This window comes from Thunnus thynnus, chromosome 6 (assembly GCF_963924715.1).
Source record: "Thunnus thynnus chromosome 6, fThuThy2.1, whole genome shotgun sequence".
NCBI classification, from domain to species: domain Eukaryota; kingdom Metazoa; phylum Chordata; class Actinopteri; order Scombriformes; family Scombridae; genus Thunnus; species Thunnus thynnus.
The window spans coordinates 9,262,035-9,374,563 of NC_089522.1; the positions used below are offsets into that span (position 1 = coordinate 9,262,035).

General features: G+C 39.4%; 7 protein-coding genes across 12 annotated transcripts; 2 read left to right on the plus strand and 5 right to left on the minus strand.

Annotated features, from left to right (window-relative positions):
* Nucleotides 1-3,685: 3,685 nt before the first annotated feature.
* On the minus strand, nt 3,686-6,517 carry tmem82 (transmembrane protein 82). 3 transcript variants are annotated; one of them, XM_067591592.1, is made up of 6 exons: nt 6,167-6,517; nt 5,988-6,060; nt 5,620-5,809; nt 5,003-5,417; nt 4,533-4,720; nt 3,686-3,912 (listed from the first exon to the last, which is right to left on the minus strand). In XM_067591592.1, exons 1-6 carry the CDS (start codon nt 6,258-6,260, stop codon nt 3,832-3,834), a joined length of 1,041 nt encoding a protein of 346 aa, XP_067447693.1. In that variant the 5' UTR covers nt 6,261-6,517; the 3' UTR covers nt 3,686-3,831. The 3 variants fall into 3 exon arrangements, with proteins under 3 accessions (XP_067447693.1, XP_067447694.1, XP_067447692.1); XM_067591593.1 differs by having other exon boundaries at nt 3,687-3,912; nt 5,608-5,809; nt 5,988-6,106; nt 6,357-6,517; XM_067591591.1 differs by having other exon boundaries at nt 3,687-3,912; nt 5,608-5,809.
* Nucleotides 6,518-13,378: 6,861 nt separating this feature from the next.
* Nucleotides 13,379-18,527, minus strand: mad2l2 (mitotic arrest deficient 2 like 2). The gene is made up of 8 exons (XM_067591594.1): nt 18,173-18,527; nt 16,296-16,414; nt 16,113-16,184; nt 15,913-16,013; nt 15,706-15,800; nt 15,330-15,403; nt 13,820-13,912; nt 13,379-13,647 (listed from the first exon to the last, which is right to left on the minus strand). Exons 1-8 carry the CDS (start codon nt 18,210-18,212, stop codon nt 13,609-13,611), a joined length of 633 nt encoding a protein of 210 aa, XP_067447695.1. The 5' UTR covers nt 18,213-18,527; the 3' UTR covers nt 13,379-13,608.
* Nucleotides 18,528-21,613: 3,086 nt separating this feature from the next.
* Nucleotides 21,614-25,428, plus strand: LOC137184171 (solute carrier family 25 member 45). Its single transcript, XM_067591595.1, has 8 exons — nt 21,614-21,696; nt 22,256-22,420; nt 22,895-22,951; nt 23,058-23,101; nt 23,183-23,254; nt 23,357-23,545; nt 24,222-24,456; nt 24,658-25,428. The coding sequence occupies exons 3-8, from the start codon at nt 22,915-22,917 to the stop codon at nt 24,936-24,938; spliced, it is 858 nt and encodes a 285-aa protein (XP_067447696.1). The 5' UTR covers nt 21,614-21,696; nt 22,256-22,420; nt 22,895-22,914; the 3' UTR covers nt 24,939-25,428.
* Nucleotides 25,429-26,749: 1,321 nt separating this feature from the next.
* Nucleotides 26,750-34,243, minus strand: LOC137184172 (solute carrier family 35 member E2A-like). Of its 2 annotated transcripts, none has more exons than XM_067591596.1 (9): nt 33,938-34,243; nt 33,097-33,554; nt 32,205-32,340; nt 31,861-31,988; nt 31,429-31,549; nt 31,302-31,355; nt 31,128-31,200; nt 30,772-30,917; nt 26,750-29,130 (listed from the first exon to the last, which is right to left on the minus strand). In XM_067591596.1, exons 2-9 carry the CDS (start codon nt 33,374-33,376, stop codon nt 28,902-28,904), a joined length of 1,167 nt encoding a protein of 388 aa, XP_067447697.1. In that variant the 5' UTR covers nt 33,377-33,554; nt 33,938-34,243; the 3' UTR covers nt 26,750-28,901. The 2 variants fall into 2 exon arrangements, with proteins under 2 accessions (XP_067447697.1, XP_067447699.1); XM_067591598.1 differs by having other exon boundaries at nt 33,919-34,243.
* A 2,342-nt stretch (nt 34,244-36,585) lies between these two features.
* LOC137184174 (uncharacterized) lies at nt 36,586-46,044 on the plus strand. The gene is made up of 9 exons (XM_067591601.1): nt 36,586-36,819; nt 38,556-38,652; nt 38,931-39,105; nt 40,724-40,869; nt 42,782-42,958; nt 43,491-43,607; nt 43,755-43,841; nt 44,992-45,139; nt 45,386-46,044. The coding sequence occupies exons 1-9, from the start codon at nt 36,806-36,808 to the stop codon at nt 45,403-45,405; spliced, it is 981 nt and encodes a 326-aa protein (XP_067447702.1). The 5' UTR covers nt 36,586-36,805; the 3' UTR covers nt 45,406-46,044.
* A 705-nt stretch (nt 46,045-46,749) lies between these two features.
* Nucleotides 46,750-69,844, minus strand: nadka (NAD kinase a). 2 transcript variants are annotated; one of them, XM_067591599.1, is made up of 12 exons: nt 69,695-69,844; nt 68,558-68,725; nt 63,961-64,044; nt 54,131-54,260; nt 53,637-53,745; nt 53,439-53,524; nt 53,242-53,344; nt 52,957-53,099; nt 50,742-50,841; nt 49,744-49,901; nt 49,089-49,171; nt 46,750-48,583 (listed from the first exon to the last, which is right to left on the minus strand). In XM_067591599.1, exons 2-12 carry the CDS (start codon nt 68,698-68,700, stop codon nt 48,436-48,438), a joined length of 1,287 nt encoding a protein of 428 aa, XP_067447700.1. In that variant the 5' UTR covers nt 68,701-68,725; nt 69,695-69,844; the 3' UTR covers nt 46,750-48,435. The 2 variants fall into 2 exon arrangements, with proteins under 2 accessions (XP_067447700.1, XP_067447701.1); XM_067591600.1 differs by lacking the exons at nt 63,961-64,044; nt 68,558-68,725; nt 69,695-69,844 and adding an exon at nt 57,387-57,809.
* Nucleotides 69,845-71,762: 1,918 nt separating this feature from the next.
* On the minus strand, nt 71,763-111,516 carry LOC137184175 (guanine nucleotide-binding protein G(I)/G(S)/G(T) subunit beta-1). Of its 2 annotated transcripts, none has more exons than XM_067591603.1 (11): nt 111,109-111,516; nt 88,837-88,943; nt 87,889-87,927; nt 87,452-87,558; nt 82,990-83,053; nt 81,924-82,086; nt 80,531-80,597; nt 79,405-79,606; nt 78,646-78,862; nt 74,112-74,227; nt 71,763-73,881 (listed from the first exon to the last, which is right to left on the minus strand). In XM_067591603.1, exons 2-10 carry the CDS (start codon nt 88,891-88,893, stop codon nt 74,121-74,123), a joined length of 1,023 nt encoding a protein of 340 aa, XP_067447704.1. In that variant the 5' UTR covers nt 88,894-88,943; nt 111,109-111,516; the 3' UTR covers nt 71,763-73,881; nt 74,112-74,120. The 2 variants fall into 2 exon arrangements, with proteins under 2 accessions (XP_067447704.1, XP_067447705.1); XM_067591604.1 differs by lacking the exon at nt 111,109-111,516 and adding an exon at nt 90,207-90,309.
* Nucleotides 111,517-112,529: the final 1,013 nt, after the last annotated feature.

Consider the following 112,529-nt stretch of genomic DNA (forward strand, 5'->3'; position numbering starts at 1 on the left):
GAGGGAACTGGTTATAAATAAGGGTATGGGTGAGTCGACCTGCCTCTCCATTTACACTTAGTCTGACGTGTTAAAGATTTTGACACATATAGTGAAAACTTAAGCCTGCAGGAAACAGGAAGCTAAGCTCCCGTTGTTGACAACTCTGAAGGTTAATGATCGGGGCGTTTGAGTCTGTGACAAACTTCAGCAAAGCAATATGAGGTGACTTATGTTAACATCTGCATCGGCCCCATTAGAGATCAGTCTCCTTATTATTGTTATATGTATGTATTGTTAACAGATTAACTCCCTCAGCAGCTTCATGACTGTAAATACTAATAACAGAATCAGCAACAGTCTAGCCTCTATTTCTAAGATTAATTGTATTTTAAGACTCATAGACTGAACAGGAAATTATATATAAACGGATGTCGAATTAAAGCAAAAGCCTGTAGAAACGTAAATACAGATGTTTCCATACAGGAGAGCTGAGACAATGGTTTGATGTGTATGACAATGATATGAATCATGTGCTGTGGCCTTTACAGACACCATATCTCAACCTAGTTCAACACCTGTGAGCAATGTTGGAGCAAAGTGATGGACAGCACTCTCCTCCATCATCAACAAAACACCAAAAGAGGGAAAATGTTTTGGAAGATTGGAGTTCATCCCTTCAGTAGGGTTAAAAAAAAAACAAAAAAAACTTGGAGAATCTATGCCAAGGAGCGCTGAAGCTGTTTGTCCTTAAGTTGGTCACCTGTCTGCATAGTTACAGCAGCTCACAAGTGCATCATGTCAGGCCTAGTTTTGGGGCTAGTTTTGCAGAAAATCATATAATTTGTGACGTTTGTATCACCAAAGTGGATCCATCCATTAAGCACAGGATTGCTGCACTAAACATATTAGTAAAAGGAAGAAAGAAAGAATAAATACTCTCAATTAATCTGTGTCAGACATTACATTTAAAGGGAAATTCTCAGAAAGTAAGCTTTGGCAGAAACCGTGTGATTGATGTGTTGTTGACTCGAGGATAAAAATCAAATCGTGCAAATCCATTTTATGTGTCAGTGAGTCAATATGATATATTCAGAAGAAGAAACATCATTCACTCACACAGGAAAAGAAGAAATCCTGGTATACTTTAGCGGTGCGTTGACAGATAAGTTAAGATCACAGATGAAACAAATATCACTAAAATGACAGGATCATGCATTAGAAGGTTTGACTGACTGACACGATGAGACACTAAAAATATACAAACCCAGCTCCTGTCAGTTTAACACATGACTGACTAGACACAATGCAACAAACATGGCACAACAAAAATTGTTCAAAAAACTCTTCACTTCATCATAGTAAGGTTTATAATTTGTTTATTCAAATTTTATATTGTGTATTAACAACAGACTGTTGTCTGCTTATTGCTGTATGCCCTCTGCCCGAAATGAAGCTTCAACTAATTCATTTAGTTTCACATGAGTAACTTCTACAGACAGGCAATAAAGTGGAGAACTTTGGCCTGGTCTGAGCTCTGTTTTAAGCTAATAAGTAACATGAGCAATCAGGCCCATGTCCAAAGGTCTAAAAGATCAGTAGGTAGTGATAAGGACTGGTGATGAGTAAATAAAAACTGCAAGTTCTTTTTTTAATTCTTTAAAATGTTGTTTGTTAGTTAAATGTTTTTTTAATGATACTTTCTTGATGTTTAGTTTACTAAAAATATGTCCTAAGCCTAATTAGGGGGTCAACCTCTGTAAAGTTTGGGTTCTTTTAGGCTCATTTTGCATGCTGGAGCTGAATGTGATCTTAGTTGTAAAATAACAGATCAGTTAAACACTAACTGACAACACTGTGAATGAAAGTTTGGTATAAAACACAGCCCTGCTACTACACCATTCTGCTTTTGTTGCTATATTAAGCGTGTCTATCAAGACAGAATTGCGCATGCGTCAAAATGCGGTAACAGGGGACACGCAAGACGGCTGTGCGCATGCGTCCTGCGTGCCTATCAGCTGAGAACAGAAAAGTCTGGAAGTCTCCAGAGGAGGTGACAGTAAAGCGCTCAGGCAGTCAGTTCAATGGGCATTTTCACCATATTCGGGTGCTCATGGAGAACATCCTCCCTGTGTCTACTGAATCCGTCCTGATGTGGGAACCTTATTCAATTAAAAATCTAATAAACCTATGGGAGTACAATTTCCTATTTTGGTGGATCGACAAGACACCAAAACTAAATTTCCTCTTCAGTGATTCTCAGACCTGGATTATCCTGGAAACTGGACCGTCAACCTCACGTAGCCCACTGTCATTTCACACGCCTTTTTTTGACACGGAATGACGGGACTGATGTACAAAAAAGCCCTCTAAAGGAATATACTTCTGTCAGTCCACAGCTGTCAATAAAGACACCTCTAATGGGCAAATATCGGCGCCAAAGTGTGGATTTAATTTGATGTGGGTGTTAGAGAACTTCTAAATTGTCACAAGTAGGCAGGTTTTAACGTTAGGGAAGGTTTTTGAGACAATGAAGCAAAGTTTATTAATGTAAAGTAGGTAACAGTAACAATATCTCTCATAACAGCCTCTGCGGTGTTATAAAGCGAATTTAGTGTCAGCAAACTATATAAGTCCGTTAATGCGGGTCATTCTGTACTTCCTAAAAGATGTTTTTGTCAGTATGAAGTAGTGAAGGTCAGAGTTAAACAGCCTTTTCTTTGTTTAACGCCATTTTGTGTGACTTTACAGAACTGTCGTCAGCCATTTTGCCTTTTCTTTTCCAAGCAGACTGGAGAGACACGACAAAAGCAGCCCATAAATTGTGTGGAAATAAGTGAAATGACAACATAATTTGCTGGAAATTGTTACCCACCGCCAGAGCTGTTTGGGATGGAGTTAATGTCCGCGTTTGTAATTAACGTTTGTAGTCATCAATTACTGCAGAGCAGATGAAAATTGCGAGCTGTGCCCATTTTGACAAACTTGATCCGCATTCAATCCATTTATGTGCTAATTTGTCTAAAAACTACGATGTGAGCGGTGTGCGATAGTCTTATAAAATATGCACCCCTCTGAATAATAAGCATGTGTAATGTAAATTATGTAATGTATAATATGTTCTTTTAGACAAATAGCTTTGTGGGTTTATGGTATTCAAAGTTTGAAAGATAAAGGTTCTTCCATTGTTGAAAGAAAAGGGAAATAAAATGCAGTCTATAGAGTTTTCGTCCTACTTAAATCACACCAATTAGTGAATATAATTAGAAGTGGCTAATTGCTTTCAGCTAGGCTTGATTATAGCAACAATACTCATATAAACCTCGTTTATTTTGACCCTTATGTATCAGCAGGCTGTGGAAAGGGTTACAACGCTATTTTAGGCTCTGGGGCTGCACTGAAATACAGTTAAATCTCTTAATGGAGGAAATTTGGAACAGTGAATCTTCCCAGAAAAACTAACTCGCCTGTCAAAATCTCTCTAAGATTAAAGTGCTGAATTAATCCAAGAGGTCACACACAGACACTCCAAATAGCATCCACTATCCAACACAGACGCAATGGTTGCTGGATTGAATAACCTTTTTCTGTAAATAAATAGAATGTCAGTAATGTTTTGGTTTATCTTTATGAAATATTAAATTGTGGTTGAAGAGCTGAAAACTGTCTTTTTTTTTCCAAGGCTGAATTTCCAAATCACTGTTAGTCATATTATGCTTTGTGGATTATTTATTGAAAAAATATTACATTCTAAATACAAAAGCATAAACTATTTATGAAGCCATAATAGGACTTTACACTAAATATTCCCATTAAAAACAAGTGCCACTAGATTTTAACATCACTAAGTGACTAACTCTGATGCTCCTTCTCTTGTGCTCGTGGTCTTCGTCGATGTTCTCTTTTTACGTTGTCTGTATAATCCTCTTCATCCTGTATGCACACAAAAAAAACATGACAGATGAAATGCATGACATAACTGTAAACTGATGCCAGCTGTATAACCGAGCTGCTGGTCAGGAGGAGCGTAGAGCACAGGCAGTCAGGATATCTACTGACTCTGTGTCTACGTGGTAATATCACAATCATCAATATTTATCAGACAATACGTTATATTTATACCAACAATATTATATTGAAAATTTGCTGTAGTTTTAATTTGGCTATGACGCATGTCTTTAAGATAAATCTCATTTAAATGAATTTTATCTGCATTTTTATTTGCATTAAATTTGACTCAACCCTCTTTTTGAATAACTGAAATACACCTATTTATCAGCACTGCATTGTGTGTGTATGTGTGTGTGTATGTTTAACTCTGAACTATTTAATCAGGCTAGTTCAGTGAAAGGAAAAGTTGGCAAAGAATACTTTGACCTGAATCTGTCTTGGGGGTCTTAAACCTTCTCCACCTGGGATACAAGTTTGAGAAGTTCAGTCTCATCTTGGGACCCAGTCTAATGAACACATTGATATTCTGCCCCAGTTTTTGTGTCCCAATGGACAGAAAGTGCTTTCGGCCCTGTGTGCTGCTTCCAGGGAGACTCACTGACCCGTGAGGATGATGCATCCAGTAGATCCTTAGTGGGGATTAGACAGCTGGCCTCACCCAGGAAACACATTAGGATGTGAAACACGTCGCTCCAGCGTCCAACAGTCAGCATCAGGACCATCAAACCCCCGAGACGAACCACCACTGTGTTCAGGACAGCCTGGCTGCTGGGCAGACGGTGCTGCTCCTCTGCAGAAACAAGATGCAGCATTGCAGGGAAATATTCAGTAAAAATGTTTATAATGACAGAGCTGTACAGTTGTTAAAATATCATCAAGCTCAAATTGATGATGGATGCGTAAGTGGTCAGACAAAAACAAACTGATGAATAATTTACAACTGTTTTCCTCTGTCCAGATAGAGGTCGATACTATCACACTGTTAAAGGCAGGGGCATTATTGAAGGTCCTGTCCAGATTGATCAGTGTCCAATATGCATTGCACCATAATTTCTTGCGTCAGTTTCCTCACCCTGCATGTGCACCACCAACAGTGTGTAGCAGATAGTCAGTGGTGTCCAAAACCTGAGGGCTTCTGTTGCAGAAAGGAAGTGTTGATTGATGATTGATATAGCAGCTATCACAGCCACAGAGAAGGTAATGAACAGGGTTCTGCACAGCATGGGCAGCAGGCAGCGGCCTGATGTGAGGAGGCTGATGCAGATGCCGCAGTATCGCTGTGAGCTGTGGAGTTTATACAGAGCCATGACATGGTGCAGCAGGCGTGTGGCCTGCTGAGCCAGGAACCAGCTGAGTGCTGCTGCCAGGAGCAGGCACAGCCAACGCTGGGATGCACCCTCGTGGAGAAAGTGCAAACTGCAGCTTAGGGCGCAGCCCAGAGAGAACTGGCTTTGCACTAACAGCTGCTGCAGAAATCTTCCAGACTCCTGGTGAATAGAGAAGCGTAGGAACAGAGCTGATAGGCTGATCAAAACTGATGACGGGCTGTTCGTTATAATCAATTCCATGAGTCATCATGACGGTAAAAAACAGAAAGGAAAGAAAAATGAAAAGTCGCTGCAACATGAGATGGAAATCAGGTGATACAGTTAAGAATTAGGAATATTTTTATCATACTTGGCTTCTTACTGGTCCAGCTGTTATCCATCCAGACACAGCTCGAAGACTAAATTCTAGCACCACAAGAGAGGCCACACGGGAACCCACTACAGCCAGCATCCCAGTCACAAAGAAAAACTGCAGCATCGCAGCAAATCCTCCCTTAGTTCCCCTTTGATGACTGGATGTCCTCTGGCTTGATTCATCTTTATCACTCCAGCTGTTAGATATAGAGAGAAAAAAAACAAGTAACCAATGAATGTTAACTGTTTGGGTCTGAACCAGCACTGAAACATGAATATTTTTATGAGGATGATGAAAACCTATAATCTTGCAAACAGGTTATGTAACTTAACACCAAGTTGATGCTCACATGTAACACAAGGTTATTTCCTCACCTTTCCTCCTTTAAAAGCAAATGTACTCTCATCAGGGAGCACAGCACAGAGATCCCACATGCTCCAACCAGTCCTGCAGGTCAGGTAGCATTTAATTTGTATCACAACCAAGAAACAGCCTGTAGCAAAATTCAAACTCGCAGTCAACTTCTGAGAAGATGAATGGATGAGAAGCTCACCTTGAAGTAAATGATTCAATGGATTTGTATCCAGAGTCAACCACCCCGGTAGGAAGTAGGAAGTCGGAAGAAACGACGTGATAAAGGATAACATAGCACTACCTTTGACTTTAAAGAAGCAAAATCAATTTGAATGTCACAGCTTTTACAAAAAATGATGAAGGTAAATCTAACTTAAGCCATCACACACCATATTTTGTGGTTATTCCAGATCAGTGAACAATAATGTGGAGTATAGCTCAGCCTTTCCGTTGTTTATTTCTGGTGCCTCAGTGTTGAGCTTTGCTCGTCCAGAAGCCTGTTCCAAAGGTCATGTGAGTGTCGGTGGAGCACAGGCCCGCAGCAGTCTGACTTATAACAAGATAATGGAGGTTGTTGCAACATGGGAGAGACTTTACACTATAAAATGATGGGAAGTGTTAGCTGTGCTCTCTAGTGGTTTAAAAGCTACAATGTGAAAAATGCTCTGACAAGCACTTCCTCATTTCATGGATCTGTTTGAAAAATAACGTTTTGCCCAGAGCAATACTTTAAAGTCAAGTCAAGTTTACTTATGTAGCCCAAAATCTCAGAAGGCCTGAGACACACTCATAACTTACACAGGAAATAAAAGAGAGGAACCTTAAGAAAAGCAACATATGAGGGATTCCTCTTTCAGGACAGATTGAAATGCAGGTTTGTACAGAGTAGACAGAAATAGTAGCAGCAGAATTACAATATGGACAAACAGCAGTAAAATATTAAGTAGATAAAAAAATATCAAGTGTAATTAGTGAAACTGAGGTGTTTCAAGCAAAGAATAAGTGTTTGGAGTGAAGTGTGGAGAGGAGTGTTTCTGATGGTAAATTTAAATAAAAAGATTCATTTGATGATAAACATAAGGAAACATGGGCTCATATTATTTCAAGGTATGGGAAGTGTATTAGAGAGGTATGAGGGAAAGATGTAGCAGGTGTTCAGTATCGTAAGCAAATGTCTGCTCTCCATGAGGGGGCACCATGTACAACATTCATGTTAATGAACTGACAGCCATCACCTCCACACGGTGCTGCAGAAGGGCAGCAAAAACAAGATGAATGCTGGCTACAGTCTTCTTCTGGGTACCGTAGGGCTCATGGGTGTCATGCAGTGTGCAGTCTTCAGTTTTAACCCCTTCTTCTTTCACTGATATGTAACCAGTATAAACTATACTGTATATCTGACAGTTTTCCTGTTTGAAATGTGCTAAATGTGACATTTTAAAGTCAATAAGTCATCACCACATTGGCTTTGAGACATTAGTATTCTCGTCTTGTATAGTTATAACAAAATGAGTGCATAGCTGAGGTTGCTGGATTTCTTTACATCTAAAAAACAGAAGAGGGCGCTGCTATTCCAGATCAAACAGACCATTGTTTGTCCTCTGCAGTAGAGCCTAAACAAAATCTTTGAGCAAATGAGTAATTATTGTATTTAACTAAATCACAGTTTCATCCAGGAAACTGAGTATTATGAAAATCTACAACATGTGAGTAGTTTTGCTTTGCAGCCCCCTATCTGCACAGGATGTGTTGCAACTGGAGTCTAACCAAACAACTCAGAGCTTGAATTGTTCTTTATCACTGAGAAGGCGTCATATAAGCAGGATAAAGAGAAAAGCTGGAGGACAACCAATGGACTTACGACTTACAACCTCATTTAACACATAAACTATGGCCAAGGTCTGACACCAAGCAGGAGGCATTTCAGCCTCAGTCACGGCTTTAAACTCTCAGACATACAGGTGAGCACAGCTTGAGTTTCTGAAGCTTTTTTAATCTCATTATTTCAATCATGTGGACTGATTAAACAATGTAAGTACTTGATTGATTATTTGTTGATACTTGATCTAATTCAAGTGAATGGGAAAGTGTGTTCAAACTTGTGACTGGTACTGTCATTTATTTGCACAAAATTGATTTGAACACTTCAGACTTCACTTAAAGTGCTTTATCATGCACAGCCATCAGAGGTGCTGATGATTTTCTTTTACAAAATAATCAAACAGCAGTGAGTTATTAATTAAAAGTCTCAAAATTACTAAATATAACGATGCCATGTTAATCTCTACATTTTTTGTCATTTTTCGTTGTTGTTAAGATGCCTTGTAGTGATTTATGGACACGAGGGTTCTGGCCTTTTTGTTACACACAGACATCCTCACTGAGTCACAGCAGAGTTTATGTGAACAGGCTGAGCAGCGAGGCAGAGAGTGAACAGTGACTCCAGGCAGCTGAGGAGAGAAACGACTTCCCACATGGATCCCAACAGTGCCGGCAGTGTGCAATATAATCGCTGGAATGAGAACAACATCAACATGAATGTAGAGGCCTCACAGTCCACAATGATGAGGTGAGACAAAGGATCCATCCTTGTGGAGGTTTATCAGAGTTCACTAAGACACTCAAGAGACTATGTGGTGGAACCAGGACATAAAATAATGTTAGAATGACTGTTTAACCTGATTCTTCCTCTCTCTCTGTTGCATTCAGGATGTACAACAGACTGTGTGTCAGCAACAGCGGAATTATAGTGAAGGCAGCAGGAGCTTTGGCTGCACTGGTGTCCATCTACATCTTAGGATACGTGACAGGATACTACGTCCATAGGTGCTGATGACGGAGTCCGGCCAGAAGAGGAGAAGCTGTGACATTTCAGATAAACCACAAGTTCAAAAAGAGGGTTTTTAAAAATAAAATGGTCAAAAAGAGCACACTGACAATGAAGCATTTTTTGCACAACATGGCAGCTGAAAGTTATATGAATTAAATCTATATTCTGATTAATATCTGTTGTCTAAATCAAACTACTGAGTTGCAACGTTGCATCAGTGCAGAGCCGACTGAATATCAAAGAGGAGAAGGATCAAATTTTGGAGGGATGAGGATTATACTGGAATTATTTCATATGTTGATTCTGTGATTTATAAACTACAAAATTCTGATAAAAAATTCTCATGCAAGTGTCCAGACATGTACTGTCTCATCTGCTATATGAATGTCATTCATTATGTATAGTCTGGTTTAGATAGAGTCAATATGATGACAGTAGCAATAATTATAAAAATATCAAATCAGTCACCACTGTAGATTATCTTTATCTTCTTGAGATTTTCAGCTCTTCATTTGCACTTAAGAAGAGGCTGGAGTTAACTTGATGGACCCATTCTGTGGTCCTCTGATCTATGTAGTGCTTCATCGTCATCATCGTCATCACTGTCCTTCAGATTCTGTTTCAGTATTTAAGTCATCAGAGCAGAAATCTCTTCATGTTGAACCCTGACTGGCATCATCATGCTGGTGACATTATCTCTATGATCATTACTGTCATTAATCTTCTGTCTCTGGCTCAGTAACCAATATATGAAACACACTGCATTTTCTACATATCGATAACTGGATATTGTATCATTTTGTCATGGCTGACTCCTTCCTGTGCTGTGTTATGCTTTAGCACATATGTGTTCCACTTTGTCAGAGATACCTCTTGATTCACTGATAGGCAATAGAGGGATGTTGCCGCAGGCTGCTGCAGTCCTAGTTTGTCTAAACCCATGAGATGCTTTGACCTGGTCAGTGTGAATCCATGGTTGGCTGATTTTACAGCTGCCTGGAAGTTAATGGATTATCGAACAGGTTTAACATCTTTAACAGCTGATTTGTTAGTCTGTCCTTTCAGTAACATTCAGTCTTCATCAATCTGACTGATCCTGCTGATTTTAAACAACGGTGTGTAAACTTTTCAAGGCAGTTTAGGACCTATTTGTCCATCAACCTTCTTTTATATTGTCTGTCTCTTCAAAACACCCACTTCTCACATACACCAACACATCCCTGAGCAGTCACTGTCATGTCTTTCAATATTAATGCATGGTATTCATCCCACAGATAAATATCAGTTCCAACTGATCATCTATCCTAAATCCAGTTCATTAAACCCTATAAATTCGGTGATTTCAACACCCAGCTGGTCTGTAAGCCATTTGGGAAAAATAGTTTGCATAGGAAGTGATGAAATGTATTTTTCCAGCTTGTCTGCAGCAACTGTGGCCGAACAAAGAAAACAGCATCACTTACTGTACCAGAATGCCATTCATGTCTGTGTCATTAATATTACATTTGTACATGATGCACCGATAAACCTGCACTTAACCCTTCTGTTGTCCTCGGGTCAAATTTGGTAACAAAAGTAATGATCACTACTTTCATTGAATTTTGAGTGTTTTATTTAAATTTATAGCATCTGTGGACTTGGAGTTGCATGGTTGACAGGAAGACAACAGGAGGGTTAAAATGCATGGTCTTAAGAAGCTTGTGACACTTTCTAAGGTCTTGTCATGCGTTAATGTGTAAACAGAACGTCTTGGTTATTAACTCCAATAGCCTGGCTAAATATTAAAATGTTTAGAGGTATCAAGAGATTTCTCTAAGCATCAAAGTAATTAGTTAGTTAGATGACTGGGAAAAGCTCTGAGCCTGATTTGATTCTTATATTATTATTATTATTATTGTTATAGTTCCACAAGAGTCCATCTTTGTGTCCTGTCCACACTTACAACTGCAGCAAACAGTTAAATTATGATGACACCTAGAAAATGATTGCCTAAAATAAATATTATGGAAAATACTAGTAACTAATGCAATTAACAGAATTATAAAAATAACACAGCAACTGTGAACATCTTTATGATGTTCTCTGACTCTTCAAACCTTGTCCAACCATGTGTTCCTCTAAGCAGCTGTGTAAGACTTTGAAAATGTTGAGTTATTGATGCCCACAATGCAGGGGAAGGCTACAAGAAGATAGCAAAGTGTTGTCAGCTTGCAGGTTCCACAGTGCAAAATGTAATTAAGAGATGGTCGTTTAGGGGAACTGCGGAGGTCAAGGTGAGATCTGAAAGATCAAGAAAACTCTCGGAGAGAATTGCTTATATGCTGGTCAGAAAGGCAAATCCAAACCCCCATTTGCCTGCAAAAAACCTGCAGGAAGATTTAGCAGACTCAGGAATTTTGGTGCACCATTATCTGTGCAGCGATGCTTGAACAAACAAGACTTTCATGGAAGAGTCAGTAGAAGAAAACCTCACCTATATCCTCATCAAAAAAGTCAATGTCAGAGGTATACAACAGAACATCTACAGAAGCCTGATGCGTTTTGGAAACAAGTGCTGTGGACTGATGAAGTTGAAATAAACTCTTTGGACACAACCAGCAAAAGTATGTTTGAAGAAAAAAAGGAGCAGCATTTAATGAAAAGAACACCTTGTCAGCTGTTAAGCATGGCGGTGGATCTATCATGCTTTGGGCTTGTGTTGCAGCATTGCACCATAAAGGGAAGAATGGATTCCACTAAATACCAGCTAATTCTGAAGGCAAACATCCCACCTTATGTAAAAAGCTGAAGATGAAAAGAGGATAGCTTCTACAACAGAATAAAGATCCTAAACATAGCTCGAAATCCCCCATGGACTACCTGAAGAGACGCAAGCTGAAGGTTTTGGCATGGCCCTCTCAGTCCCCTGACTTAAACATAATTGAAAATCTGTGGGTAGGTCTTAAAAGAGCTGTGCATGCAAGATGGTCCAAGAACATTGCAGAACTACAGATCGGAAGATACACCATTTAAAAAATTAAAGGAAAAACTTGAATAAATGAGTGGAGAAACATAATGAATGCAGATGCTTCCACACAGGTGCACTGCATGGTACAATTAAGCAATTAACTTCCAGTCATGGTCTGTGTCATGTTTAACAATGCTCAGCAGGCCCATTTGACTCTGATTTTGTATCAAGATGGCAAGAAGAAAAAGATCTAAGTGACTTTGAAAGAAGGTTCATTGTTGGGGCACCGATGGCAGGAGCTTCAGTCACAAAAACTGTTCAACTGACTGGTGTTTCAATAGGAATAGTGACTAAAGTGACATCTGCATTTTGATCTGTGGGAAAGACATTTGATGACCGTGATGCTTGTGCATTAGTGTGATATGTAAGGAAAAATGGAAATTTTCTCAGGTGACTGAGAATGTCAATGCAGGTCGTGATCAGACTGTCTCAGCAAGAATAGTCCGTCAACAATTACACAGAGAGGGATATTATAAGTTTGCAATGCATAAACCCCTCATCACAAAGATGAAGCATATTTGAGAGTTAGCGGTGCAAAAACGATAGACATTGGTCTACAGAGAGGTGGAAAAAAGTGATATGGTCAGATGAGTCATCCTTCACCATACTCCCAATAAGTGCATGTGTGGCGTACACCAAGAGAACGCTACACGTCTGAATGCTTGACCCCTACAGTGAGGGGATCTGGTGGCTTTGTTATGCTGTAGGGGGCATTTTGCTGGCATGGTTTAGGTCCACTTGTCCCCTCAGAGGGAAGGGTCACTGAATGGTTTGATGAGTATGAAAATGATGTGAATCATATGCTATGACCTTCATAGTCACCAGATCTCAACCCAATTAAACACCTATGGGAGATTTTGGACTGATGTGTTAAACAGCGCTCTCCACCACCATCATCAAAACACCAAATGAGGGAATATTTTTGGAGAATGGTGTTCATCCCTCCAGAAGAGTTCAGACTGTAGAATCAATACAAAGGTGCATTTAAGCTGCTCTGGCAGCATGTGGTGGCCCAACACCTTATGTTGGTTTTTCCTTTAATTTGTCAGCTGTCTGTAGAAGCCTTTTGCAAGGAAGAACAAGAGAAAAATCCCGAATACAAGAATTGAAAGACTTTAAGCTGGCTACAAAGAGCGTTTGCAAGCTGTGACAGTGTTACTAAGTACTGAACATGTAGGCTGCTCAAACTTTGCACAAGCCACAATGTTATTTTTTTAAAATTTTTGTTCAATTTGACATAAAAGTAACTATGCATTAAAATTTGCTGAAGTTATTGTTATTTTTTCATATCCTAGAGAGACTGTTTTACATCTTTTCAATTAAAACAATCAACGAAATATGTTATTTGTCAAGGGGTGCCCAAACTTTGGATACAACTGTACCAGTGGTTTGAAGACTGAAGCTGTTTGTGGTGAATATTTGAGCCCATATCTGGTATCTACTTCCAAGGAATTCCATTTCCAATGGAAATGGTCTGTGTTCAAAACAAAGAAACAAAATAAAAACACTACATGTCAATAAGAATATAAACATATTTGTATGGAATGAAATCAAATCAGAGGCAGACAACAAACTGTCTGGACCAGATTTTATTACAGATGAAATTAACCTGCAGCTTAACGTGTGCACTTCACCAAAACATTCAACAAAGAGCATCTCACTCTCTCAATCCCAAAACTCATCTTCCTTTCTGACTGTTCAAGCTCTTTTCAACGTCGTCTCAGATTGGCTCATGCAGCCAATTTTCTTATATATATAAAAAAAACAACAACAAAAAAAACCCCAAAAAACTTTTTTTTTTTTTTTACGTTTTCTGGGCTCTCTCTTCCACGTAGAGCTGCATCTGTTAAAGGCAAGAAACAACCAAATATCAATAACGGCAAATTTAAACATGACATTAATGACAATTAAACAAAACATAAATCACATGAATCAGTCAACATAGTGTATCCCAGAGTGTTAATCTGATCAGTGGGACTTGGTGTATTTCATTTGATTGCTGTCCTTCTACTCACTTTTACTATATCAGATGTCATGGTCTTCAGTGGAATGAGTCTAGGCTCCTGCATGTGGACCTCCTGTTCATCAGCAACTATCCACGGGAAATCCTGAAGAGGCAAATTCACAAATGTGACACAAAAGGCACAACTACAGCAGTTATGTGTGAGAACGGCGCCCTCTGGTGGGTACTTTTATTCATTAGTTTTATTCTCAGTAACCTGCACAGTTAAGGCAAGCAAAGAGTGAGGACCACAGCTGCCCAGAAAGTTACTATGGCTGCAGTTTTGTGTTGTGTGCATGCAGCTAATTGTGCGTATCGTGTTCATTATCGTTTTAGTGTACGATTTGTAGTTTATGAGCTAAGTAACCAGTTTATTTAGATAACAACGGTCTTGATCATTAAGGTAATTGTGTTGAGTATTTTCCTCGTTTATGATGCATCTTAATTGTCATTCCCACATTTGATGTTGCAGATTGTTATTAGCTAAACTTTGTCAGGAGGCTGATGTGTACCTTACTGTGTTTGAGATATTAAGTAGGGATGCATGATATTGGATTTTTTTGCTGATATGCCGATATTTCCAACTCATTGTGGCCGATTGCCAATGCCGATATATACACATATTTTTTTCCAGCTGGCTGAGGAGACTATTACACATGCACTCATAGATTGTACTAAGTATGATCAAGAAAGACAATATATGAAGGAAGAATTTAGGAAGACTGGACTTCAGGAGCTCAGCATTAAAACTTTAATGAACTTGCCAAGTGAGTGGAGCAGTGGAGTTTTCTTTGAGTTTATTAGACAGACAGGATTAATGTGTAGGATTAATCTTTGGTCCACACTCCGGAGCAGAAGCTGGCGGTAATACACCTAATACACTGGTTGCCAACCGCCATTATTAACCAAAAAGAAGATTTTTTTTTTTCCAAACAGAGTGGTACATCCTGTCAGCCAAAGTGTTTCCTATCTGTGCAGCCGAACATAGCACAGTTATGCGGCGGAGGAGAAGGCAACAAATCGTCCTCTCATAAATGGCAGAAAGTGTTCATTTTGGCTGATGCCGATATTTCATTTTAGAGCTTATATCGGCCGATACCGATGACGTGCCGATAATACCGTGCATCCCTAATATTAAGATATAGTTTATCTCACACGGTGGTTTAAGGTTACTGTGGTGGAGAGAAATAACCCCCATTTGCCTGCAATTAATGTCACCCACAAGGTGTGCTTAGTGTGACAGTAAATAATAATACAATTGTAAATTTATTCTTATGTTTCTGTTCCTTTAGAACCATATATCACAGGATTGTATGCCTATTGGTAGTCAATAAATCCATCAGACCAGAATTCATTGAAGTCTCTTCTCTGACCGGATGCCTGTAGTGATTCACCTGTTCTGACTCAGATAGTGTGTTTACATGCTTTTAGAGTTGATTACAGTCCCACCAAGAAATAAACTGGCTCCTCTTAGTATCACCACATGTGTTAATGTGTGGGTCTGCAGAGTTTTAAAACCTCACCTTGATAACTTGAACCTTCTCCATGTTGCGTGTAGCAGCATCTCTGGTATGTACTAGTACTGTAAATGAACACCCTGTGACAGAAAAAACAGCAGGTCACATAAATGATTCATGTAAACTCCCACCTGAATATCTTAAAGGTGCCATACCATCTCCCTCACAACAAAGTTGTTGTCATGAAAGGCTTAATTCTCCTCTAATACTTTATATTCAGTGCTTCTACCAGCAGGACTTTCAGCACAGATAGTGTAAAGAAGTTGCCTACAGAGACTTGTTTAAGACCCAGAAGACTTTTATACCCTGGACATAGCCTCACAGGTGCTCTAACTGATTCATAAACTCCATGTACTCCTCAAATAATCATCAGTGACATTACCTGGTGGGTTATTATTTAAAACAGCATCACACACACTGATCTTCAGGATGAACGCCCTCAGCAGCTGCTCCACATGTGACAGTAATGTGTCTGAGCTGTGACAAGAAACCACAGGCAGTTAGTGACAACAAGCACCCTGATAATGTATCACAAAATAAGTGTGTTGTTTACACTCATTACTGATAAAAAAAAGAAGAAGGGGGAAACCTGATGGAAAGCAGTGGTGGTTGGGAAATCTCAAACACAAATCTCTCTACTGGATGATGCTCCTTGTCCATGATGACCACGACCACCTTCTCTGCATCATTCTGGGAAGAACATAGAAAACTTCAGCAGTGTTTAAAAGTAGACGAGAGGTGATGCATGTTCGTCCTCAATTAACCTGTCAGCATCAAGTCATGTCTTACCTTCTCAATTAGCGGCTTTACACAATGAAGTGTATCTTGGATGTACTGATTCAGCTCCGGGTGACATGACATCTAGAAAATAAACACACCAAAGACAGACGCCCACTTAGTTGTAGAGATACAAATAGGTAAGACGCTTCTTAAATCTGTTAGAATAGAAATACAACATATATCCATCTGTACCTGCACTGGTACATTATACTTCTTTCTCTTCTGGAATATTCCTGAGGGATAAACTTCACGGACATACAGGATGAGATGAATGGCAACCTCCAGGAACTCGCACAGGATGTCAGCAACCACTGGAAAAGAGGAATAAACTAGATAATAAGATCTCCCATACGTTCTCTTTATTCTCATCTTGAGTGAATGTTGCAGCAAACTTCATCCAATTAACCAGGAATTCAGTGATGCTTTAAATGTCATGACAAGCAACACAAAGTGCCAACATGTAAGGCAGACATATAAAATAAACCACTGATGTGTATTATGTTGGGCCGAACTGACCAGCGTATTCTCATGAATCAGAAAATGACTTGCATCACATTTATGTTGATAAGTTATCTGCTTATGGGAGGATCAAATTAAACTGGTGAATATATCAACTGGGTTTTGTCAACGTTTTACAAATCAGAGGCTGGGGACCTGGTGTTTCGGTTTCAGTAGTGACTGTGTTAACTGGAGACTTTCATCTGAATGTGTCATGGTTACTCGTAGAGACGGCAGCTGGTTCCTAAAAGCCTCATCAATTTTACTTTAATCAGTACATACTCATCTTTGTTTATTATCTACGCTAACCATTGATGTAAGTTAAACTGTGACACATTCACCTCTCATAACGTTTCTTATAACGTGGGAAACAAAACGTAGCCTGTAAGTTGACAGTGCAGCTATAGTCTGTTTTGGGATTTTTGTACCGTTATCCTCAATCAGAAAGTGGCCCATATTCAACCACTTAACCTGCTCTGTCATTGTGTACACGCTATAAGTACAGTTTGTGGTTAAATATTGTGTAAACTGTGTGGTCACCGGTTGGTCCAGCCTACCATCTGTTTAACTTGTGACCATCAGTGATACTGCAACAAAATTCAGTGTTTCATCTCAAGTGAGTGATTTAAAAAAGGAAAGATAAGTGAAGAAATGTGAATGTTTCTTGTTGGCAACACAACTTAATATATATAATGCAAGACAAAAAGGTCCAGACAAATATATACTTTGTTAACATTTAACTGAAGATAATTTAAGACTTTTAGGAGGACACCTACATGCTCTAAATCAGGATCAGGCAGTAATCATCAAGATATATGAGCTGTTATAAGCGGCAGACAAGTTAGCAAAGGAGGCAGTCAGGAGAGAATATGAGGATATTAATATTAAACTTTCAAACTCAGAGGGGGAAAGCATAGTCTGGAGGAAAATAATCAAACAATGGCAACAGCATTGGGATAGTGCAATAAAAGGAAGACACTTATATGAAATACAAAATAAAGTAGGAGTGGTAAGAAATAGTGGAATCAACAGGAAAGAGCAAGTAATTATAAATAGATGAAGAATTGGTCAGAGCAACCTGAATAGAGCACTTTTTATCACAGGAAAACACCCAACTGGCCATTGTAGTCAGTGTGAGGAAAAAAAGACAGTGGAGCACGTCCTGCTTTCATGCAGGAAATATGAAGTGGAAAGAAGGGCAATGCTGACAGGTCTACAGAGGCCAGAACGAGTGGAGGCCAGGGTTAAAGATCAGCTTTGGTGTGAGGACACTGATATTTAATTTGGACTAATTACAGGACTGTAACAGATTTGGACAACAGTGGATGATTAAATCCAGAGGGAGGCAGTAATGCAACTTAAATGATGCAAAATCCAAAGAAGAAGAAGACGAAAAAGAAGAAGAAGCTACATGTTTTGTTCGTCTTTTAAACAACTCCCGACACCACGACAACCGCGACACATTCGGCTGAAAGTCACCAATTAACACGGTCACTGGTTCAACCGAAACACCAGCGTAAGGGAGGATGTTTAACCGTTTGGTGCCATTGTGTTTGGTTTGGTTGCCTTACCTTGTCCAAAATTGAGGTCTTGCCTTGTTAGAGTTGTCATATTTTCTCTCCCAACAACTGTCACCAGAAATAAAGGTGTAATTTTCACTCTAGGTAGCTAACGTTGGCAAAGCAGCAGTCTGTCAAGCCGTCATAATCTTCGAGGCTGTTGTCTGTTGGACATCCTTTGCTGTCTGGCTTGACGAAAGTAAAAATGGCAGTTTTAAAAAGACTTACAGAAGAAGAGTAAACATTCAGAGACGGAGTTTAAAACGACCCGAGGATTAAATCCATCTCACTACCCGAAGCGCGGCTTTTCCTCAGCGTTACCAAAGCTATTCAAAGCTTTGCCGCGCACCATATTGACGTAACACTCGTTGTTTACAAGCTGCTAGCCGTCCATTTGTGATGACGTTTCATACTCTCATACTGTTGAGACATTATTCTATGTTACAAAAAACCAAAACATTATTCTATGTTCACATTAAAATTCTTGGACTTATTTTCTGTTATAGACGTGTACAGGTTTTTGTTGCATTTACTGAAGTTGAAATGATTTTTTTATTTACATGTGTCCCATTTAGAGATTAAAAATGACAAAGCAGCATTTCCTGTAAATTGCCATTTTTCCAAACTTTTAGAACATTTCTTTTCTTTTATCTATTTCTTTGCTCCTCTTTTACACTTTCATACAGAAAAATGAACACACCTGGAGTGACACCCCAACTCATCCCTGTGTGATGTCATATGGGTCAGATGCATCCTGATAACATACTGGCATTGATGCTGCGCAGAGCTCCACAGCCCTGATTCACTCACTATTCTCTCCCATGTGGATGCCAGGTGCATGAAAATGATGAAAATTTAAAACAACAACAACAACAACAAAAACAAACATTAACATAGCCAATTATTGATGGATGATTGATTTATGTACCACAGCCTATATGCTTTTTCACATGTTAAGCTTTTTGGTTATTGTACAAGTGATACTGACTATAGATTGACTGACATGAATGTTGTAACTTTTTTATATTTGTCGTATTTGCCCCACTTTCACTACTGGTGCTCAGTAGCTGACACTAAACAACAGACATTCAGTGGACAGTCACACACGTTACTGTTATTACGGCTCTACACCAGGACACTGAGATTGAAATGAAACAGCGAGGTTATTGCATGAACAGTGAAAGAATCCTGGCACATTTTTTACAGTCCCCCAGTTTTAGCAGAGTGCAACAGGACAATGATTCTAGACAAAAAGACAAGGCAACCAAGGAGTTGTACAAGACAGACAGAGGAATGCTGTTGAGTGGCCAAGCAACTCATTGAACCTCAATCTAACTGAAACTTGTTGAAGATCAGCAAAAAGGAAAACCTCAAAACAAGGCTGATTTTGGTCTGAATGCAACTAAGGCCTGCCGTTGATTCAGTACAGCAGGGAGGATACAAAGTGTGTGCTGATGACTGTGGGTTTGAGACTGCACTGTAAAAAAAAAAAATCATAAAAAGTCTAGCAGCAAAAGTTGCCAAACACTTACCGTCAAATAACAGTAAAAAACCTTTAGTTATTCTACAGAGATTTATTTTAAAAATAAAGATATTTACTTTGGACATTGTCTACATTTTACAGTCCAACCATTATAAAATAAAAAGAATTATAAAACATTGCTAGAATGTTAAACAAATGTATAAATCTGCACAAAAAATGAAATAGATTGCAGAACTACCTTAAAATTACCTAATTTAAATGAAGACTCTTGTTTTCATACTGTAATCTTAGACATAGACATTATTTGACAGTAATTACAAGCAACTCTCCAATATATTTACAGGCTTTTCCCATAAATGTATGAGGTTTACTTTATATAAACATTATTTGATAGTATTTAAAAGCAACTATCCAATATATGTTCAGGCTTTTCCCATAAATGTATAGGGTTTACTTTATATAAACAGTATGTGACAATAATTGCAAACAACTCCCCAATATATCTACAGACATTTCACATTAATATATGGAGTTCTGAATGTACAAAAACTAGAAGGTCTATGTAAAAGTACCTTTATATCAACTTTGACACTGAATAAATATATACATTTTTCTACTGACATTTTACAATATTGTGCAATCTATTCAATACAGATCCCCATTTGAGATGTATGAGATTTCAAGATGTTTAATAACCAGAACATATCATAAAATTACCTTTTACTGATTGCTTTACAAAGTAATTCTGTAGACATCGACCAATGTCAAATTTGAGTCTTACGTCTCTGGTTTGTGGCTTTGTGAGGAAGTAGTTCATGTTCACAAATATCAGAAGTGAGAGTAAGTTACACATGTGCAAGTCACAAGCAAGTGTCAAGTCTTAACCTTAAAGGCTCAAGCAAGTCTTAAGTCACTGTGACTTAGACTCAAGTAAGCCAAGTCAAGTCAATGCTAAACGTCAAGCAAGAAAAGTCAATTAAGTCACAAGTCAGTCACCATGAAAGAAGCACTTAAAACACGAGAGAAAAGGGTACAATGGCAAGCCATGTCATGAGAGAACTGCACATGTTAGTTAGTCTCTACAACTAGGGATGTGCATTACTGTTAATTTACACTTTTCACAAGTGGCATACTTACAGAGTTTTACCACAAAGGGCAAAATGTACAACTCAACACACAATTGTGTAACCGACTACTAACAGTGAGGACTACAGTGAGTTTCAATTAACAACAACTACTGAATACGCTTTAAAGTAAAATCACTTGCATATAAGTCTACAGTCTATTGGCAGAAACAGCAGCAGAAGAACAACAAAATAGTCTTTAAAGTCAAATCACTTGCATGTAAGTGTATCTGAGAGAGCCTATTTGTAGATTAAGATTTTGTAGAAAACTAATTGTTAAAAAGGCAAGATTCTGTGTTCCATACACCGCACAACCCCAGAATTTGCCATTCTAGACCTATGTAAAGACATTTTTCTAAGTACAAAATGAAAAAGATACTGTTTTTAAGAGCAATTTCCTGTGCACATTTTTCTGGACTTTGTCAGCAGAGGGAATGATAACAATATCCTGATCTGAGTTCAGTTCTGTTGCTCCATATTCTGCTCCAATAAGGAGAATAAAATGGAATTTGAAATGAAATAGATCAAATTAACTTTTAAGGCATTGACATAAAATTATACAATAGTAGGTGGTACAGGTCAGTACCACAGTATAATAATGTGTGTCTTTATATAGTAGATCAGCTGTTTAAAGAATGTTTGTTTAGTCTGGCCTACTAAATTTGGTTGAACGCGTGGTAATAATTTACTAACTTAATTTTTGAAAAGACACCATATCAAAAAGGAAATGGTGTCCTTTATATATTTTTCCTAGGATGTCGAAGTCATGTCCCGCCCTACTCTGCCTCTGATTGGCCAGTACTCGTTACCTTCGTTGGTTGGGTTGGTTAGATTTAGACATGAGAAGTGTGATTGGTTAGTATGAGGGTAAGAATATCAGGGTCAGCCAATCAGAGGCAGAGTAGAGTGGGCACAAAGGCGAAGGCAAGGTAAGGCAAAGTACGATTTAAAAACGATATAACCGTCTCTGTCAGGTTTATCAATCATGATAAATGATCTGAAGTCTGTAGTTTTTTTTAACGTTTAGAGTCATCAATGTTTTATCAAACTCAGTAGCAGCATTTCCTTGATACAATTGGTCTGAAATTTACAAGGTTTTCTTGATATCTCTCAATATTTCTGAGGGCGAACTTTTCGTTGTTCATGTGTTTTTGATGCACTCAAATAAAGTATTTTCTGGTAAAAAACCATTTGATTCATAAATCTCCAGAAATAAAGTTACAGTATGGTGGTGGTGTCTTAGTTACCTGCCAAGATATGTATCCCCTCCTTTCTCTGACCAGGTGAGTCTTTGAATGAAATTCACACTGTAGAGTCAAAACGCTAAATTTCAGACCAATCCTATCAGAAATGCTACTACTGAGTCTAATGAAACACTGATGACTCTAAACGTTCCTACTCTAAACCTTAAGATCATTTATCATGACAAAGAAGATTATATCGTTTTTAAATAGTACTTTGCCTTAAAAATCATTACAACGTCTGCAGTTTTTCACTTTTGCTGTGCGCGCTCCCGCGAGGTGCATGCGCTTGTCGGCGGGCAGACAGAAGTCTGCATAACACCAGTCAGCAGGGATCATCAGTCATGAGCTGAACGGTGATCAGGACTCGGCTGAAGATGTTCTTCTAACCATGATGTGACTTTGACTAAAGGTAGGTCAGGTTGTCTAATTTAACAGTATTGTTCTTGCACGATTTAATGCAAATGATACATTATTGTTCTTGCACGATTTAATGCAAATGATACACGATTATAATCTGCGTGTGCAACGGGGTTTACACGGAATGTTTTTTGAAGCTGCACTGGACACGCTAAACACAAACGGAGGCAAAGTCAAATGAAGAGTTGTGCAAAATGCTCGAACTCTATCATGTGATGTTAGTTAAATCCTCAACAAAGTAGGCTTGGAAAAAAATACAATACACTAAATGTGTTAAAAAGCCATTCTCTTTTAGTGTAGCAGGATTGTTATCATATTAGAGCTTAATTTGATGTAAACATACAGCTTAGTTAGTTATATATGTGTCCTTGGCTTGTCAGACCACTCTGCTGGTTTTACAGCAGCTGTAAAGCTTCATCTCAGGTTATCTCTGAACAGGTCAAAACCACAATGCTCTTGTTTGCAGGTTTTGAAATCCTACAAGTCATGTCTTTTTGGGAATTCCTAGCTGGGAGCATCTCGGGTAACAACAACAACAACAACAACAACAACAACAAAAACAGTTTAATTTGTGACAACAGATAATTTATTTGTATACATGTGGAGGAATAACTTGTTTATTATTTCAGGTGCTGTGGGTTTGGCTGTTGGACATCCATTGGACACTGTGAAGGTTGCAAGACACACTGAATGCCATTAAAATGACAAAAGGTATAAAACTCACTTTTTCTGACACCTTGTGTTTTATTTGTAGGTGCGTCTGCAGGCTCAGAGTGTGTATAAAGGGATATTTCACTGTGTGGCTAAAACATACGCTCATGAAGGGGTAGGTGTCACATGCTCTTTAATTACACCAGAAGCTTCCCCAGCAAACAGTAAGAACTAATGTGTACTTATTTATCTGTTTATTATTCCTTTATCATATCAGCTCCATGGATTCTTCAAGGGCATGGCGTTCCCGATGCTAACCACAGGCCTCGTCAGCTCCGTTGTGTTTGGCTCTTACAGTAATGCTTTAGATTACCTAACTCAGTCTCAGCGCAGTGACCGCAGCCAAGGCAAACCGGCCTCGGCTGCACACGTCTTCACTGCCGGCTGCTTCTCGGGCCTGGTGCAGGTAAGAACACTTGACGATCACTGGCTGGTTTCATCCGAGGTAGCTCTCAGAGCCGTAGGTGCAGATATAAAACTGAGCATGTTCCTCACCTACTAAAGGAAAGGTGAAGAGAAGAGGAGCTCCAAGGAGAATTTAGATGTTTAAAAAAAGGATCAAAATGTAAAGTGATGTTGACCTCTAGAGGTCACGATGTTCATTAGACCACACAAAACAAACATTTTAGTTAGAATACTGTAAAGAATCTAAGGTTTGACTTGATCCAGGTGCTGGAGGAAAGGTTCATGAAAATCAAGTAATCTTCATAATCATCATCATCTTAAGAACTTATCAAATTTCATGACAGTCAGTATTCAGAAAGTAATGAAGAACATGTCAGCCAGTGCAGTGAGGCTCATTGGTTTGATTTCAGTAGTCCTGTGACAACAATTGAGTTCTATGCCACAGAGGATTATATAGATATTAGATATAATAATATTTGTAAATCGGATCAATTCATGATTGGTCTGTCTTGTGGTGCTTTTTAATAGTAAGAAACACCATCATTATCCTTTAAGGTGATTTATTTTTAAAAGCTTATTGTCAAAAAAAAAATACTGACTACAATTAAAGGTTAAACACTAAAACTAAATCAGGCATAATTTGAGTGAACTGACCCATTAAAATTGTCTGCTCTCAGGTTTTTGTTTGTGCACCCATTGACCTGGTGAAGGTGCGTCTGCAGGGTCAAACCACTGCTACCCGATACCGCGGACCTGTTCACTGTGTTGCTGTCATCCTAAAGGAGGAGGGACCCAGGGGCCTCTTCAGAGGAGGGCTGGCCCTCGCACTGAGGGACATCCCCTGCTATGGACTCTACTTTTTGCCTTACGAGATCACTCGTAAAGCTCTGACCGAGAGTGGCAAGCAGCCAGGTCAGTTGACCGTGACTGTGAACAGGGTAGTTTGTCAAATATGAAGGGTCATTGATAAAAACAACTCAACTCTTTAAATCAAAATGAGGAGATAATATGTTGTAAGTTTTGATGTTTCAGATTTCATTTAATCTGCAGTAATTTTGCTGTACATGCATAATTTACAAGATTATATTGATCTCTACACTTTTCTGTCCTCAGGTACATTCGCAATATTGATGGCAGGTGGTGTTGCGGGCGTGGTCACCTGGGCCTTCGCCACGCCCATGGATGTCATGAAAGCCCGGCTCCAGATGTCAGGGGCCGGGGGCCGGGAGTACAGCGGGGTCCTCCACTGCATGAGAGTGAGCGTCAGAGAGGAAGGAGTGAGGGTCTTTTTCAAAGGCCTCCTACTGAACAGCGTGAGAGCTTTTCCCGTCAATGCTGTCACCTTCCTCGCCTATGAGAGTCTGATGAAGATTTTCTTTCCGCCGGCAAGATGACCTCACTCTTGATGGTGTACAGATACACTCCTTCCCTGCTAAAAGAAAGATCTTCCAGTGATATGTAGATGTAGGTCAGACATTCTCAGGGTTACTAAACGTTATCAGTTGAAACTGTCTGGTTTAAACACTTTAATGATTAATACTGAGATACTGGTTTTGAACTCTTTTAAATCTGTGGAATAGGTCAGCTCTCATCCAGATAGTGTCAGAAACCTGAACACACTAACTGAACCATTAAATCTACAAAGTTCGGCTCCAGCTGAGTCTCCTGTGACTTGAACAGTATTCTGTGATGGAGGATGTTAAGCTGCTCATGTGTGCTGGGACTCAAATTCATTTTACTTGACTATGTGAATGTAAATGTTTGACAACAGCACTGAATTCTTAATGTTTTTCACTACACTCTTTTCTATTGTTAAAGCATGTTATTCCTATGAACTGGACACAAACAGTGATGGGTTTCCTAATAAACAAACAATACAAAGAATGTGGTTGATTTCATTCTGGTGACTGGTCCAGTGAGTGATTGTAGTGTTTTTTTCCTGCATGCAAAAATTTGTCAAAGATCAGAAAGTCTCTTCATGTTTTGGCTCAACTCATTGTTCATTCAGTCTTTGTGTCAGTCTGCTTCTATTCTGCACACAGGGAGCATATTACATGTGTTTGGTGTTCCTCCTGGACGAGGGATCCCTCTGCTGTTGCTCTAACTGAGGTAGGTTAGAGACAGCTCATGTTGTTGATGTGAAAGTTTCAAGTGTTCATTCGGTGTCCGTTCCAGGATCCTTGTTGTTTACACCACTTCAGTTTTCCTCTTCAAACAGGGGTCCTGTCTTCAGGTTGCACCAGCATAGAAGGTGTTGAATGTTTTGTGTTAAGTATTGACTCTGGGACAAGTTGTCCCTGGTGAGTTTGCAGTGTTTGTCTTGGTCTTAAGTCAGGATGAGATTGTCAGCGTCAATTCTTTGTACCCAGTCCCTGACCCTGAGTGACCCTCAAGACACGGTGCACCTTTTTCTCTCTCAACCTTTTTGCTAATAATTGCACTCTGTGTAGGAGGGCTTATATATTATGTTACAGGTGGTGGCAAGTTAAAACCTAGCAAGTGGACCTTGAGTCAAAGCTACTGTAATCAACATTTTTTAAATTGAGAATAAATCAAATCACTAATGTGAAAGGGGTCACTCGTAGTAATGAATCCAGAGAAAACTCTGCAATTCCCCTCAGCTCTAGAGCTTTTTATTGCCTTTCAGCTTAATGTTTTGGTTGTCAGGTTGATTTTAGTTCACTGTCCCTGCTCTCATCAACGTTGTTTCTGGCCGCAGTCAGCAGCTCTCTTCAGAGAAAAAGCTCTGATAAACTGTGGACATGGTACAACCTGCCCTGCACCAAACAGCAGACAAAGCTAACGACGATGGTGAACATTGTTAAGCATTTAGCAGCTAGTAAATGGAGTTAATGGAGACTAAACAGAATTTTGAACATACATTGGTTTGGTGGACACAAATATGACTCCAAATAAATACTAATATTACTTTATGTGTGCCTCCTGTGTAAATAAGCTAACTGCTGAACCCAAGTGGCCCAAAAAAATACTAATTCTCAAAATACTATTTTGAGAATTAAGGTAAAAAATATGATCAACCTCAACAGTGAAATTGTAGGATAAACAGCACATATGGCATTAGATAAGTAAGTTATCACCAATACCTTATTACAATCAGGATACTACTGTGAATGTAAACCAACAATGAAACATGAGATCACTGTTAATACTGGCTGACTGCTCTTGCAAATTATGCTACACAATGTGCTGAAAAGAAAATACTTTAATTTTCTGTACAACCACTGAACATCATTACATCCTCATGATTTACATCATTGAATATTTTTACATCTCTGATTTGCACATTATCAAATATAACAGTTCATAACTGCTCTCTGCTAGCTTAACATTTTCCATTACTGAACCTTTAACGATGAAAATACACAGAAAAACAACATTTTTAGCTTGAAGCAGCATTTGAAAGACTTAATATGGAAGATTAGTGTAAAAAGACACATATTTGTAAGACATCAGTTTTCAAATGTCGCCATGTGGTTTTCCTAAGCACTTGACAGAAAAAAAAATCAACAATAACAGAAAATAACCATGTTTTAAACATAAATAAATAAATTATGTTCAAGTCAGACGATCCCTCTGGTTTGGATGCAGAAAAGAAAAAACTGCTTCTTGAGGCACGAAACTGCAGCAAAAGTAAAGCATTACGAAATGCTAACAAACAAAAAAAACGAACCCAACCAATGATTAACATGGATTCGTCCTATCAGATGCCTGATGGACTTTGTCAAGTCATTGCCCTCAGAAAAACGAGAAGAAGCCACACCTTGGTGCACACATGAGAAGAGCAGGAGATGAGAAGCAGCAAGTTTGGAGCAGTATGAGCATAATAAGATTCAGACGTATGTCAGATTATTGGCACCATGCGGCTGTTTTGGCAAGATGTTAGTGTGGCACTGATGTGTTTCTATGGAAGAAAGACGTATGTGGAAGAAGATTCATATTCACCACAGAAGCTGTAATGACAATAAGGGACTAAACAGGAAGCACCGGAAACATAATTGAACCTGAATTTCAATTTGTGGTCCCAACTCTTATCATGAATGTGTTCATGAAGAGTCACTGTATGCTCTTTGTTTGAAAGTAGCAACAGGCACAGGATTGCTCACAGAGATGACACCATGTCACAGTGACATCACCAGGGACGTACGTTTGACATTACATCCTACTACTATACATGGATAGAGGGCCTGAACCTATTTTAATTCATGTGCCATGAGGCTATAGTTTAAAGGGAAGCTATAGTTTATTACAACTTTTATCTTTGTTGCTCTTTTGTTAATCCGTCTTTCCACAGGAAAACTGAGAGTATGCAACACAACTAGAGGTATATGAGAGGTCAAAGTTCAACTGGGAAGTTGGTTTGTCATTGATGTGATTTTCTTCCAAAAACCTAAACTAACCCCTGGTGTTTGTTTACAACCAGTTTGATTGTCTGAACAACAAAAACAGAGCCCAAAGTTGTAATAAACCATTTTCCTTTAAGATTATAAATGTGTAATAAACAGCAGGACAATCATTCATTTGGTCTCTAAGCCCCTTTTCCTGTTTGGGGTTGAAGCGTCAGTTTACAAAGACCAAAAAAAGAAGAGAGGTACAGTAAACCCTACATACACCCACAAAAACAGTCCATGGTAGAGGATTAGCATTCCTAGAATGCAGTATGTGGTTTTTCAAATGTTTCACACATTGTTAAAAAAAATGTGTCAAACGGCCAGTTTAAGCTTTGTCTGGACGAGCCTTCAAAAGGCCTCCCATCTCAGACATTGGTGCCCTATTCACATCTTATATTCAGATGCAGTTAAGATACATTTTACATTGTATGATACAGTGTTGGTTAAACCATCACACATTTTAAATGTTCAGCTTCAATGCTTTACAGATATACATAATAGCATACATTCAGCAGCTTGAAGTACCACAGATGAGATAAACTAGCACACTCTGGAATGCAAATGTAAGACAAAACGCTTACAGAAGTCACTTCCTTCAAAAAGCTGAAGGACACCCTGAGCTTCTCCTTTGTACTGACAGATATTAGATAAAGCAAAAGATCAAGGATGAATCAAGTTTAAGTAGCTAATCAGGTTAGACATACTGTGTATACTGTTCCACAGGACTAGTGACGGCTTGGTCAAACAGACACTGACCTTTACCAAGCCGGTCACCAAAGTTTACTTTCAAACATAAGACATGACGCTAAATGGAAACTGGAACAAAAACAGGAGTGGGTCCTCTATAACTGGATTGTGTACTCACTGAAAAACAAACAAATCACTCAACATCATTTAGAATACCTTGATCCCAATTCAGGCAGCATTTTAATCTTAAGTACTGAGTCCTCAGTGAGACTGAGAGGCTTGGAAGTCCTGGTCCTGCAATAGTGGTTTGTGGTTCTGCTCGGCAGCCATGTCCTGTAAAGTTCGCCTCTGGATCTGTCTGGCTTTGTTGTACAAGAAGACCCCGACAAACACGAGGGCGGTGCCGGTGGCGCTCAGGAGGGTGATCTGGTTACTGAAGACGATGATGCTCAGCCACACCGACAGGGCGTGTTTCACTGTACTGGCAACACTGAAGGAGAGATGAGGTCCGTTACTGTTGGCATTAACCTCAAATATTAAAAAAATTCATGGCCTCTGTAAGATCTGTAATGAAAAATATAGTTAAGCTTCAAGGCTCACTCCCATTTTTAACAGGTTACTGAGCTGCTTTCACACAGCAGCACGGCCCACATTAATGGTGCCATCTGAGGTCAGTTTATTAACGCACCCAGTTGCTCCTTTATGTGATGCACCTGCTCATTAACTCACAGCTCTTCCAAACAGCCAATTATGTGGCTGCAACTCAATATATACAGCATGCAGTCAGGGTCGAGAGGTTTAGTTACTGTTCTGTACATTAAAACGGGCCAGATGTGTACTCCAACTGACTATAAACACACTGGGACTGCTCTTACCAGATGTGGTGGCCCCAACATCTCACATAGCACATTGTCAATTAGCAAGTTTAGTGGGAATCAGACAGACTGGTTTAAGACCTGTTCCACTGCGATGTGTAGAGGGTTTATGGACATTGGTAGGAAGCACCAACTGCCGCACTACCTACACGCTAAACCCTTTTGTTTAAAAAGAAGGTGGACGTTTCTGACACACCTTTTTTTTGTTTTCTTTATTTAATTTATAGTCACAATATCAAATGTTTAAGATGTACTTAGTGGTAAAAATACAGTACCAGTCAAAAGTTTGGACACACTATCCCATTGTCTAAAATGAGAGAGTCTAAAGTTTTGGCTGGTACTATATATTAAAAGACATGCTGTTGTAAAAGCCATAATCAAACTGTTTCTCACTTATTGAGTAATTCTTTGAAAAACACAAAAAGTTTTTCCATCCATGTTTTTCTTTACTTCATTTTGGGTTTTTTTGGAGCAAATTTTTTGGCTGCATATTTTTCCAGCATACCTCCCTGCCAGCGTAATGCTACCTTGCACCTCATCTTATAGCAAACATTTAACCCGAACGTTCAAGGGGGGGTAATGCAGCAAAAAAGACCACGTCTGGGTACCTTTCCTGTCAACTAAAAGATGAGGCTGCAGTGGGCACATGATCATCACAGCAAATGAATCAGTTTCTGCTGAAACATGCTGATTGTTTGTTATGATTGTCAGAATTTGGCATAGGCAGGATGGATCCATGGTAGTGATTTAATGGCGTGGGTGCTGGTTTCGAGGCACTCATTAGGCTAATATAAGTTGAGCATTATATAAATGCCACAGCATACATAAGCAATGTTGCTGTCCAGGTGCAAGCACAAATGATTTCAAGGTGGCTGCAGACAGCGATGACAGTGATTTTAATTCAGTCCAATAGCCTGGACAAACAGCAGCATGTTGGACCTTTGAGATTTGGAGATTTGGAGCATGAACGTATGGCTGTAAAATCTGCAGATGCAGCATGCTGCGCTCTAGTATACATGGACAATTTCCAGCATTTTGCTGAACCTTGTCAAGAAATCTGCTGTACTGGAGGTAAAAGGGAGTGTTGTCAGCATAAGCAGGTGTACCTAATAAAGTGACCACAGTGTTTACTTAGCCTTCAACATTAATCTTATCAGCTGGTAAAAAGTTTGGTCACAAGTAGGGAATGATAACACATTGTTAACAGTGTCTGGACAGATAATAATGTTTGGGGTTTTTTTTGGCCGACTTCCTACCTGAAAGTAACGGGAGAAATCCTTCCCATGAGAGCATAGGCAGTGACACTCTGCAGGTGGAACAGGACGCCATCGAAAAGTAGCAACAGGATAATATCCTGACTGAAGATGAAGCTCCGTCCATTCTTCCCAATCACCGGTACGTCCTGGAAACATACCGGAGAGCGACAACGTACATCATTAACATCACAAACAGTACTTCAACCTGAACCTTCATTAATGAACTATCTAAAAATCTGTTTTACTGATTCCTGCTTTTTTCCTTCTGTAAGTTGTGTTTTTAACATCTGATAGAAATTCTTAGTGTAATTAAAGACAACAATAAGTGTAATAATAATAATAACGTGTTGACTTACCAAGAGGAACACCCAGGCAGGTATGAGCATGATGAGTGCTGCTGCACTGGTGTAAAACTGCAGTTCTGGAGGGCTGAAACAATTAAATTAGAATGTGTATAACAAACATTTAATAGCATGTCAGTATGTCATGTTACAGGTATATTGCAAATAGAAGGGTTCACGGCCTTTTACCTGAACTTGTATGTGTCTCCGCTCAACAGTTTTTTAGAGAATACGTTCTGTAAACTGAGATCAGAGATAACAGGTTAAGTACACACGTAACGCTGCAGTGGAATAGCTGTGTTCAGTGCTGCAGTACCAGTCCATGATGTTGGTGGAGAGAGCGGCGGAGAAGCCGAGCATGTTGAAACTGATCTCCGTGGCTGTGCAGAGGGCCAGGCCGGCCATAATGGGGAAGAGGGAGAGATTCACCCACAGCCCTGCAGGAGGGACAGCAAACAGCACGTACAACGAAATAAGACACTTCAACTATAACCGGGTATCACATGACCTGATGTCGCCATGGCTGTCGTACTGGTATGGCCACATTTCAAACATTAATGCCAAGACTCGCAGTGTTGTGAAGTGAAGTGAAACAATTCTTTCAGATTAGGAACATGGGTTGAAATAAACAGCTCTCTCATAGTACAGTTATCAAGTAAACATCAGATTTACATTAAAAGACACGCCTGATGTTGTTCTACATTTTTCTTATTGTCAACAAATCCCATGAAAAGAGTGTGTCCTCTACCTGTGTACTCCCCGAGGATCAGCCTGGACATGATGACAGTGAAGATGGGTGCTGAGCTCTTCACCGTCTCTGCAAACGACACCGCCACATTCTTCAGGCTCACCAAGCCCAAAACCACAGTGGTGAACCTGACCAATAGAGACAAAGATGATGTCAATACTGGATTTAAAGAAAAACAAGAAATCAGGGCTGGGTTTGCAATTTGGTTGCAACACAAAAACTGTCTTGGCTTGTAAATCCCTGAGTAATTACTCGCTGAGCTGTTGATACATGCGTGTATAAAGAAACATATGTGTTTAAGCATTATTATACATAAGTACGGTAATCCACCAGAGAGAACCCACCTCATGAGTCCAACAAACAGCATGATCATGATGAAGTTGGAGGGATACTCGGTCCTAGACTTGTGCTGGTAAAGGCAGCAGGGCACAAACATCTTTAGGCAGCCGATGATGGTGGTGGAGAGCATCTGAACAGCACCTGTGGACCACATGAAGACACACCTGCAGCATGAATGTCAAATCAACTCCTTGAGGTCCTTCAGCTTCTACTTTAACCTAATACTTACTTTTGCCCAGTTTTTTCCACAGCTGGACCCATAAAGCTAGAAGCTCTACAAGTGTATCACACAGGCACAGGAAATGGTTTCCATTTATTTCATTGAACTACAAACTAAAAAAAAAAAATCAACTTACAGACTTAAAAATGCTTTGGTTAGGAAATCCATCTTTAATTATTTATCTTTTCCTTCACAGTTACATTATTATCAGGATCAGTATAATGTTCAGAAATTGAATTAATGACTATTATGTTGTTGGAAAAGTCAGATCCAGAAGGAAGCGTGTGTGGTCATTGTGAAAAAGGTGACCTGAACGTGGATGTTTCTTGCATTAAAATGCTTGGCATCTGACAGGCAGTGTCCCTGAATGCACCAGCAGAGTTTTTTCAGAACCGTCTCAGGTCATAACTGCATAACCAGACGTACAAAAAAAGAGAAAGGAAAAAATAAAGAGACAGATTTCCTGTCTCAAGAAAATTGCATGTTTCTGCAAGTTGCTTTTCATGCCTGCAGGGTAAGAAGTCAATCTAAATACTTGCTTTATAAATGATATGGACCTTAAAAAGTTTGCTAATCACAAAAACATACAAACCACTAACATATCTTTTTTATACCATGTTTAGTCTATTTAATATTATTATTAGCATTAGCAGAAGTATATTATTCCCTCTCCTTACCCAGCATGCTGGGCTCCCCCTCCAGCAGTGACAGGATGTACTTGTTGAGGAACAGGGTGCAGAAGCTGAAGAAGTACCAGAGGCCCAGGTAGGTCAGGGATCGCCAGTTCCACACCCCGGACTCCGCCTCGATCACCGTGGTCTCTGTGACTGTGATCTTCAGCACCTGCTCCCCTGGCAGGCTCTCGCTGCGGGCCAGCACCACTCGCTCCTGGACGTTGCGGAACGGTGACAGGAAACGCCACAGCGAGTACCTGGCAGTCTGCCTGCCGCCCGTCATCACCCCTGTTGCCTGAGGGGCCCCAGGGGCCCAACAGGAGGGAAATTAAAGGGAGGTGAGGCGTCTTAATGAGAGTTTTGATGGTTAGTCCATCTTCTAATCGGTCAAGTGATTGATCAGTCTTGCAGTTGCTGGGCTGCTGGGAATGCTTCAAGTATTGATGTCCCGCCTGCAGCACCTGGAAAGCAGAAAAATATTATTAAATTATTATATATTGTTTACTACATCGCTGCTGCAAACTATTAACTTTTAATCTTAACTAACATCTGAAACACTCATCATTATCAGAGATTCTCCTGTGAAAGTCATACTGTCCGACTATGTATGTTAAAGAAAGAAGACTGAGAGATAAACAGGTGAATCAAATCTGAACATGAACCTGCAGGAACTTTCACATAAATCTGTGCTATCTGATGTCTCACGCTGCCCAAATACGCCGCGAGCTTCTCTCTTAACTGCCAACAACGTACATCACTTTTGAACTGAAAGCTTTAAAGTTTATCTTGCAAAGATCACAAGGCAGCCTCAGACTGTAACCTTACCGAGAAGATGGACTCTTACCCCGTAGTGAATCTGGACGTTGCAGTTGGCACCGAGAAACAAACACAGCTGTCCACCGAGACAACAGTGCGCGATATAAAAGGAGGAAGTTGCACGTTGACGTTTAGCTAGCTGCTGTTCGTTTATGAAAACATGGAAGATGAAAAACCAGCCGTGCTGTCAGCCATGATAGCTCACAACGTGCGAGAGAGTCAATAGAAACGACACCCACTGCACACACAGATTTACCTCTCTGTCTGTGTCTGTGCTGTCGGGACGTGGCTGCTAACGCTGTGAAGCTAACCCGCCCCGAGACAGCAACACAGTGACGTCATAACCTTCAAATTAAAATGTTCAGCACCAAACCATTTGGTCATTTTATGGAAAATTCAGCGGGAGTTCAAATGTACTTTTATAGCAATAATCACTTTGACACGGTTTTAAACATGGATTTTTTAATTTTGAGAGAGACTTGATACTAAATTTATTCACCTTTCACCAGAATAAAAAAAATGTACTTTTATTGGCATAATGTTATTAACGTATTTCTGGTAATACTGACGTGAACTTGACACAGCTGCCCCGAAACAAAACAGATGATGCTCAAAAATGATGCCTTCAAGGTCTTCTTTTAAGCCTTGTGGGTCAGCTGGTTTGTGGTAAATAAAAACTATTTAAATGCACAATGATTTAAATGAGACTTTCACAGAAAAGTATGGCAGAGTTTTAATGTCTCCCCTTGGGTGTGAACACTCATACTAAATAAATTTGTGTCAACAAACTCAACTAACATCAAGGCAACCGTAATGATATTCATATAACTAAGTGTATATTATGAATACAGGTACTAATACTGATATTAATATTCAAAACAGTATTAATTCCACCATTAAAGGACCAGTGTGAAGAATTTAGTGGCATCTAGCAGTGAAGGTGCAGATTGCTACTAACTGAACACCCCTCCTCTCCCCCTTCCCTTCCAAGTGTGTAGAAGAAACTATAGTGTGGCCGCAAAACTCGTAAAAAACACAAAAGGCCCTCTCTAGAGCCAGTGTTTGGTTTGTCTGTTCTGGGCTACTGTAGAAACATGGCAGGCTCCGTGGAAGAGGACCCTCTCCCTGTGTAGATATAAAGGGCTCATTCTAAGGTAACGGAAACACAACAATTCTTATTTTCAGGTGATTATACTCTAATTGAAACATACTTATGAATTTAATATTTCATTTCTGCCAAGTCCGTTCCTCTAGATGCCACTAAATTCTACACACTGGGCCTTTAATATTATTCTCAATTCTCAAACAGTTTGCTTTGTTTTGTCACCTATAGATTATTCCAAATGTGTCATTACACTTATACAACTTGATAGGTAAGAATGGTCTCCAGACCATAAAACTTTAGTTTATAACTTTTAAATATATATTAGGCTAGCAATACTGATGTTATTGTAGTTATTTAATTTGGAATAATCACACTGATACCAGTTTGTCCAGTTTAAGTTACATTGATGTTAACACTGGACGGGTTCACAATTGTTCAAGTCTTTCTGAAAACAGGTTGCCCAAATGAGAAGTAGGTTTTTCTAGCTGTAATCATTCCTCCTGTTCATACTGACCATTAGAAGATCCCTTCATAATGCACTTACAATGTAAGTGATGGGGGATAAAATCCACAGTCCTCCTTCTGTGCAAAAATGTATCTCAAAGTTTATCTGAAGCTAATATGAATCTTCAGCTCAGACTGCTGAAGACTCATATAAGCTTTAGATAAACTTGTAAATGCATTTTTGCACAAAATGTCTGTGTGGACACACTGTAGATTTTGGCCTCCATCACTTACATTGAAAGCACATTTGAAGGGGATCTTTTAATAACCAGTATGAACAGGAGGAATGATTACAGTGAGGAAAACCTCTTTCACTGTTCATATGGACACCTGACTGTTGTTTTAAGACAGACTTGAAAAATTGTTAACCTGTCTTACTTACCTGTACTTACTCACAGTCAGTGTATTACCTGCAGTAGATGGGGGTCTGCAACCCCCCAATTTAGAGAAGCAGGCAGGAGTACCGACACGGAAGCTAAGCAATTTACTGCTGTGGACGGGGCCTAATGATTATATTTAAATATAACAAATGACGCTAAAACTTTCTGTGACAACTTTTAAAACAATACAATCAAAAATAGACAGTAGGTGTTTCCAGTATTCTGTCCACCCCCTCTATATTTAAATGGAGGTGGACCTAACATTCATAATGATATGTTTTGCAGGACTACTGGAATTGGTTGAATGGTGCAGGATGTTTGATAACTCAGTGAATATTATGAATTTATAATACAGATTATGTTAGCACATCTTTCATTGGGATTAGTAGTTCCAATATTATGCATAACGAATAATGTGAATAATGTGAAATGTGCGAATAATGAGTTGTAGTTCCTCACTGTGACCACTAGAGGCCGAGTAAATAAAAAAATGATTCTGAATATGTTCAATATCTTTTCCACCAGTGTCAAGTAAACACAATTGACTTTTTTCCCTTTATCTTTAATGAAATGTGTTTTTCTGTTTTGTTGTTGTATTGCTTGAAATGTTGTGTTTTGCACTTCAGAGCCACCGTACATGGGAAAGCAATCTATTAATGAAGTGCGCGAGACTCACGTGGTAACTATAAATGACTCGATGGTCCTCCGGGGGGCAGCAACACCTTCAAGCAGCCAAACAGAAAAGAGGAAAATTCAGAAGCAGTAGAAGAAGACTTCTTTACAAAAAACAGGAACAGTTCCTGATTATCAAATGTGAAACTGAAGTTCTGCCAGCTGGAAGTGGACACAGACAGTGAAGGGTTGCAAGAATGTAAGCTAGAGGTCCGACGGTGTTGTCCACGAGGAAATGGATGAGATAAGGTCAGCAACTTCATCTATTTATATATTTGTAACAGTATATGTTTTGTGTTTTTCGGTCATTTGCGTCATGTAGAAATCTAACGATAAACTCGGTTCATGAATGTGGAAAATGTTACTTATTATTTAATAACCGGGCCTGATTATTATCACCACGTTATAACTCGTCACTGCCGATAATATCAAACAGCAGGTTATATGAATGAAACGCAAACTGTCAGTATGGATTCATCTGTTGACTGTCAGTCTTCTGTCAAAGTACCGAGGATCAAACCTGACTTCTAGAGAGAGAGCTATGGAAGTGTAAGGGGATTAACAAAATGGTTCAATAAATGGAGAGATAGCTAAATAAACAAATAACAAAATACAATAAAATACCAAGATGGTCAAAACATTTAAGAAAAATGATCTATAAATTAGTTTTTACATGTATGTAGTCTTTTACTTATGTCTCAGGATTATCCTTATGGGCAGTGACTGATCTATAGTATGCATATACAGTGGTACATTTATTCTACCCTCTATGTGGAAAAAATTTGGTGATTAACCATCCAGTGTTTTTTAATTGCTAATGGTTACAGTGTAGTGACAGTTTTATAACTGCTTGAACTGCTTTATAATGTGGGAAAGGCTTAAAAAAATAGCATATCAAAGATGAATTAATTTTACCTTAGAGATTATAGATCATTAAAGAGAAGAATAAATCCACACACATATTCTGATCAAATATAAATATGTATGATTTTTGGTCTATTGATTTCTTGATATATTTAATAGGTTCATTCATGTATTTATTTTTGTAATAAGTTTAGATAATACAGAAAGCCATTAAAAGGAGAGATTCCAAAAAGCTAAAGTGTTATTAAAGTGCTGCTTGGTGAAGCACTAAATTTACTGTAAATACTTTTTAAAGCTGACTTTGAGGAGATCAGTACCGTTTAACCTTGAACAACATTTCCACATATTCCTTTTTCCATTGGTTTTTCCCCCAACTATCCAGCTCACTGTGCTCTACAGTCAGTTATTCATGCCTTTTTTCTCATCCTGGCCGGTCTATTGTTCCTTATTTTCCACTCGCCTAAACAAATCAGTGGGAAATCTTAATTCAAAACCATATCTTCAACCTATATCTTCATCCTCACTGTCCTGATTTCATAGCAGCATCAGTTCTCGGATCAGTTAAATGAGCCTTTTTTGTTGCTGCTCAGTAGGACCTTCTTATAGACTCTGAGTCATCCAGCAGTGTGGACTCTTTAAACTTTGCCTGAAAGTCTGTCTTGTTTTGAACAGTAAAACCTTTTATTAATGTTTTGTGCATTATCTTGATTAGTTGTGATGCTCAGTTTTTATGACTTATGAGGCATTTTGTGACCGTCGCTCTAGAAAGTTGCTATAAAGGCTCAATACAACACATTTACTTACTTTATAAAAAATCCACAGTTTCTGTTGACGAGTGGCCATTGTCCCTGACAAATAAACTTGACACACAACAACAACTAAAACAGTAAAAAGTTATTCTACAGGGTATTTATGTTTGCTGACATAAAAAACAATGTTAAATTACCCATAAAATCAATGGAGTTTGGTCCAATATTCCTCTTATATCTGTATACAATACATAACTTTATTCCAGTGCTCAAAATGAATGTCTCAAACTACTGTACCTCTCGATCTGCTGTGCAGTAGAGTAGAGAAATTGCACCTGTGTATAATTTATTGGTTTTTATTTTATGCTACAGTCCTTTGTTAGGCAACCAGCCACAAGAGGGCCCTGACCTTGTGTCTCCAAATCTGAGACCGAGACACCAGGAACTGATACCAACACCATGTGGACCGGTGAGATGCTCTGACCTTTATTCCAATATTATCGCTGCAGCAGAAACCAAAGAAACAAAAGTTAAACATTTACACTTTTAAATGAAAATATTGGACATGAAGATTGAAATGCCAATTCCTCAGCCCTGTTATGCTAATATTTTCATACTTCTACTGCTGTTTTAAGTTGTTAAATTGGTCTTAAACTTGCTTTGGCTTGCAGACACTGTGGTTCCAATACTTTTTTTTTCTTTATCTCAGGTTGTTTCACATTCTCTGTCCTCTCCAACCTCTTGCAGATAAAGCCCTGGTCGGAGCTGTCGTGCCTGGTGAAGCTCTACTTCTGCTTCACCATAACGTCTCTGCTGGCGCTGCTTGGCCTCACCCTGGTCAGCATCTACAAGCAGCGCATTAACACGGACGTCTCTGACGAGGACAACTTCACTGTCTCTCTCATCCAGCTGGTTGGGATCTGTGAGTACCATCTCTCCATCAGCGGGAAGAAAGATTTACTGTCAGTGTATTCAGGAAGTTGATTTCACACCAGCCAACTGTACTCATGGCAAAAAGCAGAAGTTTTCCTGATGTGATCATGTGATGAAAACTAGTGAGGATATGAGTGCAACTCTGTACATGATCTGATGAAATGCTCCCATGTACGCAGTGTTACTGGTGATTCATTTCTCCCAGATGGCTTTACTGCCTCATTGTCTACCAACAGAAAATAACCATCTACTGAAGCTTTATTATTTCCTAAAGTGTCTATTTTGCAGCATTTTACTTTTCTTAATGATGGATTTGCTGCTGCATCATTTCTAGGGCATACTGTAGTCTGTACTGAACATTTACTGCCAGATTGACAACTTACTGCTAACCTTTTCCTCTGCTCCGCTCGCATCCACCATCACTTCTCTTCCGCTCGCTTTTTCCCACTTGCTAGGTAAACATATTACGCAATGCCCTATTCCTAAACGGAGATACGCTACCAATAGTTTCCCAGGCAACAACACAGAGGTTAAGTCATGTATCGCAACAGCGCTGCATGGAGGCTCCCAAACTCTGTTGATTTCCGGATGAATGGATATTTGGCGTTATTTATGGCATTGAAAAATTTTTTTTTTTAAGATACACAGTACGCAGGTTTCTGATCACAGTCTGCCATGTGTACAGTTAAGTCTTCGACTCGGGTCATGTAGTAGTTTGTAAAATTAAAATATGAAATATGAACTTTTAATGATAATCCACATGCTGAAGTGAAAGTGAAAGTGTGGCAGCAGAAGATAAACTGTATTCCTGTGTGTGCCTCCATTCACTCTTTGAAGCTGGAGTTGTTGAAGCTTACATATGATATAAATACTGTGATTTTTTTATCATTTTGTAGTCACATGACAATTTAGCCTCCATTACAGCTCCAAGGTTGACAACATAAATGAAGCCCACTTTCTAAAGCTGTTTGTTGGTGCAAGTTCAAAGGTCAAAAATACTTTCTCTTTTCATTTTAGTTGAAAGATCCCCACCAGACATTTTTAAGATATATAAAAATACTTTACTTTGAATAATAATGTGTGTATGATGTGTTTTTTTGCAGAAAAACAGTTCAGTTAATTAGTTAAAAAAATCCTAATTAAACTCAGATTCAAGGTGAGCACAGAGAGACTTTCCCCCGTCAACAGATGGCTGTGAAAACAGCCTTCTAGTGTCAAACTCTGCACATACATCATTCTGCACATCAAAGCTCAAACATCACAGTCAGCACGGATTGTGACATTTGATACACTAAATGGTTGATAGAACATAGAAAATTGTCGAGAAATTGATCAGTAGTGGGAAAAATTATCAGCTGCAGCTGCAGTCTAAGATGCAGCAGTATTACAAATGGAGCGAATGCTGTTCCAGCATACAGTATCAGGACCATGACAAGTAGAAAACATGCATGAAATCTGGGAAAACCGAGGACTGATGTGGATAAGATAATAATATAAACCACAAATATAAAATGTATGCTGTTGGAAATGAACTTAAAAATATAAAGAATACATTATTGTGATAAGAGTGACTGTATGTGAGCATCATACCATCTTGTCTCCTGCAGTGTTCTGCATCTACTACATCATCCGTGGCGTGCTGCAGGAGAACAGACAGGAGCTGGTGGCGTTCGTGCTCAGTGTGTTGGTGATCATGGTCCGATCGGTGGTCAACTTCTCTGTGCTGGGATCAAAGAGCAAACAGGAGCTGCTGGTAGGTTGACCCTCTGCTGGACACACACTGCGTAATGAGACGTCTATGGGAGGTCCTTCAACTCAGTTAAAAAAACTTAACTGAAACTAAGAGTTACTGAATTTATAAAGACTGATTTGTTTTCATGACCTAGTTTCTTATTCCTTTGACTAGTTGATTGATTGTATTTATGGATTTACAAGACAAACATGAATCCAAGAGATAACATATAGTGGCATCTAGTGGAACGGACTTGGCAGAAATGGAATATCATATTCATAAGTATGTTTCAGTTAGTGTATAATCCCGTGAAAATAAGAATAGTTGTTTTTTCGTGAAGGGGAGGGGTATTCAGATCGCTAGATGTCACTAAATCCTTCACACTGCACCTTTAACTCCAGCATGGTCAAATATGTTAAAACAAAGACAGATATTAGGGCATAACATATAAAATTACATCAAGAAAACAGGAAAACACATCTATAAAAGTCTAATATTAAATCAAATGTGTTCTTGTTCTTAAATTTTCTTAATGATAATTCCATGAAAGATATAAAATAAATCTAAAAATTCCAATTGTTCTTCTAATTATTAATGATTCAAAATCAGTTTCAGACTAATACTTAATATATAGTAACTTCTTAAATACATTCCAAATTTGACACAAGATTTGGACAAACTGATATATAATGTATAATATATATGTAAATGTATACTATATATATAATGGGAGTGGGACACCAGAAGAGATCAGGGTGTTGTAACCACGCTGAGTATTACCTTAATCTGAGTGTATAAGAAGACACTTCTGCCTCATCGCATGAGTAAAAGCTGTTTTTCCAAAGCAGCACCTCTATGTAAAGATGCCGACCCTGATCAGTGTCACCACAAGTCAACCACACTGTGGTGGTTTGGGAGATAGATGTGGTGTACACTGATCAGGATTACAGCTCTAATATCGTTGAGTTTGTGAAGTGATGTAAAGTGGACTTAAGCACATTGTAAAACAAGCAAACACATGTCTGACAACAGTTTATGTACTTTTACTTTGTTATCTTAACTGTTCAATGTAAATATGCTGTACTCAACGCCGACACATTCATAGTAGTTGCTGTTTCCACCACTTGATGTCACTATTGTCTGCTTCAGTTACATTGAGTTGTGAACACAGATTTGTTTGTGGCTGGAGTGAATATTGTAAATCTCTGACTGGCTGACACGGCTGATAGATGATGTTTGCTGATGCTCAGTTAGCAACATTTATCCTTTGTTTTGATAAAGTTCACTGCTGGTAAATCAGAAACTGATTGTGTACAGAAGGAGAAAACACACCAGTGTTACTTGCAGCAATGTTTCTGCATGGTTCCTGGTGAGTGGCAACATCTTACCCTAACAGCTTTAAATGTACAATTAGATGCTGCGTCACTGGTTAGTTTCTCCTGTTTGGTTAAAATTACACTTAAAGGTGCAGCCAGTGTTTGGTTTGTCCCTTCTGGGCTACCGTAGAAACATGGCAGGCTCCATGGAAGAGGACCTGCTCCCTATGTAGATATAAAGGGCTCATTGTAAGGTAGCGAAAACACAACAATTCTTACTTTTAGGTGATTATATGCTAATTAAAACATACTTATGAATATTATATTCCATTTCTGCCAAGTCTGCTAGATGCCATAAATTCTACACACTGCGCCTTTAACTTTGTGATCAAATCGTCAGAGTCCATGTTGTCCAAGCTCAGTGTCAAAGAAGAGCTGAGTGCAGCTGACAGTATAGACTCCTACTTTACCCGTCACATGTTATTAGTATTAGTATCATAAGCAACATGTTTTTAGATTGCATGCAGTGGGTTTTAACGGGGATGTTATAAAGCTGAGGGTCTGCAGGATTTTCTGAGCTGACATGAACTGAAAAGCATCAACTGTTTGTGTTGCAGGTTCGCTTTGTGTGCACTATGTGTCTGGGCGTGGTCCACGTCCTCTGCACCACGCTGCTCATCCAGAGACCCAACATGATGGCGTTCCGTGTGGGCGGGGCTTTGGAGAGCCTCCAGGAGCAGTACTTCCTGCTCAATCTCTGTTTCTCCATGGTGACCTTTGACCTGCAGGCTCAGGTAGCTGCATATTAGTCTAAATATATATATATATTTATATAACATAAAAACAGCCTCGACAGTGCAGACCACAATAATTACTATGTTTTGTCTCTTAACACAAGACTTTTTTTTATTTTTTATTACTTTTTTCACTCATTCTGAGAATTTCTTTTTCAGCTACACTCTGAAAACATTTAAGAATCACAAGTACAGATTTTGTCTGAACTAAGATGCAAATGTTGACAGCCTGCAGAGAGCATGTCTGGACCTGCAGCACGTGATTCCATTTGTCATAAACACAGAGAAAGTAAAAACATTAATGATGACGAGCAAGTTTTTCTGGTTGAGTCATGTCCCACATTAACAGCACAACACGTCTTGTGGTTTCATGTATTTGTGTGTATTGACACTCTTGTTGTTGGAGGAAATGTTCTCTGTGACTTTTCTGCAACACGTTTCTCCACATGTGTCAGGTTAAACACTTTGGTTTAAGATGTCAAGTATGTTGACCGACTTCATAGGTGATGTGTTGTTGTTTTGAACTTTTCAGTTGTGTCTGTGTATCCTGATCACGACCTCGGACTCGGCCATGTCTGCTCGCAACACCATCATCCTGGGTGTCGGAGTGGTGTGGGCCTGTCTGACCGCCGCTGTCGGGGCTGTTGCAGTGAGTCTTCATCATCACCTTCACTAGTAAAAGTGATGTTCACACAATGAGACAATGAACAAAATAATGAGAACAATATTATACAGGAAACATTCAACAGTCTGTGAATGTCGCATTAAGTGGTTCTAACTATTTGTCCTTCTTCAGGTTTTAAAGGAAGCCAAAGTCTTGGTTTGGGTCTTCATGGTGCAGAACCTCCCTCAAGTAGCCTTCTTTATTTATCTGATGTACACGGTGAGCAGAGTTTTCAAATGTTTCTCTAAATATCTAAATATCATAATCATTTGAGAAAACTCAGTTTGTGCCTACTGAAGATGTAAATCTTTAAAAAAAAAGGTCACAAATGTATAGCTTCGTTTTTTCAAAGAGGCTCAGTCATTTCCTCAAACAGATAAAAGTTTCCTAAAAAATATCACTCAAACAGGAATAAATTGTGTATTTTCAGCTACAGATTAATACACATATGGTACCTTGGTGAGTATTTACAGCAGCAGGACAGTGTATGTTGGATCTAACATACACACAAAGAAATAGTCCTGCATATAACCCCTCGTGAAACCACAATTTGTTGTTGTTACACTTAAGTTTTCGTACACGTTAATTAGCGAGCTTTAGAGATGCTGGTAGGTGGGTGTAATCAGCAAGCAGGTGTCAAATAAATGTATTGAAATGTGGCAGAGTAGAAGGATAAAGTAACACATAATAGAAATACACACGTAAATTGTACTGAAAGGACCAGTGTGAAGGATTTAGTGGCATCTGGCAGTGAGGTTGCAGATTGCAACAAACTGAATACTCCTCCCAGGCCCCTCCCCTTCAAAGTGTGCAGGAGAACCTACGGTGGCCACGAAACTCACAAAAAACACAAAAGGTCCTCTCTAGAACCAGTGTTTGGTTTGTCCGTTCTGGGCTACTGTATAAACATGGCGGTGCAAAATGGCGGGTTCCGTAGAAGAGGACCCACTCCATATGTAGATACAAAGGGCTCATTCTAAGGTAATGAAAACACAACAGTTCTTATTTTCAGGTGATTATACACTAATTAAAACATACTTATAATTATTATATTTTATTTCTGCCAAGTCTGTTCTGCTAGATGCCGTTAAATTCTACACACTGCACCTTTAACTATAGCGCTTGAGTAAATGTACGTAGTAACTTGCCACTATTTTAAAATAGTCCCACTAAAACATAAAAATCCTACATAAGCACATGACAGGAGACATTTTAACTTTAAACAGATCCACTTCACTAAAGCACAACTCACTGATGTATTGGTCTCTCTTATGTGTGTCTATGACATTGCACGCACAGTATGTCATTGGTCTTTAATCATTTTGACGATGGATTCCTGCGGGGAAATGATGGTTTGCTTTAATTGCAGGTGGCAGTAAAGTGGTACCAGGACAGCACGTACACCCTGGAGGCAGCCGCTGTCACTGGAGCTTTGATTTCACTGGTGATTAAAGCGGTTTTAATCTGGGGCCTCATCAGACTGGTGCACAGCTTCGGCCAAGGCCTGAGGGAGAGAAGTGAGTATACTGTCTGACATCACCGCTTTTCTTTTATTGGCTTCAGTCCTTCAAAAGTTAGTTCTGAGCAGAAGACAAAACAGATACTACACGACTGGAGTATTGACTAATCGGTATCTGCTCGCACATTTCTAAATATCCTGAACCACTTCCTTCATTATGTTGCCTTGTTGCTGACCGACCTTGAGCGTGTTGTGTTGGCTAGAAATTGTCAGAACACTAACATGTTGCACGTTTTCCTTGCAGTGTTTGCACCCAGCAAGTGATAAAACATCCGCTGGTCGTGGACGAAGAGCACAGCTGCGTGCTGAGAGCTGAACAGTAAGAGGCTTTAGCTCTGTGGTGTTGACCATGGAGCTAAACTCACCAGATATGTCACCTTACATCTCTCTTTTTTTTTTTTTTTTTTTTTTAAAGACTTGTAGTTTATTTTAGCTAACAATTCTCCATCAATGTGCCTATCTACATATCTACAGGACGTAAAGTACAACAGGTCAGCTGCACACATGCATGTTTGTTACATTAAATGCCTTCGTAGCATGGATTCATGTTTTTTTTAAATTTTTATTCTTATTGTAATATCTTTATCTATTGGTGGTTGTTGGATCTTTGTGTAGACACCAAAGATTGTTTTTAAGAGGCCAATATCCTATTTTTAAAAAGTTAGCTTTCATTTTAAAGATATTTTTTTTGTTTCCTTCCTGTAAATAACATTCAATGTTGGTTGACTTTGCTTTTTAAAATCATATTTGTCTAACTTAAATATTGTGATCTGCATTGGTCTAGACTACTTCTTTGAGCAACACTGTAATATTTTCATTGATTTTTTTCTACTGTGTCTGCTGCACTTTAATGCGCTTACTCAAGTGTTTTTATTCAAGGTTCTTAATAAAATATCAAAACAAGATGGATGTTTTGACTTGTTGAAGAGGGGTGGAGAGGTTACCCGGCTGTAACCCCGATTCTGTGAATGTGTAAGCACATACTCACATAGCTGGAGTCACGTTATATTTTAAACTGCATGGATACTGTTAACCACATTCTCATGGTTTGTGTCAAACATGAACCCACAGACCGGTTTCAGGTGTGAAGCACGTTGATCAAACAGGAGGATACACACTTACTGGTTAAAGTTTCTCTCTGTTTATTAAAGTGCTCGGGGGGAAAAAATAGCAGAATTCATTTTAGAAACATTAACAAACTTACTGATACAAAAGTCAGAGTTAGAGACTCTCAGAGTTACAAAAGTGAAAAGCACTTTGAGACTTGACAATGATTCATAGAAAAGGGAAAGTCAAAGCCCGGACTGATGTGTGTTCAGCACTGTTGGGAAACTGTAGCATCAGACTACAGTAGAACTGGTGTTTACTAGACCTAACATGTGAAACAAACTTTATATCGGTCGCCAGTATCAGTTTTGACACATGGATTAAAGAACTTCACTGTTCAAGTTGTCCTGGAATGCATTTAGAATAAGCGTTGGCTCTATTTGAACGTACCTCACTGCACTAAAAGTTCCTCTGACACATTACAAACTGTTGGAGTTCAAGATCAGGACTGATAAAACACTTCGCTTCATCAATAAAAAGAATTAAAAACTGAAGAATGTATTCATGTAAAAAAGTAGCAAATAGATTTATTTTCAGCAATGATACATTGTAAACTGGTTAATAAACATATAGACTTAACAAAATACATCTTATTCAAGCATCACATATATACACATACTCAGAGTTAAAGGAATGATTGCCTTTAGAGCTCGCTTGGTCCTTTTTTCACCTTCATCTTTTCACCCGAACACGATTAGTTGAGCCAATTCACAATGTATATATTAACATCTAAAACTGATATCTGAACAGATATGTAAGGTAGGCAACCTTAAAGTATTCAGCAAAGACTTCGCAATGGCAAACTGAAAAGAACAGATTCACCAAAGTCTGTAATAGTTCAATTATTCAACACACACTCACTCACACACACACACACACACAGACCATTAAAGTCCACAGACGTTTGTCTATAAAACCTACACAGAGTTCAGCTATGGCTTAGAAGACATTTTTTTTAAAAAACAGATGTTAAAAAGACGTTGAAGACATCTGAACTGTGGTCTCTTTTCCTGGAATGAACATCACCTCCTGACATGACGTGTCATCCAACGTGTTCACTACATGACTGCACAACAGAGATACTATGTAAGATACTAAATATTTCAATTAGTCAATTAAGTGTCATGTGCTGCAGACAGCACAGACTACAGTCAACATGTAGTTACTGTGAAAATGATCTGCGCAGTATGTGATTTAAAAATCGATGTAAACCTTAAAAAATACTGTTTCTATACATTAATGATACCAGTGTTTAAGGCACAGTCTGTACAGTTGGGCCACTTCTGCCAAGTAATCTGTTCTTCCCCGAGATGCACCTAGAAATTGTGTAAAACATTTGCCATTCATCGATGGCATCACATCATTTTTCCCTGATTTGATTAACATGATACAGAATTTGGAAAAAAATTGATCCAAAAGATTTTTTTTTTACAATTTAAAAAATTAAGGTGCAACTCAGCCTTTACTTCTGTGAGAACTAGTTTGTGTTGTTTATAAAGTAGAAGGTGTGTCCCTGCCATCCACCTTTAAGATTAAAAAGTGCTAGAACAGACCTGATAACACCCATCCAGAGTATTGCTATAACTGCCATCCACAGCTGACCTTGTGCATTTTAGTCCAAGAACATCCCAAGCTTTGCATTTCCCTTTGATCATTAGACAAAAAAAAAAAGTATTTTGACTTCAAAACGCTGGTTTTCACAGGTGTCTGAGAGAAAACACACAGGGATGATCGTGGACCAACAGTGGGGCCAAACTCCATTCAAAAAATCCACCATTTTCTTGTGCTTACACAGTAGAACATAACATAGTATCTTTTAGGGAATTTTACAGACTCCTCATTCATGCTACACACTTCGAACATAAAAACTTGTGTAACCCTGATTCTCTGTGTAGCTTGAGTGAGACTGATTAGACTCAATGTTCATATTTGTTAGCCTCTTATTCCCACAATCTTATTCTACTAAAATACAATATGGTGGACCTGCAGCCAAAGCACCGTGTGGTTCAGTACTTGTTGACACAGTATTCTAGGGAATCATTTTATGAATATTTTTGAATGGAGTTTAGTGAGATCTTCAATCCATAAAAGACAAAACGGCACAGAGCACGGTCAAGTTAAAAAAAAAAACAAGACTTTGGAGTCCTGGAGACCTCGGAGAAGACCTAGAAGATCGCGGAAACGGCTTCAGAACTCCTCGTCCTCTGAGCTGAGGTAGTTCTGCTTCTTCCTCACGTTCCAATGTAAGCACTGGGCCAGGCTCTCGAACCAGTCGTTGACCGGGTCCCGGAAACAGATGGAGGGAACGGGGAAGCAGGAAGTAGTGATGGTAATACTGGAACAGGGATGGGAGGAAAACAAACAAAAAAAAATCACAAAAGGTTTCATGTCACAAAGACTGAAGGTGAAACGAGGAAAGAAAAGGCCAGGTATGTGCAATCATACGAACAAAAGAGGAGGTGTTGACATCAGATTAAGTAAGATGACTTCCTTCTGAGGAAACACTCGGGTATTTGTTGAATTATGGTTCAGTGACTCAAAATGATTGGCAGCTCATTTCAAGAACCAGGAAGACGATTATCTCTGGATGAGTTACATAAAGGAAGACGCTGGATCTGACACATGGGACGCTCTTGGCCTCAAGCCCATTAGGCTGTTTGATAAGGTTACGTAACAAAGCCTGTAAGTGTTGAGACAGCTGCTGCGGGAGTTAACCTTATTACCCATTACTGAGTCTGTGGGCTTTGTTTTGCTCCATTTACTCTGCTCCACTCTCATTGTTTCTGGGTACGATGTTTGTGTGTCTAAGGTGTGATGACCAGCTCAGTATGTGGACTAACCTGTCTCCGTGGCAGATTTCTTGTCTCTTTCTTCCATCAAAGGACACCCAGGCTGTGTTTCTGGCGCCTTGTGACAGCATTATCTGAGAAAACGACAAGCAAAGAATGTAGAAAAGTCACAGATAAAACAGGGTTTTGTTTTGACAGTTGAGAGAAAAGCTGGTTTTTTTTGCCCTCAATGTTCAATTCAATCGAAATTAGAAATATTGAGCAGTCAGTTTCATCGACCTCTTAGATAATATTAGCTTTTGAAATCATTTTCAGTCTGTAAAACCTGCGTGTCTCTCAGTTTGGCTTTCAGTGAAGAGATTTAGATTCTCCTCATGATTGATCTGGGTCAATCAGATTTCTCTTCAGACAAATAAATACAGTCACAATCAACTGTATCACCCAGACTCTGATAAAATAATTAAAATCCTGCGTCTAGAATCTTCATCAAGAGGGAAGCAGCCTTTACAAAATGATTAAATTTAAAGACATTAAATGTTGAATGATTCATCTGACGGTCCTGCATGTTTTAAATGGATTAATGAGGAAGAAAACATGTTAAAGTGAACCAATAAAATGTGTAAAAATGTGAAATCACATCCACCACATTTGGCCTTGACTTCTGATATCAGCGCAAACTAAAGACTCAAGCAGTCGGTGTAAATACCTTGAGCTCCACCCCGGCAGGCACCACGATGGGTCTGAAGGAGAGTGAATGTGGGCAGATGGGGGTGATCATGATGGCTGGGACGTTGGGATGGATCATGGAAGCGCCTGCTGCCACGGCATACGCTGTACTGCCTGTAGGTGTAGATACTATCACACCTGAGGACACACACACACACACAAACTTACAAACCCATCTAAAAACTTTGATGTGGCACAAAAAAATGCATAAATTATGTGTTTAAAATTCTGTTGGCTTGTATTTTATCCTTGCACAAAAAATCTGTCGTAACTTAAAGAAAACTGGGAGCTATTTAGACATTTATTCAACTGTTTAGTCTATGAAAATGTCAGAAGAAGTGAACCATTCCCATCACAAGTTTATTTTCAAACAGCAAACCCTCACATTAGAGAAGCTGGAACCAGTAAACCATTTGATCACTTTTTATATTAAATTAATTGTTTTAATTGATTAGTCGAAGTGACATTTTTGCTTGATAAATGATTTAATTGACTAGTATACCACACTAATAAACATTTTAGCAATAATGTAGATATAACGTGTCTGCAGTCACAATCAAACAGAACTTGAACAGTGAACACTTCAGACAAAATGTCACCACTGAGCTGTGTATCACTGACTTTAAACTGTGCACAGGTTTTGCTTTTAAATAACATACTATTACAGGACCTAAAATATATTACTATACCAAACAATAGGATATTTAAGTATGACTGAGTGAAACTTGACTGCTATGATGTTTTTAGATGTATTTAAATATTTTCTTTAAATATCCAGCTATAATTTCTCTGGATATATATCGTATTTTTATCGAAGGCCGTCTCTAACACGGCTGTAACGTCTAGAAACGTCTGTAAAAAGTTAGATTCTGCTGGGACGTGAAGGGGAGGTGGGAGGTGCAGAGACTAAACTTTGCCCTTTGCACAGACTGTCTGCACTCTTTGACTCTGGTCTTGTTGAGTTTTCAACTCACTCACCGTCTCCCTGCACTGTAGTAATGGGGTGTCCGTCCAGGAAGAGGTCGACATTGGACAGATAGGAGGAGGGTCCTCTGTCCACCACCACCTCGTTCAGCACCTGAATCACACAGAAAGCAAACAGACTCACGTGTTAATGTTTGCGGTTTCCGGATCGCCGTAAACTCCTTTAAATACAGCTGTTGCAATAACATCACTGACACGTTGTCTGCACTAGTAACAGCAGCAGATGAGCGTCTACAGTCCTGTCAGTGTCTACGCTGGCATGTGGTTTTTTAACAACAGGTTCAAAGCCCACAGGCATCAGCTGAGTCATGATGTTGACACTACATGTGTGAGCTGTTTTGTTGCCGATCTATTTACGGTGCAGACTGACACTGTAGTGGCTGCTGTCGTTGTAGCAGGTTATTTTTATTTGCACATGTTTTTGTTTTCTTTCTGTCTTAATGAACTCTAGATTAGGTCAAACCAAGTATATGGCTGGACAGTGTATGGTTAATGTGTTAAACTGTGACTTATTTGTTACAGAGATAGTCAGTGGTTGTGTCTATAATGTGAATTCCTGGATATGAAATGTTCAGCTGCAAGTTGTCAGAGTGCACTGACGTAGCATCACATGACATGGTTAGACTATATTTGAGTAAAAAAAAAAAAAGGTTATAAATGCAGTTGCAAGAACAATACTTTCCACTCATATCTTGGGATGTTTGATTTGAAAGAGAACTGATTTTACTTCTAATTATAACTATTCTAATTATATGTTAACTCCCCCTGCTTTCATCTGTTTGACTCTGTGGATGTCTCTCGTTTTTCACTCTTTGTGGGTGTTTTGTCAGAGTGATGGTTATTTGGGGTGCTTTAACTGTGCATGCGCCTTTTGTTCTGCCTCTTTTGCAGTTCATGATCATGGAGGCTGTATTGGAAAATGTAAATGAAAGTTTTGACAGCATTTTGGGTACAAATTTAGCAGACTTATCTCTGCCCAGTTACCGCAGTTACAGTCACCCACAAAGCAGCTGCCCCACACTGATAATGATACTGACAGCGACATGAGTCCCATGTTTTACCCGCAAGACTCATGTTTTAATGCTGCTGTTCATTGTTTGTGTCAGAGAAATAAAAAGCTTGCATCCTGGCATTAGTTCAGTTATAAAATCCAAACACACAACCGAACGTCTCTCCTGCCGGCGACTGACAGTGCTGCCAGCCGGAGAGTCTATCACACTGGACGGTAGAGGAGGAGACGCAGTGACGCTGGTACGCATCTGTTTAAACGGGATTTTAGCTGACTTCACTGCATTTAACACTGGAGCTGAGAGCATCATAGCTCGGAGTAGAAACACAGTCACTCTCTGTCAAGTAAAGAACAGGTTCTAATGTCTATCTTAAAACAACAGTCAGGAGCCCAAATGTAATCATTCCTCTGGTTCATACTGACCATTAGAAGATCCCTTCATAATGCACTTACAATGTAAGTGATGGGGGATAAAATCCACAGTCCTCCCTCTGTGCAAAAATGTCCAAATGAGTCAAATCAAGTAGATATCTTTCAATATTACAGTCTTTTTAGTGCCTCTTTTTGTTACTATACTTCAACTGCAGCTCAACAGGGAAACACTGTCTGAGGAAACACAAAGAGGGAATTTGATGCTAAACAGACTGTAAATGTGGCAGAAATCCACCTAATATGACTAACTCAGACTGCTGAAGCCTCATATAAGCTACACACCGACTTTTAAATGCATTTTTGCACAAAATGACACAAAGTGTGGACACTGTAGATTTTGGCCTCCATCACTTACATTGAGAGCACATTTGAAGGGGATCTTTTAACAGCCAGTATGAAAAGGAGGAATGATTACAGCGAGCAAAACCTCTCTCAGTGTTCATACGGACACCTGACTGTTGTTTTAAGACAGCAAAAAAAAATTGTGAACCTGCCCTTTAATGTATTCATATTTTTATCGTTGCTGTTATGACTTCTGATGTTAACTTAATTCCAGCTTTAGTGTTTGCTAAAGTGTTGGAGAACCAGAGTCATTTCTCTACCAGGGCTGCCGTGTTTAAATCACCAAACAGATTGATGAACAGAACAATCTTTCAGGGCTGCTATCTAAGTTTTAGCGAGGACTGTGTAAATATTCATTTCTGCAAAAACAAATAATTTCTCATCACCCAGAGGTAGCAAAGCACTGGTTTAAGGTTGAGAGACTACCTGATACTGCACGGCTTTGCGGCTACTTTCGATGTCCCCGTTGGTAAAGATGATGCCTTTTTCGTCCACTCTGGCCTTCTTCTCCCAGTTCTCTTTAAGCACCTTCACTTTCAAGCGACTGCGCAGGACGATGGCAGCGTTACCTACATACAATGCATACACAAATATAAGATGTTTGTTTCGCAAAGGAAAACTGGAGCACAACAAATGCTTTGCAAAACAAGGTGAGGTGTTTATGAAGTGGAAAGCCAAAGGCTGACAGACAGGTTGCACAACATACAATACCTTCAATAATTTGGGTGACCTGAGACTGGTAGGTGTCGAATTTGAAAGGTGTCAAGAAGCCGAGGGAGCCCAGATGGAAGGCCATTACTGGTGGAACGCTCTCCTACAAATTAACAAAGGAATGAGAAGATTGTTATTTCACAACAGTAAATGTACAAACCCACACAAACAGGCTGTTTCAGAGGTGACGGCCGTACCTGGAAGAGCGAAGATGCATACAATAAAGTTCCATCTCCACCAAGACAGATGATGAAGTCCACACGATTGGAGATGTCATCAAGGTCTGAGAAATATAAAGACGATAAGATTTAAATATCTTGTACAAGACCTTAACCGACCTTTTCATAAATAGTGTCCACACGATCATAACAAAGTTGACCGGCTGCTTTTCATACCCTCTCTGAAAGTGCAGAATTTCTTTGTAATGGCCCCGAAGTTTTCATCACCAGAAATGGCCGGGTCCTCCAGAACTTTCTTTTCCACGTAAACAATCATGTTTTTCACCTACAGCAACAGACAGAAAGACACAAGATTAACAAGAGACACAACACACACACACACACACACACACACAAAAATCTATATCTATGTGGAAGTGGCAAAAGTGTGGCCTCATGGGAAAGGTCATGAGGTCACCGTAATAAAGTCATACTGACACAAAATATAGTTTCAGTGTATATATAATTAAGTGTTCAGGAGAGGTTTCTTACTTTTTTTAAAAATCTGACAGCAAGGATTTTGAACTGAAGAGGGCAACACACACAGAGGTTCACGCTGATCCCTCACTGGCTTCCCACCAGCAAACATTGTCACTTATGTTCATTGTTAGTCTTCCTCATCACAGTCTGTGGTCAACATGGTTCAGTATCAGTGAGTGCGTGGGTCATACCTCGGTGAGGAATATGCAGAGCTCTTTGAAAGGCTGAAGCAGACTGGCATCTCGAATCTTCTTGATGACAAGGACACTTTTTGGTGGCTTGTTCCACGTCAGTCTCTGGCTGGCGGGGTCCTGAATGTGCCTGAACACACAAACACAACTTTCACCTCAGGAGGCAGGCTCAGATCTTGAATGATGTAAGATCTATTAACTAACTGAAGCGTCCTGTTGTCTAACATAACCAGGACTGCTTAGCACCTATCCAATTAGAGTGACAGGCTTAAGGTCTAGCTCTGTTACCAAATACTGCTGACCCCCCGTTTGCCGTCTACAGGTCCTTCACCTTAACTCAATCTCTGACACTGACTGTGGGATATTTTTTTAGCATATGTTTTGAAAAAGACAAAGCTGTAAAAAAAAAAAAAAAAAAAAAAGGGAAGATAACAATGTGTGCGTGGAGTTTTGAGAGAAAAAGCAGCAGACATACTGAGATTCAGCCTAGACAGCATTTCTTAAAGAAGAGGGCAAAAATCTTTCCAAAAGTCAGCTCTTAAAACCAACTTGCACTCTGGGATGAAAGGCAGGGAGCCACGAGTTGTGAGAATGTTCTCAGAAGGAAAAAGGCAACACAAAAAGTACTAAACTAACAGGAAGCATGAAAATCTGAACTCCCTGCAGGCTGAAATAAATCCAAATTATATGGAAAATGGCTACAAGTTAAAACTGGAGATTGTCAAGGGGTCCGAGTCTAGGATTGTTTACCAATGCCAAAGTCTGATGACTTTAGTTAGTTACAGCTCTCACTGGTTTCAGCTGTCATACTTATTAGGGAGTTACTGATTGTACAACAGGCTGGGTGTGATTCTCACACAATAATTTATTGTTGTGACATAATTTCAGCTTTGGAGCGGCCATTTTCTAAATATTCAGCAGATGTGAGCATGCAGTAGGATTATTGGTTAGTATTTCATACATTTATGTACGACAGGACTACTGCATGTGTGTCACGATAACAGATCACAAACACGCTTAATTAGTAAGTAGTTGATCTAAAAATACGCTACTGACGGTGGCAACAATGTTATCACACCTCCTAATGTACCACATCTCATTACTCCTACGAAATCTCCCATAATTTACATCAGATAGGAACAAATTTGGGCAACTGAAAACCATCAAGGTATGTGTGATACCTTGATAAAAAGCAAACCGCACCGTTGGGTTTATATAACTGATACGTAAGCTGTACTGGCAGGCTGACCACATACCCACACAGTCTGTACCTCACAGCCATTTGCTCCACTTCTAGTTGCTTGTAAAGTAGCGTCAGTATCACACTGTGACATTTACGCCAATTACATGTGGAGAATGGCAGTTTCAGGCATCATTAAAGCCTTGCTGTACCAATCAGTGGACTGTATTAAGACTAAATGAGAGATCATTTCCTATTTCATAAGGACAATCTGACTCAATTTAATTAGATCAGAAAACATAAATGAATTACTGCGGTATTATATGGTTATTGTATCCAATATTGTACATCCAGTGAGTGGTGTTACCCCACACACAGTTCATGTCAATGCATGCATTCATTACTGCGGGGTTGGGCAACCATGTGCTATGGCAGCAGTTCTCAAACCACCACCACCACCACCACCACCCTCCCATTTGGAAGCAGAAAAAAGTCCTGCCTCCCATCCCACTGTAAAGCCTTTTATTCTTTTTCTACGAATATAACAATTAGTAGCATTGAATAAACAAGGTTGAATGTAATTTCACTGAAATAGCATCTTCAAGAATATGAAGTTATCTTAGTTACTCCTGTGCAAATGAAAAATGCTGGTTACACTTTGTAACCTAAACCTTTGGATAGACAGGTTTCTTCATATTTTCTTGTTTGCTTTATGGGAGTCACCTGGTTTTCTTTTCCTCCCTGTCAAAAATGTATCCATCTTGTACTTCACATGTCGTTGTGCTGTCTGAGTGAATCTTTCTAACCTGAATCTCTAGACGCTCGCTAGCAAACGTGTTCCACTTAACTTTAGTTCCCCTTCACATTTGTTCCCTCTGGTCATGCGTGCCACGCTGTAATGCGTCTACACCCCCCGGCGAGAGGCCCGAGGTCTGAGGTTTCAGATGTTATGGAGAGTCTACGCTACATTCATGTCATGTTTGTTTTACTGCAAATAAGAGCTGCTACTGTTCTGATGTTTGAATCATTTACTATGAAATCAACTCTGTTCATGAGAAGACTGCAACATGGAAGTTACGTGATTACTTGGAAGTTGCAGCAACCAGACGTCATCCCGCTCTTTCACTTCTAAACCTACCAGGAGATGTATTACATCCTCTGAAATCAGCAGCTGCAGTTTTTATTTTCGGTAATAAAAAAAAACCCAGCAGACACCAGCAAACCCTTTGATTAAGATGGTTTGTCACCAGTGATTAAAATACACACCTCAGACTCTTTACACCCAACGACAAAATAACATGGTAACAAAACAATGTCATGCAAACATCATTATAACATATCCTGTTCCTGTTTCCACTCACAAAGTAGAGAAGAACACCAAACAATATAACGCGGTTAAACACAAACACACCACAAACTAAAGCCTCAAAATTGCCTCTGTATGTGGAGGTTATTGTGTCCATCCCCTGTGGCATCTAAAAAAGGTTTCACAGTTGGAGGCAAACATCCACTTACTGAATTAAGTGAACCTGAATGAACTGTAATGAAATTCACCCAAACACAGACAAGTACAGATAGAGAGCTGGAGCTGTGCGGGCCTGGTTTCACATACAAACAAGAGAACACAAAGCAAAGCATCATTAGCATCTGAAGCGGAGACGAGCTGTGATCTATTCATGAACGGTTTCTCCTCTGACCACCTCAAAGCATCCACACCCTGACCTTCACCTTTCATTCAACTGCCCCACTCTGCCCAAACCACATCCACCCTGCGTAAACATGCAAACACTGCACTTCTAAAGTGTTACAACCATCACCAATAAACCTTAATATCACTCCAACCCTGAACACTCAAATCCTCTTATTCATTCATTTAATTAGGATAATTTGTCTCAACCTTTGAGGCATAGCTCTTATGTGACATCAGTTTAATATTACTATTAGCTCACTGCGTTGAAGCTCTCTGAACATCTGGTGTGCAGTAATCCGTGCGCTGCCCACTGGTGCCTGTTAATATTTCACCCAGCAAACATGTTCTCTCTGTTGAGAAAGACACAGGGAAGATGCTCCGCTCACCATTTCCACACTTTGTTCTCGTTGTGGTTCCCGGCGGTGTCCTGCAGTACGCACTGGTTGAACTTCATAGCTGTACACATGTAACAAGGATGCTGCTTCAGGTTTGACTCAGCTGGAGAACGTGGCTCTGTCCGGCTGGCCCGCGCTGACAACACAACTCATTCTGTCTTCAACAACTTCCTCGAATACTACACATTGCAGAGCGGCTGGAGCAACTGAGTGAGCTCACTTCTTGTGGTCCACGCTGTGAGTCAGCCACCGGGCCGTCTGAGAGGCTGAGTGAGGCTGAGAGTGTCTCCATACGCTGTGGTCGGGCTCCCGGATCAGCTAACAACCCCTCCAGCTGGCTTCACTGGTGCTATATTTGTCCCGGTGAGGACTTAACACTAAACCTTCCCTGGTGCATTCTGCTGCTCAATTAAAGCTCTCTCTCATCTTAAGGTTGACTTCATCTCAGGCCACGCCCACTCTGTTGTGCTAGACACGCCCATTTCGGGGGAGGGCTTTCCTTATTGGACAGGTGTGATTTACTGAACCACAACAATGACAGAGCTGTTCCTAGAACTAGTATATCCACTGTAATGACAAGTATTATATAGGGAGGCGAGGCAAGCCAAGGCCCAGCTGATAACTAGAGGGAACATAACATTTGGAGTCAGGGCCCCGAGGCTGAGGACAGACCTGCCTGATGAGATCAGGTTCAATCTGAAAACAAACTTTCCTGAGTTCTTCTTTTCTTTGACCTCATTTATTTCTGGTCTTATTTCTTTTAAATGTTCTTTTGCTGCTTTATGTGAAGCGCTTTGTAAAATAGGTTTTGAAAAGTTATCTATAAATAAAGATTATAATTATTAAGTTTATTTGTGTAGCATCTTTGATATACAAGGCCATTCAAAGTGCTTTACACTCTCTTACTGACCATGTAAAGAAAACTGGGAGTTATTTTTGATACTGGCCTAAATTTCTATTCAAACGTCAGCAACATCACCAAAGTAGCACTTCCATCACCTCAGAAATATTCAAAAAATGAGTAGCTTTCTATTTCAGTCAGACTCAGGAACACTTCCTGCTTCATGCTTTTGTCACCAGCAGAAAAGATTATTGTAACACCCTTTTTTTCCACACTAGTGTTCCTGTAAAAGCCATCCAACAGCTTCATTCAAAACGCTGTCGCCCGGATCCTGACTAGGACTAAAAGGTTTACAACAACTCTGCTGGCTACCTGTTCATTACAGGATTGACTTTCGGATTTTGCTCCTGGTTAACAAAGCACTGAATGGTTTGTGGATTTCTCAGGTCACAGCAGGACAGCTGTCTCCTCCAAATCCTGAGTGCAATGAAAAACCTTTAGTCTTTATGCACCTAAAGCTGCGAACATCCAACCTGCTGAACTGAGGTTTGCACCAACGCTGTCTTCTTTTAAAAATACGCTGAAGAACTTTTTATTTAACTTAGATTTGAATTAGTTGTGTGTGTTCATGTATGCAGGTCATAACTTATTTTCTACTGTTCTATCACTCTGTAAAGCACTTTGAATCACTTTTGTGCTTTACAAATAAACTTGAACTTGTTAGAGATACCCTGCGGAGGGGAGGTAGGGGGAGACTGGTGACCTTGCTGGATACAGCAGTCGAGTGCAGGAGCAGAGTTGTTCTCTATTTCTGACATCTTCATTTTCAGCAAGGTTGGTGTTACAGAATGCGGCTCGGTGTCGGAGGCGGACGACGTGGCAGAGATCAGGAGGTGAATTGAATGCCAGCGTTAACAGCGCTTACATTTTATCAGTGAATCAAGTTCAACTTCAAAACGTGGCAGAAAAAGGAAAATGTTTGGGAGCAAGCGACAATTTTACCTTAAAAATATGGGTTGATACATTATATATGCTTAATTTAAACAGATAGTTGTTTCAAAGATGAATATATGTGTAATAGAATAAAACAATACTACATTATCAAATCCTAAACATTTCCATATTATTGCTGATTGCTATATTAACACGTACATGATTTAAATGAGTCAGATATGCAGGTTATGCACTCAGACAATGGACTATTTAATATTACAGACTATAAATATCAGAGTGTGTCACTCTTGGAGATAACTCTGAATCCAGGAAAGTTAACAAGGAAACAAAGAAAAAGGTGTGTTTGTTGGAGACGGGAATTTCCTTGATAGAAAGAAAGAAAGAAGGAAAGAAAGTTTTATATATTCCAGTTAAATAATGTTACGCATGAATGAACTGATTATATATTTTCAAGCAACAGACGTCACCTTTCCCTCAGGTTACAACAAAGTGCCCTGATGACCTGCAGGAAGAGGAAGTCCTGAGTGAATTATGTTACAGGTCTTCATGAGTAAAATGATGTAATTACGTATTACAGGAATACAACAGGATGTACTTACTTCCTAATGTCCTGCTGCAGTCACTAAAATCACTTAAACATAACCTGTGCTGTTGATGTATATTTAGTGAACCACAAACATGTTTCTGCATATTATTGATAGTGTTCGTTTTTATCTTCAGCTGAAGGACTGATAGTAGCTGCAAAAGATCATCTACTGCCTAAAATGGTGCAAGCATGTTGTTTTGTGTACTATATATAGTATAATCTTGCATCGTGCATTGTACCATAATATGTCATATACAGTGAATAAAGTGTAGTTGACAGTGGTTATTTACACAGGAGGGAGACATACTGTTCAGTAGCTTCCTGTATGCTCCTTTAGACTATTCATCTGGTCAGATTACAAAGCTAAAACAACAACATCGAAAGGCCATTGAAAGGCTTGATTCTGATTCATTTTATGACATATAGGCACATGTAGGATGTGATGTCACCGCAATAAACTCCTACATGCAGTATCGGTGTAGAGTCTGATATCTTTGAGTTGACAACAGTTGTTTATGAGGCAGATCATATAAAAAAAGACAGAACGTGGAGCGCAGTGTGTTGACGAGGCTCGTTATTGTGTCTCGTTTCAGGGTGTGTTCAGAGATTCTCTCTAGTTAATCGTCAAATGCTTTCCAACAATCAATGCCCAAAGCAATACCCATCTGCCCTTAACAGTATCATAACCACACCCTTCCACAGAGACTGAATGAACTGGTCTGTTTCCAGTTTGGATGGTGACTTCTGTACTTTGGTCTTTTGTGCCAAAGTACCTTTTCTATTGCTTCATGTGTTAAAACTCAATAATAATAATACTACTACTAATAATAATATTGTTATTATAAATATTTGTATAGCTTATAGTTACAAAGTGCTTCACAGGGCACAGATATATTCAAGTATCCTGCTCACGTATCTGACTGTGGAATCAGGTCTATACATAGCACTAGCAATAGCTTGGTTTTGCTACTTTTAACCTGTCGAGCAGCTTTAGACTAGAGGAAGATTATCCTTCGATTACTGACGCCTAAAACAAACAGTGCCGTCAGACAACTTATATGACTGTGGGAGTCGACCAGGCTTTGACTGGAAAATGTCGGGCCTTTCATAACTCTGCTTACTGACTCATTAAGGCAGCGTATGGAAAAGCTGCAGCAGGTGGACACGTTATCATTAAGTCATTAAGTTTATAATGCAATCCAATGCAATAGCTCTGCAACAATTAGATAACTATGGTAACTGTGTGAAGTGTTAAACCTCTGTTGATAATGTGTCAGAGTGCTTTTGATGTAAATCTGTGGTCTGTTGACTATATTGCCTTCATATCAAAGTAAGATATGTTATATTTACTTACCAACACCCTTTATAGCCTCTACAAATAAAATAATGTTAGGAGCTTTGTGCGGTTAGTTTTTATTGCAGGGATATTGCATTGTATTACTTTATATTAGTGTTGAATGGATTAGTCAATTAATCAATTAATTAATCGAAAGAAAATTAATCTGCAACTATTCTGATAATCGATTAAGTTGCTTTTCTATTCTCGCGTTCCAGCTACTAAAATGTGAGGATTTCTTTCTTTTATTTGACTTCTGTGATAGAAAACTTAATATCTTTGACTAACAAGGTATTCTTTTGATGTTGTTTTATTTGACCCACAGTTCAAAACCCAAAGACATCTAAGTGTGAAAATTCATTCCTGACCTTGGAAACGAGTGTTTGACAAAGTATTCTTGACTCAAGGTCCACTCACTAGCTTTTTGCTGGAGCTTTCAACGTCCTCTCACAGTCTGGATCAGTGGATGGAGGTCTGGAAAAAGCTTGTAAGTGGATGTGATGTGTGAGCATGTTTGAACACATCTTCAGTACAAGTATGGAGCCTTTGGCAGGGTTACGGTTAGATAATAATGCATAATTACAACCCGACATGCTGTGTTCAAACCCACAGAAGCCCATGGTTTGGAAAGATACCAAATCTATAATGAAGGGATGAACGATATTGGATTTTTTGCCGATATCTGATATATCGATGTTTTCTGACTCATTTTGGCCGATACCGATATAGGCGCATATTTTTTTCCACCTGGCTGAGGAGACTATTACGTCTGCAATCATAGATCCTACTAAGTATTATTAAGCAAGACAATATATGAAGGAGGAACTTAGGAGGACGAGTTCAGAGGCTCAGCATTAAAACTTTAATGAACCTGCCAAGTGGGTTGAGTTTATTAGACAGACAGGATTAATGTGTGGGATTTAATCTCTGGTCCACATAGGAGCAGAAGAAGAAGAAGGTGGCGTTAATGCACCTAATACGCTGGTTGTCAACAGCCATTATAAACCACAAAGAAGAAGAAGATGAAACAAGTAGATAAAGAATAAATATGTACGTGACATTGCAACACAGTGCGCAATTATTTTTTCTGACTCTGAGGTTACATAAGAGGATATTACAATATTTAAGTGCAAGACTGGACTCATGAGGCTAAAAGCGTCTCATAAACAACCACTTTAGGAGAAATATACCATATAGTTTGCTGTATTCACCAGACTGGGTTTAGTGCTGATTTACTCTCATCAGTAATAAGTGAGACTGATGTCACTTAGCCCCATGATGCTCAGCAGTATGGACTGTTTGCACAACAACAACACTTTAAGATAAAAGTTTAAAAAAAGTTTTCATACATATTTTCATTTTATTTCAGGTAGCTGCCTGATTTAATGATTCGATCAATAAAGCTACTGGCTAATGTGGTTAGCTGGTGTTAGTTAGCACATGGTGTTCTATCGTATTTGTGTTAAAGGAGGGGTTCACAATTTTTCAAGTCTGTCTTAAAACAACAGTCAGGTGTCCATATGAACACTGAAAGAGGTTTTCCTCGCTGTAAACATTCCTCCTGTTCATACTGGCTATTAAAAGATCCCCTTCAAATGTGCCTTCAATGTAAGTGATGGAGGCCAAAATCCACAGTGTGTCCACACAGTCATTTAGTGCAAAAATGCATTTAAAAGTTGATGTGAAGCTTATATGAGGCTTCAGCAGTCTGAGTTAGTCATATCAAGTGGATATCTGCCACATTTAGTCTTTTTAGCATCAAATTCCCTCTTTGTGTTTCCTCGGACAGTGGTTCCTTGTTGAGCTGCGGTGGAAGTATAATAACAAAAAGAGGAACTTTGGCACTAAAAAGACTGTAACATTGAAAGACATCTACTTGATTTGACTCATTTGGACAACTGAAACATCATATTAGCTTCAGATTAACTTTGAAATACATTTTTGCACAGAAGGAGGACTGTGGATTTTGGCCCCCATCACTTACATTGTAAGTGCATCATGAAGGGATCTTCTAATGGCCAGTATGAACAGGAGGAATGATTACAGCAAGAAAAACCTACTTCAATGTGCATTTGGGCTCCTGACTGTTGTTTTAAGACAAACTTGCAAAATTGTGAACCTGTCCTTTAACTGACCCTCCAGTATTCAACCCGAACCCACTTAAGTTAAAACTAAATTTTATTTGCTGAAGAAGGAAAGCTTTAATTCAGTGAAGATACAGCAGTTGGCACAAGAAAAGAGCAGGGACAGCTCTGAGATAGGGGCTTGACCGGTGACATGTCTTGCTGTCATGTTTAAGAATAAGACAGAGAAGCTGCAGCACTGACAAACAATGTGTTACATCTTTGTTTTTATAGACATTGCCTTTCAATAGGGAGGAGGTTTCATGTAAAAGCTGAATGAAAAGATGGTCAAACCACTTCTGGACAGGGTCTGTTGGCAGTCAGCTACACTGTACCTTGTGTTGTTTTAGATAAAATTCCTTTTCTTTTCAAAAAAAAATGTTTTTTTAAGCCCCGCTCTTTCATGCAGTATGAGGAAAATGCTGTTAAGGCCAAGTTTTTACCAGATAAGTAAGCATCTGGTCAAAAACTGTACTGATCAATTCTTTGTATGTCCAAAGGAAAGAAAAATATTTGCAGTGCTTAAATGAGGACAATAACGACACCCAGTCTATTACTGACCCGACAAGATCTAAACGCAATGGCAAGTGGTTTGAATGGTTTCTGGTGTTGCACAGACTGAACTGATGCTACTGTGGAAATGTGTCCACGGATTCATGGCTGTAACAAAAATGAGGGCACAAACACTCTGTATGATGCAAAGAACATCGTCTCCATCGACTTACATGACTGCGTGTGGGTTCTGGAGCATGCATGCCTTTGGGCCGAATGTGGTCACAGGGCTTGGTCCATGAAGTGACTGAGTCCTCCTGAAAGAGAAGATAACAAAAACAAACATTCAGTTTTGAACAGTGGAAACTGTTAGTCAGGTATGCAAATGAAGACCTATACAACTAGCTTGACATCACAAGCTATTTTTACACAGTAAAAAAAATGTTTGAGTCAACCTCTTTTACTGGAATTTTATGAGTCACATTTTCATCATTTACAGGTCACAGTGAGCTGAACTTGAGAGTGATCGATGTTTAACACTCTTGGTTGCTGAAGGAGTTCTCTTAAAATTCCTACATTGCTAAATATGTCTTTATGTAAAATATCTAATCAAATTCATTTCACTTTCATTTCTCCATTTTCAAGAAAAAAAGAGAAGTGGAGCCAAAGTATTACCAGCCAGCTGAGATAAATCACCAGTCTACCATATATATTATATAATATGACAACATGTTAAGTTGTGCTGCCGTCTGTGACCTTTCATGCTGAACAATGAGAGACCTTTCACATTTCCTGGAAAATGGTAACAATGCATTGTGAAATCTTTGGATCTACTTAAACAGGAATAACAAACACTTCTATCTATCCTACCTGCAGTACAAATACTGTATCAGTAATAACAATGAATAATAATAATGATGGAATAAAGCCCAACTATTTTAATAACCATTAATATCAACATATCAGATCTACTCTGGAATTCGTGACCACAGATCAGGCTGCTCTCTGAGGAGTGGAGAAATCCTTTCACACCCTGTCTGGACTAGAAACAATTTGAAACAATGCGATTGTATTAGAGGTGAAAGGTCAGTGAGTTGTGATGGAGCAATACAAGATGGCGGCTTCTTAATGAGACGAGTCTTTGTGCTGCATCACATTGCTCAGCCAACAAATCCTCTTAGTAGTCTGAATCTGGGAATTCACCATCTGCTGTTTACTGTTTCTTAAAGCTGCATTAATCAATATTTTCATATTAACACTGAATGGAATGAACGTGTGTGATATGCTGCTGCTCGTTGTCACAAACCCTCAGAGAATTATCAGCCGCTCTGCAGCTCTGTAGAGTGTTTTTAGCCTCTTTTAGCGCATTGTTTTGGATTTTCAGCACATTCACTGTACAGTTCAGTCTCACTGCTCTCATACATCCTGTTTCTAGCAGAGGTGATGGAGACCAAAACAGAGCTAAAAGGAAGTGAATATCAGAAACTGTCAGGGGACCAGATAGACGACTCCACTGAGGTGATTATGCTGCTCCGTGTCCATCAGGTGTGACAGTAGGCACCATAACTTAAGTTATAACAATGCAAGGAACTCAGTGCTGTGATTATCAGCTTGTTTCTGAGTAATTCTGTCCTCTGATGAACAAAAATGCATTAATGCAGCTTTAAGGGGGACATACTGTAACATGCCTTTTGTGATTTTTCTGTAATTTATACACTGTTATAATGTCGGGTGTCTACATTGAACACAGTCAAAGTTCCAAAACTTGAGGTGAACGTTTGTAAAATGTCGCCTTCAAGTCAAAAGCCAGGGCTGCAGCTCAGCTCTGAACACTCTGTTGGCAAAGTTACCTCTGTTTCCCCATCGAACTGACGTCAGATCGCTCACATATGCCAACAAATAGCCGTCCATTCCATAGCCTTTGTTGCTAATCGGCCTTAATCCTATTTGGATTTATTTGAGAAGCTGATATTTTGAGTAAGAATGAGAAATAGAAGTGAAGTTCAACTACTATTGTTTGTTTACGTAGCCTTCGGAGCCACCTGAAGTCTGATAAGAGGCAGCTTCTGAGAGCTGGCCAATCAGACTAGAGTGGGTTCACTGGGAGGGGGTCTTAAAGACACAGTAGCAAACACGGCCTGAACTGAGGGGCTGCATAAAGAGCCACTATTAGATAAATAAGGACTTTTTTGAAGTGTAAATCATGCAAATATTCTAATAGAGCCCCAGAATAAAAATACAGACCTGGAAATGTGAATGATACGTCCTCTTTAAGATTATTATTATTATTATTACATTATTATTACACAATTAGCCTACTACATATAATTTTAACTTCTACTAAAATTTGATTTGCTCAAACTTTAAGACTGTAACTACTGCTAACCTGATAAAATCATTGCTCTGTTTTTTTCTTTTGAATCTCTTTGGAAAACATACTTTTACATAATTCTGAAGAAACTATTGCACAATAATAGCGGATATTAAGTATTTTTACTATTTACCCAGGGAATGACAATATTTCAAAACAACATAGGATCTTCACCTGTTTTGAAATGTTTCATCACATGACACTAAACCAACAAATCCTTAACCAACAACAACCATGAGCGTACAATGGGACAACTTCACAAATCCACACTGCTTTTTACCAGTTTTATATAAATGTTATCAATATTAGTTGTTTAATTCCTCCAATATTACCAAGTCAAAAGATGCTTCAGCCATGTTAAATGTTTAACTCCAAATGTTAAACTGCGTTCAACTTGTCTTAACATCTGACTTTGTTTCAGGCTTTTACTTAAACTCACATTTCGATCCTAAACACCCTTCAGCCAAGGGAACCCACTTCCATCATGTGTTTATAAGTCACTACTGGACTCCTCTATTATTAGCAAGTAACCCTAGCATATTCACCCCCCTCCTATTCCTAAACACTTGTTTGTGTGCTCATCTAAATTAATCACAAAGCTTTGCTGTGAAATGTCCCACAAAATCAGAAGTGACATTGCCAAATTAGGAAAAAACTGTATTTGTTAGAATGTATTTCAACATCTCGGACAAGTGTAATCTTATATTTCCTCATTTCCTCTTCATAACAGGACAGTTTTGATTGGTGCTTTCAGGGTGTGTTAAGGAAAGCCCACACCTTTTCACTTCTCCTTGTAAGAAACCCCATCACTGTTGCTAAAACATACAAACGAACCACTTGCAACATCGACAGTGGACACGCATTTCGGGTCTCAAATGCTCTGTTTCCTTGAAGACATTAGTGTGATGGCTGAAGGGAATGTACGCAGACATGCACATTTCTCAAATTACTGAGGTGGTGCAACACAGATCGTGTCACAAGGCTGTTTCAAAAATGTTTTTTATGCAACCTAGGGCAACAACAACAGCAGTTTCTTAAATACCACATAGCAGTCACTCAGTCAGGTTATTGTGTTGTGGCAAAAGTGCTCTATTAAATTAAATCATTTATCCATCAAGACCAGGAACATCTAGACAAGTTCTTTCAGGTTGAACAGTTGAAGAAGTGTCATTTTCCTTCAGCAGCCTCTAAACTGCTGTTCACATGTCAGATTTTGTCAAGTGGTTGATAATGAAATATCAGGTTGATCGTTAAGGCAACACAAAGCGCCTCCCTACCTACAGGAACTGATCACACCACCAACCTCCACCCACACCCTCAGATCTGCCAGCAGCTTGCTCCTCCAGACCCCCGGTACTAATCCGGACCACGGGGGATCGAGCCTTCTGCTCTGCTCCACCAGGCTTGTGGAGGAGTCTTCCTAACAATCTGCAGGCAGCACAGACCCTCGTCTCTTTTAGAAACCTTTCTATTCAGGAAGCAGTGTTGCCAACTATTTTCAGTGGGAAGTAGCTAAAGCCTGCAGGAAAGTCGCTTTAATTAAACTAAACTAAACTGACTAACTATTTCATTACCTATTTTTCTTTTCAAGCAGCTCCTCAATGTGCATTTAAATCTACCTCTAATAATAATATTTATGCAGGCTGTTGTCATGAATAGAGAGTTGATCATATACCGGCATAAATTCACTATTATTAATTGTCTATTCTGACAAAACAAAATCAAATTTAGAGGTAAAGTTAAATTATCTTGAATAAAAACAATGAGGATCAATGATTGGCCATTAGGTATACATATTATACTGTCTGGCTGATGATTGGTCCGTTAAACGTGCTGCTGCTCTGTCCCACCCAATGAACAGTCAGTCCAGAGAGCCACATTAGCTCTCGTTCACTGAGAAATGCTGGCAAGTCTCTTCAAGGAGAGGAGGGTCTGTCCAAGAAGTCGCTAGATATGTCACAGAGGGGTCTAAGGGGGGTCTGAAAAGTCACTAAATCTAGCGACAAAGTGGCTAAATCGGCAACACTGTCAGTAAGGCTTTTTCATCTTAACTCTTATTTTTGTGTTTATGTTTTATGATCTATATTTTTAACACTGTAGCACCTAAAGTTTCACTATGAATGAACAGTGCGGTACAAATTAAATGTAAAATTTTATCACATTATGTGAAATTGACTTAACAAACTGGATAAGATCATAAACAACAATGCTGAAATGCAAATACAGCAAATCCGGGCATGTCTGGTAAGTAAATATCTAAGAAGGTTTGACCAGCGAGAGACAACAGACAGCAGTTCAGACTAAAGGCTGATTCCAAATGTATAAGTGGGACCCCAATCACTCGTAAAAGTTCCTATTTTGTACCAGAATACATGCTGGTTAAGTGTGAGGTCTGAGAAAGAAAGGCATCACTAGTATGTAGTTGTGACCTTTAGCTCGTCACCTTGTTCGACTCCTACCTGTATTCAGAGGAGCTGCTGGCTGACGAGGTGCTCAGGCTGCGGGTCTTCCTGTTGCGTCGAGTCCTGGCTACCTCTGCTCCGTCACAAGTGGGGAAACAGTACGGGGCAGTTTCCACTCGCACCTCCTCTCCACCGTCCATCTCAGACAGCCAGGCTGCAAGCAAACTGACAGACCACATCAATCATTCATCAGGCTTCAGTTGATTATTCGTCAACTCAGCTACAAAGACACGCAGGTTTGATCAAATCTCCCTTGAATGGAGGAAACACTGCTGCAAACAAGCGTCTTATTAACACCTTATGAGCATTACAGACATTATAATAACCGGAATAAACTGCAAACTGCCCTCAAACTTGAGTCTTTCATTCATCTTGGAGGCTTTAAAGCTTTATTATTATTATCTGATGTTTTTTTTATGACTCTTGTAACTGTTTTTAATTCATTCCTTGTTGACTGTGTAGTTGTGTTGTTTTTCTGTTGTTGTCTTCTGAATGTTTCTTGTTCTCAGGTCTCTCTTGGAAAAGAGAGCTTTATCTCAATGAGACCACCTACTTAAATAAAATACATACATTTTAAAAAACATTGGGCATTGGGCAAAACATCGTCTGTCATTTTCAACTATTAGTATCTGTTTACTCGCTATTCACATAACTTGGTTTCACCAAACTACACAGTTGATTAAATGGAAAACACTTCAGATAGATAACGTTAGACTGATTAGAAATAAAGAGCTGATAAAACTTCTGTTACTGTTCTGTTATTCGAAAAACTCTGCAGTGATGTTTTAGTCACGTGATCGGAGTTAATACTGTCAGACTACTTAGACTGAGGTTTTCACTCAGTTACAAGATATGAGGAAAGTTGGATAAACAGCTTAAGCTACATACAGTTTAATAATTATGTTACGGCTCTATAGCGACCTCGCTGTCACAAGCTTTGTAAATGATCCATTTTCTAAAAGTGTAATTATTGATAAACTAGAGCTGACTGCGACAAGAACCTCCGACATGTCTGTTAGCAGATGAATGGTGACACTGAGCTAACTAAGCTACTGTTAAGCTAGTCTGCAAGCTAAGCCGGTAGTTAGACATCAACAAAAGCGTAATATCATTCACTTCTGCGGCCAACTTTACCTTTTACCCACAACGTTACACCGCTGGACACAGATGTAGAGCGCAGCAAAGTGCCACAGGATCAGAGCCTTGCCATCATTTCATAAGATAACAACGTTACACCATCTTACTTTACAGGAGAGCTGTCAACAGTCAGCTCATCACTTCCTGACACTCGGCGACCAATCACAGGAGCGCGCCTCGATGACGTCATGTTGGACGACCGCTCAAAACAAAACAGTGGCAGGATTCCTGCGCCACAATAAAATGATAGAATAAAATAAAAATAGACAATAAAAGAAATATAATTATTTTTTATATGTAAAAATATATATATATGTAAAATAAATTTAAAAAACTGTGTCAGGATTATAAGATTATTCAGAGGGACACATAACAATGTAATTACACTGTAATAAAAGTAAATATTATAACAGTTGAAAAAGTTGGTTATTCTGCTAACAGCGCCACGTATTCATCTATTAGGATTTTTTAAAAGTCAATTCAATTTTAAACAGGAGAATCTTTTTTTGTTCTCATTTGTTCTTCATTTATTTATATGCCTATAGTGCTCAAATGTCTGTTTATATTTCAAAATTAGAAGAGCAAATTGCGTCCCTTCTGTATATTTTTATGTTTGATTTAGAACAATTCTACATGTAAAGTCACCACAAAGCAGGCAGGCAAGTTAAAGTTTTTCCAGTCAGTCTGGACAGTGATGCAACAGCTCTGATCTGCATGGCCAGAATAACTTGTTTGGGGGCCCCGAGGCGCCACTGTGTGGCTCACTGCTCTAACACACAACTATCCCTTCATGGTTGTACATTTTCCTCATTACATATATTCATATGATAAAACAGAAGGAATACAAGTATGTACACTTACAGAGCAAGACATTTATTCCCCATAAGTCATAGATGTAACCTTTATGTGAACAAAGCACTATAAACTGCTGTAGGACGAGGTGAACAGCCTAATAATCAGATCTATACTGAATATGTAGCAAGATTATTTCAGATTATTATTATTATTATAGATTATTTCTAAAATAATGTCACCAACCATCCATTCATACATGTTTAACAAATACAAATATGCATGTTTAATTAACACTTGAGCACATTAAAAGTCAGCAACCTATAGGACTGTTATGGATAAACTTCACCAAGTTGTCCTCAGTAATATTAATTTCATTTCATATTAATAATTTCCTTCTCAAATTCTAACACAGGCCCATGAATGCTGTGTGAGTAAATAGGCTATTTGAAATTAACTAGTGCTTGTTGTCATTTAACATGTATAGAAAAAAGCATTAACTCAACAAATTAAAAGCTTGATATGTAATTATGTGCACAGACAGGGAACAGGGACAGACACTGCTGCTATTTTCATTTTCTGACTGAAACTGTTAATCTGTGCTTTTGTTTAGGGAGTTCTGTATGAAAATCAAATATGAAGTTATTTTAAACAATATACTGTAGATTGTATTTTTTCCTATTAGTAAATAATATATTAGGAATATTCCAAATGAATAAAAATGTGAGACCTGGCTTCAGAAACTCACTTATTGCATTTTATACTTGTGTCCAATAGATGGCATCAAAGGTCTGATCTTAGTACTTCCAAACCTAAACACAAGCAACCTGGTGCTTAACTGGGACCAACACCTGCTGGTGTGAGTCTATTAGTCTCTGTCCTGGCAGGAAATACGCATCAGAATGATTACTGTAAGTGAAAGCAAAGCATCAAACACCTGGCGGCAAAGACAACTGTAAACCTACGAGACCCATCAAAAGTTGACCACAGTCGTAGTTTGTGGTTTCCGTTTCAATTCTCACAATAACTACATATTCAAACAGGACTTTAGTGTCGCTTTCTGTTCAGTGCTGTTGGATAACTTCTACATGTCTACCTTCCCGCAAAGAGAAACAACTATGTGTAAATGACTGTACAGAGGAGCCAGGCTGATTCAACAGTGGATAAGAAATTGTTTATTTAACTTGAACATAATTACAAGGAAACCAAACAGTCTGCAACATTCTAGCTTCAGTGGGAACCGCTCTAAGTGAATCACACTCAACACAGTAGGTCATCTCAAACTGCTTTTTATTACATCTTAAATAACAGTACATTTTAATATAGTTTCTATCTTGCATCCAGCTTTCGGTTGTACACTGACTGACTTTAAAATTAAATACAAAAGGTGAAAAGGGAACAGTGGGGGTGCAGAGCTCTACAGTTATTTGATGGAGAAAGAGAGAAAAGGAAAGGGAATTTAATTAATTTTTAATATTTTTTATTTCATTTTATTTTTTGCCAACTCCAGGCCTAACGCACAATTACAGCACATTTTTTGTACAGAATGTCGCAGAGAAAAAACAGAATGGAAAAAATGTCACTACTGCTAAAGAAAGAGCGTCTCTGTTTACAAGGAGAAGGGAACAACAGAAAGTTCTGCCATTCAGATGCTGCAAGATTTTTTTTTTTCATTTTTTATTAAAGGACAGAAAAAAACCTGTTATAAAATGTTTTTCTTAAGTGGAATTTTGTTTGCTACAGAAGGAATGAAAATTTATTTGTTCCATTGTGTATGTTTAGGTGAATGAATGTACGTATGCATGTGTGTACAATTTAAACATTTACGTTACTTCTTAATTTGTGGAATCCCTCCCAAGTATGGACCAAGTAACCGTTTATGTTGCAGGGTTTGCTTCTCAAGTGCATAGCTTTAACATTTTAGTTGAATCATGTATGCACGGAGTAGCCAAAAACAAAAAGAAGAAAAAAAAAAAAAAAGAAGAAAAAGAAAAATATAAATACCATTGTATTGATATATTCAACAGGTTATTTTCTTAAAGAAAAACATCAAAGGACTTAATTCCATATGCACCTTTTTAAGCAATTCTACAGCATGCGATTCTAAGAGATAACCCACCCATGGCAGACAACCAAAATCTTTTTTTTTTCGTTTTTAACTTAAAAAGTTTCAATATCATTATTTTCAAACATTGATTTATACAACATGTCATTCACAGAGTAGTAACTGCATTTCCAAGCACGGAATGGGCACCTCTGTTAAAAGAGAAACGTCCGGATTGCAACCGGGCTAAAGTGGAGGTACTCCCTACCCGACCAAATCACATCACCGGTCCCAACCACGGGCAACAGAAACCAGGGAAAACAAAACTAATTTAAAAGGAGAAAAAAAAAAAAAAAGAATAAAAAAGGGGGCGGGGTGGATTATGATCCGATGGGTTAATCTTCATTTAATTATTCTACACTGTCGCCAGACAAAAAGGTGTAAGAATGGTTAAAATGGTTTGTTTTTTTTTTGTTGTTTTTCGTTTTAAAAACGAGCATTCATTATCATAAACAGCATGTGCTTGGTTAGTTAACTTTTTTTTTCTTTAGACATTATTCTATATATGCAAAGTTTAATTTTTGTGCAAACAAAGATTTGTGGACTACACTGGAAAAAAAGAAACAATAAAAGTATCATGGGACTAAATATACAGAAGGGCCAGAAGTGGCTTGAGGACTCCCTGTTGAAGCTAAATTCTCTCGTTTTGTTCTCCAGTGGGATAAAGCTGGATTTAAAATGACATGATCTGGAGGTTTTTTTAGTTTTCAACTTAAAAACATTCTTTAAAATGTGTAAAGACTAGGAAGAAAAGAAAAAAAAAAAAAAACAAAGCTTTGATCCTCATTTTAAACATTAACTGACAGTTCACTGATCTACCTCTCTTCAACAAAAAATAATAATGAAAACAACAAAGAAACAAAAATAAACATGGCCAAAAAGCTATAAGAGTTAGATCACTGTCATGTAATAACCTTCACTCAGACCTGTATATAATGAGGACGCAGGACATTTGCTTGTTGGTGGCAGCAGCGGTGGTGGGGTGTTTGTATTTTCACTTACTACAATACCAGACCATGGTCATGGGAGGACTTTTCCTCCATTCCATTTTGAAACCACTACCTCGAGCTGTTTCTTTTTCTTTCTTTTTTGTAGCTGAATGAGTGACAGACAATTGTGCTCTTTTAAATGAGAAGGAGAGAGAGAGAGAGAGAATTTTTGCCCTTGATAGTTTTTTGGGGTGTTTGGAGTCAGTATCATGGTGTTTTGAAAAGATTGGATATGCAATAAAATTGAACATTGTGATGTTGGAATGGTCTTCCACTCAACTTTGGAGTCCGGATGCCATCTGGAAAACAAACAAACAAACAAAAACGTTAGTTGACATAATTATTCAGTGAATAAGATGAAGATGATGTGACCAGATAACTAATAAATCAACTGTGGATCATATATACATGTTTCTCATGTTGCACCTTCATCCCCAACCCCCAGATGGCAGTAAACACAAACTCTGTTAGCTGATGTTACAAGATGATCCACTCTTACAGCTGAGAACGTCCCCTGCTATTCATTTACCTTCAGACTCTAGTTCCAGATCTTGAGGAAGCTGTCCCAGGACCCTGTTGCCACTGCCATGCCGTCGTCAGTCACACCCAAGCAGCTCACCCGGTTATCATGACCAGCCAGGACACCTGCAGAGACAGCAGAGGCTGAGACGCAGCAACAAACACGCTCTGTCTAATGGATACAACACGCTAGGGTCGGCCTGGATATGAAGATGGTATTACTGGATATCATGAAGTGACACAACAGTGATGATTTCTAAGTGAATGATATAACTACGGGAATCTGGTCTGATTCCTAAAAAGGTGAAAAAAGGGAAGAGAAGGATGAGGTGAAGCAGGTTCAGGGACATGTGGACGCATCATTAGACTATTGTTAACGGCTGATACTGACCCAATATGCTGTTAACCAATATTCTACCCGACAACGCATCAAATGAGTGTGTGTGTGTGTGTGTGTGTGTGTTTGAAATCTCCTGCTCAGATGTGGGCCTCCTCTGATCCCTATCCCACTATGCAGTCAATAACTGTAAAGTATTCATGCCTCTACAGGGGCTCTTCACTGCTGGAGCAGGTGAAGCGTGCTGTTCTCCCAGATGTATATTAATGCGCCTTTTATACTAAAAAAAATACAATGGATCTTCTTCTATTTGGCCTCCTACACACATTATCTATATGAAACTGTTAGATACAAAACAGGAAGTTGCTCCCGGCTCAATAGTTTGTTAAAAACAGTGAGGCTGGTCACTTCTGTGAGTGATGGGCGACAAAATCCACCGTCCTCCTTCAGTGAAAAAAATGTATTTGAGGTTTCTCGGAAGCTACGGAGGCCTGTTTCCCTGCATAGTGTGTTCTTGCTGAGGGACAGTGAAACAAAGCAGGAAAGATCAACCTTGGAGGACACCCACTTGATTTGTTAAGACTGCTGAATACTCCTACTAGCTCCTTAAAAACTCATTTTTGCTTCACTTCCATTGAAATTGCTTTTAGAGGGCATCTCTTTGTGACCAGTATGGACAAAAGGAACAATTACAGGGACCACTAACCCTTTCAATGAGCATTAGAGCATGTCAGTATTTTTTTTCCCCCCAGACTTGATAAAATGTTGACGCATCCTTTAATGTGCTCGATCTCATCTGCAGGCACTTAATATGTCAAAATACTACTCTGGCTTCTTCTACCACAAATGCTTATACGTGTATAAACTCATACAAACGTCACCCGTATGTTGTACTATATATAGAGCAGCAGTATGTGAGCTGCTAGTCTTTGGTAAAAAGCAAAGCTAGTGATGTTTTTGAGGTTAAACAAATCTTTGCTTCCTTGCGTTGGCTTCCAGACACATTTTGAATCCATTTGAAAGTATTATTAATCACATACAAGGCTTTGCATGATCTGGTGCTGGAGTACATAACTAAACTTCTAACCCGTGTCTGTCTGAGGAGGACCATCAGCTCTGCAGGTTCGGGTCTTCTAACTGTTCCACAGTCCAGGTTCAAAATGAAGGGTGACTGAGCTTTTGCTGTACTGGCTCCTCGGCTCTGGAATAACCTTTCACCTCAGGTCAGCTGACACTGTCTCAACTGATGAATGTCATCTTTTACAGAATGGCCTTTCTTTAGAAATATACCTTTTCTACCTCACACACCAGTTTTTAATCCTGTTTATGTCCTGGGATTGTCTTTATATAAAAAGCATTTTGTGGTTTTTGCATGAAAAGTTCTCTGTCTTTCTGTCTGTAAAAGCACAAACTCCTCCACAACCTGCTGCTGTTACCTATCGGTTGCATTTTCCTTAATATTCACTTAAAATAGAAAAGGCAGGTACAGTGCCTATAAAACGTGTTTGCCAGCACTGCTCAAAAGGAAAAAAACCCCAACAAAACCTTAAATTCAGAGTGAACTAGATAGCATGAACAAGTGTTTGGGCCCTTCAGGTCAATATTTAGTAGAGAAACCTCTGACAGCAGTTACAGTCGTCTTCTATTCTTAGCGAACAGGTCAGGTTTGCACATCTGGGCGCTACATTTTTACCCCCATTCTTATCTGAAAAACTGCTTAGGATCTGTCAGGTTTCATGAGGAGCGTGCATAAACAGGAATTTTCAGGTCCTGCCACATATTTTGGATTTGAGGTCTGGACTCTGACTGACTAGGCCACTGCAGACAGACACTGAAATGTTGTTAAAAGCTGTTCCTGTGTAGGTTTGGCTTTATTGTTTAGGGTCGTTGTCTTGCTGGAAAATCAATACAACAAAGTCTCAGCTCTCTCTCTCTCAGACAGCGGCAGTTTCTCCTCCAGGGTGTTTCTGAATTTTGCTGCATTCATGTTATTCTCTTTCCCTCACAAGCCTTGCAGGTCTGGCTGCAGAGAAGCGCCGCCACTGCTTGGCGCTGGAATTGTGCGTTTCTACTGACGCGTGATGTTTGACTTGCACCAAATATAGAGTTTAGTATGATGGCCAAAAAGCTTATTTTTGTCTGATCACACCACAGAATTTTCTTCCACTGTGTTTCAAAGTGTTCCAGAGTTGCCTTCTAGCAAACACTAGTCCAGATGTCATGTGAGCTTTTTCAACAACCATAAAGCTGCAACTTGTGAGGCGGCCGGGCAGGAGTTGTTGTATCTCTGTTAGGGCTGGAGCTAAGGACTGTTTTCATTAACGATTAATACGCAGATTATTGTTTTTCCATTAATTGTTTAGTCTACGAAATGTATGAAAACAGTGAAAAAATGGCCAACACAGTTTCCAAGTCCAAGGTGTAATGTTCAACTACTGTGTTTGAACCGACCAACAGCTAAAAATGATTTGTGATGATATAAAACTCACTATTTCTGCTTAATAAATGACTAAAACAATTGCTTGATTTTCAAAATAGTTAGTTTATTATGGATTATGTTGAACTAATGGAGCACCGCAGCTCCTTCAGAGTGCCACAGACCTTTATGCAGCTACACTAGACTAGTGCTGGTCTCATGTGGACCCTCAGTGTTTAGGTTGACTGTGACTGAACCGTATTCTGTAGGATACTCAGCGCTTTTGAAAATGTCTCGTTTCCTTTCCTTGACTAACTTTGTTTGGAAATATTCTGTTTGTGATGTCGTTTCTAACAGGATATTGACAAATCAGTTGTTAAAGCTTCCAGATACAGGTGTGTAAAAACTAAAATCAAAGGTCACATGACAAAGTCCAGGGGGAGCCATGTAATTCTTTAGGCTCTATATAAAAAAAGATGTGTGAGCGGGAATAAAGTCACTTACTCACACGCATTTTATCTACAGTAATCACAATAAATTCGAGTGGACTTCTCTGCTGTGAGGCTATAAAGCCTCACGTCTTTTCACACAGCCTGTTCTCATGAGATAAAAACATCTGAACCAGGAGGGACCAGAAAATGTAGATGTTAGGTTGATCACTTTGTACAGTAGTGAGTTGGTAAAAGACTTTCCTCAATAATAAACCCTAATGCACACAACCATTATTTTATTTATTACAAATTATTATTTTTGTGAGGGATTCCTTACATATCCACAGCAGATTCATTTATCTGTTCACTCTAAAACCTGCTACACCCTGAGATGCTCCTGCAGCTATCAGTCTCAATGGTCAACGGTCAATGCAATCATGTGTCTAACAGCTGTTACTGTTACGTATATCCACGTTGTCTCAACATGCTTCAGTTACTTCTCCTTCAGTTAGTGGTTTTCTACTTGCCTCATAATAAACTTTAAACATTCCTGTCTTGTCTTCTTCAGCAGAGTAAATGTAGGTATGTCCTTCACTATATCATACTGTGCTGTTTGAACAGTGTGACAGCAGTGAAAAGCTTTTTTTCAGATGAAGGTTGATGGTCACCCAATATATGTAACTTTCCAAGCCGACAAAGTGGCAGCCACGCCCGCTTTCTGCAGCGACTGGCCAGGTGCGCAAAGGTGTGAACACCAGGAGAGCTCAGAGCGTGCTGTAGATTCTGCACTCTACATTCCTCATATTCTTACTTCCTCCACTGTCCGTGTTCGCTGCTAAACTGCACCGATCGGCTCCGTGTTGGCAGCGACAGAGCGGTGGTTTGCTTTGAGGAAAAGAGATTGTAGCGGAGGGTGACTGAAACCTGGATGATGACCCCTCCTCATACCTCTACTCCTTGTTTTTTTTAACTTAAATGGGGCTGACAGTAAACCCTGACTTTACCTGCTGATTATTCAGGCAGCTACATCTAATGGACCTGGTAATATTGCCATTGACATATTTGGCCACTTAGCTGGCAGAATAATTACAATTAAACAACAAACTTGGATGTGGAACATACAACACCACTTGCTGGTTTATAAAAAAAGAAGTGTTTAGGATATATTTTCACCTGAGGAGCTGCTATGTCACCTAAAAAACACCTGGTGAATGTGGTGTGTGTGTGTGTGGTTGTTGTGCCAGCAGTTAAATTCCCAAAAAAAAACCACATCAGAAAAACATCTCAACCTCTGTACTCGAGCACATCAACACAACATATCGATGTACCTCGGCTCTCTTCCCCCTGTACGGTGGCTTACCTGCACGGTCGGCCTTCAAAGTGTCCCAGACGTTGCAGTTGAAATCGTCGTAACCAGCCAGCAGTAGGCGGCCGCTCTTGGAGAATGCCACGGAGGTGATACCGCAGATGATGTTGTCATGTGAGTAAACCATCAGCTCCTGGTCGGCGCGCAGGTCAAACAGCCGGCAGGTGGCATCGTCTGAGCCCGTGGCAAAGGCGTTGCCATTGGGGAAGAACTAAAACAAAGGGATATTTTTCAGTGCTGGTACTTGTTTTGCATACACCCTTTTTCTAAGTAACTGAAGCAAATTGTTCATGATTGATGTTATGATTTGTCATTGTGGTTAAATGTGTTAATGTCCTAAAATGGTGCACCAGTAACTAGCCACACCTTTTTCTCTTTTCAGATTCCCTCCACTCATCTCTCAAAGTGCATGGACAACTATATCAGTAATAATCATCTAGTATGCACTATTATGACCACATGTTGTTTGTTTCTGAAGCACTAATGTTGCAGCAGGAAGTTTCAAATGCATTAACAGGGCTTGATATCAGTTTTGTAAAACATTATTAACAGCTTTGAAAGGAGAAACATGCTGTGTCGTTGTAATGGTCAGCATTCAGAGAACTGAATAACTCACATCATGACATGCAGTTTGCTTATGATCTTAACTTGGACTCAAGAACCTGAGTCTCGCTCTGACAGAGCTGAGACGTGGCGCTGAGATATGATTTGTATATGTTACATGTAGGAAGGAGTGCGTGTCTGTCGCCTTACGCAGATGGCGTTGATGTCTGACTCGTGGCCAGTGAAGGTCTGTCGGCACATTCCTTCTCTGATGTCCCAGAGCTTGGCCGAGGCATCGCAGGCTCCAGACACAAACAGCCTGGTGTCGGGTGCCAGAGAGAGACTCATGACATCACCGGTGTGGCCGGCAAATGTAGTTGTCTGCTGACCAGTTTCAATGTCCCACAGAGCGCTGCAAGAAAGCACAAGGAACGCTGTCAGATTACAGCTGTGTTTTACAGAACAACGTCATTCAAGAAGGACACTTGATTGGTGACCAAGGAGGCAAACATGTTGGATTTAATGACTTAATAATTGGCTTTGCAAGGCGAAAGTGATGTATTTTGTTAAAACTTCATGCGCCATCAGCCGGAGACAAATGCAACACTGAACTTTTAGTAAACCCTGCTTGGGTGAAGAAAAAACCTCTCTCCACAGTCGGTTTATTTTAAAAGCCCTGCGCTTGGTGGATAACGATGAGTTTCACTGGTACTAGCGTTGCAGCGGAGAGAGTGATCTCTACTGCTGGAGACACAACGCTAACAACACCTCAGCAGAGCGCTCTGCTTGTTTCTTTCTTTCCCCTTTACTGCAGAACACATGGACCAACTTTTATTTTTCAAATAATATCTAGCTGGTGATGTTGAACAGTAAATTACACTTTCATTTCATTAATCTGTTTCACACAGAAGACTAACAATTACATATTAATGCAGTTAACTTTTTGAAAAAAAGCTGCATACTTTCATAGACTTTTCTCTGCTTTGAATGAGGACATGAGTGAAAGGTTTAGCAGACCACACAGTGAACTGGAGTTAGAGCCTGAAATTAGCACCACCTTCATGTAATGAATCAAGACTCAGTTTTGAATCAAGAATCAATTCTGAATCAAATTATGACACCAAGAATCGACTGTGTGTTGTTTCCCAAAGATTCCCGACCCTACTCCCTGATTATAGGGTTAAGACCCATGAAATATGAATATATTTGAAGTTTATTATGTAAAATAGTTTTATCAATTGTATCGGAGCGTTGTTGAGCCAACTCTATGGTCGTTTTTGGGGCTGTAGTTTGTAGTGGTGCATTTTAGTGCATTGGGTGCAGTATCACAACTCACCAGGTGGTGTCTCCAGAGCTGGTGACAATCTGGTTGTCATCCAGGAAGCGACAGCAGGACAGGTAACCTGACAAGAATCAAACACACTGATTGAATAACTAATTTACACAGGACTGTCTCCTCTTAAGTATTAAGAGGTAGATGTTTCATCTCCTTACTGTCGGCACAGAGGAAGATATTTTATTACCAATCGTCATCACACCCTTACAGAAGGCTGGATGTGGGTACATGGAGGAGATGAATTGACTAATTCACTACCAGTAACAGAAAAAAAAAAGCTTTAGGGCATCTCCTGGTTCATGACTTGCTTCCATAATTCATCTTTTACTAGCTGGTAGAGTGTGCGTACCCCTCCCTATAGCGAGGGAACTAGAACTAAAATGCTGACACACTTCCTGCATCATGTGACACTGATCAGATGAATGCTCCTTGCCTACGAGCTCAACACTTTCATGCATTTGAGCTGGGATATAGCTCGACCAGCTCCTCTTTTAATGGAGACAGACACATCATGTGACTGGCAACTCTTGGATGGGAAAATAATTAGGCTTTCAGCGGTACATGGGGTTTACATAGATCTTTAACAACACATGGCCAGTAACAGAAAGGCTTACATCTGACTGGTTGTCTGTAGGACTTCAAACATTATGTAAAATTCCCTCATCAGTCCAAGTAAAGTGTCTCCTTCCCAATATTACTGAAATTACCCAATTTTCCAAAGTAACTGTGATGGGTATGATCTCCTCTCCATCCAAAAGGAAGTGACTCATTGAAACTTAAGAGTTAAATAAATACTGTCTCAAGAACTGCAGGAACTGAGTGTGTTGGCATGACAACAGGACACATCAATGATAACATTTTTGACCTCTCTCGTCCTTTAGATATCCTTCTGAGTAAACAAGGGCACACTGGCATGCTGTGTGTTGTTTTACATTTCTCTGTTACTTTCCACTGTCGTTTGGCGAGGTAACGTGTGCAGATGATTCCAAATTTTGATTTTGAGTCCACTTACTGTTCTACGTCGTGTTTTGCTAAACATTGTATCATCCGGAAATATCTGCAGGGACTGTTGAATGGTAGTGAGAGACTGATCTGGGGAATTCAGTATTCCTGAATACAGGATTTGTTTGAGGCTGTTTTCCTCTCTAGCATGTGACACCTGAAACTTTACTATGCAAACTGACATTTTGCAGTTAACTAAAGTTAGATCATTTTGCTTCATGCTAAAATGCATCCGTATGAACTTTATTGTGGCTATTTCTTGTCGTCTACACAAATAAATAACAGAGGTCAGCACTGAAGCATGAATTACACAAAAATTTGAGAGTCTGGGTTCCAAAGACAACTAAAAATCTGCAAAATGGGTAAAAGCTAACGGATATGTCCAGCCTACCTGTGTGTCCAGCCAGCTCACGGCTGACACGCACATTTCCCTCACGGGTCTTCAGGTTGTAGATGGAGCAGATGTTGTCCAGGCCTCCACAGGCGACGTAGTTCCCAGAAGGGGCATAGGCGCACGTCATCACCCAGGAGGAGCGCAACGGGATGGCATGGACCTGGAAGAGAGGAGGAAGATTTAATATTAGATAGTATGCAGTGACAGATGGGAGAGAGAGAGAGGGGAGGGCATGTGACAAAGTCTGTCCGCAATATTAACTTAACCTTTCAAGGGCACAATACCCACTATAAATAGCATTACTTGGCACCCTCAGACACTTGAATTGTTTTATAATGAACTCAGCACTTAGTCAATCTACATGAAGCCAGCTGTTAGAAATTTGGGAGTGATGATTAATGACGAGTTGATGAACAGGTAAATGAAATCGTTCACCTGATGAAAGTCAACCGTACACATCTGCTCGTATCAGCGGTGACTCAGTATTCTGGCATCAATCGAGGCAAAACATTTTTTAATCTTTGATTTGTACTGATGCAAAGACACTGACATCTCCAGCCTGGTTAGGTTTAACACATTTAAGACGTAAGTATGGTTTTAACCTCATAAACCAAAGGTGGTTTTGTGTTCAGCTTTTTTTGTTCTAGAGAAAACTCCTTTTGGGCAAGTTGACCGACTAAGTGATTTTTGGATGTGTTAATCTGAACTCTTCATTTCACCTGATTAACAGGCTGACATCTGATTTGATTTTTCTATTGCTTCATCCATATAGTTTGATATTATTACTGTTCACTGAGGCATCCATAACACAAAAAATAAAAGAAGAAAAGCAAAGAATTACCAGTTAATATCTGCAAATTCAATACCGTAACATCTGGAATGCTTTTCTGATACAACGCACACACTGAATATGTCTTTACCTCTACATATGACAAATAGATTTGCAAAGAGACCATATAACCAATACATGCAACATTGTTGTTCTTCCAACAGTATAATCACACGAGTATTACAGTCCCTTGAAATTTGTTCAGTTCTTTGGAATATATATGTGTTTCATTACCTTGTTTGTGGTGTAGCTGTCCCAAATAATGAGTTTGCCGTCCTGGGAGGCGCTGACCAAAAGCCTGATGAAAAGAAAGAGAACAAGATGGTTCAAACTACGGAGTAATTTAAAATGACTGGTTAGTTTTGACCAGCGGACAAATACAACCAGGAGAATGAAGACATGTAGCTGGTGTCTGGTTAATGCCCATTTTGGATTTGTACATTATTACACAGAACAAATGTCTTCTAAGTCTGTGATGGTTTCTGTTCTGTACTCTGCTCCTCATATCTTTGTCCTCCAACACTACAAATAACTGAATCATTCATAAACAGTATGAGATATAACGGTTTATTATTCTTTAAACATTTTAGTTAATTCTTTTTGAATGTGTTGCAATCTGTGAAATGAAATTGCATCATGTAAATATTTGGGCAGTGACACTTTTTTTTTGTTGTTTTCACTTTCACCAATAATTTGAGGGTGTTTGTATCTAGATTGGTTGTGCAGTGTAGATGTGTAGCCCTCTTTGTCTTGCTGTTCTGTGCAACAATTAGGGGGAATATTTTTGAGTGAATATGACAACAGAGAGCAAGTGATCGAGGTCAGGTGATCCAGTCTGCCGTCTTTATATATGGGTGGAGAAATAGGGGGGATTGTTGAAGATACATTATGGAAGCTAAATGTTGTGATGTTCAACAAAGGTGTTAGTACATCTTTTACTGTGCAGACTACTTCAACCTTCACCAAAACAGAAAAAATGCAAAAGCTACAAATGTGAAAATATTTTTTTTTAAAAACTTGACTCATAACCAAGCAGCATGTTGTGTTATGAGTCAAGCAGTCAAATCATGTTTGGTAATGAATTTCAACGCTTTTAATCCAGTACCTGTAGACAAGATAAATGTGTCACAGCATTATTTTAAAACTGCTGGTATATCAACATCACAGAGCTGAGACACCCAGACTAGTTTCTGTTTACTTCTAATAAAGTATTATTATTATATTATAGTATATATATATTATTATTATTATTATTAGTATGTTATGTATTATGTATGTTCAAGGCAATTTATTCACTTAATATTTTGTTACTATTGCCTCTAAAACACAACCCGCAAAGCCTGAATGCTAAGTTACACAATTATTCTAATAAGAATCATTGTAAACCCTGTTTTTTCACACTAGAGACAGCTTTCAGGTACCTCTGTGGTTGTGCTCTGCTATCTGGGTGAACCCAACAAGAGTAACCACAGTGACGGTCCCAATGCACATAGGCACAGGAAAAGGAGTGAGCACACTTAGGCCTACTGAGAGTATGTAAATCTTAACTACTGGCTGGCGGGAACGTGCTCATATGTGCACACTCCTGCAGATAAGCCAGGGACAGGACGGTCTGCGATGAGGCTAAAAGAAAATGAAGCATCAGCTTTTCAACCTCAAAATGATCACATGAAACTAAAATAATCAAAGCAGAGGATGATGTCAGACGCAAGGAAATGTACTCGCTGCACATCAGACTCCACATATACTTCCGGTGCAATGTGAGCAAGAGGGTGAGCGTCAGTGTGTGTCAGTTGGGAGATGATGATGCAATGCTTTGAGGTGCTTACTTTCTAGTCAGAACAGAGCGCCGACATTAACAGGGTTTGGTTACAGGCACCCAGTGTACTGAGAGATGAACAGATCAAACCATCTTCACTGGATTAATGGCTCATATTTATCACTTCCCCTCAAATCATTTTAAAAGCTTGGTTCATAACTTGAGATTATTAGTAACATTTCTATCTATGAAATATATTGCAGACATGGTATTTTTGGTGTGCTGCAATAGTTGAAAATAATAAAATGATTGAATATGTAATTATTAATAAATCAAAATTGATTCCACACTAGGCGACTATAACAAGACTCTTCTTGTATTGCAGGGTTGCTGCACACTTTTTCAAAGCAATTTTAATGCTTTTTAAGACCTCGACAGAGAAAATGTAATATCCTTTCCACAGCAAAACGAAATGCACATTAGAGCTGAGCTTCATGTTTGAAATCAATTTGACAATTTTAACAGGGATATTTTTGTATCTCCATATAACAATCATATGTAAAATCATATAAAGTAATCAAATTAATTGCAAATGCAATGAACTATGTCCCATTGTTAAGCTTTACATTAGATAAAACTCTGTTTCAAAAAAAAAAAAGCATTTTAATTTAAAATGTTCAGTTTAATATCAACTTGCTTGGAATTGTTCATTTTGACAACATTGTGTGAAACAATAAGGCTGCTGTGGTCGTTCTCTTCCTCACAGAGCAGGTGATAGTTTATTCTGAACATACAGTATATCTACCTTTAATCCATTTTAACAGTCCATTAAATTAGTAAACACCAGTTGAGCGGTCACCAAAATTAAAAAAGGCTGCTCCTCTCCTTCATGTTGGCCGTTGTGGCTCCGCACTAAAAACATTATCCAGATTCTAGCAACTATCAGAAATAACAGAGGACTTTGTGTCTTCTCTGAACCCCCCTGGCTAACTGTGTTTAGCTGAGCATCATCTGTACTGTTTTGTGTACTTCTTTAATCCTGTTACCTTTGTGAGGGCAGGTGGCCTGGGGAGAACCAATCGAAACATTACCAGAAAAAGAAAAGAGAGAGCTGGACCGAGTCACGACCGAAGACCGAACCATATTTAAATAAGTGAATCCTGTGGGTGGATATTTCTCATGCAACCAGGCATCACCCTCAACATTTAAGACCTACCATAATTAAAAATAAGACTTTAAGACATTTTATGTCTTAAAATTCTGAAAATCTTATTTAAGACTTTAAGACTTTTTAAGTATATGTGGGAACCCTGCACCAGTGCAACCATAAAAACAACAACAACAAAAACCAAACACAACTGTAAGGTCAACTGTGGTTATGAAGAAATCTTTTCATGTGGGACATGAGTTATGACTCACTGATTTCATGAGGATCGAGGCTTATCTAGTTCTACGTTCAAACCCTCTTTCTTGACGTCAATACAAAATACTATTGTACAAAAGTTTTAGTAAAAGTAACAAGTTTTCGACATGAAAACAATGTTTAGTAGAGACTTGAAATGTCGGATTTCTCAAGTGGATTGAAATAAAACTAGAAAGGAACAAACTAGCTCGTCCCTTGATAGATCAGGGCTGAATCATTGAATGCAAACCTGTCTCATGTCTCATTTGCAGACATGAAAGTTGTCTGCAGCAGGGTTGTCATGACAACTGAATGATCAGCAGTAACAACGTACTATACGGTTACCATAATAATGGGGGCAACCCCGACTTTAAGTTTAAGTTTTCCTTTGCTTACATTTCGAGTAACTGCTTCATTCGAAAGGCTTGTCGAAGAAAAAAAAAAGTCAACTTTGGCTACCAAAACTACATTAGAAAGCTGTTTTTTTTCCATAAAGTTTAATTTAAATACTACAACGACAAAGTTTTGTGTCTTATAGATTTTTAAAGTTTTACAGGAAACATTTGTGTGGTCCACAGAGAACTACTCGATATATCATTGGCTACTGAGGGGATGTGGAACTAATTGATGGGTTTCTTTCTGAAACTGTTGGAAACCCACCCCAGTCCGCATTAAAGTAGAGTCTCCATGGGGCTAAAAATAGCAGACTTAGCCTAGACTCTGGGTCAAAACATTTTCATGTGACCTTCTTTCTGGGTGGCTAAATCTCAGCAGGTAGTCTAATAAATACCCCAACTCTTCTGGGAAGTGAAACATTAACAGATGAAACAAACAAACAGGAAGAGCTGACAGTGGGTAAACACAGCAGTAGACTTTTTTTCTTGGATATTTGACTGGGAGGAGGATGGTGAGGTGACATAGCAGTTTGCCATGCTCTCTCTCTATCTCTCTCTGCGGACTGACGCACACCAGCACCACAGTGATTAACTAGTTGGTTGCTGAGGTGAGAGGTGTGTACAACTCTAGGGAAAAAGGCTTTATGTCAAGTGAGGAGTGTTGCTTCATCTTCCTTGGCTATCTAGCTTCAACACAGCTCTAACAAAGGCTGACTCCATTTTGAGTATTTTCCCTACCCACATACCCAACCCCCAATGCACACAAACACGGCACACGCGGACACACAACACAGCAGACACACTCAAGGAGAGAGTGATGCATGTCCAATATGCATTCAACTAAAATGCATTAGCTATTGTGGACAAACACCCTACTGTTGACCACTGAGTAGATGTTAATGTGATAGATCGCTTTAGACAGATGTAAAGAAAAAAAAAAAGTGTTTTTGGAAGAAAGACTGAGCTGTTGTGGAATGTCATGACTTGACGAGGACCCTCAGGAGAAGAAACCAGCACAAAGACAGTCAGGCAGACTTTTATATCCATTTCCTGCATTTAGGAAGGGGGGAGGGGGGGGTTGGGTGGGCTGATGGGATGAAATATTTAGTTAATGCACAGAATGGAGTTGAATGAGATTACCTCGAGTCAGTGCCCCAGTGCATGGCATAGATTTTAGCCAGATGCCCCCTCAGTGTCCGTCTAGTGCGCATCTGAATTCGGCCAACGGGGTCGATGTTAGCTGTGATCTAAACAGGGTTAAGATAAGAGAAAAAAAAATCACTTTGAGGAAACAAAAATATTTTTCTGGGTTTTGCACTCAAACTTCAGATAGAAACGCCACGTCTCTATGCTACACTATTTGTTAAAGATTTCAAGACACAATTGAAGATATGACTGAAAAGAAAAAACAGGAAAAGAATGTTTGAGCAGTCTTCAAATAATGCACTCAGTGTCGACTCCCACACCACCCACAGCCAAACACAGAGGCTGATAGTATATTCTACAATATATTTTTATTGCAGTTTATGATTATGAACAATAGTGAGTGAGGATCATGGCGTGGACATGTTTCTTACCTGAGACAGGGTAGCATCCGCACACGCTTTCCTGGCATCCTGAAACACAACAACACAGTCAAATCTGTTTCAGCCCACAAAATATTAGTGAATCAACAGGTTTATGTCGCAAACCTTAACACTTTGAGTACCAAACAATTTGTGTTTATAGCATAGAGTATCACAAACTCAGTACTGGTAACATCATGATATATTATAACAATACTAAACACCGTTTATAACTTGTCGGACATATTGCACTTCAACAGCCAGTTGAATTTGTATTTACTGCTGACACTGTCTTTAAAGTTTAACTGACATCTAAAAGTGACGTCAAAATGATCTAAACTTAAAACAGATGTGTGACATCATCTCAGCTGCAGCGTGGCACTAACAGTGGCCATTTTAATAATAAAAAATAAAGCCTTTATGGAATTATGGAGCAAAACAAGTAAAAACAATGACAGCATATAAACTCTGCGATCTTTACATCATAACAACTAATGTGAATTCTCACTTGGTTGCCTGTTACCGCCATGATGCCGACGGGAAGCCTTTAGCAGACAGCTTTAGCTTAATGTCACAGCAATCATCTGTGAAATGTCGTAAAGTGCCTCATGATGGAATATTGTCATTCCACCGCTGGCTTTGGTGGTTGATTTACTTAAGTTTGTGATTTATACATTGTAGGCAAAGGTCTCACTAAATGTGATCATTTCAGACAGTATATTATTAACATACTGTCATGGGCTATGAAAGCTGTAAAAGCTTTTCCCATCTCAAAACACTTAAGGACCTGTGTTTTTGGGCTTATACATAACATTAACATTAATTCAGACGCATTTAAATGGGAGGCTTCAACACTGCCCCGCCCAGCTTCAGATATCAGTCTCTGGAAGCACAAAACATAATTGACGAAATGTCCATCTGGATTTTTAACAAAACCAGTCAGGACAGTGAAGGACTTACTCTGATCTGGTTCTTGAGCTGCTCAGCCTCCTGGCGTAGCTGATCCAGTTCACTCATTTTCCTCTGCTAATGGTGTGCTTCGCTCCGCCGCCTAGACTCTTGCTGATCTGGAGGAGACAAGACATGAGAGGCTCAACATAAATACAAGATCCTGTTCATTTCATCTTCAACGTTTACTGTTTACATTAAATACGAATTGCACCAAATTACATGTAAGATCTTGGCCACAGGTTAAAGACTTTTATTATGAATTGATGGACATGGTTACTTCAACTAACTGAGAATCACATTGTGTGTTTTAAATCCAGTCTGTAAGGCCCAGACAAAGTCACAGGGAATCACAACAGCCCAACACTTTCTAGACGGCTCAAGACTTGTCCTTGCCAGCTTGAAACTGTTACCTAGCAACAGGCACTCGGCAGCTACTCTAGGCTTAAGATAACAATTTTGAGGATGATGTTGAATTCGTTCTCTCTTTCCTCCCAAACAATAGCAAACCCCTGGGCAAACATCTGGCCACACTGAACAGCTGATAGCCATTCCTCAACAGCCAAGACAAAAACGAGTGATTAAAAAGAAAAAAATAAAGGTTACGAAAATCCACTCAGCCGTAAGGGACCAAAACGTACCCCCTGCTGACTGTCTAAATGAAGCAAGGATTAAGAGTCCAGATATCAAGAAAGCAGAGGGGCAGACCAGGAGACGGGCTTGGGTTTTGTTGCACTACTGGAAACCCAAGGCGCTCAGTTGATGGGCAGGGTCTGACGAGGCTGTCATTGCTCTGGCCTCTGGACTCTAAACTCTCCTCCAATGTCATCCCTGTAATCCTGGGACACAGTTGATTCAGCTCCTCCAGCCAAATCCGGTTAAGACAAAACCTGCTGATGATCCTAAAAGCAGTGGCTATCCCGCTGACCCCAATCCTCTGGTTGACGCTCTTAAACTGACACTTTCACTCTCCATAGAAAGAAGAAATTCTATTGAAAAGAAAAATACCATCGTAACAATTATGAACTCTGGTTTACAGGCCTGGAGGAATGTTAGACAATGATGGAAGACACTCTGTAAGTGTTATAATCATTATTACTCACTACTTACTTTAAGTGCCCATATAAGTCACACCAAGTCAGCAGATAACACTGATAATAAACTGTTAACTCCAAGATGATTGATAAATTCCGTGACCACATCCAGCGAACGAAATTAAACAACTGTCTTCCTTTGATGCTTTCTACTTTCATCCATTCCAAGGACTAATTACCCCTTACAATTTTATAAAACTAAATTTCCTTGTATGAAATATTGGATGTACCAACACCATCCATCTGTCAAACAAACCAACTACCATTAGTACTACAAACATGGCTTACCTCCCTGTTTCTCTGGGTTTCGATATAGGTCCTTTGTCCAGGGAAGTGTTGAGACCTTCTGAATGAACACCTTATCCTTCAAGCGCCTGACATCTCAGTAGCTACCCCTCACCTGATTGGCTAGTGCAGCTAAATGGGTCTGCATCTATGCAAGGCGCCTTAACCCCCTAATCTTGGTGATAAAAACATCTCATGGTAATATCACGGGCTAATTCTCGTCTTCTCTGTAATATCCCTGTGTAAGAGGTAATGTAACCCACTGGTGGCCTTTTCAACTAAACATGTCCGCAGGTCAGCAGATTTTATAACCTTACAACCAAACTGTAAAATCACATTTGAAAAAGGTGTATTAGGCCGAGGATATGCTGAGTAACTCAACGACCACACGTCTTCTGCTGACAATTGTGTCCTTCATGTCCAAATGATTGCAAACTTTACTGCTAAAGTCACCTTTCCACCTTTATGTCTTTTTTAATTATTTATCAAAATGCTACTGAAATGCACATTTCAGGTTGCTGGACCATGATTCATCATAAGGATGGAATAAGCCAGGTGATGAGTAGTATGCCTTTTTTGCCAGATGTGGCACTTGACATAAAGATATTGCTGTTGAATTTTAGTTTTATAACAAAGTAACTTCCTTATACAGTGTTCTTTGGTTAACTCCTGGTTAGCTGTAATATACCCTTTATTTGTCTGACTCCCATGTTAGCACTCTTTAGTCCTAATAAGTTCGCCCAACTCATGGGTCCTGCTCCCCAAAACGTCCTTGCTCTTGAGGTGGTGCTTTCTAAGTATGGGGGTGGAGTCTCTGCAGTGCTCAACGTTGCTGACTGGTCACACAAGTCTCGTGGCTGCTACAACATATGAACGACATTCATTGTCTGCAAGCGAGCACAGGTTGTCCCGGCTTTAAATGACAATGCGACAGAGGACACATCTGGTACATCTTTTGCAGCCCTCGGTAGCCCATTAACATTTGTGCGCCAGTAACTTGTTTAATTGAGTGTTTAGATAGTCCAGGGGAATTTGTGAAGTCTGGAAATATCACATGGCCATGAGCTATTTGGTTTAGGTGCCATTAGTCACTGGTATATATCATGAAATCTAAATAAATAAATGAGTGGATTACAGGATGTGAAAAAAATGGAAGTTGGACATAAACTCCACTTTGCTATTGCACCAGTACGAATAACAAAAAGACTTAAACAGGATTGAAACGTATTTTTAGCTCAACGGTTCACTTTTAAATGAGTGAACAAAAGTAAAGTGAGCTGGTCACAATGGAAAATGTTTTTTCTATTGTGATTACTGTGCTTCATTAGATCTCATGAATCTAAAACCTCTGCAATCAAAAACTTCCAGGAGTCTAGAGTTGACACTGACGTTAGCAAAGGCTCAGTATCTTTCCTGTTGATGCTCTGCCAGGCATGTACTGTCGCCATCTTCATTTTCTTCTTGTTTTAGGGTTTTTTTGTCTTCACTTTTGGCTTGTGAGTCAAACACATGCTCAGTTAGACTGAGGTCAGGTGACATAGCTTGTTAGGAAAATTCCACCATTTGGCCTTTAAAAAAAAAAAGCCCTAAAATCGTGTCAAACGCAGACTCCTTTGTATGAACAAATTACAAATCTGTATGTTGTACTTATGGGCTTGTGTTCTCAAAAATAACCAGGCCTCTGAAATACAAAAATGCCAAGATCAAGTCAATTGCATCTCGATGAAAATAAGAATTTCTACTGACAAAAACATAAAATGAGGCAGTACTCTTTGCTGGTGATTAATATTAGTATTGGAGGTGTGATTCAGAGGACTTTTTCCCTTGTGCTGGTGGTGGGAGTGTTGAAACCACTGGCAGCCCAACAGATAGAGCCTCGACTTCGCTGCCTTCTCTTTCTGCCTGCTATTTTTAGAGAGGTGGTGGGGGAGGAGGAGAAAGAGGAGGAGGGAAGCAGACTTCACATTTTCCAGCCACTCCTATCAGCTCCGACATCTCGAGCACAACACAGTGACAAGGAGAGAGGAAGTGTAATTTGACTCCACACACACAAACACACTTCATTGGTATTTCTCCTTCCCATACGGTAACGAGCATACATGCACCATTAATTTTCTCACAATATAGACTTAATAATGTGAGTATAGCTCTTCTCTACAAAAAATATTTTCAAAGTAAGGATTGATGTATAACAGTTTAACTTATATTATGTTAAAGACTAATTTAAAAATGTAATTTACAAAAAGATTTACCTTTGAACACATTTTCTCAATAGCTTGGAAACTGTAAATGTGCAGTATGAGGAAAAATAAAACATTTTTTTCTAATGCCATTACCAAACATGTACTGAATTACTACTGTACTGCACAAGTAATCAAAAGTAGACATCTGATAGACTGAGGACGCTTTAATTCCCAACATTTAAATAAAATATTTTTCTACATTAAACGACGAAAGATAATAGTACCATTTCCAATTTGTGAGCAGATGTTACAGATTTCTTACATATGTAAGCAGTAGGCGTGAATGGATATAATCTATCCACACTAGATTTTAGGGGGTTGACAAGAGGCTCCACCCTCATGACATAAGGAGTGTGGTAGGCAGTGAGATGTTCTAGTGCGCAAGAGGATAGAGGCAAGAGAGGCAAGCTGGAGGACAGAGCCAGATTAAACTAATGAGAGTGAACAAGCAGAGGACAATTGGGAGGGGAGCTGCTAATTAACCCCTTGGTGAAGGGGAGCGAGGCTCGGTAAGCTTCCCAGCATTAAAGACTGCGTAGAGGAGGGCCCACACTTACTTCACTCTGGCCTTCCCAAAATGTAGCTTTTATCATCGGGTTTTTAGTCAAATATTTCCTGTGTTGTCCATGTTGTATAGGGGGGGGGGGTCAGTACAGAAAAAAGCTACACATTATGCCATCCAGTACAATGAGCCTGCAATAAATAACTGTCTTTGTGAAATGCAAATTTTTTGCTGAAACTGTAAGGTGTTGACCAACTTTGAGGTTGTGTTGTAATTACACACTTACATCGTTACGTCTACTTGTCATTTGCATTCTGTATACACAATGGACCAAAAAAAAAAAGCTCCACAATGATCTTCAATGGACTTCCGTTTGCTTAAAGTTCTTCAAAAATGTGGTTACATTTGTCTCATAACAAAGAGCAAATCTGCCAGTAGTACACAGATGAAAAATGTGTAATAAAAATGCGCATAATAACAACTTGAGTGGCTTTTGCTGACATGGTTATTTTGACAAATATCATTGACTCGTTGCATGTTGGAAGTTTGATATTTGTCCAAAACCCTAACAAGCTTCTTCACTTGTTCTCATCTTTAGGTTACCACAGCAAATGAACAGAGCCAAACAGAAAACCACCCCTCCCTGTGGCAATGCTGTGTGAGTGACAAAGGATTGTGACTGAGGCCGATACAGGCATTTTTACTGGATTGGTACCAGCTATACAAGCCTGGAACCATTTCTAATCCTTTGTTTGTTTGCTCTGCCTATTGTTAAGTGAGAGGAATGCAGCATCGTACTCTGTTTAAACACTGGAACCAACAGCGTTGTGAACAAATGAAGAAATTAATGGTAACAGGGAGTTTAAACTGATACCACAGTTATACTCAATGAGTCACTTGAGCTTTATGGAAAAAAATGTCTTTTCAATGTGTGTGTGTGTGTGTGTGTTTTCTATTTGGTTTGTGGGGTGAAGGGGGAGTGAGGGTACACGTTAGTGTGTTTAGAGGCAAAAAAATTAGATTGGAAATATGGACAGGGGACACAATACATATTTCATACATTGCCCAACTGTGAGACATTGACACAAAGCCATGTATTAAGCATGAGGTAGTGTTCGAAAGGTGGGCTAGAGATGGTGGTCTTAATAATTTACGCCCCCCTGCTTGGATACCAGCTGCCCCACCCCTTGCCTTCATGAGAGCTGCACCCCGTCTCCCCCGTCTGATTGTTCCAGCTAACTCTTCCCTGCTGGATCTTATATTCTCGTGCTTCAGAGTGCCATTTTAGTCGTGGTTGATTTGCTGCTCCTAGAAACATACCGTCTCTGGTACAGCAGGATACGGATGGGGCTGGTTTGTGTCACAAGTCAGTTAGTAGCTGGCTGTGACAGAGCCTCCGCTACTGATCATCTGTGTCAGCATGCTGCCTCCACCTTGATACGAGAACATAGGCTCTCTAAGCAGGCGTTTCCTTTTCATGGGTGTTTCCCTCGTCTCTCTCTCTTCCCTTTGTCAAAACATTCAGCGGATGTGGCGACAGCGCACACACTTTACAAATACATTTACTCTGTGGTTTCTGCTACTACCATTGCACTTGCCAATGTCCATCCAGGCTTTGAACCAGGCTATGCAATTATCTACATTACAATAACAGATTACACAGGCCATCCTGTAGAGGTGTGGAAATTTCTCGATTCTCAGATAGACTGTGATGTGGACAACTGTGTATTGATGCAGTGACAGAACATAATCAGGAGTTTGGAAATATAATTAGGCCTACATGGAAAAACAAACAAACAAAAAAAAAAACCAACCCTGACCATACTATTATTTTTTAACAAACAGATTTTATTGTGATTAAAATTAAACAGCCAACACAAAATTATCGCTTACTAACGTTGATTATTGATTTTCCGGCCTCAGCTGGACAATAAAGTTGTAAAGTTACAATTACCTTCCGAAGCAACGTTGCTCTCTTGCATTGAATTGTGGGCGACCGTTAGGCTAACGTTACTTTTATATAATGGGGGGATATGGCAGAGGGAGGCAGAGATAAGCAGCAAGTGATAAAAAACGCATGCAAGTATTTTGAAAGCGGACATCTGAGCACATTTAGGATTTTATGAACTTAGTGGGAAGCACGAACTGGACAAGACGCACACTCTGTGTAAAATCTGCCAAACAAAAATCGAATACTTTGGTAATAAAACAAATCTGAGGAACCACGTTAGCCGTTTTCACCCTCAGCTCACGTTTGAGCTGAGGGTAGAGCTCAAACGAATACAGCAAGCCCAGCTACTCTGCCAAGAGGAGGCGCTGTTAACTTTGCCGTCCAACTATGTACTGAGGTGGGTCACAGATACTGGTATTGAAAAGATGCAGCTTTTTATATTATGGACTGTTGTAGTCTAATTTTTGACAGCACTTTCTAAATAAAAAGGTAGTTCAGATTTATCTGACTGCTTGTATTAATCGATCAAAAAGTAGCCATGTGGAGTAATATAGAATACTGAGGATACATTAAGATGCAACGAAAATCCCTCCAACACATGAATATAGTCCGTGTGAACGTGGAAGTTATTCAATCTTAGAACATGAGTGTGAAATTCGTTATGACATCCGCATTATCGTACGCGTCAGTCCAACCTCCAAAGTCTGGATGTGAAAACGCTGTGTGGAGACGCATCGAAAATCAAAAACGCATTTTGTTAAAGAGTGGAATTTCGGCTAGGAAACGTAACACTCGTATCAAGCTAGCAAGGGATCAGTGGAATGACGGCTCACCATTATTAAAGACACTAGTTTTTAGAGTTGTTTATAAGCAGAGAAATATACTCAGTGAGCGGACAGGTAGAAACCCCTGTTGAGGGTAATGCAATCCAACTAGATAGCCTTTCAATAAATATTACCGTTGTGAAACTTACAACGTCCAATTTTAGTTAATATTGTACGTTTACTGAACTTAAGTCAACACCCATCTTACACAATCAACAAAAATGTAATTTACACATCAATCACATTTGCTTTGGATTTGGGGTTTCTGGCCAACTTATGTGTAACATTTAAGCCCAACCAAATTCATACTAGGGATGAGAGTAGGGATGCATAATATCGGCAGCATGTCATCAGTATGAGCAGATAAAGACTTAAAAATTAAATATCAACATCGGCCCAAAATTTTTCTGCTGCAGGCTCCACACTGGGACCATCAGGGTGAAACAGTCCGCGGAGGAGCTGCTGTGTTCGGCTGCACAGATAGGAAACACCTCGGCTGACAGGATGTACCACTCTGTTTGAAAAAACTTCTTACTTTTGGTTTATAACAGCGGCTGGCGCACCAACTTCTGCTCCAGAGTGTGGACCAGAGATTAAATCCTACACATTAATCCTGTCTGTCTAATGAACTCAAAGAAAACTCTACTGCTCCACCAACTTGGCTGATTCATTAAAGTTTTAATACTGAGCTCCTGAACTCCAATCTTCCTAAATTCTTCATTCATATATTGTATTCTTGATCATACTCAGTACAATCTATGATTGCATACATAATAGTCTCTTCAGCCAGGTGAAAAAAACATGTGCATATATTGGCAATCGGCCAACATTAGTTGGAAAATATTGGCGTATTGAATATCAGCAAAAAATCCAATATCGTGCATCCCTAGATGAGAGCATGTAAATTAGTAACTAATTCTGGAGCAAACTGATTCATTCCCCTGGTCAGATTTTTACTTATTACTTTTAATTACTTTATACTTTTATTAAGTCTCTCTTTCTGTGTGTAGTTTGTACTTGCTAGAGCTCTTCAACCTGATGAAATACAGTCATTACTACAACAGCTTTTAAAGGTAATGTAATGTATGGGGGTAATAATTAGCTTTAAACCCAGGCCATACACTTTTACAAAGTATCTCACAATAAGTAGTTGGGTTTAAGATGTGGTTTTTCCCAATCTGTGTTCATTGCAGAGCCTGTCGCAGAGGAGAATTATGTTGTTTCTTTTTAAATATTTTGCCGCAGCTGTAACTTGTTGTAACTACATGACACTAATACACTGAGGTGTTGAAGACATACACACATGCAACTTGGTTTATTGGCAGCAATCTGCTCTGCATCAGTGTATGTGCCTTGGTTTATTTGGAGGTAAACATCACACGTGGTTTGATAATGCAGGCTGTGTGAAAGTGTATGGTTGTAGTTGTTACACAAGCTATGTGTGAAACAACTACAAATCTGTAAGAAATCTCATTCCTGAACTGGTGATGTGAATATGCACATCAGCAGCTACTTAACAGACAAAAAGACAGTTACTGGATCTCATTTTTACTTAAACAAGCCATAAAAAGCTGTGTGCAAAGTGTTATGTGCTGTTTTCAATGTCAGTTTTTATTTACATGATCAAACACAGTGAACGTAGGTCAAAGCCAGACTGGCGAAACGGCAGATGGCTCTAAAACCTCTATTCCTGATTTACAATGGGACTGCACTCTCAGTTCTTGATACAACTGGGATGGCTTTTAAAAAAAGCACTTTGTCTGGAGAGAAGCCACCTCATTTCTCCTTCTTCTCTCCACCTATCCATCCACCGGAAGAAAACTCTGCAATATTTAAAGGCATTCTCCCACCCCTGCGCTCTCTCAATTTGAGTTAGGCAAATCTCTTATTGTGCCCAGCACCTCTACTCTAACCAGTACTGACAGCTTAACCACTGACTAGCACCAATTACCAAACTGGCGCCATTATAACCAGTCAGAGCCATTTCAAATATAACAGCTAGCAGTTTATAACCAAAAGATGCCCTGATCCAAATCTAAGGGCATTTTTCATGGCTTGTGTTAGCTCTTTAACACCCGATCTATTGCTGCTCTTGGTTATAAATTGCAAATGAACTTCATACTGGGGATGGAGAGTGTCCAAATCCTGTCTAAACTTAACACATCCCGTTTACACATTGCTTTACTAATTTAATGTAGGCCTACTTTAGGCCAGATGTGCACTATGCAGCTGAACGATCAGAAAATATTTGGTGTTGGCAAATACTCGTATTAAAGTGTGTACGTGCTTTTTTTTCCCCCCTAGTCGGTGGGTGAGGGGTGAGGGTCTGTCTAAGTGCTGAGGGGAAGTGATGCATGGTAAATGTAGCTGAAACACAACCAGGTCACAACGAAGGCTGGAACAAGGGGGCTGATGATGCAGTAAGAGAAGACAGAAGGGGATCGCTCCTGGACATTTCTTAAAAGCCCCATCCAATCTCACTCACTTTGTCATTCTCTCCAACACACACATCCTCTCTCTCTCTCTCTCTCGCTCTCGCTCTCTCTCTTCAGCACTGTGGAGAGGAAAATGAATCTTTACTCTCCCCATCTGGTTAACATCAGTATGAATGAATACACTGTGGCACTTTTTAATACTAGTGTCAAAACATTACCAGGGTTTAAAAGCCGATACAAAGACAGTATGTTTTTTTGCTGTGCAGAGTATGAAATGTCTTAACGTGTGGTATGCCAGCCTGCAACAACACATCAGTGTTATATCAGTTAAAAGAGAGTGATATCAGACAGTGACCCGGCACCTGTTTTCTTGTTTGGACTTCGATTTTTTTGGTGAAATTTTGGCCATAATTCATATCAGTTATAAAACGTTAGTCACTCTCCATTTCACCCATGTTAATTGCTGAGATAGGAAACAAACCTTCAGTATATCTAAAATTGCCTAGTGGATGGTTTACTTGTCTTTTACGTTAATCCTTTGTTTTAATGCTTTCAATGCCACAAAATGTGTTTTAAGCAGTTTTAGTTGTATTTTTTAAGCTGTTGGTCCTTCTGTAGTTTAACATTTTTATGCATTTTCTACTGTACGTAAATCTTGCAAAAGTGATTGCTTAAAGAAGTTTTGCGGCAATATTCACAAAAACGCAGCTACAAAAAGGTACATTAACATTATTAATATGCTGTAATGTTTGACGTTGAATACAACAGAGGCAGAGCAAAAATAAAAAAGTGGCTCCACTAGGAGCAACCACCAACACCACCTTTACCCCTTGTGGCAATGGGGAGAATGGCTGTATTTTTTTTATGTGCAACAGCTACATAAAGGCAATTTGAGATTTTTCTCAGTGGCAGCCCTGCCAACGCAGAGAGGTCATGTTAACCATTGTGACTGTACTGGTCAGTCCTCCTAATGATATACAACAGGCAACAAGCAAAAGTTGACAGACCGTTATTCCTTTAATCGCTCTCGGAGGAGTAGGTGTATTTCAAATCCTTATGGTTCTCAAGAAGAATGGCTGAACTGAAAATTAAAAGCCTCGGGCCCCATAACCCATTTTGCTCCAATGAAAGTAGAGCAAAATCCCGGGGCTACGAATGAGTGTATGCACAAACTGACACAGTTCTGGTCGTGATGTTCTGCTCAGTTTAGGTGCACAATTCCTCCGACAGAAAAACGAAGCAGTATAGCAATTTTCAAACTTAAAACATGACTGAATCATCCATACAACACATGCATTAACAACATAGTTGACACATATCTGCTTTATATACTTTGAATTTATGTGGTGCCATGAAAATCCTTTTATCAGGAGAAGTGTAGGGTTGGCTTTAGGAAGAATTTTTTTTTTTTTTTTTTACAGGACACATTGGAGCTGAATGCACGACACAAAAACCTTTCCACATCAGCGGATTTGGAGCCAGGGGCAATAAGTGTATGGTGAAACCCTTGCATTTCCTGGACAACAGTCACACTACCTAAAAACTTAAGAAAAACAACTTACTGTCAATGACGCAATGTACAGATACCTAGCTTCAGTTACTGAGAGTACGCCAATCAACACAATGTTAAACCCTCTGTTTCTCTCTATGTGGATTTTTAATAGGCTCAAGGTGAGACGTATTGGTGACTAACTCCCCCACAGAAGTCAAAGTAATTGTGTGAATACAAATGGTTGTCTGTAGTTATGTTAGCCATGTGATACACTGATGACCTATCTTGGGTGTACCCCATTTACTGTTTAATATGAGCTGGGATAGGCTCCAGCCCCTTGCGACCCTGAACAGGTCAGAAAATGGATTAATCAAGGTTTTATGTAGTTAAGTCTGTGGCCTGAAATGAGTGGATTCCAGTACTGCTGCCCTTTATCTCATGATGCTATGCTTGAAGTAGAACATCACTGTTGTATTTGTTGTAGTTTGGTTAAAGCTTCATCATAAAAAAGGTACAAATACTACTCTTAGATGCAATAACTCACCAATCTAAAATGGCACAGGAGCCAAAAGACTTTTTAATACATTTCCCATTACTGATTTCTGTTTTGCCTTCCTCGTATCTTGCTCTTATTAAATGTACCAACGCTGTACTTTGTTGTATGTATACCATGCAAACTACCATTTTTCAATGCAGATCTATGTTCAATTGTTTTTTAAACCCTGCCTGAAACTAGGGCAGGGTATTGAACATCTATTTAGATGCAAACTGAGTGTTTTTTTAAACCCGATGCAGCATGTTGCATTGTTTGCTGATGCACACTAACATATGATTAATTGAAACCGCTGCTTGTTGTGCACTCTATAGTTCTCTTGCTCAATACGTGGAGTATTTGCAGACATTCCAGTATTGTGATGGAGACCTTTCTGACAGCTGGCAAACACAGGAACTGAAATAGATCTGGCTTTTTAAAGGCAATATCAGAAAAGAGAAAAAACAAGGACCAGGACATTTCAAATCCTGCTCATCGACTCAGGATGTTCCTTCTTAATTGATTAAGACACAATTTTGTGTTTATTATGCAAAGCTTTAATCTCCAAATCTTTTCAACATCGTGACTTTGTTAGATAAACTATTTTATTTCAGCAAAGTTCTTCTGTGACTGTGAGTGTTCAAAAACACATTTTGTAGAAGACATCTTCATATTCAGAAAAATACAGTATTGAGAAACACTATTATGTTCAACACACAGCCGTTCCTCTAACATCTGCACTATGACTTCAAACAGATTTGGGATTACTTGCAAACATTACTGAAGCTAGATGTGGAATTTGGGTGAACTGCCCCTTTAATTGGGCAGGATTTTCTATGTGTGCTCCCTCAGTGTGGCTGCCTGCTGTGGGTAATGTCTGATGACAGAGGTCATAACATCAATGGGACGGACAGTAGAGTTTAATTGATTGATTAGTGAAACATTCCATGATGCTGTGTGCACTTACTAGACAGGCTGCTTTGTTGGTAGAAATAGACATTGGCTATTGTAGAATAGGTGACTCCCATCAGGCAAAACAAGCTAAATGAAAACATATCTGACAATATACTATAAAATGGTCTGTATTACAATCCTCTGATCATCACAACACAAAAACTAAACAGAAAAAAAAATACTCTGAGCACAAATCCCAAGTCAGACAGATTCCACAGGTTAGCACTGACGTTGGCTCGTTTTCTCCAAATGCTACTGCATGAAAACAATTAAGAAATCCATGTTGAAAAGACAGAAAAAAAAACAGTCACATACATTAACAAAGGTATGTTTTGTGCTTGGGACAGCTGCACAACCAGCTTTTCATGCAGGAAAATGAATGAGTTAGATTAAAAAAGGAAAGAAAAAAAAGGAAAGAAGGTCAGGCTAGCCCAAAGCAAAAAGCATGACTTTATTTAAAACATAAAATACACTCCTTTGATTGCATTAATAATCATACCCCTCCCCCCGTGCTTTCTCCCCAAGCTTCCAAGAGAGGAACAAGTGTGTGTGAAGAGTCACATGACAGCTAGCCCACTCTTTTGCTCAAGTGACTATGGCCTTTCTTGCTTTAAAGAGGAAGAAAACTCACTAATACTGGCTGTCTTTCCCTGTCATCTCGGGATTCAGGTTTGGTAACATTTTCCCCGGTGCAGTCAAATGTAAGGGCTAGAATGTAAATAGACAGATAGACGGTCTCTATTCAAAGCAGAGCAAGCGTTGAGGTACACATGCAAAGTACTGCCAGGGCTTGTGATGGGCTTTCGGCAGGGTTACGCAGTGTCAGAGCGGTGAAAGGCTTGTGTGTGGGTCACTAAACGGCCTTGTTGCCACTTACTTTTACTATTCAAAACAGTGGCCGAGACCTTTTGGCTAGTGGTGACAAGCTATGTATGCAGAACAGCACCTACAGTGAAACTACACACAAATCTACACTGAGCAGTGGGAAAACTTGAAGTAGATTTTCCTTTGTGATGTTGACCTTAGAGACAGCTTAGAGGAAAAAATCAAAACAAAACACACAAGCAGGCAAACATGCTCAGTGAAGCGGAGGAGATTCAGGAACACAAATGTTTACTGTGTTACTGTACAAATCAGTGTGTGACCAGGTTCAAGTGGGGCTAAAGTCAAATGATCAGAATACACATTTGGCAGGTCTTGTTGCTGCAAGATGGTTCCCAACTGCTGTAACTTAGGTCCATATCAATCTTTGTTTGATATTTACGACGCCATCCCGATTGTTTCAATGAGGAAGCAAAAGGGAAAGCATTTCGTTTCATGTCAGGGGAGAGGACAAATAATATCTCCTCATACAGCAGACACACGACACAGTGGACGCATTCATGTGAGACAGCTGTCACAGGCTAACCTGTGGTAGTCACTGTTAGCAGAGACATCGGTCTCCAATGAGTTGCGTGCATTGACAAACCAGAAAATTACATTACAGAATTTCCAAATAAAATTCATTTTCAGTTTCACCTGTCTTGTCCATATACGCATGCTCGTTCTCCCTCACTTTCTGTTTCTATCTCCCCTTTTGGGGAACCTCTTAAATGATCAGTATCACTGGATTAATACCCATTTGTTATATTTTGAGTGATGGGTACATCACATTACAAAAAATTAGGGTACTAGATGTCAACCTGCACTGAGAATCCCATTAATGCAAAAGTTGACCTTCTCCCTACCAGGCCTGGTAGGAAGTACCAGGCCTGGTAGGTAGAAGGGTTGTGAAGGTGGTTTGCGTTGATCCATTTGGATAGACGGGTTTGACCCGTGTCACTGTGTCGATCTGAATTGGAATATAAGAGAGAACCTAAACTTACATGATACTTGAGGGAGCATGGTACTGACGAACTAACCGTGTGTAATATGCTACCTAGTGTCCTTAACTTCTCCTCTGATAAGCCCTCTCTTCTGGTGTAGAGGTGAAGAAAATTATAGTCTGCGTTTGGCCGTTACAGCCTTGACATGGAATGAGTAGATGGACACAAGTAATGTGGTTGGCCACATGTGGCCGGTGCTGAAAACAAATGTATTGAAGTTGATTTTTTTGTGTTCAAATAAACGTAGAGTGTAAGCCAGCTCAGGGTAGTGGCAGTGTTGGTGGGGTTTGCCCAATAGTAGGCTAGCATCCACAGTAAGGCCGGCAGTTTATATTACATTAAAATCGCTCTGTTCTCACAGGCAGAAATGCAGGTTTGCGATTCCCAGAGAAGCAAAACCTTGTTTTGGCCTTTGGTTACCAAAGTTAAAACTTTTCAAAGTTGATGCAGGTTTCCAATTAACCTGCTGATTTTTATTTTATTTTAAAAACGGACCATTAGATGGACCAATTGTGGCATAAGATGGATCAATTGCAGGTGACAGAAGAAACCAATCCTCTGAATCAACGGCCAGAATGTTGAAAATGCCACGATAGTAGCAGTTTCTTTCACTACGCCCAACTACATCACAGCAAGTCAAGGTTTACTGATATATACCAATATAGAGAGACAAAGTCATGACGTCACGTCCGTTTAGCCTCCGTTCCACTAGCTTCTGTAACTCAATGCAATCTCTCATTTACCGTTTCTTGAATCTGTCTGAACAAATGAAGCATGTTCCTGAAGATTTACTTTCATATTCGGAGACCTCTCGGACTCCACTACAGTAGCTACTATCAGAAATGTATCCCTTTTTTATTTAACAAAGTTAAACAATGTTGTCATTGTGCGCACAGAAAAAACTACAGTCCCCATTTAAAGAACTACAAGCGCAGAAGCGCAGGTACTTGTGTCACTGTAACTTGGTTTTGACCGTATCAATAAAACTTCCCAACACTTTCTTCTAAAGTCATTTTTCAACTTTCTAGTTGTAATCTGTGCTGTGTAAAGACTTGTACAGTGTTCGCTCCTCTCTGTCCTGCTCTTATTATGGACATGTCTGAACTAGCTGCGACCCCTCCACTCGCTCATGGACATGTCTCCTTGGTCAAGCCCTGATTTTTAGCCTACAAACGTCTAGGACTTATGGGAGACCATGTTTGTTAAAGGCCGTTAAAAACTTAAATATTGAATAAACAATGATAGATTGTATTGGTCCTTATCTAAACATATGAAGGAGGCTAGATTTTTAGTGATTAGCATAGCTACAAATGTCAGTGGGGTTTTCCTACTTCTGGAGCACAGTCCGAAGTTCTGGTTTGACTTCGGCTCTCTATATGGTCTGAAATACATTCCTCATGCAGTACAACAAATGACATCACGTTTATACGTCTGCCAAATAGATGTTTGTTCCTCTCGTTCACTCGCTGATTCTCTTGTCTTTATGTCACCCTTTTTAGACACGAAAGTGATTTTTGATGTTAAAATTAAAAAAAAAATCCACTGCTAACACAAATATTGATATCACTGTCACTCAGTACTTGCTTCCAATGTGACAAATCAGCAATGCAAAGTACAGAAAATTTCAAACATATTAGTTCCTGGACCATTTGAAAATACTACTTCTGGAGTAGGGACCTTTTGTAAGAACGGTGGCCCAGTTCCCAGAAAAACAAATTTGGACATTAGTTACTCCAGTTGACATGCAGGTAAAGTCCCGGAGTTTCTAAAAATGTTCCAATGATAATGGAAAATTTCCTGTGGGTGGAAATGGCTAGAAATTCCAGTATTATTAGATATTGCTTTCAAATGCCATCAAAGCTTGTGTTGTCTTTGTTTTGAATTCCACCATTGGGATTATTTCCAGCATCATACCGTCACTGCGACTCACAAAGTTGGTGTAGAAGGACAGACCTCTGGTTGTTGTGAGTGTACTGGCATTTGTACCCAGTGCAATATTCGACAGCCTTTGAGAATATGCCAAATTAGATTTTGAAAATAGTATACTGGAGCCCTAAGCCTTCAAGTGGCACTTAGGGTTAAAAATAACAAGTAGACCTGCACTGGTGATAACTGTGTCTGTATGTGTGTGCATATAAAGGAGATGTGTGTTGTGCATGGTGTGTGTGTGTCTAACTAATACAGCTTGACTGATCATCTGTACCACCGGACACAGGTCAAACACAGCTGCCTGCTGATCATTCAACCAACTCCTCAGAAAACATACAGCTTAAGAGCCGACAGAAAGCTAAAATTAAGATTCAATCTTTGGCCCCACATTTGCCTATGGATGTGCAACACACCCTGATGAAACTGTTTCAGTTGTGTTTTAGGAAGCTTGGTGAATGACAAGGAAAAAGGATTTAGACAGCTCAACCACATACACCAGATCTAATGGTAAAGTGATGGAAGCAATAATGCAGACGCCACCACTAATGGTCCATTTAAATGGAGATACAAGAATAAGCTAGTTGATGAAGACAATGTTGTTGATGAAGAGAGCTACGCCTTCAAGAGCACAGAACAATGGATAAGCCATGGGCCATGTATTACCAAACAAGATGCCCTGGATGTTTTTTCCAACTCTTGAACTGAAATGATGAAATCAGGAACCAGGTAAATAGATGTTTGACAGAAAACTGAGTGTTGATGCACTTGACCTACAGTGGGATGGCATGCCACCAGTGGCCTGCAACGTTTAAGTGGCCTAAAACATATTATCCACTAAACCTCTCAAAAGTGCCAGTGTCCTTTTTGTTTTAAAATGTTTAAGATGATTATAATGGCCTCTGACCTCCAGCATCCTTTGTATAGACCACTGCACTCCATTATTTCAGCAGAGACAGGTATAAACCTGTTAGATGTCGTTACTACAGCGATAATGAAAAAACAAGCAGTAAAACAACAAAGAGTCACTTTATGGGAGCATATTGGCCACACACTGTATATGATGGTACGTGTAAGAGTAGAGTTGTAAGATAACTCCACATAAAAATTCAGGGTTGAATATGTACTGCAGCTGTGGGGTCACAGTTTGGTGTGCTAGAAAAATAAAGAAAGCAAAATGGGAAAAAAAAGATTTTATGTATTTGTTGAGACCAACAGTGACTTATGGGACATAATGCTTGTAAAAATTGAGGACGATGCACATTTTGTGGTTAATCATTAGCTGCAAAAAGGCAATATGTTAGTATTGCTCTCTATTATATGTGCATATGAAAAACATTACAATGCACCAGGCACTTCATCACTATTACGCTCAAATCTTATGTTATCTGCCACTCAGTATGGTAGCATTTCTGCAGTCATACCTGTTTATGCCTTGTTGTGTTAATAGACACATTTGGGTGAGTGTTGCAGTATTTCCATCTGTATAGATTTGGGTTGAACGATGTTGATACAATTTTAGTCTAATCCAATACTTTATGTCCAGTGTTGCTAATAGTACTTGGTGATACAGACAATATAACTGCTGATTGTGGTAGAAACGTGTACTGGATGAGAAAATTATAAAGTCTGACATACTGTCTATTAATGCACCAATCACATGGCAGTCTTTAGGAATGGATAGCCCACTTCCCTAAATAGGCACGGCGGGGTTGGTTGAGTTAGCTTAACACTGTATGATGTTATTTTGGTATCAAAAGTCGGATAGAAAGAGAGGAGCACTTATTCGGAGGAAAGGTGTCAGCATCTTAACGACAGCTCCACAGTCACAAAGATGAAACAATATGTCAGTGGTGTGACGATACTTTGACTACTTACAGGCCATTTAGCCTCAAAGCCGACGAGACCTTCCCAAACAGCACGTGTACTTAAAGTCATACACAAAATAGGCTAACGATGTATATTGTTAACTCTGGCAGTAAAGACAGGAAATACCATAAAATATGTTTATCACCTGAAACATCACTGTCCAAAAATGTAAATGAAAACTCTTGAAAGTCTTAATACCAGCAATTAGACCTACCCGCTGGAAGAAACAGCAAGGCAGTTAGAAACAAACTGTAACCCTACTAAATACATTTTCTCACGCTGTGGGATTTATAAATTCAAATTGACAAGACTGAAGATTTTTATTTTTGTATATATGTATTTATTATAACTTTTATCTACCTTTAGATTGAATAATTTGCATAAAGTGTCTTCCTTTAGACAAGCTCCGATTTGGTGCCAACAGCCGCCACCTCTTTGGTTGCAACAGTCAGTTGTTTGGGTAATGTAAACTCAGCGCAGTCCTGTTTATTTGAGTCTTGTGAACACCTTTACCGACATACTGTATCAATTAAAAAATGTGGACATAGAAATGTGCTGTTCTGAGGGACGGGTTGGGGGTTCTGAGCAAACCTGATGACAGGGCATCTTCATGAACCTCTGCCGCTCTGAGATGGGTAGAGATATATCTAGGTGGCCATTACTAAACTTACCTTACTATGGGTTTAGTATATAGTGCACTCTATTCAATAGTTGGGTGCACATGTAGTGTAACACCTGTATTTATATGTGTATGCTTTTTATGTCTATAAATGTCTCTGAAGTAGCGTAGAGCTGGCTACTCAACGGGAACCTTGGTGCACTGTACCAAGTGCCTGTAGATATTTTGTTCAGGTGCTTGTTCACAGGGCCTCTCAGCACTTTTCTGCCTGTTAAAGAAGCCTAGTGGACATACAGTTACAAGCAGGATCATATCAGAGGTGAAGAAAAATCAGCACTATCACTGACCAAAGCCATATAATCCCAGAGAGTGAAATCCACAGACTAAGAATTTAATCCCATTTATATCCTGCACTTGCAGATTAAAAGAGAGAAAAAAAAAAATACACATCAGCGGGATGAAAATCCTCATGTGAAAACAAAAGGACCCCCCCTCCCAGCGCAAAAGGCTAATGATTCAGGTTTTAAACATGCACTCATTATCTTGTGGTGACACTCATTCTCATCCTGACAAGCTCTACTGTGTACACACCCATGGATAAAAGTCCTTCAGAAACACACACACAGACACTTATTATCAAGGAGGCTCGTCATACCACTAAAATCATTGCATAGGCATCAACACAATTTCTCAGAAATGCCTGCAGATTATGCCATCTCTGTCCACCAGGGCCACTGGACAGAGTGTCAAATACATCCTGGGTGTCAGTATTATGGTGGGGGTCACCTCCAGGTCACACAAGCCGGTTAACATTAAATTGAATTTGTGATTTAGTTCATTTACAAAGGAATGATGTGATAAATCACAGCAAAATCTTAAATTCCAGAGACACATCACCAAAACATGTGATTGTAGCAGGGACTACTAGGATAGGAAAAAAATAAATAAAATATAATCTAAAAACATGTATCAGGACAGGGAGTTTGGGTCAATGCTTGATCATTAAATGTAAATGTAATTAGGCGATTGTAGTGTTCCAATCTGATAAGCTACATAGCTAAAATAACATAAAATATATACACTTTTTTTTTACTAGAGTTTAGATGAACTCTGGCAAAAAGAAATTTGGCTGATTTATAAGGCACATAAAAGCACACAGAACTAGTAAAGTTTTAAAATACATTGGTGTGAATGTCACATTTATTCAAATTAATTGTTATGATAAAAGAAAACACAAAAGAAAAGAATCACTGCATTTAAACTGAGATCTAGACTTAATCTAGATTTATTTTAAAAAATGATGTAACTTTTTTTATCTATTCACTTACATTTAACTATGAGTCAGAATTTTTTAAAAAAAACCCTCCCATTTCCCTGAGGTGTGGTTACAGATGTTTCAAATCAAACATTAATTCTAATAACTGAAATACGTAAATCAAATTATTATTTCATAAATCGTATAAACAGTTGTCATATTTATTATGTTCCTTGGCATTCAGGTTCACAGTCAAGATGTACAACACCCCTTCCCCACCATGTTGTCCTACATCTGAGGTGCTCATACTGGATTCATCAGGAATCCCATCTGCTTTAAAACGCTTTTAATACAAATACATCATGTACAGTTTTGCGATAGGGGAAATAAAAGAAATCTAGCCTGCCAAGCCTGAACCCATCCGATGCTCGGCAGATGTCTCTCTCAGTCTGAGAAAAAGCGGTGATGAAAAAAGCTTTGAACGCCATCTTGTTCATTGCAGCTGCTTGGGCCCTGAATACAGGAACCCATTCATTCGAGGAGGCGGAGGGAGGGGGCACACTGGCAAAATGAATTCAGCTTTGTAAGCCACTAAATACAAATAGCTCTTTTAAGAAACATCGAAAACTTCCTGAAACGACTATAAATCGGTGATTTTCGGTAATGAATCCTTTAGATGCCATATCTCAACACTGCGAGTCAGTAACTTGGTCAAAGCGGCAGGCGACATATATCTTGCCTCGGTGCTGGAGGAGGCGCTCAGCTCGGCTTCCTGCGACAGCACGTCTGACTCGTTGCTAAACCATCTTTCGAAATATTTACCACTAAATAGAAATCCCCGGACTCGTCTCTCCTACTTTTAACACCTTCGATTGGTGAGCTGCCGAGGATTTGATGCTTTCATCGTGGATCAAGGGTGCCCGATGCTTGTAATACTATGGAGCAGCGCGGCCCGGTGGGGGCATGGTTACTGAAGCTGCTAACAACTTGCCCTGCAACAGACCCGTGATCGAGATAACCAGATTGTCAAAAATCCAATTAGACAATCTCGTTTTCACATCATTAAAAGAAGAGGTTCAAATTAAGGCCAACGAGTGTGTTTGCAATCTGACGCTGGCTTAACACTCATGAAACTAAAATGGCTATTGCCACACTCCCTTATTGTCATTTTCTCCTTGCGATCTTACAGCTATGTTACCACTCTGCAATAGATGCACATTTTCTATTATTTCGATTTCCTGTGCTTTCAAGGGAATAATCACACTAACCAATTAGTCATTTCTATATAAGCACCATCAGTGGCTGACTGACTGCAGACTAAACGTGGGAATGTTAACATATACCTGTGACATACAGGAGCCATAAATTCATTATGGTTTAGTTTCGATTCACTGAATTTAAACGCAGTTGGATCAACTAGCTCCTTTAAAAACACAGAGCCTGTCAGATAAGTGTCCACAGCTGCGAAATTCGGCATTACGCAAATAATCGTAGCGAGGCGAACATTAATGCTTCAATGCACTAGTTTTTACATATAAGCGGCATCCAATAACACCACCGTTCATCTTGAGCGAGGATACTAACACATTAAGATCAGCCACACCAGGCTGCAGACGCAGGCTGCGGCCACTGCTGGCTAACTTGTGCGGACTGGCTACGGAGCAGTGGGGGTGGTGGTGACTCTGTTGGTGAAGTAGCCATTTTTAGACTCCCTTCGTTGTCAAATTGCATGATGCTACAAAATTTTTCAACATGAGTGGAAGTCAAGCTAAACTCGTTTGAGTTATGCAAGTGTAAGAAGTTGCAGCTATGTAATCATTATCTTAAAACAACAGCTCGGTCAAGGGTTGGTCAATTTAAGTTCAGAGTAGCAAAATGTGCGACCAATTAGCTTACCAGGTATAATCACTAGCTATCTATAGAGCAAAGATGTGGAAAAAATGTGGGCCGACATAGAGATTCAGGATAACTGGGATCATTTTAATGTGTTGATTGAACTCTCACGTTGAAATATTGCTCAGGTAAATGTGCTACTAAATCAAAGCTGATTCAGTTTAACCAAGACAGCTTATTTCTTGAGAGAGAGGGAGAAAGATACCCGGACGTTGAGAGAGGGGTGCTGGCTAACCTACCGAGCTGTCACACAACTAATTAACATTAGCTCTGGCCTTTAACTGCCCGCTTGCCGGATAAAACCATTAAATGTGAAAGCAGTTAAAATTTCTTCTGATTCATTGACACTTAAGTTTGTCTAACAGTGACCCCCACCCACTCTCTTGGCAGCAAAGACTAGCTAGCAGCAGGCTAACGAGAGCTAACGGAGGAGCCACTCAACCCAGTTTAACCCCTTTCGTTCATCTTCCAGAGCCGCCGCACAGACACTCAACGCCGATGCATTTCCTGAAGCACAATTTCAAATATCATTACATATAACTTACCCGCTTTCAGTCGAGGGTGTCCGTTGTTTATATCACATTGACTGGAAACAGCAGAAAAAGCTCGTCTCTCCTCTCTCTCCGCCCAGGCGCTCAGATTTAGCTAGTTTAGCTACCGAGGAGCGGCACTCCCCGAACCCAGTTTTTGACCCGCCGAGGGGGGAGACACACCGGCTCAGAGACGCAGAGACAAGGCGGTGTTTCACCCAGATAGACGTGTCAACAGAGTCCCGTGTGAGCGTTCGTCCAATTCAACGCAAATTCCAGCTCAAAGCAAAAAAAATCCCTTCTTGTCTTTCCCACCGTCGTCGTCCCTCTTTTTTTTTCTCTTCCTTCACGCCAGGATCTCAGTCGCTTCTTCCTCCGGCCATCAAACAGCAGAGATGGGCGCGGTAACCCTGCACTCAGGTCTGGGAAACCCCACGTTACGGCAGCGTCACAACGCACGGCTGTAGGGTCGGCGACCACTCCGACACATCAGGAAACACTGCCATCTTTGGTAACACCAACACACACACCTAGATAACATTTACCTGCCAAAAAACCACCACTTTTAAAATTTATACAACTTTTTTCATTTTAAAGAGTTAAAAGCAAACGTGCCCTGAGAAACGAGCGTGAAGCGGGTTACAACAACAACAGCCTTCCTGCTTACCAGCTGCTGTTTGTGCCAGTGGTTCTTTTACTGTGGCCCACAGCTCCATGGGTCCTTCAGGGTACTTTAATTTTGATTGATAACGAATTATAATAAATATAATAAATATTTTACATATTTAGGGATGATTATTTTCGTATTTATTCAATATTATCTCACCATACACTGTGTATGCTTTGATAACCTGCAGTCCCAAATAAAAGCCCCTGTATGAGTCCCTAGGATCTTGTTAAATTTGATATTTGTCCAAAAGTGTCTTTCTGTATGTCTGTAATATTACCATGTTTGAGTTCTTAAAATAATATTATTATATGACATTGCGTGTCAGTGCAACAACTGCTACTCCAAGTCAATAACACTGTCTCATTTGCAAACCAAAACAGACTGCACTGCTAATTTAACTACAGAAGTGCATGGTCATCCCTGCCAGCAAGCCAAACCCAAAACACAACCTAACCACGTTCACATTTAATATAATCTAAATTTGGTCTAAAGTTTATCAGAAATAAGTTATTGCCTTAAAATAATTTAAACATAAACATATAAAGCTAAAGTTTTGTAGTAGTTTGTTGATTTGTGTCTGTATGTGAATATTTTTTTTATTATCTGTCAATAATACCTTGACAGTCATTAGTCACTGCCCCTGTCACCAGAAATTTGGTCAATTAACGCAGGCTATGGACGTTTTTTGTCTTTGCCATATTTTGTGATTTATGAACTGATGCCCTTGTGCTTCACTTCAAGCTATGAAATCAGCAGGGATTTACTT

Coding starts and splice junctions, on each gene's coding strand:
- nadka (XM_067591599.1), bottom strand. CDS start 68,700: ATGGACGGTGGAGAGGAGGTGCGAGTGGAAACTGCCCCGTACTGTTTC. Junction 50,842..52,956: donor GCAAAGCCGTGCAGTATCAG/GTAGTCTCTCAA, acceptor TGTGTGATTCAG/GTGCTGAACGAGGTGGTGGT. Junction 49,172..49,743: donor CTGCCGGGGTGGAGCTCAAG/GTATTTACACCG, acceptor TCGTTTTCTCAG/ATAATGCTGTCACAAGGCGC.
- LOC137184172 (XM_067591596.1), bottom strand. CDS start 33,376: ATGACGGGCGGCAGGCAGACTGCCAGGTACTCGCTGTGGCGTTTCCTG. Junction 32,341..33,096: donor GGGGGAGCCCAGCATGCTGG/GTAAGGAGAGGG, acceptor TGTGGTCCACAG/GTGCTGTTCAGATGCTCTCC. Junction 30,918..31,127: donor CTGCCTGGGTGTTCCTCTTG/GTAAGTCAACAC, acceptor GTATGTTTCCAG/GACGTACCGGTGATTGGGAA.
- mad2l2 (XM_067591594.1), bottom strand. CDS start 18,212: ATGACAACTCTAACAAGGCAAGACCTCAATTTTGGACAAG. Junction 16,415..18,172: donor AGACCTCAATTTTGGACAAG/GTAAGGCAACCA, acceptor CCTCTTTTCCAG/TGGTTGCTGACATCCTGTGC. Junction 16,185..16,295: donor AGTATAATGTACCAGTGCAG/GTACAGATGGAT, acceptor TTTATTTTCTAG/ATGTCATGTCACCCGGAGCT.
- LOC137184171 (XM_067591595.1), top strand. CDS start 22,915: ATGTCTTTTTGGGAATTCCTAGCTGGGAGCATCTCGG. Junction 23,255..23,356: donor AAACATACGCTCATGAAGGG/GTAGGTGTCACA, acceptor TTATCATATCAG/CTCCATGGATTCTTCAAGGG. Junction 23,546..24,221: donor GCTTCTCGGGCCTGGTGCAG/GTAAGAACACTT, acceptor GTCTGCTCTCAG/GTTTTTGTTTGTGCACCCAT.
- tmem82 (XM_067591591.1), bottom strand. CDS start 6,260: ATGTTATCCTTTATCACGTCGTTTCTTCCGACTTCCTACTTCCTACCG. Junction 5,810..5,987: donor TTGCTTTTAAAGGAGGAAAG/GTGAGGAAATAA, acceptor TATATCTAACAG/CTGGAGTGATAAAGATGAAT. Junction 4,721..5,002: donor GTTGGTGGTGCACATGCAGG/GTGAGGAAACTG, acceptor TTGTTTCTGCAG/AGGAGCAGCACCGTCTGCCC.
- LOC137184175 (XM_067591603.1), bottom strand. CDS start 88,893: ATGAGTGAACTGGATCAGCTACGCCAGGAGGCTGAGCAGCTCAAGAAC. Junction 79,607..80,530: donor AGCTCTGGAGACACCACCTG/GTGAGTTGTGAT, acceptor GCTTTCTTGCAG/CGCTCTGTGGGACATTGAAA. Junction 78,863..79,404: donor CAGACATCAACGCCATCTGC/GTAAGGCGACAG, acceptor CCTTTGTTTTAG/TTCTTCCCCAATGGCAACGC.
- LOC137184174 (XM_067591601.1), top strand. Junction 40,870..42,781: donor AGAGCAAACAGGAGCTGCTG/GTAGGTTGACCC, acceptor TTTGTGTTGCAG/GTTCGCTTTGTGTGCACTAT. Junction 45,140..45,385: donor CCAAGGCCTGAGGGAGAGAA/GTGAGTATACTG, acceptor TTTTCCTTGCAG/TGTTTGCACCCAGCAAGTGA.